At 31.7% G+C, this 117930-nt stretch overlaps 9 protein-coding genes, 1 long non-coding RNA gene and 1 pseudogene across 20 annotated transcripts; 6 read left to right on the forward strand and 5 right to left on the reverse strand.

Annotated features, from left to right (window-relative positions):
• The first annotated feature begins 14374 nt into the window (after positions 1–14374).
• On the forward strand, positions 14375–18528 carry LOC106768453. Its single transcript, XM_014653628.2, has one exon. It carries the CDS (start codon positions 15198–15200, stop codon positions 17997–17999), a length of 2802 nt encoding a protein of 933 aa, XP_014509114.1. The 5' UTR covers positions 14375–15197; the 3' UTR covers positions 18000–18528.
• A 1085-nt stretch (positions 18529–19613) lies between these two features.
• On the forward strand, positions 19614–26676 carry LOC106769170 (extra-large guanine nucleotide-binding protein 1-like). Of its 2 annotated transcripts, XM_022783316.1 has the most exons (10): positions 19614–19726; positions 20712–20773; positions 21975–23082; positions 23180–23317; positions 23464–23568; positions 23646–23837; positions 24177–24354; positions 24751–24992; positions 25556–25719; positions 25847–26676. In XM_022783316.1, the coding sequence occupies exons 2-10, from the start codon at positions 20766–20768 to the stop codon at positions 26436–26438; spliced, it is 2727 nt and encodes a 908-aa protein (XP_022639037.1). In that variant the 5' UTR covers positions 19614–19726; positions 20712–20765; the 3' UTR covers positions 26439–26676. The 2 variants fall into 2 exon arrangements, with proteins under 2 accessions (XP_022639037.1, XP_014510162.1); XM_014654676.2 differs by lacking the exons at positions 19614–19726; positions 20712–20773 and adding an exon at positions 21303–21769.
• A 5080-nt stretch (positions 26677–31756) lies between these two features.
• LOC106769151 (protease 2) lies at positions 31757–37629 on the forward strand. Of its 3 annotated transcripts, XM_014654646.2 has the most exons (11): positions 31757–32332; positions 32975–33035; positions 33102–33197; positions 33440–33581; positions 33657–33857; positions 34059–34190; positions 34293–34421; positions 34929–35341; positions 35465–35681; positions 35788–35978; positions 37246–37629. In XM_014654646.2, exons 1-11 carry the CDS (start codon positions 31837–31839, stop codon positions 37421–37423), a joined length of 2256 nt encoding a protein of 751 aa, XP_014510132.1. In that variant the 5' UTR covers positions 31757–31836; the 3' UTR covers positions 37424–37629. The 3 variants fall into 3 exon arrangements, with proteins under 3 accessions (XP_014510132.1, XP_014510131.1, XP_014510133.1); XM_014654645.2 differs by having other exon boundaries at positions 32975–33197; XM_014654647.2 differs by lacking the exon at positions 37246–37629 and having other exon boundaries at positions 32975–33197; positions 35465–35709; positions 35788–35976.
• Positions 37630–38942: 1313 nt separating this feature from the next.
• On the reverse strand, positions 38943–43047 carry LOC106768446. Of its 2 annotated transcripts, none has more exons than XM_022783318.1 (2): positions 42664–43047; positions 38943–42222 (listed from the first exon to the last, which is right to left on the reverse strand). In XM_022783318.1, the coding sequence occupies exon 2, from the start codon at positions 42171–42173 to the stop codon at positions 39372–39374; it is 2802 nt and encodes a 933-aa protein (XP_022639039.1). In that variant the 5' UTR covers positions 42174–42222; positions 42664–43047; the 3' UTR covers positions 38943–39371. The 2 variants fall into 2 exon arrangements, with proteins under 2 accessions (XP_022639039.1, XP_022639038.1); XM_022783317.1 differs by having other exon boundaries at positions 38943–42360.
• A 15892-nt stretch (positions 43048–58939) lies between these two features.
• Positions 58940–62206, reverse strand: LOC111242050. 2 transcript variants are annotated; one of them, XR_002668551.1, is made up of 4 exons: positions 62092–62200; positions 60767–60922; positions 59514–59590; positions 58940–59375 (listed from the first exon to the last, which is right to left on the reverse strand). It is a non-coding gene; the product is annotated as an uncharacterized LOC111242050 (long non-coding RNA). The 2 variants fall into 2 exon arrangements; XR_002668550.1 differs by lacking the exon at positions 60767–60922 and having other exon boundaries at positions 58949–59375; positions 62092–62206.
• LOC106767103 (GDSL esterase/lipase At2g23540) lies at positions 60955–62967 on the forward strand. Its single transcript, XM_014651930.2, has 5 exons — positions 60955–61404; positions 61494–61624; positions 61698–61946; positions 62028–62283; positions 62364–62967. Exons 1-5 carry the CDS (start codon positions 61146–61148, stop codon positions 62585–62587), a joined length of 1119 nt encoding a protein of 372 aa, XP_014507416.1. The 5' UTR covers positions 60955–61145; the 3' UTR covers positions 62588–62967.
• A 4943-nt stretch (positions 62968–67910) lies between these two features.
• Positions 67911–69296, forward strand: LOC106767037 (dof zinc finger protein DOF3.4). Its single transcript, XM_014651852.2, has one exon. The coding sequence runs from the start codon at positions 68330–68332 to the stop codon at positions 69026–69028; it is 699 nt and encodes a 232-aa protein (XP_014507338.1). The 5' UTR covers positions 67911–68329; the 3' UTR covers positions 69029–69296.
• Positions 69297–75857: 6561 nt separating this feature from the next.
• Positions 75858–82777, forward strand: LOC106765633. Of its 5 annotated transcripts, none has more exons than XM_022783320.1 (13): positions 75858–76058; positions 76151–76234; positions 76320–76460; positions 76547–76633; positions 76736–77341; positions 79528–80010; positions 80421–80482; positions 80566–80671; positions 80795–80874; positions 81181–81510; positions 81620–81803; positions 81876–82121; positions 82223–82777. In XM_022783320.1, exons 1-11 carry the CDS (start codon positions 75993–75995, stop codon positions 81681–81683), a joined length of 2109 nt encoding a protein of 702 aa, XP_022639041.1. In that variant the 5' UTR covers positions 75858–75992; the 3' UTR covers positions 81684–81803; positions 81876–82121; positions 82223–82777. The 5 variants fall into 5 exon arrangements, with proteins under 5 accessions (XP_022639041.1, XP_022639040.1, XP_014505807.1 ...); XM_022783319.1 differs by having other exon boundaries at positions 81894–82121; XM_014650321.2 differs by having other exon boundaries at positions 75859–76058; positions 81620–81787; positions 81894–82121; positions 82223–82776.
• Positions 82778–93619: 10842 nt separating this feature from the next.
• LOC106767882 (salicylic acid-binding protein 2-like) lies at positions 93620–94870 on the reverse strand. Of its 2 annotated transcripts, none has more exons than XM_014652844.2 (3): positions 94415–94870; positions 94068–94193; positions 93620–94017 (listed from the first exon to the last, which is right to left on the reverse strand). In XM_014652844.2, exons 1-3 carry the CDS (start codon positions 94838–94840, stop codon positions 93715–93717), a joined length of 855 nt encoding a protein of 284 aa, XP_014508330.2. In that variant the 5' UTR covers positions 94841–94870; the 3' UTR covers positions 93620–93714. The 2 variants fall into 2 exon arrangements, with proteins under 2 accessions (XP_014508330.2, XP_014508331.2); XM_014652845.2 differs by having other exon boundaries at positions 93620–94002; positions 94415–94868.
• Positions 94871–101654: 6784 nt separating this feature from the next.
• Positions 101655–106366, reverse strand: LOC111241961 (annotated as a pseudogene).
• Positions 106367–115104: 8738 nt separating this feature from the next.
• On the reverse strand, positions 115105–116610 carry LOC106767727 (salicylic acid-binding protein 2). The gene is made up of 3 exons (XM_014652670.2): positions 116218–116610; positions 115644–115769; positions 115105–115539 (listed from the first exon to the last, which is right to left on the reverse strand). Exons 1-3 carry the CDS (start codon positions 116581–116583, stop codon positions 115261–115263), a joined length of 771 nt encoding a protein of 256 aa, XP_014508156.1. The 5' UTR covers positions 116584–116610; the 3' UTR covers positions 115105–115260.
• Between the last annotated feature and the right edge of the window lie 1320 nt (positions 116611–117930).

A 117930-nucleotide genomic window follows, 5' to 3' on the forward strand; every position in this document is an offset into this window, starting at 1 on the left:
ATTAAAAAACTGGTGTATGATTCCATTTTAGATTTAGAAAATGAAAAGCAAAGAAGGATTGAGGTTTTGGTGTGGACTTTGTGGTTTGCTCTGGACAGATAAAAACTTTCACAAGCTGATTATTTGACTTTCAGCCATTACTTAGTGTGTGGGTCCCACATTTCCATCATAGACAAAGTCACCATAAAAAACTTTATTTCTTAAATAAATAACAAAATTGAATATTATTTTAATATCGATAACAAATTTGGTTTTTGCAATAGTCAACGTCCTTCTCCTAGAAACTGGCAATAGATGTAGTTTCCTCCAGAAAGGATTCGAGTAGTTTATATTAAAATATTAAATTGGTGCTTGTCGTTGAAATTATTAATGAAATAGAAAGCAGTCATAAAATTGTGTCTCACATAATAAAATATTTGTTTATTTTATTAGAAAAAAAAAAACTTAAAAACGAAGAAATCTTATGCCTGATGCAACTTACATTAAAATATGTATTTATTATACATCATGCATATAAACTAGGATTAAGAGAATCTTCATCCAAAGAATTTAGCTAGTTTTTTTATTTTTTACACAAGATGTGTAATGAATTGTATCAATTTAAAAAAAAAAAAGTTTTGAATTTATCGTAAATTTAGATATTTTTTATAATTTTTTATTAAATTTTTTATATTTTTAATTTATTTATTTTGTTTAATTTTTTTATTAATTAAATGATTGGATTTTGTGTTAAATATGTTTTTAGTTCTTCAACTATTAAGCGATTTTGTTTTTTAATTTCTCTTTCAAAGTAAGCTACATTTTGATCTTTGTCCTTAAGGAAACCATAACTTTTCGTCCTCCAAACCCAACGGTGTTAGAAAAAACGATGAGTTGGCAAACGGTGGAGAGCTAGGTCATTTTTTTTTTTCTGACACCCAACTTTTCTCCCTCCCTCTTCCTCCCTCTCCCTCCTCCCTTCCATCTTCCAGTCCCTCTATCATCTTCACCAAATCCTCCAAACAAAGAAACTCATCACCGTCAAAATCCATTGTTTCCAAAATCTGCATGTTGTGTTTGAGTGGAATAGTTACAGGGCTCCACTTCCGCACTTGCAGTTACTTCCTTAATTTTTGGCACCTTTTCTGGCCCCTCCAATGCACTTTACCTCCTATGCTTCCTCCTTGTCTCCACCAAGCACGTGAATGAGTAAACTAGAACAAACATACTGATGAAGAATCCCATTATCACAATCCACTGATCCCGTGCTTCTTTGCGTATGGTCGTGTGGATTAAGTCACTGACGCCATGCACCTGTGCGTTTTGATCAAGTGACGCCTTAGGCGGGTCCAAAGAAAGATTGTGCAAGACACCACTGGTCATGGATGATTTCACTGCAAAGGTCAAGCTGAGAGCAAAGGAGGATGACGGGAAATGAAGGAAGGGTTTGATTTGGAGTTTTTCTGAGTTTCTAGGTTTGATTTGGGGTTTTTTAGGTTGCTATGTTTTCTTATTTGAGGATCTGGGTTTTGGACTGGTGCGTTTTTTGCGTTTTCTCAAAGGATGGCGAGGTTTTGATGGCGGTCTCGCGATGATGAAGGGAGAGTGGTGGCAGAGAGATTGAACTCGCGATGGCACTACTCGCGTCTGGGTGTTGATGGTGGAGGTGCGTGATGGAGGATGGCGACAACTAGGGTTTCTACGGCGACGACATGGTGGTTGGCCGACACGACATTGTTTTGGCAGTGCGACATTGACGACGGGAAATATTCACGTGGCAGAAAAGCTGAGAAGATTGGCTAAGTGTCAGAAAAAAAAGAAAAAAAAAGATGACATGTCACAACACCGTTAGCTACATCAGCTGGTTTTTAATGGTGTTAGTTTTGAAGAACCAAAAATTAAAGTTTCCTTAAGGAGGAGGACTAAAATGTACCTTACTTTGAAAGAGAGACTAAAATCAAAATCGCTTGATAGTATAGAGACTAAAAACATATTTACCCCTTGGATTTTTATTTCAATATTTTATTTATTATCTTTAAATTTTAAAATATATGAAATATCATATATTANCAAAATAATTAATATAAAACTATAATTAAATTTTACTATTTTAAATAACAATCACATTATTCAATTGCTTAACAAATAACAAATTAAATAAAAATTCAATTAAAAAAATTATAAAGATTAGAAAGTTAATTAAAATAATTGTATTCATCCTCTTTTACGTTAACAAAGAGTTAACTAGTTCATTTTATTACTTTTTTTCTTTTTAATTATCATATTTTTCTTTTGCAAAACTCAAATAGCTTATTTAAAATTATTAAAGCTGATTTCTTTGAACTCTTAAATAAAAACAAGTACCAACATAATTCCNAATATAGCATCTTTTAGACATGGCCAACCAAAAGTTCTCTAAGAAAAGAATAGATATGATTAAAATATAAAGAAAGAGTAAGTATAGATATGTCAATTAAAATATAAATATCGCCATTCAATTCATAGAAAAATTGAAATACAAGTTAAAAAAACATAGTTCATTCAAAGAGTTATTACTAAATGATTGGAAATATATCACTACGAGTAAGAGAATAGAACCATAAATTATTTGTATATGTAAGTGCATAGTTTAACCTTTGTAAGTTTATTTAGATACAATCAATTATATATTTATACTCATTTCTAACTTTAATATTTTTTTTTTATGCTTTGCTCATTTATTTTATAACTTTTTTTTTCAATTTATTGTTTTTTTATGTATTATGAATATTTACTTATTATTAGGAAGAATAAATAAATTTGTGTGAATATTGTCCGAACTTATTTATATTTTAATAAGAAATCTCTAAATTGTTCGAACTTAATTCAACACATCAAGAAACAATTTTTACATAGCAAAACAATCACACACCAGTATTCATAAATTTTCAATTCAACACATCATTTTTACAAGCAATTTAACACACCGAATTTCATAATTCAATTAATTTTCACAAATCAATTATCACATCATNATACAAACTTCAAATATAACATGTTTACAAATCTAAATCAAATAAATTAACTTTTTTGTCAAATGACCAAACAACTTTAGGAATCTTAAAATCGCTCCAAAAATCAAAGAAGTTCTTTCTACACCTATGAATACCACAAACAATATCAGGGTACACTATTAAAACTATTGATTAGCAAAAACTCAAATTGAAAACTCAAAATGATGCATGCAAACTAAGTGGAGCCTACATGCAACTGGTACAAGAAAAGACTACAAAAAAGAGTTGAAAACTCAACTTGCTTAAACGGAAAAACGGATCGGTCTATATTGAAGAGATCGTCACAAGAATCAATTCTAAGGGTTCGATTCTTCAATCGGACAAGAAGAAAGGAAGAACTCTTAGATAAAAGTTAAAAAACTCTAAAAAATTGGTTTATAGAGAGATTGTGTATTTTAAAATAACGAAACTCGTTTCTAAAAGAACTTTTTATATTAAAACTATTTAATATTAAAATAATCAAGTCTCTCTAATTTTAAATCAATATTACTTCTAACATATTATTTTCTAGGTCTTTTATCTTTTTTATTTTTTTAATAGTTTTATTTGCTGTTTATTTTTTTCATTTACAATATTATTTTAATATTTTTTATATAATTATTTTTATTTTTTAATTCATCATCACAAGGATAATTTTATAAGTGTAATTGTATAAAGATATTTCATTTACTTTAATACAATAATTTAATATTATTATCATAATCTTGTTGATCACACTTCAATATATATTAAAGTTAAAAATATAAAGTAATTTAATTTTTGTTATGAGATTTAATTCAAGTTATGGATTATAATTTTTCTTAGTGTATAAAAAATATTTTAATATAATTTAAAGAATGAAAGTAAAGAGACCTTTAAAATATTTTAAAATTTATTTTTTTTATAACTTTTAAAAATATTTTTAAATTTTATCAATTTTTTTCATCAAATTTAATAAATGATTTGATTTTTATGAAATTTTATTTGAGACCCTAATTTAAAATATACAATTATAATATATATTTTTTCTAAAAATTTGATATTAAAAATACGATAATATGTTATTTGTAATATGTTATTTGGATGTTGAATATTTGATAATATTTTTTTTCATCTATACTAATTTTTTTATGATTTTATAAAAATTAATTAATTGATTGATACTCAAATAATAAGATAATGTGTGCGAATACAAGTATACAAATTATCTGATAGATAGATGAAGATAAGAATGAGACAAAAAGATTAATATTTATTATATTTAAAAATAAAAATAAAAATAATTTTTTTTAAGAATAAATATGGGTTAACAAATTCGTCTTATGGTATCCGTACTTATTATCTTTAAATATAAAGTATGATGAACTTATGAATGTAATAATATATTTATATCCTCTAATTGATATTAATCACAATAATTTTGTTTTCATATTTTTAAAACAACACCAAAGTATAAATATAATTGATAGTTTTTAAAATATGAATAAAAAATTTATAAAAGTATAATTAGTTAATCTCACATTCATAACCAAAAATATTACTCAATAATTTTTTTAATTAAAATTAAATAAAATTTAAAATATTTTAGTTTAGCCTACTATCATAGCTAAACACATTACTTATTGATTTATTGTTAATCAAAATTAAAAAAATAAAATATTTTAGTTTGGGGTACTCTCATACTGAAAATATCATTTGATAAAATTGGATCAACTTTTTAATATTATTATATTTTTAAATTATCTGTAAAACTTTATTGGTATAAAAAGTAGAGCTGTCAAAACGGGAAATCCGGTTCAACCCGGTCCGGCCCACCACGAGTTAGTCACTTAGTGAGCCAACCCAACCCGGCTCATTTATTAGCGAACCAGAAAAACTTGAACCCGGCCCGACCCATCACGGGTTGGTGGGTAAACGGGTTGCCTCACTAGCCCATTTAATTACATTTTTTTTAAAATAAAAAAAATACAAACTTTCTGTAATTTAAATTTAAACAATTTTCACTCCCAAAAAATTATGTTAAAGACAATTCAAAATAATAATAAAAAGTACAATATAATCCAAATGTCATTCAAAAACAAATAGAAAAAACATACAAATAAGTTTCTTATATTCATCATTTTTTGTTTTTGTTGTAACCCTTGACCCTTGTTCTTGTTGTCTCCAAATTCACTAATAAAGATTTTCCTAATATCAAAATAATTCCGACAATCAATAAAAAAATATTAGTCAAAAAAAAGAGAACCGGTACTCAACAACATCAACAAAAAAATAATATTTTAATCTGTAACATAATTTTCCAAATTCAAAGATATCAAAAAGAGCTTGTTCAAATAATGTATACTCAAATTATTTAAATAAAATAAACAAAATCTGATACAAGCATGTCAGAACATGAAAAAATCATTTCATGTCTTCAAATCCCCCAGAACAAAAAACAAATTCACAAACCCCTAATTTTGTCATTATAGGGTTTTTGAAAAAAAAAAGAAAGAGAAGTGAGAAAACAAAAATGTGGAGAAAAGAGAAGAAAGAAGGAATGGTGTTTTACCTGCTCAGTGAACTGAGGGTGAGAGCACCGTCAAATGAGAGCAAGTATCGTGAAAGTGATTTGTGAGAGCAGAGGTTACTGTTTTGGTATACACAATGAGAGTGAAGAAAATATTTTATTTTTTGGGATTTCATGAATAAAATAATAAATTAAAAAAATAAAATTAGGTAGGTGGGTTGGTGGGCCAACCCGGCTCACCACGGGTTCAACCCGCATGAGTCGGGTCTAAATGAGCCGGGTTGAAATCTGACCCGCATATAAGTGGGTTGTATTTTTCAAACTCAACCCGGCTCGAACCCGTGACGGGCCGGGTTAGCTCGCGGGTTGTAACCCATTTTGACGGCTCTAATAAAAAGTTTAAAATATTCATAGTTATGAAATAATCCTGCTTGTATTTACTTATTTCAACAACTTTTATTAATTTGCTTTAATTGTGTTTTTAAAATTTTTTAACTTTAAAACATTTACAAAAAATATTTTTTTTATTAAAATAGATGTTGAAACGAAAAGAATACATAAAAAATCATGACCTACATTTATGTTTATTTTTTTGTTATAGCGTTTCTTTATTAATTTTTTTATTTTCTGTAATTTAAATTTTGACCACTATTTAGGTAATTAACTGTGATTTATTTAACGAATAGGTATGCAATTCAGTCAAATTAATCATTAAATTTTGTTTAAAACATATTATATTTCCGAGATTTAAAATACTCCTTTAATTACAAATTTAAAAAGTTCAAGAAGATACGTTTTGCATTTTTTTTTATTTCTAAAAGGAAAAAATATATAAATTTCAATACATTATATATAGAGTTAGGGATGACAACGGATCGTGTTGGTCTATCCGCAACCCGACCCGACAAAAAAAAATAAAAATCACTTCTTACCCGCACAAATACTTGTTTAAAAAATATTCACGGATATTTTAAAATCCGCATATATCTGTAGATATCCACAAATATTTTAAAAACTATATTTTTATAAATTATTAAAATAAATTTTAAATAGAATTACAAAAAATATATAAAATATAAATTAAATTAAATTAAATATAAATTAAAATTCAATTTTAATTAAATTTAACCTTGTAAAATATAAATTAATGTTGATTTTAATTAAATTTAACTTAATAAAATATAAATTAAATTTTTATTTTTATTTTTTTACGGATAACAAATATCTACAAATACAGATAATATAATACTCACACTCAACTTATTTATAAACATTATTAAAATATTCATTACTCTTATAAATAATAAATTCTCGTAAATATTAACTATTATAAATTTTATCCGCATATATCTAACAGCAACAAAGCTTTCGATTTAACTTAGGATGATCCATCCTTAAATATAAGTCAAGAGACAAGATCTATCTAACCAGCCAAATTCACAGGTCTATTTATATCTGATCAAAGACTTGCATTATATATTTCTTTTAACATATTTTTATCTTTTATATCTTGAATCAATTATAATCATTATTACCATTACTTTTTTTCACACTCTCAACTACGGTTGGAAAATGATAATAATTTAACACCTCACAAATAAAAGGGAAGAATTTGAGGTGAGAATAGAGATACTAATGACGACAAAGGTAATAAATGCTCACTTTTGTTTTTTACAAAGACACGTGATAAAACGAACAACGAACCTATCTGGAATACAACAAATAGAATAACATGAAGAATGCAATTACTCAAATATTATGCTAGAAAGAATAGATATCGTTGAGGAATATATCATCTTACTACTGATTTATCGTCTTTATGTTTCGTTTTTGTCATTTCTTTTGTTCTATATTGCTATTTATTCACTCTTTAATCTCTACATTTTCATCTTCCTAATGTTTTTTTTTATTCACGTCTGGTCTTTCATGTTCAATATGTTCTTACAACATTATATTAAATATTCAAGTTTTTATTTCAAAGTCATATATTATGTCAAGATATACAAAACTTTTTTATATGTAATCTTTGTTATTATATTCTACATTTAAAACTATCCTTTTAGTAGTTATTTCCTATTTGATATATAGACCACATGAGCATAAGACTAATAATTAGTTCTAAGTTACAAACTAGTTTATCAACTATATAAAAGTAATTTATAAGTAAGTTTTATTAAATTCCATATAAGAATAATATATATATATATGTTCCGGTCGGGTTTTGTTCAAGCTTTCCTGCACAATTTCCCGCTTCGAACCGTCCGATCCTCCGCTGATCCGACTCCAGTCCGATTGTCCTCCTGCGTTAAGGTCGGTCGGGTACCTGTCAATGACACTCCGACGCTCAAGTCAGTGATCAATCTTTTCTGATAAAAGGTAGAGATAGAGAGAGAAAGAGAAATAAATGTGCATTCGATGTGTCCCCTTACCTCTTACCTTTTGACTCCTATTTATAGTTTTTCTCATGGGCCAATGATTAGTGAAACCTTAATCACGGCCCAATTGCAGGCCTGTTGAGGCTAATTTAGTTTTACCTTAATCTCGAATGCTTATGATACCTTAATCTATGAACTCTGTCGGCCGTCCCTATTGTGTCACAAGAAAAGATTTGACGCTGGTCGTGACTCCCTTGATCCTACAGTACGTCGGCGCCCCAAGTTCTGATCGGCATATTTTTGACGTAATGACGCCTTTGACCGTCCGGTCTTTCTGCTGATGAATTCTTCAAGGTTTTTCTTATGGGCGCATTTGTGACCGACTTTGATTATTGACAGTCATGCGGACATGACAGCGTCGTACTGTGATATCTCGACTCCCGGCATGGCTTGCTTGGTTACTGGTTTGTCCATACGGCGACTTGAGGCTTACCGCCTAGGTCATATACGTTTCGTCTCTCAGGATTTCGAAGAACATTGAGCATGGAAAATGCGGTGCTAACTCGTGCTGATAGGACTCCACGTGAATTCTTCAAAGTTTTTCTTATAAACAAAGATTAGTCCCAGCCGTCAAGACCGGGCTTCACCATCATTTCCTTGGGTTTTGGCGCGGCGGTCGCCCCGACTATCCCTAAGATCGTCCGTCTCCCTCCTTACAGTACAATATATATATATATATATATAAAGGTGTCATAGTATAATAAAATTATTATGAAATTAGTTAACTTAAAACAATAATAATGTGATATTTTTCATGTTATTTTTTAAGTTATAAAATTTGTGTATCTTTTCTATCACAAAAGGAGAAAAAGAACACTAGAAATAAATCACCTTATCCCTTTCAAAGGTGATTATTTTAATATATATAACAAGAAACTCATTGTATAAATAACTTAAAAGTTAAGACTAATAATTTAAACATTTTTTTCTCTTAACGTGTCAAAATATTTTAACAAAACATGTGTAAATGAATTACGTGATGAAAAACCCAAAAGTGATAGGTTCGATACCAATTAGAATAAGTTGATCATATATTTTTTTAGCCTTAAAGAACTAAAGGCTGGGACTATGTGATGATAGACTCAATATCGATGAGGTTATTCACGAGAAGAAGGTTTAAGTTTTACTTATCAATGATCTGGTGGTTACTGAAGGAGTTAAAAGTTTAGAGAAGACATTAAGGTCTTGTTCACTTGAGTGGATTTGGGGAGAGTAATTGAGAGGATTTGAAGAAATTCTTTTTTGTTGCTTATTTAAATAGATTTGTAGACAAGTGAGAGTGGATTTGGAAGTAAATTTTTTTAATCAGTCACATAAATTAAATCCTACACTAATTCTCACAAACTTTACTTCTAAATCCATTCTCATTTACCTCCAAATTCACTCAAATAAACAACAACAAAAATTACCTTCAAATCCACTCAATTACTCTCCCTCAAGTCCACTCAAGTGAACAAGGCCTAAAGGTCAGTGGCTTTATGTTGGATGCCCACACAATAACCAAATATATCAACAAGTATATTGGGTATTTTGTAGTATAACAAGTGTCGTATCCAAGACATTTGGCAGAAAACACAATGTTCTAATTAGTTTAACTGTGAATAAAATAATAAATGGATGGCATAAAGTGTAAAATAGAGTTTATCTATGAAAACAAAGCAAAATGTATTGTAAAAAAAGTTTATATTTGAAAATGATTGACTTCCAAATTTGAAAATGTCTTGAAAATGTATATATAAATATATATATCAAAGCTTTTTCAAAATAAAAAGTTAAAGTGAAAGGAAGGAAGGAAACAAAAGTAATGCAAAAAGTTCTACCTCAATAGGAGTCCACCTAATTTTATTCCAAAGCACCCTTAACACTGGTTTTCTCACTTGTAGTATCTATGCTCTCATGTATCCACACATGATTATAGCAAAAGAAAAACATACAAATACATGAGAGGATAAACTAGTGTATTTAAAAGAAAAAAGTCTAGTGAAATCTTAAAGAATGATGGTACGAACATATCTTATTCAAACCACTCATTCAAAAGACATGTCATGAAATCAAATGTAATAACTACCTTCGGAGGACTTTTATATATAGAGTCAAACTCAAAAATATTGCCCTATCATCAGAATACCAATAATATTTTGGCTAAAAAGCCACGATTCTATTTGCCTTCCTAATGATAGAATTATTTTGTCTATTCTAGTTAGAAAGGGATCATTCCCTATCCTTACCTAACATAGGAAACCTTTATCGACTCTCACTACTAAATATCATACTATATATGAGTCGGGATACTTAACATAGTCTTGATAATCTCTTCCATAGTCCCTACTCATATACATCTAACACAATAATAGAATGCTTCTAACCTTCAACTTATTCCAACTACATTGAACATTTAAACATCTCAAGCAGTCATAGTCGCACACACACACACATCTAATTTAAAAATAATCATTAGCAAGATAGTAGTCATAATCACAAGAAACTAACCAAAGAGTAACCTATCACACATAACTTATTTACCAAATTCTCATATAGTCTTAAATCATTATACTATATCACACACAATCACAAGAAAATAACCAAAGTGCAACATATCACACATAACTTATTTACCAAATTCTTATATAGTCTTAAATCACTCACATATTGTTTATTTCAAATTACATGTTAACAATTCATCTTTCATTCTCAGTTACATTAGTGTAACATTTAAATACAATGTTTTCCTTAAATACATCAAAATTACGAGATGCATTACTCTACCTATAAACCTCAAATCAAAGATCTCAATGGTCAAAGTGAAAAATCACATGTCTAAGACCAATTGTCAAAATTTTAGTTTAATCCAACATTTAACGAAACGGGAACCCTACTTTTTTCGAGGTGATTCAGAATAGGAAATAGAGTGGCACCCGACACTACAAACTCTTGGGACTCACTAATTTGAGAGCTTCCAATAGTCTATAAGTGGCACCCAACACCCTCAAGATAGTACTCACAATCCAAGTGGTGTCTAACACTACTACAACGATGCCCAACAATATACTAGAAGCAAAAACTTCCTCTTTTGATTGAGCAATTTGATTCTTCTTGAGTTATTTCCCACCAAATAAACTTCATAATGCTTTGATATATCAATGCCTTAGCTCAAGAAGTGCCAAATGAAATCAATCAAAGATCTTTTAAAGAAGTTCTTATTAACAACGAAAACCTAGTTCTACTAGAACAAACATATACTTTAAGAGCAATTGAAACAAAGTTATTAATCTTTGAAACGAAACCATTATAACAAGATTTCACCCATCAAAGTTATAACATAGCTCAAGTGAATGACTGTAAGACCCATGAAAAATCTCTATTTTAATAAATAGTAGTAAATTTTAGCATTATTATAATAATTTTAATGAATAAAAAATATGATTAAGGTTATAAAAATTTAAATTTATGATAGAAAATTTTAATAATTTCAGAAGGAGGAGTTTAAAATTTTGAGAACCTATTTTAAAAGGTTTTGTTAAAAAAATGAATAATAAAAATGAATAGTAAAAAAAATATAAAAAAAATAAAATAAAAATAATGAGAGGATAAGAATATCTGAGTTGCATGATTAAGGAAGGATAAGGTTTGCAAGTGGTGATTAAAATATTAATAAAATATTAAAATAATAAATAAAAATAAATAATAATTTGAATAGTAAAACTTTTGGACTATAAATAGCCATGTGAGGGGAGCTTATTCTGCACAAAGAGAGGAAGAATCAAGTGAGAAATCTTGAAAAAAAAAAATTGAGAAGAAAAGAGTTGGGAAGAAAATTTTAGAAGAGTAGAGGTTCTGAAGGATTTTCGGGAGAACAACTTCTGAGTAGGAAACTAAGTCTGGAGAAGAGGTAAGGGGAGCTAACCTTTCAAAATTTTATATTATAAAATATTTTTTTAACTATTTATGTCTTGAAATTTTGTGCAATTACTGTTAATGAAAAACCTATGTGCTTGTTGTATAACTATTTGAATTTATGTGATAATATTATATGTTGTTGTTTTGAATCTGTGAATAAGAAATTCGTTAATAACACGTTGAGGAACACTTTGGCTAAGGAAATACCTGATACTTAAGTTATCCATTGTGACACACCTCTCTTTCCTAGAAGTCTACTCGATGTGTTTTTAACTAATTCTTATCAAACAGATTATGTGCAGTTAAATTATTTTGTGATATATTCAATTTGTATGATTTTTGGGAATGGATGGACTTTATGATGTTTGTATGAATTATTAAGTATATATCCTTTTTCTATTACATATATCTGGAAGGATAAGAAGATGTCTAACCGACTTTGCCAGATTCAACTTCTTGGTTTCCCAGAACATTTATATTAAAATTATTTTTTTATGGAAGCTTACCATTACTTTTTGTGTTGTATGTATTATATTATGTTGGATGTGAAATTTATGTTATTGAGCGTAATGGGAATGTGGTAAAGAGTGAGAAATCCTTACCGAAGGTCCATCTTGAAAAGTTGGACAGAGTAGGAAGGATGTAGTTTCAGTGGTTGTAATTATATCTGAAGATCCAGTTTGGGAGGACAGAGTAGGATATGATAATTGCGCTAGCAAGTAGGTGCATCCATATCCCATGATCCACTTTGGGGGACAAAGTAGGATATGATGTATCTGAGTAAAGTACCACTGCAAGCGTAGAACCTATTTAGAGTTCAATATTCATACGATTATTTGATTGGGTTGAGTTTATGATGATCATGGTGAGTTTATTGTATTATTAAGAGATTTAATTTATAAGTTAGATATTATGTTATTAATTTAAATATATTATGTTACTTTGTTATAATAGCTCACCCTTGCTTTATTTGTTGTTTGGTGGTTACTGTCGTGTTGTGTGTTTTCTCTCGGCGATGATCATCCGGTGGGTGTGAGCAGAAAGTGGTGAGACGCCGGTGGAACATGCGCTAGATGGAGGATCGACTAGTGTTTAACTCTTATGGACGAGATCCCCATCGTTTTAAGTTTGGAATGTATTAAGTTTAAAAATTGAGTGATGGTTTGTATATTGAGGAAAACTTTTATTCCTCGTTTCTATGACTGTTCTATCATATCAAGAATGTAATAACTATATTATAATTTAATACTATAATTATTGGGATGTTACAATGATAATTTTACTCCTTTAGGTTTCAAATAATGTTTTTCCTTTTCTCTTCAAAAATTCTAATCAAAAGCCAACTTGTCAAATATACCACTTAAAACCAAAAAAGTTAAATTTATTAATCTTTGAGACCAAAATATCAACCATTCATGTTTTCACATATACATTTCTCATAACACAAAATATTCATCACAACTTAATATCCAACCTTTGAAATTAATCAATTCAAATCACACTTCAATTTCACTACAATATATCACAATTCCATACAAAGATAAAACCAATTTTAAATAACTAATTTCCCTTACATGTTAAAAAGCACTACAAAGGTCCTTTGACATTGAACACTCCTAATAATTAAGATAGACAAAATTTGCACAAAAAATATGCATATCAAGAATCCAATCATAACCTAAGAATCCTAATTGGATATAGATTCATCAATGACTCTTAAATCACACATATAACCTAAGCCCTTTTACATGCAAACCAAAATCTAATTGACTTTAAAATGGATAAAAGAAGAGTTACAATGTTCAATAAAATAATTATTAAAAACAGGACTCGACGTTAGGAGTTTTATGATGTTTTTCGATAATAAATGATTAAACTAAATATATAGAGAGATTTTTTTATTTGTAGAAAAACAATGAGGTTTGTAATAATAAACTCTAGTTAATTATTTTCTATTCATCTAAAGCTTTTTAATAATAAAATAATTAAATAGATCTTATAAAAGTTATATTTCAATTAAAAAGATATACAACGACATATAATATTTCTTTATGTATATAATGTTAAAATACAATTAATAGTAAATTCTTATTTTTTTCAAATAAAAAATAAAATGATAACATTATTACTAATCAACTTGTTTTTATAAATTTATATTTTTTTTTTTATTTTTAACATTTTTATTCATAAATTATTTTCTACCATAAATATTTTTATTTTTTATGAGAGTAAATTATTAAAATAATCTTTAAAAAAACAGTTACAAGGATGTGAGTTTTATTTAAGAGTCATATCTCGAAATTTTTAAAAAAAAGTAACAATTGTGCTTTATAGTTTATAAATTCAGGACTTATAAGTTTTTTATTTCTCTTAAAAGAAATCCGTCTATATTTGTTGTTTACACTTTTTTTTATAGTTTTTTAATTAAACAATTATCTAATGAACAAAAGACACTTAAAAAATAGCATCTCCAAAATTCCACCAATTGGCAAATTCTGATAATTTGACCTATAGTGGATGCTAAGCAAGGGTTGTTTTCCAAGAGTTGAAAGAGGTGCTTTGGTCAGAGAGAGAAAGAGGACAAGGGGGTTACACTGAATTGAAATTTCCCTTCTTTTTCTTTTCTTTACCTTTTCTTTTTCATTTCTTTTTGGTTTTCAATTTAAGAAGAAAATCGTTCATGGCAGATATCTACCAAACTGGTTTGTTTTGGTTATCCTTCTCTCTTAGTAAAAAGAGAATTCGCTGTGGCGCTGTGCTTTAATTATTATGCCAAGAATTGAATAGAGAGAGGAGGAGGATCTTTCTTCACCTTTGAAGGCTGCTCAGGTGTTTTGTAAAGTGTCTCTCGCTACTGATTGAGCTTCACGGATTCTATTATTTGTCGTTTGATTCTTCTCGAAACCTATTACTCCAAAATTCTGTTTTGAATTTTCTTGTTGCTGCGAGTTGCCTTGCAAATTTTGGGATCTGGGTTCTAGGGTTTGAGCTTTGACTTTCTCTCTCTTTCGGATTCTTTTCGTTCGTTACCCTTCTCTCTCCTCTGAGAAACTGGGTGTTGAATTCTGTTGTGGGTTGTGGACAAAATAGCAATTTTCTTTCTAGGGAAATGTTTAGCTGAGTTGTTTGTTTATCTTTAAAAAAAATGTCATGTTTCACACCTTGATTGTTGGGAAGGTGTGGTCTCTAAAGATTCCAGATTCCTTATCTTTTGTTGGGGAAGCTCTTGAAGCAGAATTTGTTGTAGATTGATGTGATGGGCTAAAGTAAACACTGTTGTTCTGTGTTGTTTGAAGTGTGGGAAAGAATCTGAGATTGGTTTGTGTGAGAAGAGGAGAAAGGAGCATGCATCTGTCACTATGGAAGCCCATTTCTCACTGTGCTGCACTGATCATGGACAAGAAGAGCAGGAGNAAAGATGAATCCAATGTTGACATCAAGAGAAACCCATCAATGCTTCGGAAGCTGCAAGAGAACAAGCTCAGGGAAGCCCTTGAGGAAGCTTCTGAAGATGGCTCACTCTCTAAATCTCAAGACATAGACCAGCCGGACTCTGCTGCCAACCAAGATGATGGCCTTGGGAGATCCCGATCGCTTGCCAGGCTGCACGCCCAGCGCGANTTCCTTCGAGCCACCGCCCTTGCGGCNGAGCGCATCTTCGAGTCTGAGGAGGAAATTCCCAGCCTACCGGAAGCATTTTCCAAGTTCCTTACCATGTACCCCAAGTACCAGTCCTCTGAGAAGGTTGATCAGTTGAGGTCTGATGAGTACTCACATTTGTCCCCCAAGGTATGCCTTGATTACTGTGGTTTTGGACTCTTCTCTTTTGTTCANACAATTCATTACTGGGAGTCTTCTACGTTTAGCTTGTCTGAGATTACTGCAAATTTGAGTAACCATGCTCTTTATGGTGGTGCCGAGAGAGGAACTGTGGAGCATGATATAAAGACTAGGATCATGGACTATTTGAATATACCCGAGAATGAGTATGGCCTTGTTTTTACTGTNAGCAGAGGATCAGCTTTTAAACTTCTTGCTGAATCATACCCTTTTCATACAAACAAAAAGTTGTTGACCATGTTCGACCATGAGAGCCAGTCCGTTGCTTGGATGGCTCAGAGTGCTAGGGAGAAAGGTGCTAAAGTGTACAGTGCTTGGTTTAAATGGCCAACCCTCAAACTCTGTTCCACTGATTTGAGAAAACAGATTTCCAACAAAAAGAAAAGGAAGAAGGATTCGGCTACCGGTCTTTTTGTGTTTCCAGTGCAGTCTAGAGTGACTGGGGCTAAGTATTCATACCAGTGGATGGCCTTGGCTCAGCAGAACAACTGGCATGTCTTACTGGATGCCGGTTCATTGGGCCCCAAGGACATGGATTCGCTTGGCTTGTCCCTCTTTCGGCCAGATTTTATAATCACTTCATTTTACAGGGTTTTTGGATATGATCCCACAGGCTTTGGCTGTCTTCTGATCAAGAAATCGGTGATGCAAAGCCTTCAAAATCAGTCTGGTTGTACCGGGTCTGGAATGGTGAAGATTACTCCGGAGTTTCCAATGTATTTGAGTGATTCTGTAGATGGCTTGGATAAATTTGTTGGAATTGAAGACGATGAAATCAGTGGGTTGGGGGACAAGACTNCTGAAACTCGTCAGGGAACACAGTTGCCTGCCTTTTCTGGTGCNTTCACATCTGCTCAGGTCAGAGATGTGTTCGAGACTGAAATGGATCAAGACAGCTCTGAAAGAGATGGAACCAGCACCATATTTGAGGAGACGGAGAGCATATCTGTTGGAGAGGTGATAAAGAGTCCGGTGTTCAGTGAGGACGAGTCATCGGACAATTCATTTTGGATTGATTTGGGTCAGAGTCCATTGGGGTCTGATGGTGCAGGTCAATCGAATAAACACAAGATAGCTTCCCCACTACCTCCTTTCTGGTTCAATGGGAGGAGGAACCAGAAGCAGCCTTCACCAAAACCAACATCCAAGATGTATGGCAGCCCGATGTACGATGACAGAGAGGTAAACCTAGGTGCTCACGAGGACCGCCGTGTGCTGTCATTTGATGCGGCTGTTCTGATGTCACAGGAACTTGACCGAGTCAAAGAGGTGCCTGAAGAAGAGCAGGTGGAGGAAGTTGATCATTATTCAAGAAATGGTAATGGGTCTGATCATCTGCATGTGGATGAGATCCTGGAAGAACCTGGAACCAGTGGAGCGGTCAATAATGGGTCTTGGCTGAACAATTCAACTTCTCTTGCTCGGCATCAAAGCTTGGAGAATGGGTCTACTTCGGAAATATGTGCTGATGTCAAAGAGAGTGCCATAAGAAGGGAAACAGAAGGTGAATTCAGGCTGTTGGGTAGGAGAGAAGGGAATCGTTATGGCGGGGGTAGGTTTTTTGGTTTGGAAGAGAATGAAGCGACCAGCAGGGGAAGAAGAGTGTCTTTTAGCATGGAAGATAATCGTAAAGAGTACCTTAGCCAGACCTTAGAACCGGGAGACGTATCTGCAACTAGCTTTGATGATGAAGAGGCGACCAGTGATGGAGAATATGGTGATGGACAGGACTGGGGCAGGAGGGAACCAGAGATAACGTGTCGTCATATTGACCATGTTAACATGCTTGGTCTCAATAAAACTACACTTAGACTTCGGTTTTTGATAAATTGGCTTGTTACCTCGTTACTGCAACTGAAGTTGCCTGCTTCTGATGGCGGTGAAAAAGCAAGTCTTGTCCACATATATGGTCCTAAAATAAAATATGAAAGAGGTGCAGCTGTGGCTTTCAATGTGAGGGACAGAAGTAGGGGGCTAATTAATCCAGAGATTGTTCAAAAGCTTGCTGAAAAAGAAGGAATCTCTCTTGGTCTTGGTTTTCTGAGTCATATACAGATTCTTGATAGCTCAAGACAGCATCGTGGAGCTCCTAATCTAGAAGACACAACTCTTTGTAGACCAATGGAGAATGGTCGGCGTGATGGAAAAGGTAGCTTTGTTAGGCTTGAAGTTGTGACGGCTTCACTGGGCTTTCTGACGAATTTTGAGGATGTATATAAATTGTGGGCTTTTGTGGCTAAGTTTCTCAACCCAGCATTTATCAGAGAAGGCGGTCTTCCTACTGTTCAAGAAGGTTCTGAGACATGAGATGGTAAAGTTGGTCGCAACTTTAATCAATTTTGGAGACTGAACATGAAAGGTTATTTGTGAGAAGTTGCCAAAAGGGGCAGCAGGCGTAGCTGCGGGAAGAATGGATTGATTGATGATTTGTGAGATCCTACAATGACGCAAACTTATTTTCTGCATCAAAGCAAGATAGGGCAAGCGGGGTGGATTTGTTAATTCATGTTTCTTGTTGCTTACATTTTTAATTTTCCTATTTTGTTTGTCGAGCTGCTTGTAGAGTTGGCTTTAGAGATTTGTTCCATATAGGAAAGCCATGGTGTACTTTGAAGCAAGATTGTATGGGTAGAACTTCTACTGATATATACTTAGCTTCTGTTGCATACGAAAGGATTTCCAACTTCTGTAAAAATGTAGTGTTCATGTTCATGCTATACTTTACCGTACCATCCAATTGGTGCTTTCTTTTTCGACTTCAATTTCCAAAATGTTGGTGAAACTTGGAGTATTTGACTTCAGGTGAGAACGGAATCGAAATGTGCTTTTCTGTGGCTATTTTTTCCCCTCTTGTTATTATTACCAAAGGATTTTTACAGACACCTCAATCCTAAACATTGGACTTCTCGATTTTTTTTTCCATATAATTGACAGTCTGGTGATGAAGTTTGTCGATAACGATTGGTCCTGGTTTTAAGGAAAAAAGGCAGAACAAGAAACGACAAAGTGAACAATATGTTCTGCCTTTTCCAAAATGGTTTTTGATCTTTATATAGACCTGGTCCTGTTAACCATTGCCTAGGACATGGTTAAGAAACATTAAATGCATGTTGAAACAAATAAAAATGTAAATTAAATATAGTATTAAATGCATAATATCAATAAAAATTCTATTATATCTAAACAAGGTTACCCATCACATCACATTATTTGTTATTTATTTATCTATTTATTATTATTTTTTTTCTTTTAATAATGTCGTTACCCACCAAATTAATGTATGCATTGAACTTGTAAGTTATACGCTTTCACTCACACTCTACACAATGGAATAAAATCAGTGGCAAATCAAGCCTCAAGAAATATTTTTAGCATATTTCGTGAGCGGCATCACCAAAAAGGTAACTTGACTGAGAAATCAGCTAGAAAATAAAATAAAAATCCATCTAAATAAGCTTACATTAACTCAAACTTTCATCATTTCTCTTCACACAATCAACTTCCTTTTAAAAATCTTAAAATGTATCCTTTTTATAACGTTCATTATAAAAGAAGAAAAAGAAACAACCAAATTAATATAATATTTATACCAAAGTATATAAACTTAATCGTATAAATAAATACAAATCTTATCTTATCTAAGAAATCGATTTTATGTACATTAAATTCATTTAAATAAAATTTTCTTTGGATTTATATGTTATTATACAATAGAATTAGGGGTAAAAAATGTTATAAAACTTTACTACAAATGTTAATAAACATTTGAAAGGAACATTATTGTAATAAATGGAAGAAATTATAGTGTAAGTTACTATAATTCATTTTAGTAAATACACTTATTTTTGTTTGGTTTTGGTTCTTCTTGCTCAACGATTGGAGTTGTGCTAAGAGCATATTAGGTGGTCTCTATTGCTTTCTCCTATTTCTTGTCCTTTGTTCTAGTTTTTTCTTGTGCTTTGCACATTCTTGCTTCATTTCCTGTTTCAGTGGTGTGAACATATTCTTCTTGGGGTTTTCTTATCTTCGCTCAGGTTTGTTTTGCTTGCTTGCGAAGTGTTTGTTTTTTTGTTTCTTAGTGGAGTTTTGGTGTTCCTTGGTTTTGGCAGTGAGGTCTTTTTCTACAGGTCTGCAATTCCTTAGAGTCGTTTCGATGGAAATGTTTCTTGCTCCGCTAAGCCTTTGATAGTAGGTAGTTCTTTTTTGGCTGGGAGTTTTGACACCCCTAGTTTCATGTGTAGTCTTTGTAATGAGCATCATTTATTCTGAGTGTTCTTACTTCCAGGTTTTGGTCTTTAGATGTATTAAATTTTTTCCTAGTTTTGTTTGGATTTCTCCTGATAATATCCTTAAAGTCCTACTCTTCGTGAGATTAAGTTCACGATTATTACTTTACTCTATATGGATCATATGTAAATTCATAAATCAGGAGAGATTCAAACTTATGCTTCGATTCTACTCTAGTGTACACTTGATCAATAAATATGTAGTTCTTTTGATAAGAATATGGATAGTGTAAGTAGAGGTAACCTTGGGCATGCTACTTGTGCTGGTATCTCTATAAGGGTAGTGACGTGATTATATTGAGAGCTTTTCAACTTACTTAAGAATTTGTAATGTCTTTATATGATATCATTATTGCAATAGAGATTTCAAGTGAAAATAATTCTTAAAAGTGTGGTTGGAGTGTGAATTTTCTTGATTTGTCAGGCGTTTAATAATTCTTCTATTAAAAAAATACACCTATTTTCTCCTATAATGCTATGACAAAAATTGGGACAAAACCTGCATATAAAACAACATATGAAATTATATACTTTGCTGTACAGAAAAGAGTGTAAATAAGGGAAAAAGTTTGAGAGGAGGAAAATAGAATTACCTTGTATGTTTTCACTATCACCCTCACATGCAATTCCTTCCTTTTGAGCATCCAAGACTAATACATATAGATTTGGCGCTTCTGATGGCGTATTCATTATTGTGGGACTGATTAAGACCTTTTTTCTTGCCTTCTTCCAGCAAAATGTGGCAGTGAAGACTCTAGCGCATGTCCTATACCTACCGTCATCCAACATGATTAGGTATACTGCCAATACATACAGAATGTCCAAAAAATTATGCCTCTTTTACTTAGCATCCACCAATAGCTACAAATTGCAAATTAGAGGAGAATGTCAAATTCTTGTGTATTGTGATCATGCAATAAACTCAATTGTTATAATATAGGTTCTGTGTATCTACTTATATCTTTATATGTTGTAAATCGATTTTATCTGCAGTTGAGGTGTAGTTCATTCCTGTCACTTATACTTTAGTTTAGTAACATTATTTTTTATGGTTCAATTTCTTTTATTTGAAACTGTATGGTGACAATCATTGTTGGGCCTCACCCACTAAGTTTTGCTTCACCAAAAGGAAGTATGATAGAAGATTTTATGGTGCTGCTTTTCCATGCGGTAGTTGACAAATTGGAAAGAAACAAGTTGTTGGATTCGGCTTTTGAAGAGGCATTCATCGAATGGGTGTATGAAGTTGATGAGATGTGATCCTTGGAATAGATCCATACACACTAGTTCATGCAAGGTTCTGGTAACTCTCTTACTGGAGTGAATGTTTTTGATGTGTGAGTAAAAGAAGTAATTGGATGTTTGGGACTTAAAAGGCTTCACGCGGAGCCCGTGCTGAGTAACCGATCGATTTAAAAGCCATTATGCTCTTGCGTCGCTATCTTTCCTTCTCCTCTGGCCATGGTCCCTCCCAGCTTCTGCTATCTCTATCCGTAGCAACCACAAGCCAAAAACTCCGATACTAATTGCACTCTGCAAAAGGACGCCATCTCCGACCCCACCTGCACAAAAAACTAAAAACTAAATTTAAAAGATTCCACTCCCACCTCTTTTTCGTTTTTTCCCTTACACCCTTCACAGCTACGCACTGCTTCCAGATTGCTACTTTTAAATTTGAACATATAACACCAATCCCACGTAAAATCAGAATCCACACTTTTGGTTGCTGCATTCTCGAATAAACATATCACCGTCTCTTGCTTTTCTTTTCTTCTTCCCACTCAAAATTAGGTCTCCTTTTCCTTCCTTCACTGTTTCTATTTGTCTCTTAAGTTTTAAAGTCTTAACTGTCTTTATTCTTTCCAAGTACAAGTAAAATATTCATTTCCTGCCTTTATTTTGAAACTTCAATTTCCGTTGTTTTGGTGCCAACTTCATTCAACTCATACTTTCATACTTTCATTCGTCAATGTTGCCTCCTCCTCCTCCAAATTAGGGCAACCATGTCGCCGGTCAGGACAATGACGCTGATCGCCGACGTCCTCTCCGACGAGGAAGAGGAGTACTCCTTCGCCGTTGCGTACAGCGGACCAGACCCGGCGTACGATCTTCCCCGGGCAGTGCCGATCACCGTTGACAAGATTCCAGTGGCGACGGCAGTCGAGGTATCGCAGGCTTCTTTCTCTGACGAGCTTTCGTTGCCGGTGGTGCAACCGCTCTCGGCGCCGGAGCTTCAATTCTCGAAGGAGCTGAAAACACTGAACTCTGAGCCCACTGTGTCCCCGACGTCGGTGATCGCCTTCGACCGGAGCAACGATGGAGGCTCTGGCAGAACCACTGTGTCTCCGACGTCCGTGATCGCTTTCGGAGACGCCGCCGCGGAAGCCAATGACGCGTGCGAGTTGAGTAGCGAAAACTCGTTTTCGGACAATTTAGGAACAGTAAGAGACTCGAGCGCGTTGTTGTTGAGGCATTCGACTTGCGAGAAAGACAGCTTGGATTTCAACGATTCGAGCCAGCAAGATTACGCTTCCACGTTGAGTTCCGATTATCCATCGTCTCACATTTCTCCTTCGAAAACTAACGATCCCGAACCTGATAGTGACGGTAAACGAGGAGCTGTGGTTAGTATCGAGGAGGATGAATACGTAGCGAGAGAGAGGGTTAAGAGAGAGAGTGCGAGGAAGGGGAGGAAAGGTTCGTGCTATCGTTGCTTGAAAGGGAATAGGTTATCGGAGAAAGAAGTGTGTCTCGTTTGTGATGCTAAGTATTGTGGGAATTGTGTGTTGAGAGCGATGGGTTCTATGCCAGAAGGTCGCAAATGTGTTGGTTGCATTGGGTTTCCTATTGATGAATCTAAGAGGGGTAGTTTGGGGAAGTGTTCGCGGATTTTGAAGAGATTACTTAATCATTTGGAGATTAGACAAATTATGAAGGCAGAGAGGTTTTGTGAAGTGAACCAGCTTCCACCTGAGTATATTTGTGTGAATGGGAACGCTCTTTCTTTTGAGGAACTTGTCACGTTGCAGAGTTGTGCTGACCCTCCGAAGAACTTGAAGCCCGGGAACTATTGGTATGATAAGGTGTCCGGTTTTTGGGGGAAGGTACGTGTGTATTTTTTGGGGGTATTAGTTGTGTTCAATTCTTTGGTTTTACTGTTCTGATTGATTGTTTGTTTGTCTGTTTGTGTGAATTTTGCAGGAAGGACAAAAGCCTTGTAGAATTATTAGTCCGCATCTGAACGTTGGGGGTCCCATCAAACCGGATGCTAGCAATGGAAACACGCAGGTTTTCATTAATGGAAGGGAAATAACAAAAGTTGAGCTTCGAATGTTGCAGGTTTGAATTTCAATATATTTAAAAATAATAGAAAATTTTGAATGGCTCTATGGTCTATATTGATTTTAATTGTTTTTTTTTAATTAATTGTATCTTGTTTTGTTAAAATTAAAAGTTGTTGAGAGGATTTTGTTTTGGTTGAGCAGTTGGCAGGAGTTCAGTGTGCTGGTAACCCACATTTTTGGGTCAACGAGGATGGTTCATACCAAGAAGAAGGACAGAAAAATACAAAAGGGTGCATTTGGGGAAAGGTAACGTTTTATTTTTTTGCTAATTTAAGTCAATGTTCAATTTGCATCATTAAACTCTTTTATATTTCACTTTTTAGGCTGGAACGAAGCTTGTATGTGCTTTACTGTCGCTACCAGTTCCTTCTAATTCTAAATGTTCAAATTCATGTGGGTTTCTATCCTCCAATCTGGTTACCAGACCAGTTCCTGATCACTTTGACCATGGAGTAGTTCATAAGCTCCTCTTACTTGGTTACACTGGGTCGGGAACAAGCACTATTTTCAAGCAGGTGATTTTTCATTTTATGATTGCGTTCGGCATATGTTCATCAAAATCCTCATCTCTGAATTCAATTTGCAATAAAACTAACTTGGAGAAAGTTTGTATGAGCGGTGGTTGATGCTATGTGCTTATGCACAGGCACTTGAAGTATTATTATTTCAAACTGTTTAGGCGTTTCTAACTTCTATTTAATCTTTATCAATGTGTTGCTACGTAAACAAATTCGATGATATTACTTTCAATAGTTACCTGTATTTTTTGTCTTCCTTTTTGTCTGCATGGATGCATGCGTATTTTTGCTGAAAGCCAAGAAATCAATGTATTTATAGAATTCTAAACGTGTCAGGCCAAGATTCTTTACAAAAACACTCCCTTCTCAGAAGATGAACGTGAAAGTATAAAGTTGACCATTCAGACCAATGTCTACGCCTATCTTGGCATACTCCTTGAGGGTCGTGAGCGTTTTGAAGAAGAAAGCCTGGCGAATTTAAAGAAAAATCAATCTTTTGCGCTTGACACTACAGGTATCAGTTCTAATTTCTTCCTTCTTTGTACGGGAATCTATAGAATTTTTCTTCAGTAAGCTTTCTTCCCTACCACAATCTGATGCATAAAGTCATCCACAGTCCCAATATTATTCATTAAGCGTATATGTTTTTATGGTACCCGTACGTTTCACACTTAATATCTTTTAGCCCCTTCACGTAACTCATTTAATTGCTTTGAATATAAAATAATTGTATAGGAGACATTAAATATATTGCTACGTTTCCAACCAAGAGAAAAAAAAAAGAATGTTGATGTCCAACTGATAGTGACAGAAATAATAATGCTTGCTGATTCCTGTACAAGAAACAATTAAATTTCAAATTTAGGTTGTCCATTTGTACTAAAGATTGGTTGATATCATAACGGTTCAGGAACCGGTCCAAAACTTGGCGAGAAGACAATTTATTCCATTGGCACAAGATTGAAAGCATTTTCTGATTGGCTTCTGAAAACTATGGTTGCGGGCAAGCTTGATGCTATCTTTCCCGCTGCTACTCGTGAGTATGCTCCACTGATTGAGGAGTTATGGAATGATGCAGCCATTAAGGCCACCTATGAAAGAAGAAATGAAATAGAATTGCTACCCAGTGTTGCCAGTTATTTCTTAGAGAGGGTATGGATCCTTCTGTTGTTTTGTGTTTATTTTCATCGACAAGTTTAATTAATGCATGTACTCTTGTTCACTTAAGTGCAATTGAATTGAATGACCATGGACACGTATTTGCTTTCCACTTTTGCATATAACAAAAAATGTTAAGAACACTCTGTATAAAGGAATATGTGGTAAATTTTTGGGGTTATAAAAAATAAATGGGACCCTCAATTAGGCTGGAACAAATATTGATTAAATTTATAATGTATGAATGTGAATGATGACTTCAATGTATTTGATGCAAATGAGGTTAGCATATAGTTTTTGGTCTCCTGGTCTGTTTGTTTGGCTAGAGTTAAGTTCAATTTTTAGGCTTCTGGTTAATTTGAGCTAATTTATCTGCTAACTAATCAAACTCAGCCTGCTTTATATCCATCCATTAAGCACTAGAGTGCTTCAGTAATAGTTATACAAAATTTGCGCCCTTATCTTCTTTATGTTTCCTCGATACTTGTTCTTTTACTCTTGAAAAACGTTGTTGTGCTAGTGGCTTGGAGAAACTAATATTTCAATGCTTTGTTTAGGCTATTGAGGTATTGAGGACTGATTATGAACCCTCGGACTTAGATATTCTCTATGCTGAAGGAGTTACTTCATCCAATGGGATGGCTTCTGTAGAGTTTTCATTTCCTCAATTAGCTGCTGAAGATATTGTCGACACTGCTGATCTACATGATTCTTTAGTTAGGTGGGTGAAAACATTTGCACCAATGATTACTGTGAGAATTTTTTTGGGTAGCCCTGTTTGATTCAATTGCTAAAGCAGCTATAAAATGTTGCTGATCTGTACCGTTCTTTGCTCTCCTTCATTACAGGTATCAACTAATAACAATACATGCAAGAGGGCTAGCAGAAAATTGCAAGTGGCTAGAAATGTTTGAGGACGTTGGGTTGGTGGTTTTCTGTGTTTCCCTGAGCGACTACGATCAATTTTCTGTTGATGGAAATGGTTGTTACACAAACAAGATGATATTGAGCAGGAAGCTTTTCGAAGCCATAGTTACTCATCCTACTTTCGAACAAATGGACTTCCTGTTGATACTAAACAAATTAGATGAGTTTGAGGAGAAAATTGAACGAATCCCACTTAGCAGGTGTGAGTGGTTATCTGATTTTCGCCCAGTAATTAGTCGACATCGCTCTGGCATCAACAGCAGCAGTATTAACAATAGCCCCTCCCTTTCTCTGCTTGCTTCCTATTACATAGCCGTTAAGTTTAAGAGGCTCTATTCATCTCTTACGGGGCGAAACATGTATGTCTCCTTGGTGAAGGGGCTGGAACCTGATAGTGTTGATGCAGCACTTAAATATGCAAAGGAGATTTTGAAGTGGAACGAAGAGAGACCAAACTTTAGCTTAAGTGATAACTCAATGTACAGCATTGAGGCGAGTTCATTCTCTCATTAACTGCTAGTTCAGACAACAGTGTTGGTTAAGTCATATCATCTATGACTTTGATCCTGTGCCATGTACATATATTGCTAACTAGGAGCTGTACACGGAAACACATTCCTTCCACTATGCACTGCAGTCGTATGCTTCACGCTGTTTGTGTATGTTGTGTCTTAGCACGTGCTACACGGATGAATGTGTAATGTTCAAATTCATTTTTTCATATGGTAAAGCAAGTATTGATGCTCCTATTTACTACGGTTCGATACTGATTTTTATTCACACATTTTTTAATCACATTATTTACCACATTCTTTTTTTTCTCATTTCTCCTAAAAGTGCCTACTTAATTGATACCTTCCTCCGATAATATATAATATAAAAATAATATCACTATCATCAATTATGTACTATCTAACCCTGTGTCAAATATAGAAAGAAAATTATGTGTATTTTTTGGCTAACTATTTAAAAGAAATTTAATTATTTATATTTTTAGCCCATTTTTTAAACTATAAAAAAATTATTTTAAAAGAAAAAACATGATAGATCTATAGAACCGAGAAAAAATTATGAACCTCGTATGTATGTAGGCGAGTAAGATTTTTTTTAGAGCACTTTGGGCAGTTCACAAAAGACAACCAAAAGAAACCGAAAACTATGAATGAATATCCTAAAACTGGTTGTCAGGTTATATGAAGATTTAACATGAATATTTGTTGCTTCCGCTGCCGACATTTGGTCAGGATCTTGGACTCCAATCATTAGACGTATTTTGCCTTCAGTGCGTCCCTTTCCATCACCACCCTCAATACATGGATGGATTTTCCTTTTCTACTACTGCCAATACATCGTTAAATTTTTTTCTTCCGTAGTTTCAAGGAGATTCTCGCGGAACATGTTTTGAATCAACTTGGTTTTTGTTCCCCCTCACAAGGGTGTTGTCGAATTCAACATTGACGACATTGATGGATTCCTAAACTGAGTCATTATTTTCATGTTGTTTTCAGCTTCCGGCAAATGTAAATGCACAAACACAAAAAGGTATTTAAATATACTTATTAGTTTGAAAAACAATGTTGTACCTACACCTAAATTGATAAAGATAATATAATTTTTGGGAGAAATTTACATTGTTAAAAAATGAAGAAAAAAAATTGCGTACAGGTGTTTTTCGATTATTTTAATTCAAAGTATTAATAAATAAACCAAATCAACTGTATGTGAATTCTTCTGCAATGGTAGTAGAAAGCTATCGTTTTTTAATCTGAATCAGAGTGTTTTAGTATTAATGAATTCATTATCCAAACGAATTTGATAAAGAATTTACTTATGGATTAATCTCACAAATATATTCAAATCATTAAATTCTTTCTTAATATATATTTCAATAAAAAAAAATGTATTTCTTTCTAACAATTATATTTTTTATATTCTTTGTGTTTATAGATGGAATGGTGGATGAATTTGGAGTATATGAAAAAAAGAATGGAGATGAAGGTTTTGGATAAATATAAATTGTACTAAAGGAAATTACCAAGAGTAAAATAAGAGAAACCAGTGAAAGTGACCATGATCCAAATTCTTACAATCAACACTAAATTTGTTATTTTTTGTTGTTCATGGTTTTCTCATAATTTATGAAATTGTATTAACAATTTGTCATTATCATTTTACATTTGAATTTATCTTTGTATTATTTTTCTTCTTTTTTTGACCATACAAATAAAATAAAAGAAAAATTACATAAATGAAACAACTACTTTAAAATTGTCCATGTTGTGTCATATATGCCTATTATTTCCGTATTTTTTAACAACTTTTTTTAAATTAAAAAACTTAAAAATAAAAATTAAAAAGCCATGAACTAACACATGGCATATATAGTTAAGGATTTTAATAATACACAAAGACCAAATCGATGAAAATTAAAACCAACCAAATTAAATAAAATAGATGAAAATAGAGATCAAAATTATATTTAAGCATTTAATCTTTCATATGATTTTCGGTAATACTAAAGTCTTTTGTGATGCTAATTTGATTTTTTTCATTTTAAGATTGAATACATTTGTGACAATTTTATTAAATTGGTCTTTGGATAAGGGATGGTGTACGTTTGGGAAAGTTTGTTAACATGCACGAGTTTTAAATAAAGTTAGTTATTTTATTTAATTTCTCAGTTGTTGTGAATGTTATTATCAAATCGTGTTGATATTAGTCTTTTAATTTAAGTTATTTATTTTTACAATATTGAATAAGAAAAATGCTGCTTTTAGAGTATTTGTAAAATAAAAAGAAAATAGTTAAAGGAAAAGAGAATTGAAAATCAATGCAACCTAATTTGAAGACTTAAAGTAAAGGAGCTAAGGACTAATATAAAGAGTTCATCTCCATTGATCAGTACTTCAATATAATTGAGTTAGTTCAATATAATAGAATTAGAATAAGATTTTCCAATTTCATTTATAGGATTGAATTAAATTTATATAAAGCTCTTCATTCTTCAGAGCTTTGCTATTTTATTCAAGTAATTGAGTATGTAAGTTAATTTAAATATCTTTACAAATTAGTGTAATGAAATAAAATAAAAATAGCATTTAAGAAATTTTAAAAAAGTTAATTCATAAATACAGTTTATATTATGTATTATGTAAATTAATTTTGAAAATTTCCTTAGCATAAATATAACATATAGTGAAAGTTTCATTTATATATATATATATATATATATATATATATATATATATATAAAGTTGTCTTAAAAAATTAATTATTATTTTTTTATGTGAACAGTTATTTTTATTAATATTTTATTATTAAATAAAGTTTTCTTGACAAGATGAAACAATTAAACTAAAATTAGAGAAGATGTAAGAGTAGATACATTTCTGACGTTAACTGTAACTGTTATAAGTTCAGTTTTTAAAAACTGAACCATAAGATAGTATACTGAACTGTTACTAGAAATGAATCAGTTATTTTTAGTACAATATAGTACAGTTAACTGCAGTACAGATAAGTTATTTTTGCCCAACCCTAATCATGGTAGTTAATTCACTTCTCGTAATAAATGAAACGACAATAAATATGTAAATAAGGTAAAGAAAAAGTATGTTAATGTTAGTTCTCATTTGAAAAACATAAAAGTATTTTATATATTAGCTCAATTTAGAATGGAAATTGAAAGTCTTAATTTCTGTGTTGATTGACATATAATTAAATTTGTATTGAAAACATTAAATTTTGCAATTATTCAAACAAAATATATTTGTAATTCAAAAGTTTTAGCAAAAAGAAATCTAAAAACTTGTGGTTTAATTGATTTAACCCAATTAAATCGAATCAAATATGACTTTAGTAATTTGTGATAATGACCATGAATAATCAGATAGTAGTCTTATGATTTTAAGTCATGTTAAGTTTATTAAGCAATCACTTCATTCCTTTGTGTTTTCTTTCGTATGTCTGTGTGGTATGCGCAAAACAGGAATTTCAGCCATATTACGTGTTTATAGAAAATTCAACTTATATGAATCAACCAAAAAAACGTAAATTGCATTCATCAAATTAAGATCTAAGAATAGTTCTCATGGATCAAACAAATATCAACTTAAAGTGGTTCAAACAAGACAATGAATTTAGACCTGTTTTGGAAAGACTCTATATTGGATGGAATGGTAACACTTTACACTTGTCATGCTTATTTTCAAATCCTGATACTGTGTTTCAATACTAAGAATCAATATCTTCAACCAAACCATTGACAGGTTAAACTCACTAACTCCTTAAGTATAACGTGATACTAATTGAGTTAAAATAGTCTCATCTCCTCAAATTTCCTTCAATACATTTTTACATCTACACAAACTCAACTACACATCATTACTTCAAAAAAGTTCTAGAATTTATCATTTACAAAAAGTTTAAATAAAAGAAAATGTTACCCAACGTAACATCCCCAAACAACAATAAAACACTTCTACATACTTTAATTATCATTTATTCAAAAATACTACATTCACTTTTATCAATCAACTCCAAATTACATTCACAACCCCGATAATTCAAAACTTTTCTTTACTTTATATTTCCATTTATCTATTTATATCATAACAAACATAACAACTCATATCACACTTCAACATATTAGACATCAATCAAACATTTAATCTCTACACCAAATTTTCTGATAAGATTTCAATTTCTATATCATAGTATCAATTTCAAACCTTTCTTTGCCAAAATTTCATCCCAAAACTCACCCTCTTAATATTATATCTAATTTATATTGATCAGTTATTCATGATTCATATAAAACACATCTTTTATTGAAATTATTCACCAAAATCAAGCATGTAGACTAATAAATTTAAACTTGTATTTATCATTCAACATCTCAACAAATAATTTTTTTTTTTTTTACATTTAAGACTTTTAACCGTGCATGAAATTCAAATATACATTTTCCATGATCATTTAAATTTTTCACTTTCTATCGACAACATCAATATTAAAAAAATAACTTAAATGGTTAGCTTCCTTTATCTTTTAGGATTTTACCTAGCACTACTCTTTTCCTCTAGACATTTTTACACTCAAAATCACTCTCGCTACAAAGTCAAAGATTCCGATCATCTTTTAAGACATAGCATAATCTTTTAATACATACCTTTAGCATCTTCTCTAAAAAAGATTTCAACAAGAAAGAATGAAGATCGCATGTTGAGAGAAATGAACCATATTACCTCCTAACAAAAAAACAAAAATCGAAATTATCTAGAAGAGATTGATTAAGGGCTTTTGTGGTAGAATTCCTCACTTAAACCACCATTGCAATTCTTCAAATTGACAAGAGGTAAATCAAGATTTAAAAGATACATTTATTTTGTAACTATATATGTGATGGTATAATTATGATTGAAGTTCTTCATATAATATCTTCTTGAAATTTAATTAAAATAAATAAAATTGTTTTCATTTTATAATTAAATAAGTAAATATATGTAATCTGTTTGATTCAAAATGTCTAAAAAATTAAAAATATAAGATATAAATAAGATAAATAATATATAAGGAAAAATAAACTTTTGATTTTGAGTTGAGAAATATATTTATCTTAAAAAAACATCACATTAGGATGATGAAATTAAGATTATCCTATATAAGAATCAATTAAAATTTTATAAGATGTCATCTTTGACATAAATTACATTTTAGGTTGAATTAATGCATAAAATATTGATTTAATAATTTTTTATGCAGAATTGAGGAGTAATTGAATTATATATGTTTAATCTAAATTTTATATTATTGTTTGGGAGAAAGGGAAAGGGAAAAATGGTACGGCTTAGAAAAACAAAGCAGGGGTTTATGTTATGTGATGAGGTAAATCCTTATCACAAGTCGACCTATGCGCCCTCTGCTCCGTTTGGCATACGTGGCTCGGCGCCACTACAAGGCGGCGGCGCCACCGACTCCACCCAAGGCCCCGAAGAAGCCGCAGAAGTTCAGTTTCAATGGCATAACGTGGGAAGACCCTTACAGCTGGATGTCTAAGGTGAGCGACAAAGTGGCGATGCGTCACATGGACGTGTACATGGAGCAAGAGGAGAAGTACAGTGAGGCCGTCATGTCTGACTCAGAGAAACTCCTCAACAAGCTCCACTTCGAAATGGCCTCTCGCATGCCCTTTGACCTCTCCACCCCTCCCCTTCGTTGGGGCCCCTGGCTCTACTACCGCCGCGTCGAAGAGGCCAAACCCTATCCCATCCTCTGCCGAAGATTGGCTAGCTTGAACGATGATTTCATTTCCCATAAGTATCCCCCCGCAGGGTTCGATTTCACTACGGGTAAAGCCATTGAGCAGAAGCTCGTTGATTATAATCTAGAAGCCGAGAGGTTTGGAGGTAAATTATGCAGTCACTGTTCCAGATCGTAAGTTGACTGAACCAGTCATATCGCTAAAATGGTGTACAAGGGAGAACAATTCTCACCTTTTTTTAAATTAAAACCCTCATTTTAGGATGCTGTCAGAATGTATCTCTATATCCTAACAATTGTTCTTACACTAAACTCCCGTTTTAGCCCTTCAATTAGTGAGGTGTCATAGCTGGGATTGGAAATTTTCGAATTGATCCATGAAATTGAAATTCTCGTTATTTCAATAACTGAAATGTATATCTTCTTTTAATTGTAGTCACCAAATTTTATAACTTACTATCTTTTATGTCACAATAAAAGGACTAATGTCACTAACAAATTTCAATTTTAAGGATTTATTTGCATTTTTCTAATTTTAGTGACTATTGTGATACTGTATCACAAGTTTAAGGATTACAATTAGTGTTTACTCATTGTTGTTGGTCGTATCGAACACGAGAACATTACCCAGATGTGTTTACTCATTATGGAACACGATAACAATTAGTGTTTACTCATTGTTGTCTGGCAAACTTGCCTTTGGAATGTCAAATGAATCACATCTTACCTTTGATATTAGTTTTTAGTGTTATGGAGTGCTGACATTTTGTTTAACCTGACTTTTGTAGGTTATGCTTATGAGGAACTCTCTGAAGTTTCACCTAATCATCAGTTTCTTGCTTACACTATGTATGATAAAGAAAACGACTACTTTAAATTATCCGTGAGAAATTTGAATTCAGGTTCATTGTGCAGTAAGCCTCAGGCAGAAAGAGTTTCGAACTTGGCGTGGGCTAAAGATGGACATGCATTGCTTTATGTTGTGACAGATCAAAAGATGAGGCCTTACCGGTGGGTGAATTGTTTTTTAATCATTTGATGGCTTGGCAGAATTAAAAGAAAATAAAATTTATATCACAATTGAAGTTTTATCTCAGTAACCTGTGTTAATCTTTAATGTGTAAACATTTATTAGCGATTGCATCTAAGTTGCGTCTTTAAAAGAATCCCTTAGTTTTTACTTTACCTTATCATTGCGAACGTTGAAGTTTATGTGATCTTCCTTCATTTCATCACTCCGCTTGTTGTTGCAGTATCTACTACAGTCTGATTGGATCCACTGATGAAGATGTTTTGCTTTTGGAAGAGTCAGATGAAAGTGTTCATATTAATATTAGGCACACAAAGGACTTCCAATACGTGACTGTGAATACATTTTCTCCCACATCATCAAAGGTAAAAGATCTTTGCTAGGAACTCTGAAAACTTAAAATCCTTTTGTATTGGATAAGAATTCTAACCATTTCCTAGGTCTTTCTAATAAATGCAGCTGAACCGTTGTCTGGCCTGAAACTAGTTTGGGAATGTGATGCTATAGCACATTGCACAATTGAACATCACCAAGGTTACCTTTATTTATTTACAGATGCTCCCAAAGGGGGGCAATCAGTTGATTATCATTATCTTCTTCGTAGTTTGGTGGATGATTCTTCAAGTACAAGAAAATGGGAGGTAGTTTGGAGCATCACATTTTCTTTTTCTCTGTAGTTAGCTTGTTTCGATTTTGTTCCTCTTTTATATTATAAGGAAAACTGGTTTATTCGATACAGTGAGATATTTTCTTAATACCGCTAATTTTCATGTTTTCTTAGTTAACTTGCATGTGACAATTTGCTTTGCCTTACATGTTATATTCGGTCTCATGAACTGCAGGAGGTATTAGTGGATGACCCAGATTTGATTATTGAGGATGTTGATTTTAGTGATAAGTACTTAGCACTCATTGTAAGGGAAGGTAAAAAAGTTCAACTTTGTTCAGTTGGACTACCATTGCCCTTTGGGAAGGTAATGGAAGATAATTTACTATATCTACTACAGATAAACTCTTGATGTAATTTTGGTTTATATTCTCGTTCAATTACGTAAACCATCTTATTTTTGTGATAGGGGTCACTCAAACTGAGGAAGCTGGACCTACAGTACTTGTCACTTCCAAAACATGTTTGCCAAATTTCGCCTGGACCAAACTATGACTTTTTCTCTTCTGTCACACGCTTCATTATATCATCACCAGTGGTATGTGAATGATTTTTTTTTTTAATGTTAATTTCTGAAGATGGTTTCTCTTCACAATTCTGTTAACATATCTCTACCTTCGTATCATATCATATCCATTTTGAATGACCATTCACTCGCCCTGTTAAATATGAATCCAAGGAAATTTTGAGAAGTTTTAAAAGTTTGAGTTTCCAGAAAAACTTCATGATGTATATTTACCTGTAAGCCTGGTAAATTGATTTTTGTTGTTTCAAGGTTTTTCTTCCTCTTACCTCCTTGTTAGGTCTTTCTGGCTAATATTCCAATTTGTAATATACTCAGTACTGCTTTTTATATATCTGTATCTTTATGTTTGTGGTCGTAGGAGGTCACTTGTTCAATCTTATAGGATAGCATCCCTGTGTTTATATACTACTAGGCTAAGAGTTCAACACATATTACAATTTACATAGTACATTTGTATTTCAACCTAGAAGAAAAACCTGATCATCAAATCCCAATATGTTCATCGCTAGTTTCTTGCAGATGCCAGATGCTGTGGTTGATTATGACCTGGCTACGGGTCAGTGGAACATCATTCAACAACAAAACATGCTACATGACCGGACAAGAATACTCTATGGTAAAAATTCTGCAAGTATTAGTATGGAGTCCTCAAATTCCAAACACTCCAATCCTGTGAATGCTAGCTTTGAAGATGACCACTTGTGGAATGACCTGTCTGAGTTTTATGCCTGTGAACAATATGAGGTCCCTTCATTTGATGGACTTTTTATTCCTTTGACTATTGTTTTTTCACGTAACAATAAGACACAGGCTAAAAAACCAGGGATCTTGCATGGACATGGAGCTTATGGTGAATTACTCGATAAACGGTGGCGCAGTGAAGTAAAAAGCCTCCTAGATAGAGGTTGGGTTGTGGCATATGCTGATGTTAGGTAGGATTCACATTATTTAGTGACCATGTACTGAGTTCATATTCATAGGAATATTCTTTATTGTAAATGGTATTTTCTCCAATGTCTTGTTCTTTATATGATAGTTTTGTTGCCATGTTTCAGAGGTGGAGGTGGTTATGGTAAGAAATGGCATAATGATGGGAGACGCACAAAGAAACATAACTCAATCAATGATTACATCTCTTGTGCCAAATTTCTCATCGAAAATGATATTGTCCATGAAAACAAATTGGCTGGTTGGGGATATAGTGCTGGAGGACTTTTGGTTGCTTCTGCCATTAATCGTTTTCCTGATTTATTTCGTGCTGCTGTCTTGAAGGTGTTTAAGAATGTTTGCCTGCTTTCAGGTTTTGGTTTACTTAGGCTCCACCTTAAATATTTTTTTTCAAATACTAAATTAACTTTTTGTATGGTTTCTTCTGTAGGTTCCCTTTTTAGATGCTACCAACACTCTACTGTATCCCACCTTGCCTCTTACAGCTGTTGATTATGAAGAGTTTGGCTACCCTGGGGATCACGATGATTTTCTTGCAATTCGAGAATATTCTCCATATGATAATATACGAAAGGATGTCCTTTATCCAGCTATATTAGTAACATCATCTTTTAATACAAGGTACGTTGTTTATATCGTTACATAACTTCCTAACATCGGATCCAAGTTTTCTATGGTGTTGATTGAGTAGTATTTTTGTAAAGAATGAAGGCGCTTATGTTCAAAGTGAACCAAAATATATACAGTTCAAAGTAGCTGCTGAAATGGTGTTGGATGTGTATCCATCTTAGAAACTTTGTTAGGATTTACATTTATATTCTTATAAACTGTTTTTATGTTATTTATAGTAAGTTGTATTTTAAATTATAACTACATTGTATGATATAATACTTGAGTATTTGCTCTATGCTAATATCCAAACCTCATCTTATTTTCCCTTCTGCCTTGAATAAAAGCTACATTGGTTTATACTTTAGAGATTGATATTCATTTTGTATGTGTGAGCTTCCTTTATTTTTCTGGATACCGGATTTATTGGCAATGGCCTAGTGAATTTGCAGTGGTTTATTCATATGTAAAATGTTGAATGCATAGGCATCATTGTGTTTTCTGATTGCTAGTATGTGGACTTGTTTTCTGTAAGCTTGGTTTTTTTCTATGGCGTCATACAAAATGAGAATGTCTAGCGTAATGTTTGCGTAAGTTGTCTATGAATTGCTTTCACCCCCAATATAAGTAGAGAAGCTTTTTTCTTTTTGCGTTTCTAGTCTTTGAAAAAATATCTTCATCATTTAATTTGGGTCTGATCTGACCAAGGAATAGGATTAAGTACATGCGGAATAAGTGAAAATCACAATTTCTTCACCCGGGTTATCGACCATCTGAAGGTACTCTAAGCTGTCTATTACTTTGCAGGGACTGTCGCGGTTAAGAATTTGGGCAAGTATACAAAGTCTACAAATAGTAAAATGAACTTTTAAATCCAAGTACCGAATTCCAAGGGACTAGTGTGGTGTTAAGTTGTAGACATTTGTTTATTAATATAAGGGTGCAAAAAAAAATGTACATCTGCTATTTTACTTCAAAAATAAAATTTAGTAACTAAAAAATTAAACTCTAAATTGAAGTGGATTTTGAACCACCGAAAAGATGTAACGAATATGATATAGAGATGTTAGTGTTGGATTTCATAAACTCAACCCTTATGCAAAAAGTCTCGCTTATGTTAATGTAATTTTTTACATTTTCTTATCGGATTCAGTTCGTTTAAGCGAGAAAATCCACACTCTAGGTCTTTGATGCGAATATTCTTTGAAGCTGCTTATGAACCTATATTCAGACAGGTTATGCCGTGCTAATGAACCTTGGCTTTTATTTCATGACTCAGGTTTGGGGTATGGGAAGCAGCAAAATGGGTTGCACGAGTTCGTGACCTCTCAATATACGACCCAAAGCGGCCAATATTGTTGAATTTGACCACAGATTTAGTAGAAGAAAACCGTTATTTGCAGTCCAAGGAATCGGCATTGGAGAGTACATTTCTCATCAAGATGATGGAATCTTAGATAGTCAGGAGTTCTGCTCGGAAATACTTGCCATCCAATATTCTGGCTTATAGCCATCAAACCTACTTCGGATCTGCTGCAAATGTACTGAACAAATTGACACAGGAAAATTACTGATTTATCATGTAATTTGAAGTGCAGCATTACATGTAAATGTTACTTTGCATCATCGTTTAACAAAGAGCACAGTGCAATTTTGTTGTTCATGGTGGTATCCACGCGTGCACGCATGTCTTAAGCTCACGGAATTTTTTCATATAAAAGATTTTGTAATCGTATTGCACCATGATCTTTTCCCACGTTCGACAATAGTAAGATCGCATGAATGATCTTCAAATCGATCAATTAAGTTTTGTCATATCTAATAAAATATTACAGCCCAACTTGAATTTGCGTAGTCGAAATATCCCATAAATCATCATGAGGCTATCCCAAATGTAGCAGATCAATTTATTTTGACGTCAGAACTCGTCATTTTCGTTAACTCATTTTGGGAAGTGGCACACTCCTGACTCCAATGCTGAGCTTGAAAAACAATGGAATAAATTACTCATTAAAAATACCCTTAAACCTTTCGAAGTTGCGATTTAATATTTAAAAAAAATCGTATGTGTGCGGTCTTTTCTCTTTTCTCATTCATTTAGAAAACTATTTTTCCTTCATCAACTTTTAACACGCATCATATGATTTTTCTTCACATCATCACATATCACAGGTTGGCATTCAGTACATCAATGATTGAAAAAAGAAAAGAAAAGAACTAATTGAGGGCTCACTGATTTGTCGACCGCTGGATGGAAAATCATCATAAAACCTCTATTCTTCTGAAACAAAACTTAGTGGGTGAGGTTCAGCTATGATTCACACCCCAATAAAAAGATACATAGAAAAAAGCCAACCCAAAGATATATATAACTTAATAGGGTTCAAACAGAGGATCGCATCAATAGAATAAAAAGGTGCAGAGCCAATTAATCATTTATTAATTTATTGTTAATAATTATATAAAAATAATGCAATCATCTACTTATCTTATTAAACCACATCAGTCAAGAGGTATTCAAACTTTCAAGGGTAGAGAGCACAGAACCACCAAGCATAAGAAACTGGCATTTCCTAACCATACCATCACACAGATTGAATTTTACTTCCAATACAGCGTAATTTGACAATCTCCACTGTTTGCGATCTGTGGGGATTGTACACGAAACAGGAACAGCAAGTTAAGCTAAAAAGGATTCATATATATTGATCAACTTGTCGATTCTTGTTCTTTCAACTCTCCTTAACAATAATCCTTTTCAATTAGTAGAAAAACATTAAAGGTAGAGTTTAGGATTGAGTTGTATACAAAATAACTGAGGGAGTAAAAAGAAAAGTGAAAAACAATGTTCCAAGGCATATTCATCGCCACATTCGTTCCACTTTGTTTGACTGATTCCATTTCCACGAGTTAAATGCCCAAAATTACACCAACATTTAGGACCAAAAAATGTCAGAAAAGCGAGAGGACAAAGGATAGTATGATAAAGTATAGCATGACAATGAACGCTACATTTTTACAGAAGTTGGAAATCCTTTTGTATGCAATGGAAGCTAAGTATATATCAGTAGAAGTTCTACTCATACAGTATTGCTTCAAAGTACACCATGGCTTCCCAATATGTAATAGATATCTAAAGCCAACTCTACATGCAGCTCAAAAAACTAAAGGGAAAAATAATAAAAATGTAAGCAACAAGAAACATGAATTAACAAATCCACCCCGCTTGCCCTATCTTGCTTTGATGCAGAAAATAAGTTTGCGTCATTGAAGGATCTCACAAATCCTCATCAATCAATTCATTCTTCCCGCAGCTCTGCATGCTGCCCCTTTTGGCAACTTCTCACAAATAACCTTCATGTTCAGTCTCCAAAATTGATTAAAGTTGCGACAAACTTTACCATCTCATGTCTCAGAACCTTCTTGAACAGTAGGAAGACCGCCTTCTCTGATAAATGCTGGGTTGAGAAACTTAGCCACAAAAGCCCACAATTTATATACATCCTCAAAATTCGTCAGAAAGCCCAGTGAAGCCGTCACAACTTCAAGCCTAACAAAGCTACCTTTTCCATCACGCCGACCATTCTCCATTGGTCTACAAAGAGTTGTGTCTTCTAGATTAGGAGCTCCACGATGCTGTCTTGAGCTATCAAGAATCTGTATATGACTCAGAAAACCAAGACCAAGAGAGATTCCTTCTTTTTCAGCAAGCTTTTGAACAATCTCTGGATTAATTAGCCCCCTACTTCTGTCCCTCACATTGAAAGCCACAGCTGCACCTCTTTCATATTTTATTTTAGGACCATATATGTGGACAAGACTTGCTTTTTCACCGCCATCAGAAGCAGGCAACTTCAGTTGCAGTAACGAGGTAACAAGCCAATTTATCAAAAACCGAAGTCTAAGTGTAGTTTTATTGAGACCAAGCATGTTAACATGGTCAATATGACGACACGTTATCTCTGGTTCCCTCCTGCCCCAGTCCTGTCCATCACCATATTCTCCATCACTGGTCGCCTCTTCATCATCAAAGCTAGTTGCAGATACGTCTCCCGGTTCTAAGGTCTGGCTAAGGTACTCTTTACGATTATCTTCCATGCTAAATGACACTCTTCTTCCCCTGCTGGTCGCTTCATTCTCTTCCAAACCAAAAAACCTACCCCCGCCATAACGATTCCCTTCTCTCCTACCCAACAGCCTGAATTCACCTTCTGTTTCCCTTCTTATGGCACTCTCTTTGACATCAGCACATATTTCCGAAGTAGACCCATTCTCCAAGCTTTGATGCCGAGCAAGAGAAGTTGAATTGTTCAGCCAAGACCCATTATTGACCGCTCCACTGGTTCCAGGTTCTTCCAGGATCTCATCCACATGCAGATGATCAGACCCATTACCATTTCTTGAATAATGATCAACTTCCTCCACCTGCTCTTCTTCAGGCACCTCTTTGACTCGGTCAAGTTCCTGTGACATCAGAACAGCCGCATCAAATGACAGCACACGGCGGTCCTCGTGAGCACCTAGGTTTACCTCTCTGTCATCGTACATCGGGCTGCCATACATCTTGGATGTTGGTTTTGGTGAAGGCTGCTTCTGGTTCCTCCTCCCATTGAACCAGAAAGGAGGTAGTGGGGAAGCTATCTTGTGTTTATTCGATTGACCTGCACCATCAGACCCCAATGGACTCTGACCCAAATCAATCCAAAATGAATTGTCCGATGACTCGTCCTCACTGAACACCGGACTCTTTATCACCTCTCCAACAGATATGCTCTCCGTCTCCTCAAATATGGTGCTGGTTCCATCTCTTTCAGAGCTGTCTTGATCCATTTCAGTCTCGAACACATCTCTGACCTGAGCAGATGTGAANGCACCAGAAAAGGCAGGCAACTGTGTTCCCTGACGAGTTTCAGNAGTCTTGTCCCCCAACCCACTGATTTCATCGTCTTCAATTCCAACAAATTTATCCAAGCCATCTACAGAATCACTCAAATACATTGGAAACTCCGGAGTAATCTTCACCATTCCAGACCCGGTACAACCAGACTGATTTTGAAGGCTTTGCATCACCGATTTCTTGATCAGAAGACAGCCAAAGCCTGTGGGATCATATCCAAAAACCCTGTAAAATGAAGTGATTATAAAATCTGGCCGAAAGAGGGACAAGCCAAGCGAATCCATGTCCTTGGGGCCCAATGAACCGGCATCCAGTAAGACATGCCAGTTGTTCTGCTGGGCCAAGGCCATCCACTGGTACGAATACTTAGCCCCAGTCACTCTAGACTGAACTGGAAACACAAAAAGACCGGTAGCCGAATCCTTCTTCCTTTTCTTCTTGTTGGAAATCTGTTTTCTCAAATCAGTGGAACAGAGTTTGAGGGTTGGCCATTTAAACCAAGCACTGTACACTTTAGCACCTTTCTCCCTAGCACTCTGAGCCATCCAAGCAACGGACTGGCTCTCATGGTCGAACATGGTCAACAACTTTTTGTTTGTATGAAAAGGGTATGATTCAGCAAGAAGTTTAAAAGCTGATCCTCTGCTNACAGTAAAAACAAGGCCATACTCATTCTCGGGTATATTCAAATAGTCCATGATCCTAGTCTTTATATCATGCTCCACAGTTCCTCTCTCGGCACCACCATAAAGAGCATGGTTACTCAAATTTGCAGTAATCTCAGACAAGCTAAACGTAGAAGACTCCCAGTAATGAATTGTNTGAACAAAAGAGAAGAGTCCAAAACCACAGTAATCAAGGCATACCTTGGGGGACAAATGTGAGTACTCATCAGACCTCAACTGATCAACCTTCTCAGAGGACTGGTACTTGGGGTACATGGTAAGGAACTTGGAAAATGCTTCCGGTAGGCTGGGAATTTCCTCCTCAGACTCGAAGATGCGCTCNGCCGCAAGGGCGGTGGCTCGAAGGAATTCGCGCTGGGCGTGCAGCCTGGCAAGCGATCGGGATCTCCCAAGGCCATCATCTTGGTTGGCAGCAGAGTCCGGCTGGTCTATGTCTTGAGATTTAGAGAGTGAGCCATCTTCAGAAGCTTCCTCAAGGGCTTCCCTGAGCTTGTTCTCTTGCAGCTTCCGAAGCATTGATGGGTTTCTCTTGATGTCAACATTGGATTCATCTTTNCTCCTGCTCTTCTTGTCCATGATCAGTGCAGCACAGTGAGAAATGGGCTTCCATAGTGACAGATGCATGCTCCTTTCTCCTCTTCTCACACAAACCAATCTCAGATTCTTTCCCACACTTCAAACAACACAGAACAACAGGGTTTACTTTAGCCCATCACATCAATCTACAACAAATTCAGCTTCAAGAGCTTCCCCAACAAAAGATAAGGAATCTGGAATCTTTAAAGACCACACCTCCCCAACAATCTAATCTCTGAAACATGAGATTTTTGTTTTTGAAAGATAAGCAAACAACTCAGCTCAACATTTAACTAGAAAATCAACAAAGAAAAAGAAAATTTCTATTTTGTCCACAACCCAGAATAGAATTCAACACCCAGTTTCTCAGAGAAGGAGAGAGAACGGTAACGAACGAAAAGAAACAGAAAGAGAGAGAAAGTCAAAAGCTCAAACCCTAGAACCCAGATCCCAAAATTTGCAAGGCAGCTCACAGCAACAAGACCCCAAAAATAGAAAAACAAAATAATAATAAGAGAAATGGGTTTAATCAAACTACATGTAATAGAATCCCTGAAGCTCAATCAGTAGCAAGACACACTCCACAAAACACCTGAATAGCCATCAAAGGTGAAGGAAGATTGTCTCTCTATTCTCCCTCTCTCTCTCTCTTCAGTTCACTGCAGCATAATTAAAGCAAAGCACCCCACATCAAATTCTCTTTTACTTACAAAGTAAAACCAAAATAAACCCGTTTGATATCTCTCTACTGTACTAGTATTTTCTTAAATTGAAAACCAAAAAGAAAAGAAAAGATAAAGTAGACAAAAGAAAAAGAGTGATTTCGATTCAATTCAGAGCAACTCCCATTCTCCCCTTTTCTCTCTCTCTCTCTCTCTCTACAATGTTTCAACTCTAGAAAAACAATAGTTGCTAGGAATCCAGGGAGAAGGGACATTGACTCTCGCAAAAACCAAACTTGTTAGTAATATTAAAATGATTTTTCGATTTTGCATAAATTATTTAAGAAATGAGGTCCCTTTTTGTCTATGTTGTGGTAGGACCCACAGGCTGAAGTCATGGTTAAAAGTCAAATAATCAGCTGGCTTGTAAAAGCTGTAATCTGTCCAACTGGGCAAACCACAAAGTTCAAAGCTTCCAACCCCTCAATGGGATCACACCCACCACCTCCTTCCATTATTCATTGTTCTTCATATTTCTTTTCTTGAATAATTACTACCATAAAAAAAAAGGTTTAATATGAATTCTCTATGCTAATAACTGATTAAAAACTATTTTTTGTATAATCATTGTAAGAATCAATAAAGTCATCATTCATAACACTATAAATTCACCAACTTTATTTCAATTTTTTTAGAAAAAGTTAGTTTCCGTGTTTTCTTACATATCTCAGCGGAAAAGCAGTAATGAATTTTCCCCCCAAACCCTTGTTACTTGCAAAACGTTAGGTGAAGTTATTTAATGTTGCCTCATGTAAGGTTGATGTATAATATAGTAATATTCCATATCAGATGTTTCATAGATCATTTTTTAATTTAGATACTTTTATAAAATTTGGAAATTTAATTTTTTTTTTTGCTTTTGTTTTTGGCTCAAAGCCAAAGGCGTTGCTTTTAAGTTTCAAATTCAATTTAGTAGTATTGAAATTAGAAAGAATCTATTCCTGAAGGCCCTTAAAGCTAAAAGAGAGAAAATTTAAAAACGAATCTTTGATTTGATCCAGATGAGCATGGAAGAAGCTTATTGTTAGATTCAACATTCTAGATCCAACATTCAACACAAATGAACCTATGAAGCAACTTAACCTCTAATGATGTATTTTTTTTTTTGGAAGGAACAACGTTGATTGAGTTTTGTTGAATTTAAAAATAGTAGACTTTTTGTGTCAGTGTCTTGTGCTTGAGGATGTTGTTTATTGAGCCAGATCAACAACATCGATTTCTTTCTTTCTTTATTTATATATTTAATTTTCTGGAAGAGACAAAGTATCGAGAAATCGGAAATGGAACCCAAAAAACTATAAAAGAATATGATGAAGTTGATCTGTATTTTAGTTTTCATTATCGAGTTCAGAAACAATCTCTGTCAAAAAAATATTGGTTTAAAATCACAGTTTGGTCAACGCTTTTGCAATCAAAACTAAAATTACAAAATTTCAAACACACGTCTGCCATACCTTGTTCATCACGTTACCACATGTTAACACATTATTATAATTTATAATTAGTAGTCCTATTCTTATTGTGATGCATGCGTTTTCGTATTGAGTATCTATTTTCATTTTTGTTTTTACTTTTTAGTATAATAATAGTAATAATTAAACCATGACAATAAATAAATAAAATAACTTATTCTTTTACTATTTTTATAATTAAACATTCCCTCTTTTTATTAATTTTTTTTCTTCTTGTATTAATTTTTTCTTTCGTTGATGATAAGTGATGAAGAGATTTTAAACCAATGTAATATAACTTTTTAAACCATGATGATTTGGGTTATGAATCATATGAATTCAAGTTATAAGCTATTTTTGATAAGAAATATTAGTAAAGTCAGAAAAATACTAGGAAAGGTCGAAATCATCTAGATACAATATTATTTAACTAATCAAACAAGATAATGAACATGTAAAAGTAATCACCGTTTTATGCAATTTTTTTTGTCATGAATAATATTTAAATATACAATTATATCAAACGACAACCTCACGTTGATGCACATCGAGTCTACGCTATTTTAAATAATTTTGTTTCTTCAACACAGATTAATACTCAATATTTTTTTCTAGCGTGTATATTACCAACTTCAGAGATTTAGAATAATTACAGGGTCGTGTTAATAATGTAGATCTAAATATTATTTTCTATAAATTGACTAGATAATAAATTTTTGAAAGCCCTTATATATTTTAGAATATTGTGAATGTCATAAGTTGTAAGCTCTTGAATGTTACAAACTAATTAGGACAATTTAAAAAAATATATATAAATTTACTATTTTTTTATTTTAGTCTCATGATTAATAATTAAATTAAATTTTGAATGTATAGTGATGTGATTGTACTAAATAAGTGATGAGTGGTGATATTCTTCATGTAATGTAAATAAACCTGGATGGTGATAATGAGGGAACTACTTAACGCTAAAGATAGTAAAGTTTAGTTGCTTATTTAATGCACTTGTACGTTTTCTTTTCTATAACGTCGCGTTTGGTATGTATGCGTCTAACGTACTTAAATGTGAGATGAAAAAATTAATACAATCATATATAAAATGTCTGCATCTATTACATTTTCAAATTTAAATTTCATTAGTGAATGTCGACCTATATTCAATGCGATTAATTGCTTTTATTTATTTATTTTTAAATACCATATCTCAGTTTTGAATTTAGTGCACTAATACAAATACCGAGTACTGAGTTATCATTTATGTATCTTACTGTTTATTTTAATGACAGCAAAATTTAATGGTATATCGTCGTTTAATCTAAATTGTAAAATACTAAAACCACTTTATGACTATTTTATATAATTCATTTTCATCAAAATATATATTAACAAATAAGTGTTTATAGAAAATCTTAGTTAAGACATCGAAACTAACAATTTGCTTCCACTCGTTGTTGAAATTGTAATCCGTAGAAGTTGTGTTTAGAACTAATTAGATTACAAAAAGAAAGAAAACATAGTTATCCTTTATTTTTACGTTAGCTGAAAACGGAAAAAAATTGCAATTGCTGTTAGGAGTGAGTTCTAGGCCTAACTCAACCCCACAAAACCGGCTTGTAAAGTGAGGTCTGCACCCCACTTATATATTATAAATTGGCCTTATCTCTAGTCGATGTGGGACTTCCAACACACCCCCCTCACGCCGAGGTATATACATCTCGAGCGTGAGGCAAGATATTAATGGGTGGTCCGATAACGGCCCAATAATGGGTGGAACAATCTGCCCAACAAATATCGCTAGGATAGGCTCTAATCATAGCTCTGATACCTTGTAAGCCGGTTTTGTGGGGTTGAGTTAGACCTAAAACCCACTTCTAACAATTGCACTCAAGTAAAAACAAGCTAATTGGGATTTGAAAGGGGGAAATTTTGCAATTGTACTCAAATTTGCAATAATAATAATAATAATAATAATAATAATAATAATAAAGTTATTATTATTATTATTATTAAGTTTTGAATCTGATATTTTTACCCATTATATACATTTAAACGGAGTATTATTTAAAAAAGTTGAACTGATTGAAAAATATGTTTATTTAACTTTTTCTTTTAGAAAAATAATAAACAAGTACATAAATATTAGTAGGCCAATAAAATTACACATGATGAATAGGCAATGTCCTTTTCATTTTTTCTATTGTTTGTGTAGAATTTAATATCCTATTGCTTTGTATTTCGTCTTTCTTTTACGTGATTTCAACTACTATTTTATTTCCTTCCAAGTTTAAATTATTATTTTTTTTATAAATCAATAGTTTTTTTAAACCTGTTTTCATGTAAGAATTAAAAAATTTTAATATGTCTCTATGTTATATTAGATTTTCGATAACAAAACGAAAATAAAAACAAAAATTAACGGACCAGTCTAGTAAGTTACATACTGATTATAAATTTCAACTCATTTTCAATTAGTAGACCAACTCATTTATAGTCGGTCAACATTGGATCGAGCTTAAATGAGTCAGGTTAATTCCTTTTGTCACACATACTTTGAAGGTTTACTTAGTAAGTGTGGTGATGAGACCACTATTGCGAGACATGAACAGGTCTCCAAGCAACACTCATTAAACAAGTTACATGCACAAGGTTATAACATGCAACTATTGATTAGAACTTGAAATGTACACCTATATTGTCTATGTTAGTTATTAAAACCTAGTTATAGAAGATATAACTCAAGACAATTAAATTTCTATATTTCCTCGAATAAAAGTTTATAAACATTAAGTATGAGGTTCAAATTTAAAAAATTCCATATGCTGAAATACAATATTTTGTTTTAAAATATGATATATTTTGTTTCATTTTATTTTTTATATTACGTGGATGATTGTTGAAAATATTTAATATAATTTTAAAATAAATAATTAAAATAAAATCCTATTATTGCTAATTTTTTAAGCAATGTTAATTTTAGAGATAAATATTATTTATGGATAAAGATTGTTTTACAATTTCTTTTATTGATTACAATTTTTTTATTTTAAAATTGATTTTTAAGTCTCTCTTATATCCAAAACAAACATAATTTTCAATCTTATGTTTTATATTATCTTGTTTTATATTATCTTTTAAGACATTGATGTTTATAAGGATAAAATATCCTGTTAGACTTGATTAATTTCACAAATTGTTGTATATTTGATTAATTTCACAAATTGTTGTATATTGAGAGAAACATATAATTTTGTTGTCATATACAACGAGAATGTCTCTTCTCCGAGGACAATGTTCTCCATGTACATTATGATTTATTACTTGATTGAATTAATGTTAGTTTAAAATAGAAAATTCTTAATACAAGTCTTTCAGAAAATTCTTATTCATATTTCGTTTGTTAAATATTTTTAAGTATAGATTTATGTATGGTCTTTATGATTTGTATCATTAATATTTTGTTAGAATTTAATTATTTTTTATAATTTTAATAGTAATGTTTTCTTACGTATATCAATCTAGTAATTAATATAATATAATGAATATAATAGTAGGATAGTAAATAAATTTATAATTAAATTCGTTGACTTCTTAAAATAACCATAATATACACGAGATTATAAATAAATAAATTTCAGATAAATATGTCACTTTTTTGTTTACAAAAATCAAATTCTTATCTCATGTTTTAAAACTAGATAAAATTTGGTTTTAAAATATATGTATTTATCAGATAAATATGTCAACGTGTTTTCTTTTTTACAAAAGTCAAATTCATAACTCATGTTTAAAAACTAAATTAAATATGTTCTAAAAGTAATCTCTAACCTGGCTAAGTACAAATCAACATTAAAATTGATTTATACGAATGTCATTATCAGAGATGGAGTCAATGCAAAGATTATTTGCGCTTTTTTTGATTAATTATATTTAAAAAAAAATTGTATTGGTTATTATAGGAGAGCGTAATTGGGTAATATTCAACCCAAACTCAAAAGCAGTACAAATGGAAAAAACGAAAGCAATTGATAGTAACTAGATTTTTAAATCATGGCTTGAATATGTTTGGTAATCACTAATTTTCTCAAGCTTGTAAAGAACGTGCTCGACTGATTTATAAGTTAAACGTGATTAGTAACTAAATTATGTAAATTAATTATAGAGGTTTTTCAGATATTATTTAAAGCAATGTTTGGATTTATAATTTATTAGTTTTTCTTGTCTCTTCCCAAGCTCAGTAAATTATCTCATTTTTCTTTAATGTTATGCAATTTCTTTATACAATTATTGTTTAATATTTCCTTATTTAAGTTTAATCATTACACTATTTTTAAAACAGAAAAACTACTACGAACTTACATTAGGTAACAAACGCAAAAATTAAAATTTCATAAAAGTATATTTTATCTATAAAATGAAATTACATTAAAAAAAGAAGAAGCTAAAATAGTTTTTAGCCATTTTCATTTTAATGTCAAATAAGAATAGTTATCAAAAGACTAAAAAGAACAAAAAACAAGAAAAATTAAAAATAAAAAGTATAAAAATTTGATTTACAATAACTAAAAATATATTTAAAAATAACATTTTATATTAGTAAAATAATTTAAAGATCTTTTGTAGTATTTATGTTACAATAAAACCACACACATATATATAAATTAAAATAATTAATATTATCTTAAATTTTAAAAAATAAAAATCCAATCTTGAAAAAGAAATAGAAAAAGTATCATCTCTTTATTTCTTCAGAAAAAAAAAAGGGAGGGAAAAAAGAGAAGCATTTATGTCAAAGCATAGGTGCAGAAGCAATTATCCACACAGTCTTTGGAGTTAGGACAGACATATTTAAGAGGTTAGGTGAAGCTCCTTTTCTCCCAATGTAGTTTTAGACTAATCTTGTTTCCTCACTTAAATATAAGTAAAAAATATTTTTATTATTTTATAAATTCTAGTAAGAAATCTTATAAAAAAATGTTATAAATTAAGATTAGCGAAATTAATCAATATTAATTTATCCTTTAGTTAATATGAAATTAGATACTTCTCTTATTTAGGTTTAGAAGATGTAACTTTTTTGTTTGGGGAAGGTTTGAAGGAGGGAAAAAAAATAAAAAAGTAAATTGTTTTTCCTAATTTAACCATTGGAAAGACATTGTATATGTTAATGAAAAATTTTGGATATAAATAAAGCAAATATAGTAATGACAAAATGTAAAAGTTTGGGCACTTTACTTTTTTATTTGTGATTAGCTTTTGTGAGGTCCAATGGACATGCATGAAAAAGAAGAGATATGATTTTATTTTTATGGGAATGGGTGAAATATTTGTAATGTTTCAATGAAAGGCTTAAATCATTGTAAACTATAATGACATGTAGGGATGTTGCTAGGATAGCTACTTGAGTGCTTATAATGCAACATATTTTATTTCACTTCTATGTCGTATGTGGATTTTAATCATTTTATAATCATTAAAAAATTACTTAATTTCATAAATGCTATTAAATTTATTAATTATCATGTTAAAAAAAAGGTTATTATGAAATCGTAATATGTTAGGTTGTCATGCTTAAAAGAGACTTTAGAATTTTAAAAGTTATACAGATTTTTTTTTTTAAAAAAAACAATTGATTAAGTTTTTCTCCACCCTTCATTCATACATTTTATTTTTTAATTTTAAATAAAGATATTTGGTCTCCTATTTTAAAAATCTTGTTTTTCTGACCACCCAATCTGGTATAATTTTACGTCTTTTATTTCGATAAATCCAATCTATACACTTAAAGGTATTATTGAAAGAGGGTTTCATTAAAATATGATAAATAAATGTAAACAAAATTGATTATTAAACTAAAATCGAGGAAAGGGCGAAAGATGAATGGAAATTGATTATCGAATCATACTATATTATTTAAACGGTCATATTAAATTTACAATACATCATATAAATTTCATTTTATATTATACGAAATCAAAGTGAAAAAGAAAAAAGAAATTTTGGGAGTACTACTTTTTCTGCGCGAGTAAGCAATGACAAGTAGGAAAACCTCTTTATTCTAACAAATTACAGTATCCAACAAATATGTCAAATTGGTGCAGTTGGTATTTTATTATTCAGTCCATTAACTATACTATATCGATATTTGGAATAATATTAAAAAAAAAACCTTATGTTGCACCACAAGTAAATTGCAAACCTAGTTACTTTTTATAAAATAAAAGTATTTTATTTTGTTTTATGTTAATATTTTAAAATAGTTAAATTTTGGAAGTTGTGATTAAACTCAATTATGCCATCTTAACGGATTTGAAATAAGAATATTAATGTCATGAAACAAAAACAAGATTCTAAATACAATTTCTTCTTATAGTCTTCAATTGAAAAAATTGAAAAGTAATTTCAAAGTTGAATCTTTGTTATCGAAAAACTTTTTTTGATATGTTCAATACTTTCATATCATTTAGAATTAATGTTAATGTCAATATAAATATAATTTTCTCATTCAATCATCCGACATCCTTTTTAAAGATAAAATCACAACAAAACATCATATTTTAAAACATCCAATACTTCAAATCTAATAATTGATTTTAACATGTTATTTTAACCGACTTAAGATTCAAATTATTTTTATTATTTTTGTAATGACTTGTTTTTATAAAATAAATAATGGAAGTTACAAATATTTGTGTAGCTATTTTTATCATTTTTGTAATGACTTACTTTTGTAAAATAAATAGTTACAAATATCCGTGTGGGATGAAAACTTCATAAGAGAAAGAAGAAGGGTAAGCAATAAGATATTATTTGAGTATCTTAAGTTAAATTAAATAAAAAGTTGAAGAATAAATTTATAAAAAAGAATAAATTTACTTCCAAAAAAAGGCCAAAAAAAAAGCAAAACTTGTATAAAATTTCTCCATTCCTAGATCTACACCATTAATTATATTCTTGTACTATTGGAGCAAAAAAATGTTTACCTATTACTGCATAATTAAACAACAGTTATAATTCCTTCATTATCCTTAAACTATTCATAACATGCTACATTTTGAGTTTTTATTTCTTTTCGTCTGGTCAATTCGTATCTTTATCTTAGGAAACAACCATTGGAATGGATTCCCACAATAGGACTTGTCCACAACAAACAACCTAGTTTAACCTGGCAAATAATTATATTAACATTAAAGATTTTTCCATGACACATGCGTGTTCCTTTCCTTCCATATTTAGACTATCGCAAACCACAAAAATGTCACTTTATTTTTGAAACATGTTCATGCCAAAGTTATGTTTATAGAAATGCATACTTGGAAAAGAGGATATGACATCACTCAAATTCAGCCATCTATAACCTGTTTTCCATACCTTGTATGATGTTTCGTAAAAAAAAAGAAGTGTTGCATTGATTCTTCCTCCTATTGACATAAGAGTTGAGACCATGATTCCAAAATCTTCTCTCTATACAAATTGTCCTTTGTAGCCAACCTATTGCCAACGGAAAACACGAAATTTTGATGGTACCTTACAAATCCACATTAATTAAGTTAAAAACACTTTTGGTGTTGTTGAATTCCCAAATCTCTTTTAGTGAGATAATTATATACAGATTTGACATTATATGTCGATCGAATAGTTTAAAACAACGAACACATTAGGATTTGAATGAAGCGAGCATTCAACCAGACGTCAAGGATGACCAAATGATCATGAACACTTAAAAACCTTAAATATCACTTATAATCAAGTTTACAGGTAAAATTATATGCTTAGCAAGTATTAGACCATGATTAAATCTATTCTAATTATAAGCTCATCTCAAAACCTATAAATAGGAATTTGAGATAAGAAGGTACTTAATTGCATTTATTGCGAATTTGATATTTTATTATGCTAACTAAACAATCATAATAGTAAGTACTTTTGGCAGGTACGTCCCCTATGGTTTGGAGACAGAGTATTAAGGATTTGAAAAAACTTTGTAACTAAAATGGAAAATGACTTCAAGAGGTTTAGAGAAAAGTGTAAAGAAGTGTTTTGGTTGTAATCCCTACCTCATAACCGAAACACTATATAATTAAGCATATGTTGTAGTTCTTCTTCTTCTTCTTGTTGGGAAAATTTCACCCACACACTCAAATATTGGTAACCCACACAAATGATTTTACTCTTCAATTCATTGGGGGATTTTCATTAAACCTTGATAACCTTTAAATAGGTACAAATCGGGCTTTGAGCCAAGTACAAATAATAAAAACTGATAATAAAATATCAACAAAATATGCTTATTCTATCATAAAATAATATTCTACTTACATAAACAGAAAATCATAACTACTCATCCCCATTTTATCTCTATCAAATCAAACCTAATATTATTATATCCAAAACTAATAAAATAATAAATCTCTAAAATTTAAGTTTGTCCCAACAATTCTTTCGTCATTACCCTAATAATTAGAACAAAATCATCCCTTTAAATATGCATGAAATCATTGTGTTTTCCTTTAAAGCTAACTAGCTGTAGCTTATCAAACATGGACGAGTATGTTAGTCTACCCATTCAGGACTCAAGTAATGAATTCTTGCGTCAAAGATGAATGATAATAACACACGCTTCCATGTAAACAATATTCATATGAGCAAGTTCCAAATCTCCTTATACAACTCTTGGGTTCTTATGGTTTTGTAAGTTTCCATCGTACTGAATTCCATTTACTTTTGCCTTTTTGGTTTCTCATGTGTCCAGGAATGTTCACAAACATTTTGGTATTACCAATTGCCACTTGATCCAAATGCTCATTCAACCTTTGCTAATTTCTAACTTCCTTGAACTTAGCAAATCAAACTGTGTCTCTCCCTGTTTTTCTCGAGATATAAGACAACTTCTAACATAAATGTTTAATGTTTGTAAGTTTTGTTTTCTTATATATTACTCAACTTTTTTATTTCTACTACATGAGAAACTTTTAATCATATTTGAATTTTTGATCGATTACGTTTTACTCCAATGAAAAAATATTTGTCAAGACATTAAAACAAATCATTAAATATAATATAATAATACCAGGATAGACCGACAAGATCATGACTTATTAAATATGAATTGTTTATATAAAAAGTTTAACACCACTAATAATATAAAATCTTAAAACATAATGTTTGTGTGTCTTAGTTTTTTATATACCACTTAATTTTTTATTTTTACTTAATTTAGAACTTGTAACTTGAGTTTCTAAAAACTTATTCAGAAAAATAATATCTTAGGTAGGAAACATAAAATGTCATTCAATGAGATAATATAACAAAAAAATGATAGGATTAGGATCTTACAAACTTTTTGTGAACCTGTTATCTAAATATTGTTTCTCAAATTGTATTTTTGCCGGTGGATTTTGTTTTTTCTTAAGAATGGAAATCTGACGAAACTTTGTTGTTCTTTTCGATATTGAACTCTATACCGTCTACACCAAATATAAACACAACCTTAATTTACTTTAATGTAAAAAAAAACCCTAATTACTTTAAAAAAGTCGTAAACCAACCACTTCACTTCCTCTCTAGGATTCCATTATGAATGATAATGCACAAAGCCCTAGAAGTTAAATTGATAAAGAAAAAGGGTCTGTTGACTACATTATATTTACTTTCTATTTTTATTGGATTCGAGGAACAAATTGACCAATGAGTTAGCAGTTGTATCCTTCAAGAATAAAGCATTCTTCTTTTCCTTGTCAAATGAGTGATGAAGAAAAGTTATAGGGTAGGTCAATTCTATGACAATTATCCTTAACTCTTCTTTGACCCAACTTATCTAATGTGGTCCTCTAGAATTTGTTTTTAATGCCGCTAAGCAATTTTCTTATGCATGTTTTTCAATTTTAACCTTTTCATCAATCTTCTATAAAATATCACACATGTTTGAACTCCTTAAACTAATAAAAATCAACTTTTATCAACAATGACCAATTTTATTGATTAAAGAATAATATCTATGTTACTTAATTAATTATTTCCTAATGATTGTAATTAATAGTATAAAACTATTGTTTGATTTCATGTCTGAATGCAACTTCTTCAAGCATTGGTCATCACAAATATATTTTTATGTCACTTTTTTCAGATCGTTTGAACTATTTGCATTCATTATATCAATATAACTTTGAAAATAAAATAAAGGCATTTATGTAATGAATATGATGAAATTTGACAAAAATATTTTGAACTTGATTGGATCTGAAAAGGGGTAAAATGATAGGTTTTTAAGAAAAAGGGATAGAAAAGCATGATGAGGGTATATTGGTTTGATGAGCTTTAATGGATATGGACATCACGTGCATTACTACAGACAATAATTGGTATTATTTGGTGGGCAGTTTTGAATGGAAACATGATCATAGTCTCATCAGCGGTCGACCAAGTTATATTTAGCAGTGGTCAAAACGATACATGAAAGATGAATAATGCATCATTCCAACGAGAATCTTTTTTCATGAAATGGTTAGAACAGATAGAAACAATGAAAGCAGAGACAAAGAATTGTGAACTGTGAACTGTGAATGTGTGAGACTACAAAAATGCACTCAAGAACACAACCACTCCATCCGACAGAGCAACCCCACTTTCTGAAAAAAATATGGTAAAGAAAGAGAAACCTTTGCATATGTCTGAGAGACTTCAAATGGTTGAGTGGGATGATGGGGCCTCACTTAGCTACACTTCCGTTAGTGTGCTCTCCATCTATACCAAGCTACAATCAAATGCTTTAGACTTCCACCATTCTAACTTTTTCCCATTCACTACTCAAAATCAACAATCATTTTCACTTTTCTATCATCTCAAACTCTCTTCCTCGCTACATTCAAACCATGCTATCAATTCCTCATTTCTGGATTCATCACTATCTTTTACTTAAACTACTTACCTTTTTAATCAAACACACTTTGATAAAACCTCAAACTTCACACGTTCTTTTAAAATATCTATTTCATATTATAAAATAATGATATCATGACACACTTTTATATTCATTTGATCCCCAAAGATAAAATAATCATAAAAGTATAAATTTTTATTTTTTTCAAAAAAGAAGAAAGTAAAAAATAAAAAAAATTCAAATAAATATAAAAAATTTATGTGTATTAAATAATATTTTTCATTTAGATAATCTAACCTATTTTCATTCATATTTTATAAAAATATATTTCATGATTATTTACTATCATTATGTTATATTATAGATGTAAATTATCTCTCCACTTTTTTTGTGTTGAAAATACTCATTAAACCAACCTTGATTTGTCTTTCCTACTACTAACTGTGATTTTTTTTAATTCACAAATATGTATTTTTGAAATGATTAACCTAATGTCATTAAGATCATCAATTTTTATGATTATAAATAAATGTAAATCAATTCATGCATTGATTTTTTTTTTTTGTAAATATAATCATTGCGTTTTTTGACTTAGGGATACTTGATTTTAATCTGAATAGTATTTTTGTGGTAAACAGGTAGAAATAGTATTTTTGTGGTAAAGTAAAGATTGGTTGTATGCATTGATGGGATAATGGGCCCAGGTCCAAGTTAGGTTGAAACGGGCCTGTATCGTTTCTTTTTGGTTGCACGCGTGTGTCTCTATTCTACGTTTTGGAAGCTAATAACTAGTCCTCACACTTCATACAATATTAACATTATTGGGCCTTTTTCATTTGGATCATCATCATCATCATCCTCAATGCCATGGAAACCTTCCTATTCCTAACGTATGTGCTTTGTATGGACCCAAAGATTAAAACTTTCTTGTTTTGTTTTCAATCATTCATCAATCATCAATAGATACTTTCTTTAGCGGGTAACATGTCACGTAGGAATTTTAAGGCGAAAAAGTAGAAAATGATTTTTTTGGATAATACTATTTTTACATGATGTAATGTAAGTTAATTGTTATTAATCTATTATTCATTTCTTATCAATTCACATTTTTTTCCGTGTCAAATAAATTCTTTCTATTGTAATTTCAACGAAACAAAAACCTGACAATCAATATTATCGAAAAAATATAATAATATAAATAAATTATTAATAAATTAAGTAAAATGATCATTTGCCTATATGTTCAAATAAGATCCGTACATGTATGATTGCTTGTGATAAGAAGATATTTTTTTCATATTCCAATGCACATATCACATAAAATCACCGACCACAAAAGTGCATAAATATTAACTATCACTGTAGGAGTGTTTTTGGAAAAATTAAGAGCATTTTTATCTTTATTCTAATCAACTCAGAGTTTTGCCAAGATAATTCGCTTGTAATCAACCCCGACCCTATTAAAATTTGTGATATTTGAGACATAATTTGCACTTTATATAAAACACTATCTATCAAATTAAAAATTCACATTATTGATAATTATTTAAAAGTAATATCTTGTAAAAGAAAATAGGCTTTTATACTAAATTGAAATAACAGCAAGTAAAATCCTAAACTGAAAGAATTGAGTAAGAGGGCCTGAATGATGAACTCTTCAAATCCTGGGCAAAAAAACCAAATAATTTGTTTGTTAAGCATGATATATATATATATATATATATATATATATATATATATATATATATATATATATATATATATATATATATATTGAAAGGAAATTTTTGGCAAAAACAAATTAAGACGTGGATTCATTGATATTTGAAACAAAAATGTTTCTTTTTTACACCGACCAGGTGTCAAATTTCTATTGGTTTTTTTCTTTTAAATGGAAATGAGTTTTTTAAAAACTGACGAGGGTAGAATAGGAATTCCAAGGATATGAAATTTTGTTTGGCGGTTCCTTTTTCTTCTCTTTCACTTTGTTTCTGAAGCTTCTTGTCTCCCATCACTCTTTCCATTTCCGGTTGCTTCATCTTTACAATCCTTTGGTTTCTCCGTTGTACCGTTAGTTTCATCTCAACCCGAAAAAAGCTATTTTTCGCAAGGTAAACTTTATTTCCTCTATCCCCTTTTTGGGTGGCTTTGGCGTTGTGTGTGTGTTTTGTCATTTCGTCCCCTTCTCGCATTGTATGGGTTCTCTTTCTGTATCATTTCGTCCCCTTCTCACATTGTTCTCTTTGGCATTATTTATTCATTTTGTGTTTTGTGAACCCTAAGTCACCATTGATTTTTTGGTCTCTTTCGTGTTTTCATTTTTTGTGCAGTTATAATGGCTTTCAAAATCCCAAAGGTAAGTTAAAGTTTTGGTCTTTTACTTAGTTGCATTTTTTTGGTTAGTAATAACAATCTTTTCATTATTTTTTGATTGGGAGAATATGACAAGTACACTATTTTCATTATTTTTTGATGATTTGGTTGATATGATAAGTACAATATTTTCATTTCAAGAGGAATTGCTTGCAATCAGAAAGCGATATGTACATGAATGGATCCTGGACGACGAGAACATAAGACTACTGGATGCGCTAGAGGTCTATGGATTGTTGTAGGATAGTTGTCCAGTGTAAAAATGTAGTGTAGTTTAGTTTGTTTTGATAAGATAGTTGTCATGACAATGTACTTTTTATATGAAGTCAGTGTACTTTTCATTTTATATATATGTACTTTTCATTTTATATATATGAAGACATTGTACAACTTCTTATTGGAATAAAATTGTTTTATACTTTTGAAGACATTGTACAAATTGTTATTGCAATAAGATGATTGATTTCAAGATTGCTTATGTGCAATGTAGAAATGATTGTTGATTGATGATTAATGTCCAAGTTTTTGTTATGTGCAATGTATGAAAGTTCCATAGCAATTAAGGCCAAGTACTGCAATTTGTGCAGCAAAAAAAACCCTTGTAGTCGTTTACAAGAGGTTGATAATCGTTTACGCGAGCCTTTTTTCTGTTTTGGACATCCTGTTGCACTGAAGGAACCACCTGTGGTAACGTGGGGGACCATAGGGATTTTGGATGTTTTTGAAGACAACTTGACTGGTTTTTGGTATAAGTGTGAGTGTAGGGTTGGATGTGATGCTTGGGAAACCCCATGATATAAAAGGGGTCCACCCAAGGTGATGACATGAACCTTGGTGAAGTTCAGTGAAATCTGCCACATAAAACACTCTTGTAATCGTTTACAAGAGGCTTGTAATCGATTACGCAAGCCATATTCCCGTTTTGGACATTCTGTTGTATTGAAGGAACTACCTGTGGTAACGTGGGGGACCACGGGTGATTTTGGGTGTTTTTTAAGATAACTTGACTTGGTTTTGGTATAAGTGTGAGTCTAGGGTTGGATGTGATGCTTGGGAAACCCCATGATGTAGGAGGGGTCCACCCACAGTGATGACACGAACCTTGGTGAAGTTCAGTGAAATCTGCCACAAAAAACACTGTTGTAATCGATTACAATAGGCTTGTAATCGATTACGCGAACCATATTCCTGTTTTGGACATCCTGTTGTACTGAAGGAACCACATGTGGTAACGTGGGGGGACCACGAGTGATTTTGGGTGTTAAACAAGTTGTCTATAACCTGAGTAGCACTCGTTTACAGGGTCATTGTAAACGATTACATTGCACACTTTACCACCATTATCTTCACCAATTCAACTATATTCATCAAATCACAACCATTAATTCATTTTTTTCCACAAACATTATCACTTGGAAATCAAATTATAAAGCACTTTAATAAAAGACACATTTTATTTCCAATTACATAAATGTATTGAACCAAACATGGATGTTCTATATATTGAACCAAATAGGTTTAATTACAACATCTTTTTCTTGTCCTAACACTCAAGTCTAATACAATAATTAGTCATTTTTCTTTCTAACTACTACATTTTCAGTGTATGATGTCCCAAGTGTTTGGCTCTTAAAACGCCTTCTTGAACCAATCCTAACATAAGTCTTCAGCTGTGATTGGTTGTTGGACATTCCACCCGGTGCATTTGGCGACATTGCATCTTGAGCCAAGCAAATGGAGTCTTCGAAATGAGTTCCCGTTGCTCCTCTGTCAACCGTTCGTTGAGAGTGCAAACATACATAGTTGAAAATGAATGACGCACGGTCAACTGCCCAAAAGAAAATAACTCAAATGAAAACACCAAAACAAATAACAAAAACCCATAACGTGTGCAAGAAACGACAAGGATCCCAATACCCAAACCTAAAACCCAATACCAAAACCTACAACGGGAGAAGGCATTTACCTTGGTCCAACGAAGGTCCATTCTGGAACTTGCCATTTCAGCAAAACTGAGACAACAGGATATGTAACAAGAAGGCACTGGAGAGCACGAAAACGCCGGTAGAACCGCAGACCGCAAGGAAGAGGACGAAGGCAAAGGAGAAAATGTGAGAGAGAACGAAATCTATCACACAAAACTAATGAAACAGGCCAAGGGTAGAATTGGAACCCAAATTGTCTGAAACCCTTTTCATTTTGCAGGCCAAAATTAAAAAAAAAAAAAACAATACAAACTACCCAATTGAACGTTAACACTTGACAGTGTCAAATATATGTCAAAAATTAGGTGTCAAAATAACGGAACCCTATTTAAAAAGACATGCATTGTGATTCAGCAGCACAGTCGAAATGGTCTACATTGTGTTTTACTTATACGACCAAAACAAACATGTATAGATAGATAAGCATTATGGGTACTACGAGCATCGACGTTAACATCATTAATTAATCTAATAAAACATTTCCACAATGTCATATCTCCATTCCATAATTTCTTGCCAAAGACATTATGTTAAAATGAAGAGTTCTGCCGTGTTTTGTTCGGATTTTTTTTTTCTTTAAACAACCTTTTCTTGTGCTTCATACAACGAAATAAATTTTATGATCGTGCTGTCCATAGTATTTTCCTAGGTTTTAAAGTTATCACTTTTTAAATCTCAAAAACTATTGTATTAATATATCTCGTAATGTGGTTTTTTATGAACACATATTTTCTTAGCATTCAGAAAACTGATAACTGTTTATCTCTTCCTGTGCCAACCCGTTATAATCATAACTTTGATGATTTTTTCACATCTTTAACTATTTCTCATTCTTTCACTTTACATGGTAATTCTACTACTAACACCAATATCCTCTTTGCTACTACTGTTTCCACCAATTTTAATCAAACTGATGTTCCTGTTAATGACATTTCTGATGATTTAAGACGTTGTTCTCGACCACGTAAAACACCTATCTACTTGAAAGACTTCCCAACTAACAATATTGTTCCTTATCCATTACAAACTATTTAAGTTATACTCATCTTTCTCATCATTTAAGTTTAAGATTTACTGTTTCTTTCTACTACTTTTAATATTTTTCTTGGCCCATTTGTGATGAGAACCTCTTCTTAGCTTTGGGCCTTGTTATTAGCCCCAAAAGGATTGTTCACAAACTTTCAAAAATAGAATAAAATTTCAAATGTTTGGAAGGATAAAGAAAAGGGAAAACCTGGTTTTCTTGAGTTGTTGAGTGCAGATGGACTGTTGTATTACTTTCCAATAACACGAAATTAGGAGTTAAGGGTTGGTTTTAATGTCTTCTGTAATTAATAGTCTTTGTTGAATAGGTCATCGTGGATGAAACTAGGCACCCTCTGACTTTGTGCTACAAAATCAAAATCTTTAATTGATCAATTCAACAGCAGGGTGAGAAATATGCACAGATGTTGATGACCAACCGCATGAAAATCTTTGGAATCTTATTTTTAATAGAAAAAAAAGGGTCAAACCAAATTTAACTTCATTAAAACATGATGACAAGTTTTCTCACGGGAAGGGGAAAAAAGTGGTCCTTATAAGGCTCTTGGCAGAGGTTTTCAGTTGCAGCCATGGCTTTCCATTGTTATGACATGTTGGTGCTTGTGGTTTTTCTAGTGAACATTAGCTTTTATGGAAGGGTAGATGGTCAGAAAAACGCTTTAGGAGCCTCTTTCATCTTTGGAGATTCATTGGTTGATGCTGGAAACAATAACTATTTGTCAACTCTTTCTAAGGCAAACATCCCTCCCAACGGAATTGATTTCAAGGCCTCTGGGGGAAACCCCACCGGCCGCTACACCAACGGAAGAACCATTGGTGATATAGTTGGTAATTTTGCCTTCTTTCTCACCTACCAACTAACATTTTCAATTTTGAATAATATTGAAAAAACCTGTTAATATTTTAATATTTTTCAGGAGAGGAATTGGGACAACCAAATTATGCTGTACCATTTTTAGCACCAAATGCAACAGGGAAAACCATACTGAGTGGAGTGAACTATGCTTCGGGAGGGGGAGGGATAATGAATGCCACTGGAAGGATATTTGTCAGTATTTATTTATTTTTCTGTCTACATAGTCTCAATCATTCTGTGTAATAAGGAATAATTTAATTTTCAGGTGAATAGAATAGGAATGGATGTTCAAATAGATTACTTCAGCATAACAAGAAAAGAAATTGACAAACTGCTGGGTGAATCAAAAGCGAAAGAGTACATAAGGAAGAAATCCATTTTCTCTATCACAGTTGGGGCCAATGATTTTCTCAACAATTACCTTCTCCCAGTTCTCTCCATCGGAGCCAGAATTTCTCAAAGTCCAGATTCTTTCATAGATGACATGATTACTCATTTCAGGGCCCAACTCACGGTAACAAGACGAAATGCAAAATCGAGATTGATAAGAAAATTAATTGTAAATTGAATTGAATTGAATTGAATTGAATGGCAGAGACTGTACAAAATGGACGCTCGAAAGTTCGTGATAGGAAACGTTGGGCCAATAGGATGCATACCTTACCAGAAGACCATAAATCAGCTTAACGAAGATGAGTGTGTGGATTTGGCCAACAAACTGGCGCTTCAATACAATGCTCGATTGAAGGATTTGGTTGCGGAGCTAAACGACAACTTACCCGGTGCCACCTTCGTCCTTGCCAATGTCTACGATTTAGTCTCTGAACTTATAAAAAATTATAAGAAATACGGTAAATAATTGGTTTGATTGGAAAAAAGTTTTATTATTATTTAAGAAATGAAAAAATGATATAGAAAGTAAAATTTGCAGGGTTCAAAACAGCAAGTAGAGCTTGCTGCGGGAATGGGGGCCAATTCGCAGGGATAATTCCATGTGGGCCTACTTCGAGTATGTGCAGTGATAGGTACAAGCACGTGTTCTGGGATCCTTATCACCCAAGCGAAGCTGCAAACCTAATCCTCGCTAAGCAGCTACTTGACGGAGACAACAGATACATATCTCCTGTCAATCTTAGGCAGCTCAGGGATCTTTGATCTTTCATCTTTCATCTTCTTTTATTCTTCTCTTCTCTTTCTCTACCACTACTTTTCTTTTCACAAACACCTTTTCTTCTGCCTCCATTATTCACTGCAATTCACATAAACGTAATTTACGACCGTGATTTCCCCCTTTTCTTTTATTATTATTATTATTATTATTATATCTGTGGTGTGATTCTGAGTTTTAATTATGTTGACATGTTAACAAACAACACTTGACGACCGTGTCCCTGTGTGCACAAAAAAAGTGAGTCGCTATAGTCTGAATCATTTTCGTTTTCTTGTCGCTCCTGATAGTGACCATTTTGCAATAGATTATGCCATGTTTATATTTTCCACAACTTCCGCGCCTTCCTAGTTTAAAAAGTCCTCTAACCAAACCAACCTATTATTTCCTTTTTGGAGTCTTCATCCAAACACTGCTACTCATAAATTTATACGTGATTCATGTTAATCATCCTAACCTATTAAACCAATTACTTTCTACTAATTATTGTCACAAATATAATTGCACTTTGACCTATGTGTAATTTTTTTTTTCTTTCTGGCCCACGTTGTACATTAGTTTAACCTACCAACTAGACAGTTGTGGAAGAAAGAGGTAGGTGAAGAGCTTCCATGTAAAAGGATTGTTGCCAAAATTAAAAATAACAATTCAATACAGAAAATACTATAAATACCATAAAACGTCACTTAGGGACATTCATGAACATTCTCTAATGTTTAGACATACCTTATGCTTGCTCCTACTTTTTAAGGAAAATTTTATAAAAATGATTAAATATATATCTTTTAGAAAAATAAGATTAAAGAAAAACTAATATAATTTTCATAAATTATTTAATAAAGTAAAAACGTTTTAATAATTTAAAACATCAACAAATATGAATACGAGAGGATAAGTATAAAAATGAATAAATATATATTTTCGTTTCCATTCACAAACTCAAATTGAAAAATTGAGGTATTCAATCATTTCCAAATAACATACATGCAAAAAAAAAAAAGAAAACAAATGATGGCAAGTGTGTTGGAATTTAAGAGTATTACAAACAATTTTCAAATTCATGAAGAAGAGTTATAATTATTCATAAAGACTTACCACCATGTATGAAGAGTTACAATGAAGAGTTTTAATGAAAAGTTACACTCAATAAATACAACTAATCAGAAAAGTTATTATATATCCATGAAGAGTAGTTACGATCAAGAAATATAACTAATCAGAATTTGATATCTCTTGGATTTGAAAGATGCATGATCAATATCTATATAAAGGGGATTATGTGCTCTATTGAAAGCGGAAACTAGTGAGACTTTTCGGTCATTCTCTTAACACGCAAATTAATTCAATCAATTCCTGAGAATCATATTCTTCTTTATATTAAAAGTGAGTATCATCATTGTATTTCTTCTTTGTATTTCAAAAACGAATTTTGTGATCCCCTTCACTCTTATAAGGGACGAAATATTGCTTTAGGAAAGTATGTATTCACGTTTAGAAGAATATATCAAGTCTACATTGTTGTTCATCTTGTTTTCCTAGTTCTTGAAAAATTGTTTCAACAGAGTTTGGATTAGAGGAAAAATTAAAAGGGAATAAAAGAATAAATAGAAGGTGTGTAACTAATGAACAAAATAAAATATAGTAAATATCACAAATAAGAAAATAAAAAGAATAAAAAAAAAATCACAATACTTATGATAAAGTTTCGTATAACCTCCTAGATGGATTTGAAGAGAAAATCTACTTGTCTTGTACACTCACAACTTAGTTCATAATGCACTAGGGTTAGAAAATTAAAAAATACGTTTTCATATTAAGGTAGCTTCTTCTTTTTTTTCATACATATGATCACCTGCATTAAAAGATAAAATTGCTGAGAAAGACGAGTCCTTCACGAGTTCATTGATGTTTGCGAGCATATGCTTCTCCATTCTAAGAATGTATATTTATATGCATTGTAATATTATAATTTTCTTGTCTATTTCAAATTCAATTATTTAAAAGTAAGAAATAAACATGAATTAAAATATACATTTTATGTTTGAAGAAATATTTGCTTTTTCTATGTGACAAAACACAATTTATTAAAAAGAAATTATAGGGACAAATGTAAGGCGTTGGTAGAAAGCAATAGGAACCTGCATGTTAGATGGACTGCTATTGTCATGATCTATTATGTCACCTGTTCTTTCATAGATATTGGTTACAAAATAATTCCTCCACTTGTTTTGTCTTTTTCTTGCACGAATTTTCGAGGCAAGACACAGAATAGTTCAATGAATGGGATTTGTCCATCAAATTCCATTAAGTTGATGTTTAGGTGGTTGTTTTGTGATGATTATAGATTAATATTATATGATGACTGGGATAAAAATTAACGAATATATGCTCGGCTTGAAAATTTCTGGTATGTCACGAGCATGTGTAGGAAAGGAAAGTCTTGGCATAATTTTCAATTTGCCTATTGCATGCGTTGAATATCAAGATTCTAATTTTTTTTTTTAAATTAACTAATATCTAATAAGTCGTGGATTACAATGCCTAAATGTAGAAATTAAAGAAACCAGAACAATTTATTATAATAATTAAAACAAAATAGATATAGAATGTAGAAGCTTATATAGGTGAGTATTTGAATGAGTAAACAGTGAACTGTAAAATAATTATATTGTATACTAAAAATATTAAATTATTTATAATATAAACTGAATTAAACCATTTTATAGTTTACTTTTAAAAATTAAATCTTTAAAATTGTCTATGAATGAAATTTGGTCAAACTTGGTCAAGTTATAGTAGAGAAAATTTGTTAATTATACCTACTTTTTGTAATAAAAAAATGAGAGATTAAAGTTTTTTTAAAGTAAGAAAAAGTACAATTTAAATCAGTGAAGAAAACTTTTGAGATATTTCTTGATAATCACGTGTTTCATTAAGTTACACACTAGTATAAGAAGAATAATCAAGTCAAGCAACTTAATTATTAATTTTTAAATTTTAGTTTAAGTAAACTTCATTTTGTTGGTAATTTTAGTTTTTCTTTTAATGAACATATTAATTTGTCGTGCTTCTTTAACTAATATTCACAACATATTCTAAGTATCTTAGTTGAAGAAGTATATAATTAATTCATAACATATTTTATAACTATTCAAAATCCAAGAGTTAATTTAAGTCTTACATTAAAAATGAAAAGTTGAACAATATATATAAAGCAAGACTCATAAACTCATTTCTATAAGTTTTTAGTTAGATGTAATGTGAATCTCTTATATAAATTAAATTTATGTTTTATTTTTTGGTTTTTCTTTTATGAATGTTATTACAAGATCTATTAAGAACAAAATATAATTTAAGTCACGAAACTTTTTTTTTTAAGTCAAACTAGTCTACATTGTAATATCATAAACAAAAATAATTGTGGTACATTCAATATGCTTTGGGATCTCAAATTTGATAATTATATTTGAAAGATGTAAAATCCGATAAAAAAAAGAGTTTATTCTCAACTTGTCCTTTGTAAACAGTGATTATTTCGTATGTACTTGATAGTTTACTTTTATATATTTTTTTTCTATGATTAGCTACTTTAACTAATTTAGTATAGAAGTAATTGATAGATAGTTGGTGGAACAAACACTCTTAATCAAAATTAAGTGTTTTATTTATATATATTTTGAAATTGTAATTTGTAACAAATATTATTTTTCGTTGATGTAAATGAGTACATAGATGAATTTTGAGTGGAAGTGAAATGTTGTTGGGAGCAGATACAATATTATTTATAGTTAAAAACATAAATAGAAAATTAATGTGAGGGTAGTGGAAAGTTGACAAACATCTACGTTGGCATTGAATTGTAAAAGGGGATATATTTATTTAGTGTGAATGATGATTAATAATTGTGGTTGTAAGAGCAATAATACGTAGTCCACTTGAAGAGGAGAAGCGTGCAAAGTAGGAATTTGATTTTTGATGGAGTGAAAGAGAATCATGTGGGTGGAGAAAAGGCCAAAAAGAGGTGATTACAGGTCTGGGGGAGACGGAAGGCAAAGATGCAAAAAATGTCAGTGATTTAATTATTTGGGATAAACACAAGAAAAACAAACCCAGGGTGTGCCACGAGAGAGAAGATGATAGCGATTGTGGATGTTTTGGGTGCTCCGAGAAAGAAACAAGGCTCACCACTTTCCAAGTTTCCAAGTTTTGTTTCGTGAGTGACAGCGACCCATGATTCTTTCTCTCTCAAGGAAGGGATATATCACTTTGGAAGGCGCATGCCTATTCCGCTCCTTCTATCACCGACAACCACCGGTCTGTCGCTGACAGCTGTCTCTCCTCCTTCTACCCCACCGGACAGGAACGCTACCGTATGATCGCTATCAAACGGTCAGCACAGTGGTGCTTGTGCAGTTGGGGAAACCACACTGTTTGGTAATGGCTACAGTGTAGCGGAAAATCCGGTGGAAGATAGAAAGAATGGGTACGGAGGAGGAATCTGATGCGGACATGACGCGTCCGAAATCAGAGGGGAGACCCAATTATTGCTCCCCACGCTGCCCGACACTCATAATTCTGTCGCTTCTGTCCCCACCCACTCCCTTCTCCCTCCTCCCTCACTGTCTCAATCTCATGCTATTCCTTTTCCTATTCTTCTGTCATCTACAATACAACTCATTTTATTTCACCGCCTCTTCTCTTCAATTTTTGCACTACCCTCCCAACCAAAATCCATCAGTCTCATAAGTTTTTCCATACCATAATCAAAGTTAGGTTTCCAAATTGAAATTCAACATGTCTCTTGAAAAACTAATAACAACTGCATTTTCTACGTGTGCTACTAATGACATTTCCATAGCTGAATTGGGTTACGTTTGCCTAACTATAGGAAAAATTTTACAAGCTAAATGAGTAGAGTGTGACATTATCCATAGTTGTTAATAACAAAAAAGAAAATCGAACTTCGAGGCATACAGACAGACAGCATAGATGGGCTAGATTAGCGTAGGCCTAGGAGCTCTACGTCAAACCCGATTGAATAAGGAAAAGACAGGAGAAACGAATATATGCATATAATATTGCAACATGGCATGATTAGCTTGAGAAGTTGGAAGAAGAGGTAATCGTGAACAAAATCTATGTTTATTTATTTTTTAATGAAAAACAGTTGGGTAGTTTTGCATTCCATAATTATTACTACTCCCTCAAAGGCAGAATGCATCTAAGTGGCCCTGCAAGGGACAAGATTATGCTTGGACTACTTTATGTATACATGTAATTAATTAAGTCGTTCTGAAGAAAACAAAAATAGTTAGTTTGTTTGATTGATTAGATTAGATTGGGGGAAGAAATAGGGGTTTGTGGGTTGGTGGTTTATGTGTGTGCAGAAGGCGCAGCCCTATTAGCCGACCCAAGTAGAGAGAGGGTGTTCTGGAGCCGACTGAAATGTCGTGCTTAACAGAACACTGTAAAGCTGATCCCACTCTGCCTCATATAAGCCTCAGAAGATGTCTCTGTTTCCACCACAGATATTCTCTCTGACCCGCTTTCCTTTCTCTTCTCAATTCCTTTCCAACCCCTGATTCTCTCCTTCCCCATAAAACCCCACCGCATTCACATCTCAACACCCCAACCCAACCCTTCTTCACTCACCACTTACTCCCTACATTCATCTTCTCACACAACAAACCCAACACTCAACTCTTCTTCCTCTTAACTCATTACGCAACATGCCATCCTCCAACTCCGGCGAGACCCGCCGACCATCCAAGCCTCAGACCTCTGCCGGAGCGCCGCCACCTCCAGAGCAAGAAAACCTCCCCTGCCCCCGTTGTGAGTCAACCAACACTAAGTTCTGCTACTACAACAACTACAACTACTCCCAGCCGCGCCACTTCTGCAAGTCTTGCCGCCGGTATTGGACCCATGGCGGCACCCTCCGCGATATACCCGTCGGCGGTGGCAGTCGCAAGAATGCCAAGCGTTCACGCACCCACCACACTGCCACGTCATCCTCCTCCTCCACCATGACTTCACCTCAGGAGCACGCTCTTCCTGCATTGGCCCCTGTCCAAACGACCCAAGGAGGGTCCATGCACTTCGTGGACGGTGACGTTAATAAACAGAATAACGTGAATGTCTGCGGGAGCTTCACCTCTTTGCTGAACAACAGCCAGGGCAATGGGTTTCTCGCCCTCGGCGGGTTTGGACTTGGGCTCGGACACGGGTTCGATGATATGGGCTTTGGGATTGGCAGGTCGGGCTGGGGCTTCCCCGGAATGGTGGATGGTGCCAACATGGGCAGCGGCGTTCCCTCCTCTGGATTGAGCCCGTGGCAGTTAGAGAGTGGCGAAGGTGGGTTTGTTAGTGGAGACTGTTTTTCGTGGCCTGGGCTTGCCATTTCCACACCAGGGAATGGTCTCAAATGAAATGCTTCTTTTTATTTTTGGTTTTTTTTTTTCTGGTTTGGGTGCAATGGTGGGTGTGCTTATGGTTTGAGTTTAGGGTTACTTTTTCGTGGGTATAATCATCTGTGAAATTTGAACTACAACTGAGACTTCTCTTTTCTATTTTAATTTTTTGTTTTTGTTTTTTTACTTCTTTGAATTGTCCAGTACTGTGTATGTTTACTTGCTTACTGTTAGTTTTTGGCTACCTGTGTGATTCAATTAGTGGCTGACGTAGTGTTGTTTGCTCTCTGGGATTTAAATATTTCTGAAATTGGATTGGTTTTCTCGCTAAATTAAAGCAGCCATGGCTGGATGAGTGTTTCATAAATTCATTATACCATTATAGGTTGATATTAAATATAACATAAACCAAACACACCAATTTCAGATATTAAAGTTTGTCCTTTTTTTGTTGGGAGGTCAGACTTAATCTAAGGAAAATAGTAGTACGACATTATCTGTTTAAACTTGTTTAGATTGTAGCGAGTTCTCCTATTTAATGGATTTTAATTAGCTAGGTAATTCTAAATAATCTTGTTCTGAAAAAAATATCTGAAATAGCCTGTTTGTGTAAGGTTTAAGGCAGTTGAAAGGAGAGGAAGGAACACTCAAGCATTTGTTTGCTGTTTATTTTGACTGTTTTGCTTTCCTAAAGTTTAGCTGAAAGATCTCTTGGTTTGTGTTGTCTTGTTTCATTTGTTTTTTCGACTTTAGGATTCCACTAAAGTTGCTTCTCTTCAATTCTAAGTTTGGCAGTGGGCGTGTCTGAAAAAAACGGCTAGATATTAGCATGGGGAAGGAAAAAAAAAAAACAGTATAATTCATCGATACTCTAATCAACAAATTTCGTATTCATTTAATTTTTAGTGTAATCTTTGAAAACGACATATACTGTTTGTTTGAAAATATTGGAGAATTGGAAGTGAAGCGAAGAATTAGAAGTGTCTATTATTATTGAAAGTTAACTGACTGATGTAGTTTATATATACATAAATGTATATGCTATCAGTAAGAAGTAAAAAAACTGATTACAACGGAACAGAAGTAACTATTTTGACTTGTTACAACTAATACTCTTCCTCAGGCACTCACAGGATTCAACTTCAATCTTCTTTCTCAACCATTCAAACCTCTCAATCTTAATCTTTACTCCTTTTGTGGAAACATCCGCCAGTAGTGTTTTCCTACCATGACTTACTGGATTTTTAGATAGATTTATAACGGAAACATTATCTATCTTTAGCTGGAATGGAGCTTTTATAGTAATATCAACTCTCTTAGTACTTCATGCAACCAAACTCCTTGACATGCTATATAACTTTCAGCTATATATACAGCTTCACAATTGGATAGTGCTATCACTGGTTGCCTCTTTCTTTTAACGCAATCACAACCATGATCAGACTTAGTAAAACCAGCAAGTTCCAAGCCTTCCACATCTGTCTTCTGCTTCCCTGTTGGAAACAATATTTCAAAATATGCAGTGCCTTTGACATACCTCCCAATAATATGTTTGAACACCGTTTCTTCAACATCCTCTTTAGTTTCATCTTTTATCAGCTTCAAATTAACTTCAATTGGATTCCTTGCTGAGTTGCATGAAGTCATACTAAATCTTTCTAACAATTTCCCTAGCATATTTCCTTTGATGCAATATCAAACCTGTTGCAGTGTAAGTGAACTCCATACCCAAAAAATAGCTCAACCTACCAAGGTTACTCATCTCAAACTCTGTTTGCATAACTCTCTTAAACTAGTCTCAATCATATATATTTCACAGTTTTAGATCAATTTTATTAAATGTTAAATCAAATTAAAATTAAGTAGGCGTATCATAGGTTATCTAAATTTTCGATAAAGATAATATTCACATTGTAAGTATACAACAATTTCGACAAAAATCTTAAATGAGAAAAATTAAAAGCAAATTAAAATCAATATGAAGTGATTATCTTACAACAAAGTATATCTTAAAATGTTGAGTTTCACATACATTCTGAATTTTTCATGGTGCCAACGTTTATTCTTTAACTTTGTTTTTGATATTCACACTGTATGAATAGATGGTATGTCTGCAAAAGACACTTAAAATCCTAAATTAGTAGGATGCATCAAATTAACGTTATAAAATGTGAATGTCCTCCAATTATCTTGATAACTATATTATTTATAGAGTAATTATGTGTTTGTGGGCTCTCACATAAATTGAGTAGGATGAATCCAGTAACTTACTTACCTTTATTGCAGATCATGTCAATCTAAAGAATAACACAATAGTAAAACACAACAGACCAGTTTGTGGACAGGTAGGTTGAGAGCTTGTGGTCCTAATAAAAGCCAACTTATTAGAAATCAAGTTTGCAATCAATTATGACTATTCTCATAGTAAGTGAATGAGACACAATGGTGGAACGTTGTTAAGTTTAAAAACTTCATAATTGAGAAGATAATAATCAAAGATAAGCATATAAATGTATTTACGAAATTTTTGTCAAGATTGATAGTGCTTGATTACTTTCTCAAAGCCAAAAAAAAAAGAGATGATGTTGATAGTTATTTTATGATTTAAAGTCAATGTAGAGAATTATAATTATTGACTTTAAATCTTGTGGAGCAACTGAATTTTTAAAGTATATCATTCAAACATCTTGATCGCCTAATAAAAGGAAGCATAAGACTATCCACTAAAAACAATTTACTAGTGTTAAGACTAATTAGACAATTTTATGCAATTTAATTATAGTTATCTTAATGATTTTCTATTATTCTTTAAATTTAGTTTTATATATAAACATTATCATGAACTTAAACGATACATTAAATGTGGTAGAATATTGTACAAAACCTTCTCATATAAATAAAAAAGTTTTTCTTCCATTTTGTTTCTTTTGTTGGTTTGTTATTATTCAGAACCACATTAAACAAATGTCCAAAAGTATTCTTTTATGTAAATAATACGGACATATTCGGTATTCTTTTAATTTTCTTTCAGGAAAATTTATAATTAAGTGATATCTAAGTTTACAATGCTTTTTAGAAATTTGATTCATAAATCAAATTAATTAATCTTAAATTATCTTTTGGTTATAATTATTCCACTGGAAAGCAGATAAAAATTTTGTCAGGGAACTCGAACAAGAAATAAAATAATATTATAATAAGGAGAGGTTTGAAGAGCTAAATGGTAACATCATAGTCATGATCCCTGTGATTCAAAGCAACTCTGTTTCGTGTTCAACATGTCTACTAAACAGCCAACATGTGCCAGGCCTGTGGTCTGAATTCATGACTGAACCATTATTGTGCAAGATTTTATCACTGTATAGTTTTTGAGGGTGATTTCTTTTAAAAATTATAAGTAGACAATACAGTTTTCTTTATCTAGTTTTAGACTAGGTTCTTAAGATGTGTAAAGAATGAAAATTAAAAATAAAAATTAGGAGTGCTAATTCTTTTAATATTTTAAAATTGATTTAGTTTTTACATAGATAATATGATAGGAATATCATGGTCTTGGAAACACACCATCTAATATGCATAACAGTCTTGACGTCACTCGTAAAAGAGACATTCTCCTAGAAAAAAATATTGTGTGAACATTTTGTTTCGTAGATTGTTAGATATATTATATTTATATTTAGTTAGTTAGTTTATATTTCTTATTTAGTTTGTTTATATTTTTTATTTGTATTTTAGGTTTAACCCATATTTCTTCTATATGTGGATTTAACATAAAGGAGATTTCCCCTCATCTCTTTCACTATTTCATATGGTATCAAAGCCTGGTTCTCTGATTCTTTAGTCATTGTCTTCGCTGTCTGCTGGCGGCCGACCGCCGGCAGCCCCTACTCGTCGTCGGTCATCATCTCTCGCCGGAATCTCGCTGGAACCTCGCCGGAGTTCCAGAATCAACTGACGACCGCTCCATCCAAATCGCCTCTTGTGGTCGTTGAGGCAATCGGAGCATGTTGAATTTTTAGGGTTTCTTTCTCTCTCCTGACCTCTCTTTTCACCGTTGCCTTTGACTTCAAGGGCGATTTGTAAGAAGAGATTTACATGGAGCAACTTCTTCTATTATAAATAGAGAACCCTATGTGTGGATTTAACACAAGGGAGATTTCCCCTCATCTCTTTCACTATTTCATAATGTTAGAAGTGGACTTTAAGCCTAACTCAACCCCACAAAACCGGCTTGTAGGGTGAGGTTTGCACCCACTTATATACACTTAAATGGCCTCATCTCTAGTCGATATGGAACTTCCAACATAAATAATGTGATTTAACTGTGAAACTCTTTAGGAAAGGAGTACCATACTAGACAGAAATTTCATAAGAGGAAAACTAATTTCATCTACAAATTTTAATGTTTTTTTAGGGTAAATTTATAAAATGGGTATAAATGGGTGACTATAATAATTGTGTTAAATTGATAATCTTCTTTGTGATGTCTGGTTTTGTTTAATAATGTTAGTAGTGGTGATATTTTTATGAACATATAAAATATGGAAACTTATGAGTGAAACTTTTAAGGGAAACAAATATAAAAGTTTGATTTGATACATTTGAGGCTCGTTAATGAAGAATTTTGAGTTCGACATATAGAATTTAATAATGAAAGTTATGGTTGTGTTTTGAAATGAATATAGTTTATCATGTGCTTGTAAATTAACATGATATAATCCTGAGATGAATTTTATATTTGAAATTTATATAATGTGAATTAGATTGAGTTTTTCAAATATTTCATCATATGAATCATAGTGAGAGTTACGTTTCAAAAGAAACTTGATCTGGTATTCAATCGTTTAAAAGAAATTGACATTAAAGAAAAAAAGTGACAATAAAACAAAAATAAATTAAAATTTCTTGTCCTAGTATGACATCAATGGTACCTCCACTGCATAAAGTTAAACCGAATGGTGTATGGAAAAAAGGATGGCTATACCAAACATGGGCTATGCTATTATTAATTGATATAACGTCATCTTAATATATTTGTCATAAAGTTAAACCGAATGGTGTATGGAAAAAAGGATGACTATACCAAACATGAACTATGCTATTATTAATTGATATAACGTCATCTTAATATATTTGTCATATCGTCAAAATATTACAATCTTTTGATTACGTACTACATCATCGATTAATAAGTATAAAACATGTTCATGGTTCTCATTTTGTGCAAATAAAGTGATTATTATTTTCTATCATTATAAAATAAATTTCATTTACTAATTTTATCTTTATATGTCCTTTAACAATGGTGGATATCATATCGTCTACCCGTTGTTACCTTAAGACTCGGGCATGATATCTTTTTATGTCAGTAAGATGCAAACATTTGTAGAGTTGACGAGCGTTAATACTAATTATGTAGAGTTGCATCAAAATTGATATTTGTGTTATGTAAATAGGTTATATAAATAAAATATGAAGTTGTTTCATTACAAATATTACTATGAAGTTCAAAACAAAGATACATAATAAAAACGTTGCTAGCTAGATGATGATGGTCATTTATTGCGAACATTATGACCTCCTCACTATTGGGGGCATGTTGTTTGGAGCCGCATGAGCTATATGTAATGTCTCATTAGTCTGATCCTAAGCTATAGAGTCCACACTCACATCATGAAAATCAATCATTCTTTGTAAGATTGTCACAACACATCTAATAGAGCCCTACAATGACGATAAGAAAAAATTAATTAAGATTGTTTAATAACATAAATACATAAACATTGTACGGTCACATACCAAAGCACCATATTTTAACTCCGATCTCTTACGAACATCTCCTATGAATTAAAAAGTCACCCGGAGATGTCGACAAAGTCGAGGTACGAGACTTGGTCAATCATCCTCAACAACAGGAATAACATAAGGATGAGATATCCTTCTAAACTACTAGAGGTATCCCTCAACACATGCAAATGAAGAGGACGCCACTTTGACATTCCCTAACACATGCTCATGAAGTGAAACTAACAATTATCAATGGTTATTATGCTAGCATTTGGAATAACATTTGGTGATTGCGTGATACGTTGTTCATACTCAAATTGCCTAAACACACGTTCAGGTACATGATAGTGTACAATCTCACCCCCTTTGATCCAGTCAGAGAACATATTGATTGTCAATTGCAAACAACTAATCCAATGTGATTCATATGGGCCCAAATCACCCCATCATATGTCAAAGCATCCCATTGTGCCCTAATCTCATATTGGATGAAAATATGTCTCCTCATCACAAAACATGTGGTTCAAGGTCTACCCTAATCATAACTAGCCAACAATGACTTCCTTCCCAATCATGAAAGTGTTGATATAACCAACTATACAAAAAATTAAAAGTTTATTTCAATAATGAAACAGTAAAGGAAATTGAAGTGCAAGATATAAGTGAACCTCTAAAAGAGTCAGATATTCAGTTAATTGCTTTGTCTCTACAAAGCTATCATTTCCCAACTACTCGTACAAGTTGACAAGTGCAACAACTTCCCAAACATATCAGCCACATATTTACAGGTGTCTGAAGAGTATGAAGTACAATACATAGATATAGTCTTCGCACAATCCATATTCAATAGGTCCATGGGAGTTTATAAAGTCGCTTCAAAGTCTAAGGGTTGATTTGGACATATATATTTAGAATAATTTTGGTAGTTTTTTAATATTTGTTAAATGTAAAACTTTAAAAGATTATTTTTCATTTCAATCCCAATGAATTGAAAGGAGTAAGAAGCAATCAATAAGGAATGAGGAACTGGTGAATTGTTCAAATATCAGCTATTGTTTGTAGTAAAGTACAAATTAAAAAGGCAATTGCCACATTACACGCTGAAACGGCAGCGTTTTAATAACTCTCTTCGGCAACAAGTAGCTAGCTGCAAGACACCGCAAACAAATCCAAGTCTGACAATTGCGCCGGTGAAATGTCTCCGGCTGCTGAACTTCAGTGTCTCTGCCGTCTCATCGACGACTATCTCCGGCCCTACACGGTGTGTTTCACTCTTCCACCTCCAACGCTATCCCTTTCCTTCGTCTTTTTTTTTTCTTCTATACATGTCAACTCATTCCATTAACCAAACAGGCTTTCCCCATGCCTCAGGAACCATGGGCCTCTGTCTCCATTTCCAAAGAGAAGGAGAAGGAGATTCTAATCGCTTCTTCTCAGGTTTTGCTTTCTTATATTCAAAACACTATCAAATGTAAGGCACCTGATTTTTTATTTATTTTACTTATTTATTTTTTCATTTTAGGTCGTGACAAAAATTAAGCTTCGGATTCGTGAGTTTGGTTCTTCTGCAGAGGTGAAACGTGCTCCCGACGAAGAGCAGTGGTGCGGTTCGAACCAGCATTCGTCCGTCGATCAATGTCTGCCTAAAATCGTCACTGAGATGGTAAATGTTAGGACCAGATTTTCATCGACGCACTATTGTATAACGTCGTTGTTGCAAACATAATTCCGTGTTGTTTTTGGGGACAGATGGTTTTGTTGACTGTGAAGAGCGAGTTTATTCAACACGTGGCTGTCAACGCTCTTTCCTTAACTTCACGGTTTGTGCACATAACGGTATGAATGTAGAAGTTAGTTTCCTTGATGAATTTAGGTTACACATTTGAGCCTACCATGTGATTCCCTGTTTTGTTTATCCTTCCGTGTAATAATATGCAGGGGAACAATTGGGTGAGGTTCATTCATTTTTTATGCTGTTGGTTGGAAATGGCGATCACTAAGATGATCTCATGTTCGTCTGGGCCTTCTTCTGGAACTGAGAATAGTGAATTTGATAGTTCTGATGTTGAGTTTCTGATGCAATATGGGATTAAGGATTTTGATTGGTCTACTGTGGCTGGTGTTCTCCGAGTCCTGCGTGTTATATGTAAATATTTAGAGGAGGAGGACTATGATGATGGCCTTGTCAAAGTGTACCATGACTCTGTCAACTCCTTTCTTTTAAAGATGCCGCGGGATTTGTTGGACAAGTTCCGGAGTGGTGAGTTTGGTAGCATGAAAAACAGCTCTTCTATCAATCAAGTGCACCTCAATAAGTTCAGTGTTATGGAGCCTGTTATGATTTTTCTTGGGACTTTTCTTCAGTTTCTATGCTCCTTGGTTGACCGGAATGATCTAGTGGAAACTGATTGTGATTCTATTGATAAACATCCACTTTTTATTACAATAGTGAATCTTGTACCTAGACTTGCAAAATGGTGTCTCCGCAAGCAAGAAGATAATGCTGAGAAATGCATCATTAATTACTTGAATCACAAGCTGCTGGTAAGGTTCATCCACTTGTGCAATGAATGAGCTTGATAATTGAATTTTTGGTCACTTGTATGATTGAATGTTGGTATTGGTCATTGTTTCCATTTTAAATTGAATGGAAGAGTAGGTTGTTATTATAAAATGCTTTTTGTCTTGTGGGGTTGAACAAGTAAAATCTTATTGCTGACAGAGTTTAACAATATGTTCCATTTTAATTTTCAATTTAGTTTCTTTTTGGCATGATAGATATGACCATCTAGATAGTATTATGGAGTTGATATGTCGTGTCAGTATGCTTTTTATGTTATTACGCTATATTTGTACTAGTTTTATTGCAATTGACCTTGACCAGTGAAATGTAGTGAGAGGCTAGGTTATTGTTTAGGGTGGCTATTATTCAGAGTATCATTAGTGAAATATGTTCCCTTTTCCCATGTGAACTCTAAAATTCAGTAGTATGCATAGTCTTCGGCTGTATAGTGCTGGAATTTTTTGTTCATACATGGGTATCAGTGTCCAGGTAGTTGCGCTCAATTAATATTATATTATCCTTGGAAGTAATCTCCCACCGAGTCTATGTGGATTATAAGGAGATCGTATCTACTGCATTATCCTGAAAATAAAACACTCATAAATTTTCTCAAAAACAAAAAATTGTTCTAACTTATTCTAAACCTCGTCCTCAAATTAGAACATATAACATTGGCATAACGAATAGTTAAGTCATCCCCACATTCCAGTGTAAAGAAGACATGTTGCACCAATTGAAGCTTCAGTGTGTTACTAGAAGAAGGGTTATAAAAAGCTCAGGGGCCATTTGGTTTGAGAAAATGCTTTTTGGATTAATTTTTGTTTTTACGTTTAATTACAAAACATCTTGTTTTTATTTTCACTTTGTTTCTTCGTTTTCAAAAGTTTATGCTGGAAACAATGAAAAGAAAAATGACCAGAAAACTTGAAATGTTTTCATACTTTACCTATATAAACTTTTGAAGATAAGAAAAAAAAAATTATGTTTTTGTAATGAAAGGTGAAAACTGATATTGAAAAAAAAAACAGTTTTTAAGCCAAATAGTCTTTTAAGTTGTTATTCGTGTTTGCCATAAAATCAATGTCTGGAGAAATAGATTGACTTGCACCGCCGTTGATCTTTTCAGAAAACAGTTGCACACTGAAGTCTTGTTTGAATGTTGGTTGAAAAATATCATAGAATTTGGGTTAAGGGTCTAATTCAATTCTTTGCGAGGACTTTTCATACTTTATAAATTCTTTTCAATCCCCTCTCGTAGATTGGGACTAAATTTGACCCTTGAGGCTACAACTAAAGCAATGCCTAAAGATGGAACAACAAAGCCTAACTAGGGGGACACAGTCAAGACTGACCTAAAGCATGCCCTAGCTTAATCTGTAAAAAGAAACTTGTAAGATAGGATTACCAAGGTTTATAAGCTCTATTTCAGCCATATCCTTAGTTGATTTAAGACTAAACACCACAATTGAGACTGCACTTAAGACAGACTCCAAAGAGGCCACAACTAGCAAATGTCAGGGGTGATCTCAGTTTAAGACAGCTTTCCAACAATAACCGCTTCCCCATTTTGGGTTGGTTGGTGGGTTCACTACCTAAACAATTTAAAAGTTAAAATTTATTAATTAATTAAAAAAGGAACAAATATTTGAAATAGAAAAAAATGAAAATGAGAGAAAAGCTTTTGTTTTAAATATGACAAATTAAATTGGCCATAATATAATAAAAATCATAAAATAATAATCAAAGTTATATATCTTTTTAACTTTTTATTTATAAAACCCTGATAGGTTCAGCTGTCCTGGCCTGCCTTGGATGGTGGGTTGGGTGGGGCAGCAGGTTAAGTGGGTCGTAAAACTCAACCCATCTTGCCAAAATTGATGGGTTATGCTTGCTGACCTGTTGGATTTGGAATTGTTTTGCTAACCCTGTTACTTGTTCTAGTAACTGGTCTGGTAACAGATAAAGTAATCCTTTTATCATTTCATTAGCAGGGAGGTATTTTTTGTTATCATAAGTTGCTATTTATTACTGCTTTGCTTGGAGAAGTTTAAAGTGAAAAAGAAGTGAAATTACCTTGAATTTAGAACTTTGTTAAAAGACATTTTCTAGGTTGCTACGTTCAGAGTGGAAGGCACTCTTAACTATTTATTTACCATGTTTTATGCAGATCCTGATGATCAGACTTGGTTCACTTACAGGTCTAGACTGTCGAATCCCTTTTTCTTGGATTGAACTCCTTCATAACTATTTTGAAGAGTTTTTGCAGCAACCCTTAACTCAATTTCACTCTGATCAAATTAATTGTCTGGAAGGCTCTCCATTTTTAGTGAGTTTGTCTGATGGAGAAGCAAGTTTGACACATTCTGACCACCTACAAAGACAAGCTGTTTACCTCTTACTGGCTTGTTCTTTCAGTTTGATCAGTCAAAGAGGAGAAAATGCAAACCACTGTACTTGTTCAACTTTGACCTCCTGTTTCACCACTAACCCAGATTCAGAGCATGATCACTTCTGCATGAAAAAGGGATTTCTAGAACTTTACAAGTGGATTCAAAGACATCTTCCTAGTTCAATCTCCACTAACCATGATAATTACTTGGAGATATGTATGGACTTCATGTCATCTTTCCTCCAGCTATATCTTCGTGAGGTTTGTCTATCCATACAGCTTGTGGGTGTATTAGTTTATGTGTATGATGCTTGTTTAGCATGGTCATTGTCTTCAAAGCATTTTTAAATTCTGTAATTTTAGGATTTTTTGACTACCAACGGGTATTTGATTTAGTTACTCCGGCAAGTTTAGGTAGATTTCATCATGTATTGTAAACTGTTAAGCTCGGATAATTTGAAAAAGAGGCCATGTTGTATTTCCATAATCGGACATCAAATAATTTCAAATCTTAATTGGACATTTTGAGCATGTATTTCCATTCTTCTTAGGTTGGAAATATATTTGTGAAACTGAGGTATTGATGAGTGTTATTTTCCTTTGTAGTTTTGAATCTTTTAATGACAATGTCTTGGAAGTTTCATTGGTGTTATTTATCACTTGAATGGCAGGATGATCTATTGTTTGAAGTGCTTTTACTATTGTTTAGTATATCATCCTGTCTCCAGCAACAGTAAGAAATTGTTTCAATGTTTTGCTATTTTTTATCAACCAGTTAATGGAAGGATCCGCTTTAATGAGATTTGGATGATGTAGGTCTGAAAGAAAGGATGCTACTTATCAAGATGTAATGAAAGATTTTCCTTTTGCGTTGTCAGACATTATTAATCCAGTGTACCATTTCCATCTGTTCCTTTGCGAGGCTAGTATTATGAACTACATTAGCTCATGAAGATGGACACCCCATTGCTGTCCGCTTTATCAATTATTAGTTTATTTTGTAAAACTTAAAAGGGGTTATTATCTTGTCCTTATTTATCTGCAGATACATTATGATCATCAAGTGCTTCTAGATTATCTCATTTCAAAAGATACTGGAATAAGCTGTGCTAAATATCTTTTAAGGTAGTTCATTGTAACTTTATTGGATAACAAAATTTCCTCTTTCCGTGATTACAAATAAACTTGAAAAGCTATAATCAGATCTGATTGTGTCAACCTGTTTTCTGTGAATGCGAGACCTTTTGAACATATTCTTCTGTATTTCTGAATATCCCAAGGTTATAGTTTGGCCTCTTGCTTTTCTATGATTCATGTAAAAGAAAACTCTGGTCAGCTCCATATTTTTAAAGATTTTGTTTAGCCTACAAGTATTTTTTTCATTTATAAATTCTGGGTTGGCTTTTATTTTTTCTCTTTTGCACGTTGTAGATGCTTGCAGTTGATATGCAACTCATGGAAGTTATTTGTGGAATTTCCATTATTTGGAGAATTTTTGGATCAATCATCTTGCAAGAGAAGAAAAATTGTAGGGGATGGTCTGCAGTTGGTAGCAGATGGAATGCCTACGTCAGTTGACAACAGTGGAAGTACCATGTTGGTTATCAAGAATTATAAGGAAGATAATGGATGTGGCTTCAAGCGTTACAATATCAAACCATTTAAGAAAGCTGCTGAATGTTTATTATCTTTGAACAATTCTGTTTATAATCTTCATCAAAAGAAGTTGTTTCCTTATAATCCCGAAGTGCTTTTGAAACGGTATGCTTCTTTACAATGCATTTATTGTTCAACAAAAGGGTCAAGCTTTTAGAATTGTGATTCTTTGTACCTGAAGAAAAAAAGTAAGGGATGAACTTATTTCTTGTAGTCTAAGAAGATTTCAAGAGTTCTGCTCTCAGGAAAAGGGATCCCATGGACTAAAAACTGAGTAATTACCAAAACTGCATGTCTGACCCTGAAAGCTTGGCTATCTTGTGCTTATTTTAATGGCTACAGAACAACATTTTTGGGCGAGTAGGATGCTCAAGGAATAAAGGCAGGCCTTATCTTGAGTAATTTTAAAATTATATGAAAATTTTTTGTCTGTTATTTCATGGTTAAATTTTAGTTTTTTAGTTGAATAGACTTCTTGCTGTAAACAGGTATTGCTGGCACAAATGAGCAGAATGTGGAATTTTTTTGTGCTGGTTCAGAATTGTTTGTGTAATATGGCTAATGCATTGGCATAGATGGGACTTAGTGCCTCAGCTTTCCATATTTTTGCTGCTTGTGTCCTATGGTAACAAGCTGGAATTACTCCAAATCCATCAATTACATTACATGTCATCTCCAGAGGGTCCGGCTACCAATGTCATCTTGAACTTATGAAGGTGCAAGTCCATTCCCTCAACTTTTAGCCAGCAACATGATCTTCCTTTGCGAGACGTTTTGTACTATATTCTCAGTAATTCAAGCAATTATTGTGTTGTAGGATGTCTTTCTTGCGGATTCCTTTCTCTTGGTACTTGGAGCTTGCATTCTTCTTCAAACAAGCATGTAATGAGACCGAAACTGGAAAACTTCGTTGCTTTGCTTAAGCTAGTATCCCACCTCGTCACTTCAAGGCTTGCGTTAAAATGGTTTCAATTGCTTTATGTTATAATTTTTTTAAGCATATTAGAGGGCGGGAAAAAAATGGTCAGGAATATGGAATTATGCGAAACGAAGCTCGAAAGTCTCTATTCAGATTGAGAAAGTGTCTTAGCCAAATTACCTTTTTCCAGTTTTGACAAAGTTTGGATTGAGCAGATCTCCTCCCATGGGGCGTTAAGTAAACCATGATAAGATGGCTGTTTCACCCACATTTTCTTCTTGACAGTAACCTATGGATATAAATCGGATGTATGTGGGTCGAATAACTTTTTTCTGAAAAAGAAAATCACAATAGTTAAAATTGACAATAGAGAGGCTTCAATACATTTTAAGTCTCTAAAATTGTGACTTTGTTCTCTTTAGTCTTAAGTTTGATGACATTTTCTAGTTTTTATGTAGTCCTCATCATAAACAATGTTAAAAATGGAAAATATTACTTAATATATTTAGCATAACAAAAGGTATATGATTTAACTAAGTAATATATTTTCTATTTAATTTAAATAGGATGTTATACATATTATTTCTATTTGATTTAGAAATACATATACTTTTTAATTAATTTAAATAAGATATTTTGACAATGCTGACTTTATCAATCTATAAGATATAATCATTTTTAAGAATGATAATGGGGGACTGGTTTATCTCATTTTGGTCCGTCCTTTATAAGAATTGTGGATTAGTTTTATTGATCCATTCCGTATAAACAAATCTTAAAAGAAAAATTATACAAATATTGTAATAATAATAATAATCTTGTTTTAATGTTTCTATTTTCGTTTACCACATGAATCTATTGACAATAAATAAACTAAGTAAACTTATGATTAAGATCTATAAAAAAGTATGTCATAGTTAAACCTTTCATAAATAAAAACAAAAAAAAAATTATGGTCTAAGATACTAAAATACTATAACAATTAATCAGAGAGATTAAATTATGTAGTGAAGAAATAATAAAATAAACTAGAAAGAGTTATTTGACTTAGAGATTAAAATGTGATAAAAAAATTTGCCGGTTATGCAGGCTAGTCTGTTTTAGCTTGTCATTGGTTCGTACGAACTGGAGTTATACAGGATAGGCTTAAGTTTGTCATCAGACTAAAATACTCAATTTATTTCATTTTTCTACTTATAGATTAGCAAGCGATCCTATATGACTCGTCCAACATTGACATCCTTGTCATTTTCTATGAACAAAGATTCATCTGAGATAAGTTCACAAGGGTAAAACCGATTTGAGTGTGAAGTTATGTGTCAAATTGTACCTAAATCCATTATCCACCTATCATGCAACTCTTTTTCACCGTTATAGCTAATTATTGCTTCACCTACTAAAATATCATTGTCTTCGAAGGCACTTGGAACACAATGTTGTGAAACTAATGTTTTAGAGTTCTTTTCTCCATTCTTTTTAGGAAAAACTTATTTTAACAACATTTTTTTAACAACTTTTTGACAATCCATACGTGACAGTTTGTGATTGGTCTGTTTTAAATATTTTTTAAACATAAATTCAAATAGGCCAATAAAATAATGACACGTGTCCCGTTGTAAAAAAAGTTGTCAAAAAGTGTTGTCAAAATATCATTGTCCTTCTTTTTATACCGACAATCATTTTTTATATGTCTTCTTTTTCCATAATGGTAGCATTTAAGTGTTTCTTACTTTGAAACTTTGATCTATCACGAGTTTGACTCCTACAAAATTCATATTTTGTTTATCTACCTCCCATTATAGTTAAAGCCTTTGTTTGGTTTTAACTTTTGACCTTATCTACTTTGTTTTTTTTCTAGATTATTCTTTAAGGACAACTCCAATAACCTCCTCAAAGTTTAGGTGTTCATTAATATTATAATTTGTTATGTCAATGATTAATTGGTCATATGAATCAAGTAAACTTTGAATAAAAGCTTCGCAAGTTCAAAGAATACAATGTTTATTTTTCAAGAATATTTGTGTAAAATGATTTAACTTTGTACAATTTGATGAGATTATCCCAAATCTCCTTCATTGTAGTCTTTTTCACGGTGTTGGATACAATAATATCTTTTAGTGCTAAATACAAATTTGTAATAGCATTATTATTAATTTCTTTTCACCTTTAATATGTGATGTCCAAAGGTCATTTTTTATTCGTCCTAGACAATTGTTCTCTCTCAAAATTGTCTTCATCTTTAGTTTTACAACAAAAACTTATTTTCATTAAACTTATTTATCTCATATTTTATTGTCATAACTTTAAAACCGACTTAAGCACTTTCACTATGAATAATATTGTATATAGGAATTATAGAAGTAAACTACGAACCATCGTACTAGATAATTATTAGAAAAGAGACGTGAGTTAGCAGTGGATACTCAAATATCAAGTTTTTTCTAGTCAAAACTTTCTTACACATGCACCTTCATAATACACACTATATCCAGTAACATATATAACATTGTTCTAATGACAATAACAACAACATTTACTAAATGTAATAAAAAACCAAGCTAATCAAACTCGGATACCATTATTGGATACAAAAGTAACAACACATAACTAAAATAAATGAAAATAAAAGGAAGAAAATAGAAATAGATAATAATGTAATTTTATTAAAAAAAGAAAATTACATACATTATTTCTAATCTAATGAGGAAACGATAAAACACTTTTTTTAATTTTTCTCTCAAGTGTTAAAACAATAAAAAAAAGATTTTGGAATGGTTTACAGAGAAAATACTATGCTACTTTTATAACATGAAATTTAAACATCAAGGTAAGTTTTTCAATGGACTCCTTTTCTCAAAATAACGTCACGTGTGGTTCATCTTAATTTTTCAGTAATTTTGGCGTGTCAAGGATGTTGAAGGACCTATTTAGAACTGTTGTGTTGGGGAAAAAAATGTACGTACTGTTCAACTTTCAATATTTTAATGATTATTTAGTGTTGATCTTTTCGTTGGCAGAATGAAATGCTGAAAGGATTATTGTCTGCATAGATATCTTAGATGTTAATAAATGATGAAAATTCAGAAAGGCAGAGGACATATTTCATTCATATGTAGATTTTTTACTAATGTAGTAGGAACAACCACACACCATGCTAGTAGCAGCCATCTTCAAGTATCAGTATCACAACTGAAAATAACAACCGAATTTATGGCAGGGAAAGTAAAGTTGGAGCTTAGCCGAAAAAAGACTTCAGGTTTGTTTAGTCCTTTTTGTTACTACCAAACCTTAGGTTTACTATATCTAGATAATCTTTAGGATTTTGTTGTCTGTATCTAACAAAGTTCTTCTTACTCTTTTTCAACCTTTTTCTTGGTTAATTCAGATGTATAACGACAACCTATGTTTAAGATTATTTTGAGTGTAAACTCTTTCAGCTTCTGTTGCTCTATAAAAGGTTGCTTCGTCTTCATGTGTTTCATCATAGGAAGAAAACACGATTTCTAAACTATATCTGTTTTTCAAGGTTTGATTTCTGACTGAACATAGGATTCAAGACACCAAGGTTTTATTTCTTGTTTATTTCTTCCTTTTAAAGGTTAATTGAAGAGTTTATTTTTCTTTGCTCATAAATTTAAAAATTAATAATTTAAATACATTGGGCATGATTTACTTTAATTTTTTATCTAATAATAGGTTATGTAAAATCGTTAATCATACAATTATTGATTTAAAATTACATTCAAAATCATTTTTATTAATTGATAACACGTTAAAATTAAACTCTAATTACAATTATAAATTAATCAATTTTTTCTATATAATAAATGTTTTTGAACACCTGGATAGCTTGAGATACTCGCCTTCCTGCAGTCTGGACTGCTTGGGCTGTTCAGTCTTCTGCGTGGGCTGCTCGGTTTCCAGTGTGGTCCGCTTACTATCCTTCAGTTTGGACCATTTGGTGGTATCCTGTCTGGACCGTTCGATTGCCTTTGATCTGGACCGAGGGAGGAGGTACTTGCAAAAGGCACTTCGATGTTCAAGTTAGGTGTGTGATTGAAGAACTTCATTGATAGGTAAAAAAAATCTGCTGATAATCACATACGCCTATAAATTCGTTGGTAAGTTTTCATCAATAATTATTAAATTCGTAAGGAATTATTAGTGAAATTTGGTCATCAATTAATTTGTTAGTAAATATCATGAATGAGTCCTTTTCTTTCCTCTCTTCCTTTCTTTTTTTGTCTTTTTTTTTTCTTTTCTTCCTCTTCTTCCTTCTCTTCCTTTTCCTCATCTTCTTGTTATTCCTCCACCTCTTGTCTTCCTCTTACACCTCTACCTCTTCCACTCCACTGCTGCCACATCCAGCTCCATTGGCTCCTTTTCCTATTCTTCTCATCCCATTCTCTTCCTTTTCCTCTTCTACCTCCTCCACCTCTACCAGTATCATAGTCACCTACACCATAACCTTGCTACTACATCGTTGCCCTTGTGTCACAGTCACTGCCTTTGACTTCTTCTTCTTCTTCTTCTTTTCCTCCTCTTCATTCTTCTCTTCTCTATCTCCACTAGAGATGACAATAGGACAAGATATGGGCGAGTTTCATTATTCCATATCTATCCCCAAAGGAAAAAATTATCATCATCCTTACCCAATGGGTATAACATTATTCCATACTCATCCCTACAAGGTAACAAGACTATACTCATACCTATGCATATACGTGCTTTCTTACTACTTCAATATCAATTAATTATTTTTAATAAAATAATAAAAACTCAAAGAAATGTATTCTTATTTTTTAATTTTAAAAAAATTATAATGTATACATTTCAAACTAGAGTATCAAATAAAATATTCTAAAAACCATAATATTATTGATTAAGTTTGCAAACCTTAATAAACAAAGTTGACAAAATTAAAAAATATTTTTAAAAATTATAAAAAGAAACAAGTATCCAAGTTTAAAAATGTTTTGAATGTCTCTTTACCTTGTTTCTCTAAATTGTAATTAAGTGGTTTTTTATACATATTAAAAATTATAATACATTACTTGAGTGAAATCACACAAAGAACAAAAATAAAACTAATAATACATGAAATTTAGCATACATATTTCATCTTTTGAATCTCCAATCTTAGATGGTGATAAACAATATTCATAACAATGACATTTAGTTATTAGATTATAGTAAATAAAATATTTTTATATAATTGTAGTAATAAAATTCCAGTTATGAAATGAGTTAGAAAATAAAAATAATTATATGACAAATCATCACAATATTATTATACATGATAAAAATGTTAAAAAATAATAAAAATATTAGATGTGTGTCATAAAAATAATTTGAACATCATTCAATAAAATTGCACAAAGAAAATCAAATGTATAATTAAGAATATGATAAAATAAAAACTACCTTAAAAATATAAGAAAAAAATTTTAAATATCAAAGTAATAAAACTATTAAGAAATAATGAAAATTGTTTTAACAAAACAAAAGTTCTTCGTATGAAAAAAAATTAAGAATCAAATAGAATAATTTTTTATTATTATCTACTAAATAAAAGATTTATGCGATTAAACATTTAAAATTAAGAGTCAAATTTTTTTATGTGAAAACATAATAAACAAAATTATTAAAAAGAGCATAAATATTCAAATGTGTAACAATAACTAGTTGATTCACTCAAGTTAATAAAACACCATTTGAAGTTAATAATACACCATTTGAATAGTCTGAGAAAGATTACCTTAAAGATACGAGTAAATTTCATAAATAATATACAAGCTAAACCATTAGAAAAGAGAAAAAAATGTGTAACGAAAGAAAAAAAATTATAAAATTAAAGACTGAAAAAATATTATATATATCAACAAGTTCAATATCAATGAATTTTTGTAAGTAATTAAAATTCTAAAATTTATTAGTAAAATTTGTAGTTAAATTTTGTTTTACTAGTAATTTTATTTCCTTTAGATAAAGTTTTATCAATAATTATAAAATTTCTTGTAGTGTATTAAACTAAGTATCATCAATATTTACATATCGAAAATATGGCTACAATTTCATTCACTCTTTTTATGTATTTTTAGATAAATTAACTAAAAATTGATTGTAATTTTTTTTTAAAATTAATATAAAATGTGGTCAATGATTTTATTGTAGACATGTTCTTTAAATTGATTATTATAATTATTATTTCAATCACTGTTATGGATAATTATTTTTTTAAAAGGATAAAATTCAATAATTATTAATTATTATAAAATATAAACATGATGCCTATTGATAAACATAATAATTTTTAATTGTTTAGTGAAGTAATAATATTTTATTTCAAACTTATAATATAAAATAGAAAACAATAAAAATGACATGACTTAGACAATTAAGAGTAATTTATTACTTTACTAATATTATTGCCATGATTATGTGTTGTTTTACCTTTATGTGTGAGAAGGTTTTTTGGACTTGCTTTTTTTCTTTCTTTTGTTTTGTACGGATCTTTCTTGAAATGTGTTTATGAGTTGAAATACCTCAAGTGTTTCATTATTTTATATATTTTTTATTGCTGATAAAAAACAATTGTCATAAAAACTATCAACGTCTTGGTTAAGATAATCTAACGCAGTACTTAAGTTAACATTAAAGACTTAAGCTTCTTTGGTTCAGGTGATGTAATCTAATCGAGGAACAAAAATAGTGTGTATTTTAATTTGGATCAAGTGATTTGAGGGGAAATGTGAGTGTAAATTTTGGGAAGGAAAAAAAGTATGCCTTCACTCAAGTGAGAGGAAGAAAGGAGAAAATAAACTCATCACCTACTAAATTACACATTTGGACCTCTATAAATCGATTCTCCTCTCATAAAAGAATCGATTGTCATTCCTCTAGCTCTGCCACACGATCCTTGACTAGGAATTTCTTTCACTACTACCTTGATTTGTTGATGTTATGATATTGACAAGTATACCAAATCACACAAGTAATAAAGTGGAAATTTTAAATATCGTTTTTTCAAGAGACTTGTGTAACACTCAACAATTTTCACAATTCACAACTCAATTAGACAACAAAGTTCACTAAAACACAATTTTTTTTATATTTTTATTAAACAGTTGACGCAACAAAAATTTAATAGAGTATTTATAATTGTTAAGACTAGATTTCACTTATTGCATTCTAATACATTCACAAACATCTCAATTCCAATTTCATGTTAAAATCAACTCACAAATATACTATCCTTAGAGACTCTGAACCTATGATATAACTCATTAAAGTCAATTCATTAAAGTTCAATGTCTTGGATCATTAACAAGTGAAATTATGCATTAAGTTTAATGGTCTTAAGATTATTAATGAAGAGAGTTCTATATCTAGATACAATTTCCAATATGTACTTAGTTTTAGTTCTAGGTTTAAGAGACATTTTCCAACACCTCAAGAACCACCATCAAGCCATAGGTGTTCAAGCTATAACAAACATTAAGCAAAGAACTCAAATACTAACATTGAAAATGACATTTGTATTAACCTTGTAAATCAACCTATTACATATAATCTCAACAAATAGGTTTAGTTATCCATATCGAAGAACCTAGAGTTTACAAAATTAAAGAATAGGAAAGAATTTGAAACCATAGATCAAAATCAAGGCATCTTCCAAAGTTCTTGGTAGCTACACCATACTTCAATGACGCCGCCCATTCACATCTCTATCTCCAATTTTGTGACCCATCTTCCTCCTCAACCCAAAAGGAGAAAAACCTCCATGGATGAAGATGAAGACCTAAAAAGGAAAATGGAGAGCTTCCTAGCATCCCAAACAACCTCTCCAAAGCCTTTTGTCCAACATCGTAGGTGGTTTCTAGTCTTGAGAATGGAAGAAGATACTTTTTTTGATCTGTGTCACATCTATTTAATGATTCACGCAACACGCACTCGTTAGGTGATAACGGTTGATTTTACGTGCTTGTGTGTGTATATTTTGTGAACAAATCAAATCCTTCATAGCTTTTACCTTGTTTTATCCTCACATTTAGTGTGTTTTCTAGTTTTCTTGTGTTTATTTAGTATATGCTTGTTTTTACCTCTAATCTCTATGTTTGAGTGTGTGAAATAAAGGAATAGGAAGCAATTCTAGTGGAGGAAAACAAGCAAGAACTCAAGGGAACATGTTTTGGGACCATAATTGATCAATTTGAAGCAAATACCCATGTTGGACGCCTTCGGAATCGCGCAAAAGCCTGAATTTTAGAATGCTGTCAAAGTTGTCCGGGCTGGGCGCCCCTGGTTGTTGATTTTCTGCAAATATGGCGCTTGGGCGCCCCCAAAAGGGGGCTGGGCGCCCCTGGTTGCTGATTTTCTGCAGATATGGCGCCTGGGTGCCCCTGGCTACTGTTTTTCTGCAGATTTGGCGCCTGGGCGCCCCTGGGGGCGCTGGGCGCCCTTTGATTCGCTGTTTTGTGTTTTTATGGCGCCCGGGCGCCTCAGAAGGGGGCGCTGGGTGCGACTTTCCGCTGATGTGTCAAAAATGGGTTATTTAAACATGGGTCTCGCGATTTTTGGGCATTCTTCTCCTCCTACACTTCATTCTTCACCTAGAGAGATTGGGAGAGGCCCTTGGAGGCTATTTGGGGTGTTGGGAAGCTCTCCCACTCCTCCTTGGGTCTTCAAGCTTCTTCAATGGTGATTTTTCCCCTTTTGGATTGAGGAAGAAGATGGGTCATAGATTGGAGATGGAGATGCGAAGGGGAGGCGCAAATGGAGCATGGAGCAGTTGCCAAGAACCTTGGGAAAGGCTTTGCATCTTCTCTTTGGTTCCAATTTCTTTCCTATCTCTTCAATATTGTGAACCCTAAGTTCTCCTCCATGGAGGGCTTTTCCTATTTGTTGAGATTAGATGTAATAAACTGAATCTTGTGTATTTTGTGATGTTAATACATATGCTTTTCCATTTCAATGTTAATATTTGATTTCTATGCTTAATGCTTGTTGTGGCTTGATCACCCATGGCTTGAATTTTGGTTCTTGATATATTGGAAAATATGACTTGAACTTAGAACTGAAATTGAACACTTAATTGATGGAATTGAGTTGTTTGTAAATGTATGAGAATGAAGTGGATGAACTCTAGTCTTGACAAATTGTAAATACACTATGTTAAATTCNTTGCACACCAACTGTTTGATAAAAATACCAAAAAGAGTTTCTTGTGTTTTTGTGCACTTTGATGTCTAATTGAGTTATAAAAGGAAGAATTATCATGTGTTGCACAAGTCTCTTGGGAAAGCGATACCTGGTCTTACCAGTTTTATTATTTGAACGATTTGGTACACTTGCCAATGAGTTAACAAGTTTTTGGCGCCGACGAACTAGAGTCATTAGGCGACTTGGCTTTGCTCACTAGGTGAACTGGACCAACTGATTAGGCTTGAAAAATGTACTTGAATGAATTTTACTTGAACGATAGTAATTGATATGTTCTTCAATCTTTTGAGATTCTCACTTATCTACACAATATTCCACAAATAAAATTCAAATACTTATCTTTTTCAAAATTATGTAATAAAACCTTAATATTCCAAAATATTACACAATATTCCATTGTACATATATAAATATGATTTAATGGATTTTAGCTAGCAATGATGAGTTAAACATATATACTCTACAGTTTTAGATGAGGTAAGTTAATTTTAAAGTGATTTTTATTCCCTACTTCATTAGATATTTCTTAATACCAAATTTAGGTACTTACATGGTTTATGTTTGGAAGAGAGAAATGATTATTATACATATGAGTTTATAGACCCCTAGTTCATGACCTCGATGGATAACAAGGAATCAAACAAAAATGTACACCATTAATTTCATAATTCGACGACAAAAACAAGTTTATTTTGCTTCGTATATAGTTAAGTAAGTTTATCTTTATTTAATAACTTATAGTTTTGGCATGTTAATTACATGTTTTAACTAATTTTCAATGCAGTCATCATTGACAAGTTCTATCAATATTTGATTGTACCATTTTATTGTTTTTCTCCTTGCATAAGAAGCCTCTCCCTCACTTAAAATGTATAGTAGACATGTAAGTCTATTTTAAGAAACCTATACTATGTATTACTACATTGATCTTCAATATACAATTAAGTGTTTTCTAATATTGAATGTTTTTATCTTAGTGTCAAGGTATTTATAATCTATCATTGACTTATTTTTTGTGTTATCATTTAATTTATTTTATTATGGACTTAGTGCAAAAAACAAACTAGGACATATGACTATGACTATTATATCATGCAGTGGATGACAACTATTATGTAAGCCGATTATTGAAGTAATTAGGATGATGTAAGGTATTATAATCTACTATATATTAACTTTATATTCAAATTCAATTAATATGTTCTAATTTTACCCTCAACTCATTTTTTAACTTTATATTCAAATTCAATTAATATGTTCTAGTTTTACCCTCAACTCATTTTTGTAGAATTTTAACGATACCCAGCCGTTTAATAGAAAAACAATTGAATATGTTCCACAAACATGTGCAAAATACTTTATTACCAGAAATTAAAATATAATATGTCAAAGTTAGACTTTTTAGAATTATTTTTTAGAATAGCTTCATAATTATTTATTAATGTATTAATGCACTTTTTGTTGAACTGTTTGAATTGTTGTATAAAAACTTTCTGAAAGGTTTTTTATAGAGAAAATTGTAAACATTATATTTTAAAAAAATGTCTGAATTTTAACAATGATTATTATCGATATCGTCGTTATTGACCATTTCATTATTTTTTTTTTTATATATCTTTGAATAGGTTTATTATGACCAAAACCTTCGTTATAAATCATTTTATTATTTGATATATTTTCCTTTTTTGATTAATATTTTGATGATGGTGAACTTTCAACTATAGTTAAATGAATTATTTACCACATTTAACGACAGTTAAATGTAATTTTCGTCGTTCTAGTGGCACTTTTAACACAACTATTTCAACGATTATTTTAGAATTATAGTGGAATGTTATTTTTAATCGTCATGGATTTACCTTTCTATAATAGTAAATCTTTTACCCAATGAATGCTGGTTGAACTTGGATTTTTAAACATAATGTCGATGGATATAGATTGATAAGTTTGGATTGTCATGGTGTGTTTTCGAAGTCCTAGATGTTTTACTCATAACTGGTATAATCATAATTGGTTAACATCATGAGAAGAACACAACTTCATTCATAGCAAAACACGAAAAAGATAGTGCAGAAGTTGCAAGCTTTTTATTCATTTATTTGGTGGTAGTAATTTCAAACCAGATCTTATAGTACTCAGACAGGTCAAATAAGTATAATAAAAGTAAATTAAAGCTTGCGTGATGGATTTGCTATCTCCTGGAGAGCATGAAATAGTTGGCGAGGCTTGCTATTCATAACCATATGATCTGCGCCTTTGATAGTGAGAACGTTATTGACGGCGGCATTTTGGATCATCCATTGTTGATAGTCCACAGGAATTGCAATGTCCTCAGTGCAGACAATATAGGAACGTGGAACTGACCCATATCCCTCCTTCGAGAATTTCTTCTGCCTTGACAAGTCTTCCAGGAAGAGTGATGTTGGCCTTACTAAACTCTTGGCTAATTCAAGGTCCTGAAAAATCCAACCCTTTTATTATATACTTTGTTTTATGACATTTTCATAACTATAGTAATTACCTTAACGGGGGATCGTTGGTAGAGCTTGTTGGCCAAAAACATGGGACCAAATAACAGTGATGTTTTGTTTCCACTTGGTTCAAACCTACTATCCATCCATGCAGACGTGGGGGTCCTCTCTACGTACTATTCAAAAATAAAAAAATAATAATAATGGTAAATATGAATGCAACTTTATCATATTCATTTGTAAGAAATTTCTTATTAATTATCTTTGATGAGTTATAAAGTTGAGACTCGTTCACAATCATTTATGTACATTAATATATTTAAAAAATAAATAATTTCAATCTTTTCTCTAAATAATAAAAAGAAATATGATGAAAAGTTGAAAAAGTAGCAGATACCTTTTCTAATACATAAGAAGGGCGGTGTTCTGTGTCAGGAAGAAAAGCTGCTACGAAAACATTACGTTCAACTTTTTGTGGATATTCGTCTGTGGCTTGTGCTTGGTTGAGTCCTCCGAGGCTATAACCAACTAGAATGACCTTCTGATTAGGGGGAGTTCTGGCCAATAGCAGCAACAGAGGCTGATTGTAGTCTTCCAAAGTATTAACATTGTCAATTTTGCACATGTTGATGCCAGAAGCTGCAAGGTCGACTGCTGTGACATTGTGACCTGCACATTCCAAGAGTGGCTTCAGCTTGTACCAACTCCAAGCTCCATGGCAACCTCCATGCACCAGAACAAAATGCTTCCTATCTTTACAATCTCCTGAACTCATCATGCTCAAACAATAAATTAAAATCACAACAATTTTTTCTGAACTCATCTTCTAATATTCTTCTCATGCTTTTCCTCTTCGATCCTTTCCCACTATATATACTCAGAAATGGTTTGGTTTACGTCTTGTCGGCAAATTAAAGGTAATTAAGATGATTACAACAGTTTTTTTTTTTTTTTTTTTTATTACAGACTCAAATTACTGATTTTCTTTTTCTAAATACACTCGTTAATATGTTTTACGGTTAGGATTCAATATTTGATATCTTTCTTTTTAGGTTTTAAGATTTTGTTTGTTATTATTTCTGTTTGTTATTATTATATGCATATAGCTTAGATAAAATTATAATTAATTCTGTTATAATTTTGATGTATAAATATTTGTATCTGCATTATGCAGAATTAAGATAATACACAAATCATTCTTTGCTTCTCTGTTTTTCTTCTCAGCATGATTCTCATTATTTAAGATTTACTAAAGTTTATTTGTGATATCACTCTTCTTATTAATAAATTTATCAAACAGAAAATCTCTTAATAACCTCTTTCACGTGCACTACACTTTAGAAAGCTATAATTTGAGGACATTATTTCTTTCAATTTAGATACATAAGAATTTAGAAACTTTTTGACTAAAATTCAAAAAGTTATTAATTATTTAATTTAATTGTTCATAACATTATTATTGATCAATAAATAATTGTTAAGCTTAAGATAAATTAATCATGGATACACTTAAATCATTTGCAAAGTATGATTGTGTTTGACAAGTTACTCTAATAACTTATAAATTGGTTTTAATCAATCTCACAAAATTTTCAAATAATATTAGACATTATTACAAATTTTAATATTTTATATATATATATCATCCTGACCTTTGGGACACGATCCTAGAAAACACATTCAACTGCCATTGGTAAAAATATGAGCAGCATTAAGTAGTTTTAATGAGAAAGCAATTATAGTGGAAGCATAGCATTCCTACACTTATATTCGATTTCTTCATATGGTGAAGAGATAAGGAATAAAACGGTAACATGCATGCCTTAATTTGTTCATATGAAAAGGAGAAAACTTATCTTATATCACAAAACGTCTCTATGTATGAAACAGAGGGAGGGGTCTTCACATATACACCTCAGGAAGTAACTGTCAATGGACGATTACACTACTACTATATTTATAAGACACATAAACCCAATACAGTATAATATCTCACCACATGAAATATTTAAATTCTTTATATATTTACAAAAATGTGAGGTTATCTTTTTTTATAGATTTCAAATAACTAATAATCATGGATCTAATAAAGTATAACAAACTAAAATAAAATCATTTTTTAATCAAAACTTTTCAAAATCCCTCTTCAAAGCTTTAAAAGATTAATATCTCACATAAACTCCACATAAATATTTGCACCCTATAAAAAGTATTTATAAATTTCTAAACAAAAATTTATGTTAGGCATAGCTACCATTACACGAAGGTTTTATTAAAAACTAAAAATAAAAACAAAAGATGAGAGGTCACGTCTAACCTATGGCAAAATTACATCACATAGGGCAAAAAGAAATATATCCATGATTTTTTTTTTCACAAAAATCATTCAATAGTTTGAATTCCATATATATAAAAATAATTGTTAAACATATTAAAAAAAATTATTATTACTAATTTTTTTTTATATTCCAAAAAAAGTCTTTACTTTTTAAAATTTTTATTTTGGAGAATTTAGTATTAATTTTTTTTACTTATCCCTAACCGGTTTTAGTATTAAAATCTTCTATCTCATTAATAATATTACTCCTTTTGACATTAAAACGAATCTTTTTTGATATTAAAAAATTATGAATTATCCTTAAAATAATATGAATTGAATTTTATTATTATAAATCATCCATGGAAATTTCATCTTCCAAAATAAAACATACCAATTGAAGAATTAAATTTCAATAACACAATCTTCACTAGAAAATATTTATTCATAATATAAATATTATTATGATTAATTACCAGTTATTCAGGCTCTAATGGAACAGTAGATTTTGTATCACAACACGTTGAACCACAAAAAAATTCTACCACAGATTCCACCAATAAATTCAAAATTAATATGACGTACATATTTTTGAAAGCCATTATACACTCAGAATGTGAACAGACTTTTTGTTTTTTTTTCAACTCTTATATATATATAGGTTCCACCAATAAATATCAAACTTATTACCACGTACATACTTTATTGTACACTTATGTTCCGGTGTGAGATTGAGTCACTTAGTCCTTTCACAATTTCTCCTCCGAATTGGTCGTTCCTTTCGTCTCCTTTCTCTGGTCGGTCCTTCCCCGTCCAAGTCCGTCCGAAAGGATAGCTGTCAAAAGTCCTCCGATGTTAAAGTCAGCAATAAGTCCGTCCAGTGCCTAGAGAATTGTATTAAATGTGCAATAAATGAATCCACTTATCTTTTACCTTTGACTTCTATATATAGTATTGATTGTGGACCTGGAATTAGAAATTCCTTAATTAAGGCCCAATTGCAGCCCAACAACTCTTAACTCTGTTTTGTAATAATTAAACCTAACTTATCTTAATGTCTTCCGTGATCTCTCTGATCTGGCCATCTGACTTACCGCATATCTCAGGATCGTCCGTCTAGCCCGTCCAACCCCAGTACAACTCAAAATCTCAACAGACATTTTTTTACTATATATATATATATATAATTCTTTTGGATGTTAATCAATATGAGAAAAATAATCATTCATATTTTAGTTTTTATGTAATGTGTATATTCTAAATCTAAGATCATACGTATGATCACAAATATGAGAACAAAAATATACGAACAAAATATCAATTAATATAATAAATATTTTTAAAATCCGTTTACAGAATGTAAATACCTTTAAAAGATTGTACTCATAGAATCTCAAAAAGCTAATTTAAGTTTTTCTTTTTGGTTTTAAAAATTATTGTGAGAAAAAAAATAATTCATCATGGTTTTACTTTTCATGTAATATATGCATTCTTAAGCATGTGTATATGATGAAAAATGAATAATACTTGAAGAAAATACGATATTACGGGTTTTCTCCATGAAAAAAATTCATCAGTAAAATTATATTTATTAATAAATTTTATCAATGTCATATCACATTAAATATCAAACAAGTAGAAGATCGACGTTTATAATATAATATAACATTACTTAGTTGACTCTTTAACATTATAAGAGTATAAGAAATGTTTTTCCAAGAAGATTTTTTTAATGATTTTAAAACCATATACGTCGACCACTTGACTATTTGATATCTATGTCTTGACTTTTTGACATCAAACTCTTCAAAAATATTTATTTTTCAACTGATTTTTTTTTAAATGTTTAAAAAAAATTAGATGTTGATCCTTTTCCAATCGACAGCTAGAGCTGATATGAGGTTGGTCCTTGGATTTTCTAACATCATCATATGTGTATGGGAAAGGTTTTTTCAATTCAGTTTTTTAATAATTTAAAAATCATATGATGTCAGTGTCACATAAAATATACGTCTAATGTGTATATGAGGTAGATAACGTGGATGATCCAACGTTTAACTGTTTATTTTATTTACAAAAATACCATTAATCGTTTTTCATGTTGACTTTTTCTTAAGTATATCAACCAATTGAAACAAGTGTTGTGTATAAGTCTTTTATTTCTTTTTTATCTCTATTTAATAGTGCTGTCAAAATGGGTTAGAACCTGTGGGTTAATCCAGTCCATTACGGGTTTGAGTTTGTTAGATTTGAAAAAAATGAAACATTTTATACGGGTCGATTTTCAACCCGGCCCACTTAGAATCCGGTTCATTCGGGTTGAACTCGTGGTGAGGGATTAACCCAGTCCATCACGGGTTCGAGTTTGTTGGATTTGAAAAAAAATGAAACTTTTTATACGGGTCAATTTTCAACCTGGCCCATTTAGAATCCGGCTCACTGAGGTTGAACTCGTGGTGAGCTTGGTTGACTCACCAACCCACCTAGTTTAATTTAATTATTTATTATTTTGTATTTCAATATCATTAGTTAACATTTTTTTATTGTATTATAAATGGGAATAAAGAAAAATATGTTTCAAGAGAGAAAAATATTATCCCTGTAGTCTTATAAATGGATAAATGACACAAAAATTATCATTATTATAAACTTATTTATTCGCTTTTTGGGTTTGTTTTTGGATTACATTTGAGTTGTATGTTAATTTTTTTTATTTTGAATTGTCTTTGGAGTTTAACATCATTTTAGAATGAAATTATTGAAATTTGAATTAAAAAAATGTAATTTTTTTTATTTTAAAAAATTGTAATTAGGTAAGCAAGTGAGCCAATCCGTTTAACCCACTAACCTCGTGAACAGGACAAAGTTCAAAATTTTTTGTCTCGCTAATAAATGAGTCAGGTTGGATTGACTCACTAAATGACCAACTCGTGATAGACCAGACCGAGTTGGATAGATAACTTGTTTTCACAGCACTACTAATTAACATATCTAATTAAAAACAATGTTTTTTTATTCTTTTAATTAATCATTTTGAATTATTTTATATTTTAAAATAAAAAATATAATTGTGGTGACGTTGAAGAGGTGTTAAATAAAAAGTTAGGTCCTTACATTAACGATCATCCTAAACAATATTCAAGTGGAACATAAATAATTAAGGCCCACAATGGTAATTCTCGATTGAAATAAAATAATTCTATGATAGTTATTTAAGTTAAGGAAGCCATAGTCTTATAAGTTTGGCAGTGAATTAATATTTACATAGTTTATTGAGTTTGTTAATGACCGTTCATATAGTGCACAGATAATCCCTCGTTTGCTTGGCTCCTACTCTCTGTTTTATCTCTATGCCCCCACAGTATATTACTCCTGCCCTTCTTTTTAGGAAACTTCTTATTAATGTTAATTTCAAATGTAATTGGATATTAAATGTAATTTTTATTTTAATAAATAAATGTAACAATCATTAAAAATAAATATGTATTTAATTATATCAATTAGTAATTAAATTCAAACTAACTTAATGAATTTTTTTCAAATAATTATTTTTTATTATATTAAAAATAAAATATGTTAATATTTATTACACCGACTATTTAACCTCTTCTAATCAATAAAAATTCCTCATAATACTTTCTTCTTGTAATCGAGTTGAAGGGGGAATACTTATTTCTTGCTGCATGATTCATTCTATATGATGCAAATATTGACCGACGTATTTTTTCATTATTTCTCATACTAACTTTTCAACTCTTACCTGTTTGCAATAAACAGAAAGATACTAAACAATTTAGATATAAATAAATTAAGTAACATGAAACTTCTGAGTTTTAATAATACATAAAAAATAAAACATGTTTTATGTGAAAGACAATAAGGATGAAGATATTGTACCCTAGTCATCTAAAACCAAGCTAATCGTTTGAAATGGATGAAACTTATGAAAGTTAGCCTCGTCAACACCAATCAATATCTTCTTTGTCATATGACATGTTTATATCAGAATAACAAGTGATGGTTCCCCTATCACAGAAACGTAAGAAAGAATATAAAGTTTTGTCTGAATAGAAGTACAAAAGTAATATGTCACACACTCTTATAGAAAAGACAGATCATGATGGTCAAAAGAGTTTTTTCACTATAAATTCATCATAATGAAGAATTTGACAAAAAATCACGACGGTTTGGACATTGTTGTGATTGTTAAAAATCATGATCTTGTTATACACCGTCATTGAAACATAAGAGTTTGAAACCATAACTACATACTTTGATAGAGTACCGAAAATGGCTAAGAAAATGAGAAGTAATGGAGAAGATATGCTTCACTCAAACGCGGCCGGAGAAAATTCTTCAAACATTAATGAAGAGATTCACTACATCGTGATTTCATTGAAGAGCAAGGAATACAGAAATATTGTCCATCGATCAACTTCAAAGCTCTATAGTATTTTTATTGCAAAGTTTTATAATTTTTATAATTTTATAATATTTTTATAATTTTTAGATGATACTTCTTATTGAAAAGTTTAATATTTAGAAAATATTCTCTGACTCAAAATGAAATCATCTTTAATTTTAATGTTTATTATTTCTAAGAAACAAGTACACTGATTTCATTTTTGTTTTGCTTTTGATGTGAACATATACCAAAATTTCTACGCAATCGAGCCCATATATACTGCACTGCACACCAACGGTGGCAACACAATACCAAATTTTCAGCCCAACAATGAGTCCAAGTCCCTCACTGAATTTATGATTGGAAAGAGTTGGGAAAGAAGAACAAGTTAGGTTGTTATTAGGTCTCACTTTGTTCCATCATGTAAACATGTGGTGATATGACCTAATTCGTCTTACCTTTATTTTCAAAATTAAATTAATCAAATATCACGGTTTATAAGTTAAATGAGATGAATTATCTGAGGTTAAAAATGGAAATATGTTTTCTTAATTTTTTTTTATAAGTAACATAGCATCTTTTATATATATATATATATATATATATATATATATATATATATATATATATATATATATATATATATATATATATANATATATATATATATATATATATATATATAAGGATCCTATAATTCTTCATCTATTAAAGGAAAAACATGTGCACAAATATGCACAAATTATAATAATATCTAAAATATAACTAACATAATATTTGATTGCCTAATATCCTTTAATAGAATATTTGACATATCTTAACGCCCCCACTCAAGTTGGTGCATGCATATCACACATTCCTAACTTGAATAGAGACTCATCAAACAATCTTCTTGACACTCCTTTGATGAGAACGTCAGCCAACTATAACTCTGATATTACAAAAGGAAAGAAAATTATTCCAGCTTCAATCTTCTCTTTGATGAAATGTCTATCAATCTCCACATGTTTTGTTCTATCATGTTGAACAAGATTATGAGCAATTGCAATACCTGAAGTATTGTCACAGTACAAACTCATAGCTTCATTTGGTTTAAATCCCAAATCTGATAGCACATTTTTAATCCACAAAAGTTCACATACACCTAGTGCCATGCCTCTGAATTCTGCTTCAGCACTAGATCTTGCTACTACAGGTTGTTTTTTACTCCTCCAAGTTACAAGATTCCCTCCTACAAAAATAAAGTATCCAGAGATAGATCTTCTATCATCTTTTGAACCTGCCCAATCTGCATCAGTGTACCCTTCTACCTTTAAGTTTCCATTATTTGAGAACAAAATTCCTTTTCTAGGAGCAAACTTCAAATATCTCAAAATTCTTTCAACAGCATCTATACGAAGCTTTTGTGGGTCATGCATAAATTGACTAACAACATTCGCTGCATAGGTGATATCTGGACGTGTATGGCACAAATAAATTAATTTTCCTACCAGCTTTTGGTAACTTCCTCTGTCTATGCTTGCTGAATTTGAGCATTAAAAAAGTTTATAATTTTGTTCAATTGGTGTATCAGTTGGTTTACTCCCAAGCAACACAGTTTCTGATAGTAAATCAATAGTATATTTTCTTTGGCATAGAAAAATATCATGTTTTAATCTAGCTACTTCAATACCCAAAAAATATTTGAGGTTTACAAGTTGTTTCATCTCAAATTCAGATGCAAGGTATTGTTGTAAACTAGAAATCTCATCTTGGTCATTTCCTGTAACAATCATGTCATCTACATATATAATCAAAGCTGTAATCTTTCCTTTTCTTCTCCTAAAAAATAAGGTGTGATCAGAGATACTTGCTCTATAGCTAAAAGCCTTCATAGACTTGGTAAACCTTCCAAACCATGCTCTTGGAGATTGTTTTAATCCATATAGAGCCTTCTTTAATTTGCAAACCTTCATTCCATTTGAATCTGTCATGTCTGGTGAAGAATCCATATAAATTTCTTATAAAATTTCTCCATGTAGGAAAGCATTTTTCACATCAAATTGTAGAAGAGGCCAATCTTGGTTTGCAGTTAGCGATAAAAGTATTTTCACAGTATTGAGTTTGGCTACCGGTTCAAACGTCTCTTGGTAATCTACACCATAAGATTGAGTTTAACCTTTAGCCACAAGTCGTGCTTTATAACTTTCAATAGTTCCATCAGCTTTATGCTTAATTGTAAAGACCCATTTACAGCCTACAGTTTTCTTCCCTCTTGGTAATGACATAAGATCCCAAGTGTTGTTTTTTTCTAAAGTCGCCATCTCCTCCACCATTGCTTCGGTCCATCTAGGATCTGTCAAAGCTTTCTGTACATTACTGGGAAGAGAAATTGAAGATAATTGAAATACAAATGATGCATATGATTGAGATAACCTGTGAGATGACACATATTTACTAATGAGATATTTAACTTTGGCTTGGAGATCTGGTTCATATTTAGCTAGAGGTTGACCACGATTAGAACGAGGTGGAAGATTATATTGAACAGTAGTAGACTCAGTGTTTGGTATGCTAGTGGTTTCAGGCAGACAAGAATCAATTTAATCTAAATTAGTATTATCAGAGATAGGATCAGAAGGCACCTCTGAAGAGTCAAGCTGAACCTGTGGAGAAGATTGAGCCAATTAGTTATGATCAGAAGACACTGTATTATCCAGAAAAGAAGTGTCCATATTTAGGATTTGCTCACTTGTTGCAGAATGATCCTCACACGATAATATATAATCAAACATACTAACATCATGATTATGCACTTCACTTTCATTGCCTCCCTGAAGTAGAGAATCAACATAAAAAAATTCATGCTCATTAAATGTCACATCCATAGAAATATAAAATTTCTTTGATGGTAAGCACGATAACCTTTTTCAGTTGATCCATACCCAACAAAAACACATTTGACCGCTCGTTCTTCAAGCTTTGTACGTTGATGTGGATGTAAGTAAACATATATAACACATCCAAAAATATGAGGTGATAAATAAACTATGGGAGGAAGGATACAATGATCAGACAACACATCATAAGGCCTTCGAAAGTTAAGCACACTAAAAGGAGTTCGATTAATTAAATAAACGGCAGAGCTCACAGCCTCACCCCATAAATGAGATGGGACATTACCATCTATTAAAAGTGATATTGTCACCTCTAATATATGTCTATTTTTCCTTTCAGCCACGCCATTTTGTTGTGGTGAATAAGGACATGTAGTTTGATGCAAGATGCCTTTAGAGTTCATGAACTCTATTAATTCAGTCTTAAAATATTCCTCTCCATTGTCTGATCGAATGACCTTAATAGATGTGTTAAATTGTGTAACTATCAGATGATAGAATGAACGAACCACATCACACACCTCACTTTTATGTTTAAGCAAATATATCCAGGTTACTCGAGTAGAGTCATCAACAAAACTTATAAACCATTTTTTTCCATTATGTGTAGATTGCGGGACAGGACCCCAAACATCTGTGTGAATTAATGAAAAAGGAAAATCAGAGTTTTGTTATTGCTTAAAGGAACCACAACACGATGATTTTTTTCCAAAACACAAGTTTCACAAAAAAAATCAGAAATATTGCATTTAAGAAATAATGATGGAAATAATTTTTTTAAATAACCAAAAGAGGGATGTCCCAACCGTTTATGCCACAACCAAATTTCTTTTTTGTTTTTATCTTGTATGTGATCATTTGCAAGACAAGCCAATATTCTTTTATGGCTTTGTTGTGAGACATTTTCAAGATAATACAATCCTTCACTCTCTCTACCATTGGCAATCTTCTCATTGGAATGAATGTATGTTCTGAAAAAGACAATGGGTTGGGTAAAACAAGGCAACACAAGAATGTGATTTGGTTAACTTGTTGACGGAGATAAGATTACAGTTTAATGTAGGAACAAATAAAACATCAGGAATCGATAAAAAGGATGAGAGGGATATAGTACATATACCTTCAATAGGAGATGTGACCTCGTTGGCATTAATAATAATGGTTTTAGAACAATTAGAAGAAAAATTAGTAAATATATGAGGATCACAAGTCATATGATCAGTAGCACCTGAATCAATTATCTAATCACTACCCTTAGTAACAACAGAAAGATTAAGAGCAAAGTTAGATATACCTGACTTGGTCACAAATCCGGCAGTAGTAGAAATATAACTCTTGGAAGCAGCGGAAGTTCCAGTATCATGTTTCTCCGATTGATTGTCATCGGAAGAAGAATCATGTTTCTCAGATTGATTGTCATCGGAAGAAGCAATCAGAAATATTCAATGAAAAAAAGGCATTGATTCCTAAACTATAGAGGATATCAGTGTCTGACCCTTAATACCATAATAAAAGATTTAAAAATAAAACATATGCACAAATCTGCACAAATTATAATAATATCTAAAATATAACTATCATAATATTTGATTGCCTAATATCCTTTAATAGAATATTTGATATATTTTTAACAGTTTAGAGTGTTTTTATCTTTAAAATTACAGTTTTTTTCCTGTAAATATATTAATAAATATATGAGTGGAAAATAATGTAAATAAATAATTGACAGTTAATTATTGAAATGTAAATATTACAATTAAAGAAATTTGTTTTGTCAACACTAGGATATTATTGGATTATCCTAGTTACTTCGTCTGTGTCTTTTATAAATTTTGCTTTAATAATTTTTTATATTTAATTTACATTGTGAGAAGATATTACATTATGTACAGTTTCGAAATATATCTTTATATTGGAACTATTTGTATTGATTTTTATTAAATGTATTAGTATTGAAAGGGGTTTGTATCTTAATCGTCCTATATCTTTTTAATAACACATAAATTTATATAGGATGTAAATACATGATAACAATATTCTTTATACCTATCTTTGACAATCTTAAGTTTTATTGATGGTTCCAACAATGAGAAATGTAAAGCCATTAAAGAAATGTTTTACTCAATGTTAAAATGTTCTTTTTCTGGTGAATATAATTGGTGGCCTTTGCAATCTTAAATAAATTTATTCAATTATAATTTATTATATGTGTATTTTATGTTGAGAGTGTAGTGTGTGTGTGTGTATATATATATATATATATATATATATATATATATATATATATATATATAACTGCTTTAAAATAAAATAATTAACAACTATAAATATATATTTAAATCATATTTAAAAATAATTAACTTAGTTTTATGTTTGTGTAATTTATATGATCTTTCGCCTTAAAATAATTTACGATCTTTCTCTTTAAAATAATACACGATCTTTCAGTTTTTATATTTGTTAAAATCTATCGAATATAAAAAGTAGCACAGTATCTTAAATAAAAGAAGTTTTTTTTAGTGGTTGTATTTAGAATAAGTATACAAAGTGGAGCAATGATAAAACGGTGATAAATTATAAAGATTTTTATACCGTTTATACAGACAAAGTCGTTATTTTATGTGGAGTAAACTTAGAGCCCAATAAAAGTAGCATGGCGGCATTAATGCAATATTAACTTTTTCTGTACCTGTTAGCTGACCGGTATAAAAGCTTTGATATTTTGTTCCGAATCTCCTTTTCGTACTTCATTTTCTCTCATAAGCGCTTTTTTACCTTGCTCCAAATCTCGTTTCTTCACGATTGTCCTTTCACTTCGTTTTTTTGCTTTTGTTCTTTGTTGTTGCTAGTTATCATTGCCTCGTTTGTTGGTTACCACGTTCACGGGTTGCCATTTGCTTTCGTTATGTGCTTTTGTAGCATGTGGGGTGGGTCAAATTATCGTGGTTGTTGTTGTTATGGTTGAAGTTTTTGTCTCTGGTGAGTGAAGCTCTCGTCGTGATTGCTCCTCCAGTGTGTAGTTATTATAGTAGATTTGTAAGTTACAGTGCGTTGTCTGCTGTAGTGTTGCTATCGTGGTGTATATTCTACCAAAAGTAATTGTAGCCTGTTAAATAGAATGTGAGTTTAAGCATTGAAGTTTAAGCACATCTGTTAACAGCTAGTGGACCATACAAACACCGACATGACTTAGCGCAACATAATTGCAGAACAGACAGGGCCAACCTCATTTCTTCTGCTCCAAGGTTTGTACCAAAAACATCTCTTAGAATTTAGTTGCATGCTGCACTTTTGAGCTGTTGCCATTCACTCTTGAACATGTTGCCACAGGATAAAGATCCAATACCCTGTTGAGTGGGGTGCTCCAACATTTGATGCTGGTCCTGCTTTTGGAATGATGGCTGCTCTTAGTCTCCTTAACTGAGGTCAATGCATGACTATTCAAAGAAGAGTACTAGCAACACAGTCTCTCACATTCTTCTTCTAACAAATTCTGTATTATTAGTTAACAATTATTCACAGAATTTCCTAATTTTCAATAAATTTCAACTGAAAACAAAGTTTTTAAAAAATGTACTAATATCATTTTTGTTACTAAAGATGGTCCTAGTGGAAATTCAAAATTATGAGACTCAACTGGGGCATACAAAGTTGCATCAAGACTTATAAGTGCATTTAAACATAATTAAATATTTTGTTGAATATTATATTATTTATGACTTTTGATTTTAGCTATTCACAATTTCAATTTTTATTTATTGTGTAATATTACAGCTGTAACCATTTATCAACATCACTTTTGGACAAAGGTTACTATTTATTGTATGTTACTTTTTGTATCTAAACATAAACATGATAATTGGAAATCAAACAATTCAATACCTTTTACTATTTTGGTATCAAAACTTTTCCTTTCTTGCTTCTGAAATTAAAACATCTCCAATAACTTTGGGATCCAAATCTGTTGTCTTTGTACTCATTCTTAACAACAAAGTTTGTAGACACATTCAGATTAAGGTTGCTGAAATTATTGTGTAGATCTAATAGGCTTTCAAAGATTAATAATTGGATTTACAATTCAACTCCACTTATTTTAATATGACTAGACAGTTTGATAACTATTAATATACAATGAAATTACCGATTTGATAAGTCCTATACAACAAAAATTTCCTCTATTGACAGTGAAAAATAATGAACACACGATGCATTCATAGGTTCACCTTATCAAGGTCAAGATCATGAATGGTATTTTGACGGTGGAGCTAATAACCATGTGACTAACCAAAGTGACATAATTCAAAAACTTGGTAAAAGTAATGGTAATAATTATTTACTTGTTGGTAATGGTGAAAGAATGAAAGTAATGGCCTTAAGATCAAACAAATTGAATAATCTTCATCTATATGATGTTTTTTATGTTCCAAAAATCACTAAAAATTTGTTGAATATTTCAAAATTGACTGCTAACAACAATATTCTTGTTGAGTTTGATGAAAGTTGTTGCTTTGTGAAGGACAAATTGACAGGGAAATCCCTTCTAAAGGGAACTTAAAAATGGTTTGAATCAAGTATGTGACAATAAAGAATCTTATGTCTACATGTCTCTTAAAAAAAGTTGGCATAGGAAACTTGGACATCCCAACAATAAAGCTCTAGAAAAGGTTTAGAATGAATGAAATGTGAAAACATCATCTAATGACTCATTCACATTTTGGGAAGCTTGTCAATTTGGAAAATTGCATGTTTCCTTTCAAAGGGTCTTCCTCACATGCTAATGAAATTTTAGATTTAATTCGTTTGGGTCTTGCTCCAATTTTATCTCCATCTAGGTTCAAATATTATGTTAATTTTATTGATGATTTTAGTGCGTTCACGTGGTTTTTTCCCTTAAAATAAACATATTGGCCTATCCCTTTTAGCATAGGCCAAAATATCCTTACACTATGGAAGCCTTCTCAACTGTTGTTTACCTAATCAATAGACTACATCACCAATAAATCTAAACAAAAGTTCATATTAACTAGTTTACAAGAAAGAACCTGACTATGGAAACTTGAAACCTTTTGGTTGTGTATGTTATCCTTGTCTTAAACTCTACAATCAAAATAAACTTCAGTTTCATACAATTAGATGTGTGTTTCTTGGTTACAATAATTCACACAAAGGATACAAATGCATTAACTCTCATGGGAGAATTTTTATCACAAGACATGAGATTTTCAATGAGAATCACTTCCCTTTTCATGAAAGTTTCATTGACACAAGAAACTCTTTAAAAGAGTTAACTGAACAAATGTCAATGTTGGTTCCTAATTACTTTTCTAGTCCATTATCAATGATACTCTTGAACCAGACAATAATACTACAAGTCATCAGGAAGAAACCACGAGTGATAGTCTTGCCAACACGTGTACAAATGAAGGAGATATTGGTGAATCTTTTATTGATAACAATACATCAACAGAAAGTCAAGAAGAAGGTTCAACATTAGTAGTAGAAAACAAATGTCAAACTAAAACTAAAAGCAATCAACACTGGTGACTAGAAGCAAAGCTGGAATTTATAAGCAACCATATATAGATAGGATTGACAGAAGTTCGTGAAGATGACAAAGAACCAGAAATGTTAAGGAAGACCTAATCAAGCCAGAATGGAAAGAAGTCATGGATGTTGAATTCAAGGCTCTAATGTCTAATCAAATTTGGATATTAATGTCATTCAAGGGTTAAGAAAACATCATAGACTCAAAATGAATCTCCAAAACCAAGTATAAAGCAGATAGTTCAATAGAAAGAAGAAAATCAGGACTTGTTGCAAGAGGTTTCCAACCAACAACAGACATAAACTTTGATGAAACTTTCAGTCTTGTTGTCAAGTCTAACTCTATCTAATTTATATCAACCATTGTAGTACATTTCAATCGGAATGCTAGGCAACTTGACATAAACAATATCTTCATAAAAGGAAATCTGAAGGAAATAAGTTTTCTACATCGACTTGAAGGCTACATAGACTCAATTGAACTAGATTATATATGTAGATTGTCCAAGGCCATATATGGTTTGAAGTAGGCATCAAAGCTTGGTGTGATAAACTAAGAGACACTCTTCTAAGTTAGGGTTTCCAAAACACCAAATGTGATTCTTTTTTATTCATTCTTAGAGGTACAAATCTATAACATTCCTTCTCATTTATGTTGATAACATTATTGTAAAAGGAAACAACCATCAATGCTTAGAAACATCCATCAATCAACTGAATGTTGCTTTCTCTTTGAATAACTTAGGACATATACATTATTTTCTTGGTATTGAAGTACACAAGAATGTCAGTAAAATGTACATATGCCAAACTAAGTACATTAAATATACTCTGAAGAAGTTCAACATGGAGACAATTTCAACCTCTCTAACACCAATGGTGGCTGGTAGACAATTCATTTCAGAAGGGGAACCAATGACCAATGCTACTTTATACAACAAGTCTTACGACATTACATTTGTTGTCAACAAACTCAGTCAATACATGAGCACACCTACCATGGATCACTAGCAAGAAATAAAAAGAATTATAAGATATCTTCAAGGCACAATGAACTTATGTCTGCACAAAAAACCCTTAAATTATCTTGACATAATGGGATATTCTGATGTACATTGGGAAATTAGTACCGATGAAAGAAAATCAATGCCAATATAGTGTGTGTTTGTCTTGGAGAAACTATTATTTCCTGATCTTCAAGAAAACCAAAAATAGTGTCATGATCAAGCACAAAATCAGAATATAGAGCCCTAACTGTTGTTGCAGCTAAAGTAGCTTGGACTAGATATATGCTAATAGAACTAAAATTACCAATGCTTAGAAAACCAATTATATGGTGTGATAACCTAATTGTCAAGTCAATTGTTTCTAATACAATCATGCACGCACAAACTAAATACATTGAGATATATATGCATTACATACATGATCAAGTCCTACAAAATGAGGTAATTATGGCCTATGTACCTATTACTAATCAAATTGCAAACTACTTGACTAAACCTTTCACTCATACAAGATTCAACTTACTAAGGGACAAACTTGGCATGACCATGTCACTACCAGTTTGAGAGGAATTTAGGATAATATTTGTCTTTATTAGCACAATTACAGGTCATTATTTATTGTATGTTACTTTTTGTATTTAAACAAATACATGATCAATGAAAATTAGACAATTCAATACATTTTTCTATCTAGTGCAACATCACCTCGTGCTCATGTTCTAAGTCGTGGTATTTGTTGAAACTAACCATTTTTGAATGACCTTTTTTTGAACACTTATTGGTTCATCAGTTTCAGTAAGTGACTCTCATAGTTTTTCATTATTTTCAATGAAAATTTGTTTTTATTTTCTTCCTACGTCTCCCCTGTTATAACATTATTATGGTTGAGTTTAAACGTTTATTTCCTTCCTACATCTCCTTTTATGATGAATTTTATTTTTGCAGCTTCTACGAGGTTATCATTCTTGGAGTTCACTAACATGAACTCAACGAAGAACTACATGATTGATTCTTGCGACGAACACTTTAATTTGGACTGATCAATTTCTCAATTAAGTAAGTTCATTTTCTATCCTACTTTTTGGTCAGTTTTTGTCTTATTTTACACACAAGTCTATTATGGATGCATGTGATGTTTGAGTCTTTTATAACACTCTCTACTCATTAGTGGTTCAAACTGTGTACATTAATCCCGTGTTTCTATTCACTACAAAAAAAACTAAATTTACTAATTGTCCAAATTTATCAGAAACTATAAAAATCTGTCAATAATCATTATTTTTTTTTATCGATTACCAATGAACAAAAAATCTATTGATAAAAACATAGTTGATAAGATTTATGGATGAATTTTGTCTCTCAATAATTACCATTAAATTTATATTTTGATGATTACCAATGAATTTATCCCTCAATAATTACCATCAGATCTATTTCCTAATAATTACAAACAAATATTTTAATTATTTATTATCTATTTTCTTCTGTTCTAATTATTTGATTGTTCATTTTTGAATTTTGAATTTTTTTCCTATTAAAAGAATTATTAAATTTTTATTATGTGCTTTAGATCTTCCACTTAGGTCATTCTTATTTTCATTTCATTCAAAAGAAATTGTAAAATAATTAAAACACTAAAACATAAATCCATTCACTCGTCCGTTATAAAACAAATTTCAACAAAAGTTTTCATCATCATTCTTTAATTTCATCCATCATAAACTAAAAATATTCACACAGACCATTTTTAAAAAAACTCGAGAATTCATTAATCACCAGTAAATCCAAAATCCAAAATTCAGCAACTCATAAATGTAAAAAAATAAAAAATAAAATACGAAGAATCCTCTCAGCATCATTTACCTACACAAATCATAACATATTCATTCCCTCAACCAAAAACCAAAAATTCTATCATCTCCATTTCTCGATCTTTATTATTCTACAAAAAATAAAATCAATAAATATTTTCATATATATATATATATGGGTTTGTTGACACACGTACGTCTGTTTTTCAGTTGGTACATTTTAAAGATGTGTACCGGATTATAGTAGACAAAAATACTCTCATTTATATTTTGGATTCTAAGTTTTAAGGTCAAAGATATTTAAATAATTTTCATTCTCAAAACTAAAAAAAAAAAAAGAAAAAAAGAAACTCTCAAACCCTTATTTACCTCTCTCATTCCTCTCAATTTTTCTTTCATCTCTCTCACTCGAACATTTTCTATGTCATCTCTACTGTAGCCCTAATTAAAAAAAATCAGAAACACAAGCTATTAAGCAATTTCTTACAAAAAAAATGATTTTATAATGAGTTTTCATTTTATAATTTTTGTCTTATCTAATTTTATCTAATTTTCATCAGTATAATGACATATGAAGGAATTGGTAATTCGCTTGGAAAAAATTAGAAACACTTGCTATTAAACAATTTCTTACAAAAAATGATGTTATAATGAGTTTTCATTTTATAATTTTTGTCTTATCTAATTTTCACAAGCATAATGACATCCGAAGTAATTGGTAATTGGCTTGAAGTTTTTTTAAGAGATGACGATTCAACATCTGCAGATGATGAAATTAGAGAGGTTAGTGAAGATGATGAAATTGAAAGATCTTGAATGAACCTTTGCCTGAAGGTGAATATGCTAATGACTCAATACAAAGGTAAATTGTTTAACGACGAGTATTTCTATTTTTTTTTTCAATTGGATCTACCATAGGATGATAGAGAAAAGATTGGAGTGAGAGAGATGGAAGAGAAAGGATTGAGAGGAATGAGAGGGGTAAGTAAGGGTTTGGGGTTTTTTTTTTTAGTTTTGAGAATGAAAATTATTTAAATATCATTGACTTTAAAACTTAGAATCCATCAATATATAAAGGTATTTTTGTCTAATATAATTCAGTGCACACTCTTAAAATGTACCAATTGACCAAAAAAACGTACGGCGTTAACAAAACCCATATATATATATATATATATATATATATATATATATATATATATATATATATATATATATATATATATATATATATATTTTGTATGCGACTCAATAACAATGAAACATATAAGTTAGCAACTTTCCCATCAATTAAAATCTCTTGAGGTAAACAAGTAAATAAGATAAAACGAAAGTGGAAGAAAATAAGGATAAGAAAATTCTCTTAATTTAAAAAAGAAACCATAATCCATGGATCAACAGGTTGAATCAGAGAAAATATAATAATAATTTTACAAAAATAATTTATTTATTTCAATGTTTTAAAACATTAAAAACTTGTTTAATATATAAACATCCGTTTATTTTAAAATATAAAATTATTATTCAATAAATAATTTACTGATAATAAAATTCTTTTATTAAAGAAAGAAAATTTGGAATAAATATTTTTCTACAGTTAAAATTATTTTTATCAATTAAATATAAACGAATTAATTAATTGATAAAAGAATTAAAATAATAATAAAATATGGTGAAAAAAAATCTTATATTATAATAGAAAAAAAATGAGATAAATGTTTTCCTATAACTAAAATTATTTTTAAAAACAAAATCTAAATGAATTGATTAATTAATTAGCACGAAATTTATAAACGTAATAAATTATCAATAACTAATGAGAATTTTTTTTATACTATAATAGAAACAAAATTTGAAATAAATGTTTTCATATAATTAAAATTATCTTTATAAATAAAATTTAAATGATATAATTAATTAATTAAAAAAATTAAAACCGTAATAAATTATCAATAATGATTGAAAAGGTAATTATACTATAATAGAAATAAAGTTTGAAATGAATGTTTTCTTATAATTAAAATTATTTTATCAATAAAATTTAAATGAATTAATTAATTAATTACCACAAAATTTAAAAGTGTAATAAATTATCAATAATGAATGAAAAATTTATACTATAATAAAAAATAAATTTTGAAATAAATGTCCTCTTATAGTTAAATTTATTTTTATCAATAAAATTTAAATAAGTTAATTAATTAATTAGAAAATAATTAAAAGAGTAATAAAATATCAATAATTAATGGTAAGAACATCTTATACTATAAAAAGAAATTTAGCAGTTGTAGGTAGAGCTGTTAAAAGGGATAATCCGGTCCGACACGACCCGGGTCATGATGGGTTGGTCACTTATGCAGTCCAATCTAACTCATTTATTAGCGAGTCAGAAAATTTTGAATCCGGCCCGACCCACCATGGATTGGTGGGTAAACGAGTTGGCTCAATGACTCACTTAATTACAATTTTTTTAAATAAAAAAAATTACAAACTTTCTATAATTCAAATCTAATCAAATTTCACTCTCAACTTTCGATTTCAAATTTCACTCCCAACATGAGTATTTAATTAATTTTGAAACTAGGAAATTTAAATAATTTTTTCAAGCAAAAAAAAAAGATATTTTTTTATAAAATTAAAATTAAATTTTAATAAAATAAAATTAGGTAGGTGGGTTGATAGGCCAACCCGGTCCACCACAGGTTCAACTCAGATGAGGCGAGTTTAAGTGAACCGGGTTGAAATCTGATCCGCATAAAAAAAAATACAATTTTTTCAATCTCAACCCAACCCGAACCCATAGTGGGTTAGGTTGATCCACAGATTATGACCCATTTTGACCGTTCGAATTGTAGATTTTTTATTTTGTGAGATAGTACTTATCTCTATATAAATATGTTCAATTATCGATATAGTTATGTCAGAGATAACTCTAATAATTTTTTATATGTATTCTTTCTTAGAAATTTATCTTCTCATAAGTTATATCTTTTTTAACAGTGATATCTGTTAAAATGTTACATTTAACTTTAACAAGTTATATATATATTACTATTCGTAATCTATGTATAAAGGAAACATTGAAACGCAGATAATTTATAAACAAAAATAAGAGAAATTTTGACGAAACTAGTTTCAAGTTTATTATGAGTATTGGAAAAGTCATACAAATAGTTGTCTTATCCCGTAATTGATTGGTCTTATTGGAATAAGATCTTATAATTCTATAGGACAAGTGAAAGTGAAAGACAGCAAACAAGATTAAAGCATGAAAATGAGGTAATTAATATTTAGTAGCTATCTGTTGGAGAGAATCGAAGAGTTGTTGTGGGACGCAAAGCATAGGCATGTGATCTGCGCCTTTGATCTCTAGAACGTCATTGAAGACAGCATTTTGGATCATCCACTGCTGATATTCCAAAGGAATTCCAAGGTCCTCGGTGCATAGAATAAAGACACGTGGAACTGACCCATATCCATCTTCCGAGAACTTCTTTTGCATTGACAAGTCTTCCATGAAGAGTGACGATGGCCTTGCTAAACTCTTCGCCAATTGAAGGTCCTGCAAGATCCAAAACTCTTTAATATTCATCGAAAACCTTTCCAAGAGTTGAATAAAAACAAAGATCATTCATGCAACTCTGATAACTCTTAATAGGTAGTTACCTCGATGGAGGTGAGCTGATACAGCTTGTCAGATATGAACTTGGGACCAAAGAACATTAATGTTTTGCTTCCACATGGAGAAAATTCGGTGTCTAACCATGCCGCCGACTCAGTCCTCTCGTTGTACTGTTCAAGTAAAAATTATTCTCTCATTCTATTATTTACTTGTAATTGAAAGCAAAAGGAAAACAAAGGATCAAAAGATTTTTCACTTGTTAAGAATGATCTTTGCAAGAGAGTTCATATATACTCCTAATTTCTATGCATCGTAAACGGAAACTGTATGATTAAGATGTCCGAAAATTGGATTTATTTGAGGCCTTTTTACCAGAGCAAGAGAAATCGGATCACTGTTTTGAATGTTTCAAACGTGGTATAAGGTTAATTATGTAAGGAAAAAGGAAGAGAAAACGACAACATAAAAGTTTTTTGTCTTCTACATTATTTAATTGAATATAGTGACTTTTGTCTGTCAATGAGTAACATTATTTGCATTAATTGGGCAGGCATTTCACGTTGCTAAGAAAATAGTTCAAAAATTTGCAGTGGTAGTATGAAAGTATCAGAAGCATACCTTTTCCAGAACATAAGATGGTTGGTGTTGAGTGTCTGGAGTAAAAGCCGTTAAGAAAACAGCAACAGCAACTTTTTCTGGGAATTTCTCCATGGCAAATGCTATGTTGAGTCCCCCAAGGCTATGACCGACCAGAATAACCTTTTCATTTGGGGGAATTGTTGCAAATAGCTGCAGCAAAGGCTCAGAGTACTGTGAGAAAGTATGAACATCTTCAATTTTCTGCAGGTTGATGCCGGAAGCTGCAAGGTCGAGCACGGTGACCTTGTGGCCAGCAGATTCCAAGCGGGGCTTGAGCTTGTACCAGCACCAAGCTCCATGGCAAGCCCCATGCACCAGAACAAAATGCTTATTTTCTGAACCCATTTTTTCTTCCAAGGCTTGTAGTAATTACTTTGCATTTCTCTTCTCTATTTATAGTGAATAATGCGTCACGGTTTTTCAAATTTTGAAAAGTCAAATCATGATTCACAATTTATTTTTTTCCTTCTTATTATGACGTATTGGGCACAAATTTTTCACGAAACTAATGCGACAAGGAAAAAAATAGCACACAGGAAAAAGAGCTTCATAGAGAATGAGCACATGTCAAGTTTTTATGTGGGTTTAGGTAGGCGCAAACGTTTACAATGCATTAAGTTCTTTCCTCTCTCTCCCTTTTTTTTTAATATATAACATTATTTTTCATTGTAATAAAACCCTTCAAAGTCATAAAAAAAGTAGATCTTAAAGAAAAACCTTTTTATATTGGGATTTTTTTATATCAATTTAAGAATAGGTATAAATACAAATGATATAGAAAGTTTTTATTTTCTATCTAATTCTAGAACCGATATAAAAGGTGTTATTTTTTATACTATAAAAAATTATTTCATATAGTGAAACATTTCTTTCTTTCAAACCTTAAACGCAGATACTTTGGGAGTTCATCCATCCAGTACAAATTAACAAAGAGTAGAGGTGTGGATTTTGAGTATCTCTTTACAATTTGCTTTAATGCAGAATAGTAAAAAAAAAAACTTGAAAATGTTGGTTATTATGGATGAAGAAGAGACTGTGATGGTGGTCCAAATCTACCAAGTTCACATTCCTCCTCATCACCTACCCTTGTCTGATGGCTTCGACATTGGCTTCTTCCCTATCAACAACATTGTTGTTGATTACTACCTCTAGTATTCGAGCTCAAGTGTTGCACCTCAATTGTCGTGTCTAAACTCATAGTCCCCACCACCACTGAAGGAAACCCTATCACACATGTAGTCTCCTGTGCATGTGCGCGGAACATTCAAGGATTATGGAAGTGATGTCTCTGTCGACGAAACTGAATATCATGAGTTGGAGATGAGAATGGTAGCCATTAGCTATGGAAGAAGTAGGAGTGGACAAATCGAACTGTACTGCAGCTAAAAACTGAACTGTAGAACAGACAAACTGAACTGTAAAACAGTTCAGAAAACTGAACTGTTTTTTGTTTTATGAAACTGAACTGAACTATACTGAATTGTACTAAATTAACTGAATTGAATTGTAAACTACACTAACTGAACTGTAAACTGCACTAACTGAACTAAACTATTAACTGAATTGTAAATTACACTAACTGAACTATTAACTAAATTGTAAACTACACTAATTTTAACTAAACTACAATATAAATTGAACTGAATTAGTAACTATACTAATTTTAAACTACTAATTTTTAAACTAAATAGT

This window comes from Vigna radiata, chromosome 7 (assembly GCF_000741045.1).
Source record: "Vigna radiata var. radiata cultivar VC1973A chromosome 7, Vradiata_ver6, whole genome shotgun sequence".
Classification (NCBI taxonomy): domain Eukaryota; kingdom Viridiplantae; phylum Streptophyta; class Magnoliopsida; order Fabales; family Fabaceae; genus Vigna; species Vigna radiata.

What these genes read in the sequence shown, in the direction of transcription:
- LOC106769170 (XM_022783316.1), top strand. An exon ending in CAAGCACTATTTTCAAGCAG is followed by an intron (nt 23,838 to 24,176) that starts GTGATTTTTCAT and finishes TAAACGTGTCAG; the next exon opens with GCCAAGATTCTTTACAAAAA. An exon ending in CCAGTTATTTCTTAGAGAGG is followed by an intron (nt 24,993 to 25,555) that starts GTATGGATCCTT and finishes TGCTTTGTTTAG; the next exon opens with GCTATTGAGGTATTGAGGAC.
- LOC106769151 (XM_014654645.2), top strand. Translation starts at nt 31,837, where the DNA reads ATGCGCCCTCTGCTCCGTTTGGCATACGTGGCTCGGCGCCACTACAAG. An exon ending in TACCATTGCCCTTTGGGAAG is followed by an intron (nt 34,191 to 34,292) that starts GTAATGGAAGAT and finishes TTTTTGTGATAG; the next exon opens with GGGTCACTCAAACTGAGGAA. An exon ending in GTGGCATATGCTGATGTTAG is followed by an intron (nt 35,342 to 35,464) that starts GTAGGATTCACA and finishes GCCATGTTTCAG; the next exon opens with AGGTGGAGGTGGTTATGGTA.
- LOC106767103 (XM_014651930.2), top strand. Translation starts at nt 61,146, where the DNA reads ATGGCTTTCCATTGTTATGACATGTTGGTGCTTGTGGTTTTTCTAGTG. An exon ending in ATGCCACTGGAAGGATATTT is followed by an intron (nt 61,625 to 61,697) that starts GTCAGTATTTAT and finishes TTTAATTTTCAG; the next exon opens with GTGAATAGAATAGGAATGGA. An exon ending in ATTTCAGGGCCCAACTCACG is followed by an intron (nt 61,947 to 62,027) that starts GTAACAAGACGA and finishes ATTGAATGGCAG; the next exon opens with AGACTGTACAAAATGGACGC.
- LOC106767037 (XM_014651852.2), top strand. Translation starts at nt 68,330, where the DNA reads ATGCCATCCTCCAACTCCGGCGAGACCCGCCGACCATCCAAGCCTCAG.
- LOC106765633 (XM_022783320.1), top strand. Translation starts at nt 75,993, where the DNA reads ATGTCTCCGGCTGCTGAACTTCAGTGTCTCTGCCGTCTCATCGACGAC. An exon ending in TTCTAATCGCTTCTTCTCAG is followed by an intron (nt 76,235 to 76,319) that starts GTTTTGCTTTCT and finishes TTTTCATTTTAG; the next exon opens with GTCGTGACAAAAATTAAGCT. An exon ending in CACGGTTTGTGCACATAACG is followed by an intron (nt 76,634 to 76,735) that starts GTATGAATGTAG and finishes AATAATATGCAG; the next exon opens with GGGAACAATTGGGTGAGGTT.
- LOC106767882 (XM_014652844.2), bottom strand. Translation starts at nt 94,840, where the DNA reads ATGAGTTCAGAAAAAATTGTTGTGATTTTAATTTATTGTTTGAGCATG. An exon ending in CTTCTTATGTATTAGAAAAG is followed by an intron (nt 94,194 to 94,414) that starts GTATCTGCTACT and finishes ATTTTTGAATAG; the next exon opens with TACGTAGAGAGGACCCCCAC. An exon ending in ACCAACGATCCCCCGTTAAG is followed by an intron (nt 94,018 to 94,067) that starts GTAATTACTATA and finishes ATATAATAAAAG; the next exon opens with GGTTGGATTTTTCAGGACCT.
- LOC106767727 (XM_014652670.2), bottom strand. Translation starts at nt 116,583, where the DNA reads ATGGGTTCAGAAAATAAGCATTTTGTTCTGGTGCATGGGGCTTGCCAT. An exon ending in CATCTTATGTTCTGGAAAAG is followed by an intron (nt 115,770 to 116,217) that starts GTATGCTTCTGA and finishes TTACTTGAACAG; the next exon opens with TACAACGAGAGGACTGAGTC. An exon ending in ATCAGCTCACCTCCATCGAG is followed by an intron (nt 115,540 to 115,643) that starts GTAACTACCTAT and finishes TGGATCTTGCAG; the next exon opens with GACCTTCAATTGGCGAAGAG.